At 34.2% G+C, this 140,902-nt stretch overlaps 1 protein-coding gene across 4 annotated transcripts; it reads left to right on the top strand.

Annotated features, from left to right (window-relative positions):
* The first annotated feature begins 43,994 nt into the window (after positions 1–43,994).
* On the top strand, positions 43,995–113,832 carry SSX2IP (SSX family member 2 interacting protein). 4 transcript variants are annotated; one of them, XM_031969402.1, is made up of 15 exons: positions 43,995–44,099; positions 66,925–66,981; positions 75,548–75,671; positions 77,353–77,522; positions 77,726–77,938; positions 80,662–80,772; positions 82,340–82,475; positions 89,011–89,086; positions 89,189–89,366; positions 106,190–106,340; positions 107,739–107,875; positions 108,083–108,253; positions 109,622–109,721; positions 110,675–110,837; positions 113,554–113,832. In XM_031969402.1, the coding sequence occupies exons 3-15, from the start codon at positions 75,629–75,631 to the stop codon at positions 113,726–113,728; spliced, it is 1,824 nt and encodes a 607-aa protein (XP_031825262.1). In that variant the 5' UTR covers positions 43,995–44,099; positions 66,925–66,981; positions 75,548–75,628; the 3' UTR covers positions 113,729–113,832. The 4 variants fall into 4 exon arrangements, with proteins under 4 accessions (XP_031825262.1, XP_031825259.1, XP_031825261.1 ...); XM_031969399.1 differs by having other exon boundaries at positions 43,997–44,099; positions 108,080–108,253; XM_031969401.1 differs by having other exon boundaries at positions 43,998–44,099; positions 108,080–108,253; positions 113,557–113,832.
* The last annotated feature ends 27,070 nt before the right edge of the window (positions 113,833–140,902 follow it).

Genomic DNA, 140,902 nt, shown 5'->3' on the forward strand with positions numbered 1-140,902 from the left:
ATACAGAGGCTTGGAGTCAGGAAGACCTGAGTTCAAATGTGACCTCATTCACTTACTGGTTGTGTGGCTTTGAGCAAGTCACTCGACTGCTGGCTGCCTCTGTTTCCTCAACTGTAAAGTGGAAATAACTTATTATTTCCTTTCAGGTGTTATGAGGATGAAATGGGATAATTGTAATGCCCACACTACAATACCTGGCATATAATGGTACAATATGAATGTTAGCTACAACAATAACAACTTCTCTTCTTTTTCCTCCTCTTCTTTCTGCTCTTCCTCCTCCTCTTCTTCTTCTTGCTTTTCCTCCTCCTCTTCCTCCTTACCACTACCATTATTACTATTACCCACAATCACTGTGGCTATGTTACATAGGGTATGATCTCACGGGGAGATAGTGCCTCATTTGTTTCTTTCAGTCTTCTCATTTATGAAAGGCTGTGTGGCAGCCTGGCTCGAGTCTAGACTTGAAGTCTTGGAGTGATCAGTAAGGGAACTCTTTAACACATCTGCTAAGTTACGTATAGATTGTGATCTAGCTTCTTAGATGGAATTGAAGCCCAACTCAAAAACCATCTCCCCTCCATGAAGTTTTCCCTGCTTCTCCACGAGGTCATGTCTTTCTTCCCCTTCAAATCTCACATAAGACTCTATTGGTATTTCTCTTGTGCATTTCTTATGTATAATACTTAATTCTTTATATTTTCTACAACTGTAGAATGTTAGAACTGGAAGGAAACTTAAGGATCATGTAGTCTGCTTTTCATTTTAGAAATGAAAACAGGGACCTCAAGAGAAAATAGAATCTGGAAGAACTTTGAGGTCAGTTAATCCAACCCTCTCATTTTTACAGAGAGGGAAACTGAGATCCAGGGATTAAATTACTCATCTAAGGTCTCACAGCTAGTGAGGGCTATGTGTCAAAACTAGATATTCAGCTCTCAAATCCATCAGTCCTTTTAGTGCCTTCTTCCTGCCTGGAACCCTACTGTCATTTGTGTGGTTTGTTGAAAATTGATTAAGGATTTTCATTTATGTAACTGCTGTGTTAAGGGAACATTCATTTCTGTAGATTTTTATTTTTAGGGTTTGCATTTTTTATGAACATGAGCCAGCCCAGGAACCAAAAGAAATTAGACTGCTGGGAAGTAATTTAATAATTGTACCATTTGTATAGCACTTTAAAGTTTGCCAGTCACTTTGCATACTTCATCTCATTTGAGCTCCACAGCAACTCTTGGAGGTGCTGAAGGTGTTTATTAGCCCCATTTTACAAAAGAGGAAATAGAGGCTCAAAGAAAGAGGATTCTTGCTAATAAGCACCAGAGGTGGGATTCAAAGCCATGCTTTCCCCAGCTTCCAAACCAGAAGTTAAGACTTTTATTCATTCTTCTTTATCCTATAACATGCATGCATAGTCTAACTACTAATGTTGCCCATCATCAGAGGCACGTTCATATGTTTTGGGTAAATGAGGGAAGGGCTCATAGATTATATATGCACCTAGACCGGACTCAGGTGAAGCAACCATTTCAGCTCGTGACTGAGGATGTTTCAGGTAATGGTGAACATTAACCAATTACCCCTCTCAACACTCTCAGGAGGTAGGTAATGATTATGGCAATGCTTGGCTGGAGTAACTTAGAATGTCTTAATAATCACTTTTTACAGAAGCTCACCATGAGAACCAAATTACATTAAATGGGCAAACCAAGTCAACTGTGAGAATCAACCTTAGGAAATAAAATACTGTGGGGGTTTTATTCTGGAAAAATTCAATGAACAGTTTGCCTTAAAAAAGAAAAAAAGGGAGGGGGAGATTTGGTCAAAGGGCTTGGACACTCCAGAAGATGAATTGCATAAGATCAGATTTGCTTTAGAATTATTACATGAAGAGGCAGCATGGTATAGTAGATAAAGTGTTGGACTTGGAGTCATTTTGAACCTTAGTTTCCCCAACTATAGAATGGAAATCATGACAGCACCTGCCTGAAAGGGTGTTGTGAGAGTCACACAATGAAATGTCTGTAAAGTGTTCTGCAAACTTTCAAGTCTCTAATGTGAGCTGTTAGCAGTGCATTTTGTAAATGATGATCCAAGTTGTTTAGTTGTAAAGTGAAATAAACTCTATTTGTGGACAAAGAAGGGTGCCTGTGTGACTTGTCGATGAATGTAATGCTGTATTTTAGAATTCAGTAAAGAACAAATGTGTTCCCTGCTCCTGAGAAGCTTACAGACAATGGGGAAGTCTGAACTATTGAGGTAACCTCCTACTGGGTCTTCCTGTGCCAGTCTTTCCCCTTCTATTACACTATTTGCTAAATTAACTCTTATTATGTGCCTCCTCTGCTCAAAACCCTTCAGTGGTTCCCTAGTACCTGCTAAAGAAAACTCAGATTCCTTATTTTACCATCTGAGATGTTCACAGTCTAACTCTACCACTGCCTTCTCCCTTGCCCCAATGTGCTCTTTGTACTCAACCATAATGGATCGTAAATGATGCCCTGTACTCTCCAATGCCTGTGCCTCTGTATTTCCTATCTGTAGAAGGTCCTGTCTTCCACTTGCCATCTGTGCCTTTTGAAATCCTACCCATCCTTCATCAATAAGCTCATGGAACCATCACTGAAAACCTTCCCTGATTTCCCCATGTGACAGTAAGGTCTGGTTTTTGGAATGATTCATTGGCCATCACATAATGCTTTGGGCTTCTTGTATGAACTTATGTTCTATAATGCATTACCGTTAAATAAATGTTATAATCCCCTGTAGGTTACAAATGCACAAGGGCAAGAGTCATGTCATATGCATTAAGTTACAGTGTTCTGTACATTGCATTATAGATCTAAAACTTGAAATCTGAGAAGCCATCTAGTCCAATACCTTCATTTGACAGACGATAAAACTGAGGTTGAATATGAGTACAGATTCTCTGACCCAGAAGCCACTCCTCTTTTTTCTATACCATAAAATGTGGTTAAAATTTTTGAAATTGATAAGCTAATATATAGCTTATAAGCACAAATATAATGTATTTATTGGAAGGAATTGGTGGACTGAGGAATAGGTAAATCAACTAAATTAACCTTTAAAAGTAGCAGTTTGGGCTACAATCTAATGGAAAGGAGAGCTGTGGCAGTCCACATGGGAAGAGAACTGAGCTAATCCTAAAATGAATGTGTTGACCAGATATTGGAGAGTCTGGAATTATTGGAAATATTTCACTTTCTTTTCTACTTCCCGACACAAAACCTGTACCAGACATTCCAGTTCTGACTTACCAAAAAGGTCCCATCATGCCCTTTCCTATATCCAGTGTGTGATAAAGCTTTAACAAAGCTTGGCCACTTGACTTGACTTCTACATCTTTGTTCCTGTCATTTCTTATCAGCTATATTCTTTGTTAAAAGATTTTGTTAAAAAATATTGTTTTTTTCTTTTTCCTATCAATCCAAATTCTATACTTCTCCCAATATTTTTTTCTGTTGTTGTTCAGTCATATCTTATTCTTTGTGACCCTATCTGGAGTTTTCTTGGTAGAGATACTGGAGTAGTTTTGCCATTTCTTTGCCCAGTTCATTTTACAGATGAGGAAATGGAGGCAAACAGGATTAAGTGACTTGCCCAGAATCACACAGCTAGGAAGTATCTGAGGTCAAATTTGAATTCAGGTCCTTCTGTCTCAGGTCTGATACTCTATCCATTGCACTTCCTATCTGTCTTTAAATAACTCTAGTGGTTAGCAAGCTTTCTTATATAAAGCCAAACTTGTCCCTTTGCAAACTCTGCTGCAAGACAAGAATTACAAGGCAAGTTTTATCTGTTATTCCTTGACCTATTATACATCAAATGTGTGTGTATAATATGCACATATATTGGCATATACACACATGCATGTATTTATTCCTGTATATCTTCAATTTAATGAACATCTATTAGGTAACTTTTATCTGTCTGGGACACTGTGAGGTGCTATGAAAATATTTTTTAGTAGACCTTGGTGCAGTGATTTCCTTGATGCAGGGAGAAAACATCCTCTACTGACACTGTTAGTACCTATTAACAACTTGTCATCTTAGAGAGTTTTGTCTGGGTCACATAGTCAGAATATGTCTGTCAGAGATAGGGTTTGAACCTTGGTTTTTCTGGCTCCTCATTTTCAAGAAGTTTTATATTCTCTGTGTTTTGTCTTTCCAATGAGATTACAATCTCTTTGAAAGTGAGGACCATGTGTTTTGTTTATTTCTATCTGCTATAGTGCCCAAGGAGATGCCTTGAACATAGTAGATTGTTAAATAAATTTTGAATAAAAAGAATGTGAAAATGAAGAGCAAATGTATTTTAAAAAAACCTAGGTTCCACAAATATAAAAATTCCATTTTAAAAGAAATATACTTATTGAATAATAAAATATAGTAGTACAAACATTTTAGACATAAAATATTCCTTTTATTCTTTTTCCCCCTGAGGCAATTGGGATGTGTTAAATGTCTGAGACCACATTAAACTCAGGTTCTCCTGATTTCAGGGCTGGTGCTCTATCCACTGAGATACCTAACTGCCCCTTCCTTTATTCTTTAAAAAAAATTCCAGGCAAAATTTATAGTATCTCAAGATGGAGGAACAATGATTTCCAGTGTCTTCATCTATAAAATGAGGGTAGACTAGGGTGACTTCTAAACTATTTTTCAACTTTGAATTTATGATTTTTAAGGATACTGGACAGAGTGTTGGTCTTGGATTTGGAAATCTTGGGTTCAAACCTCTGGTTCTGTCACTACCTGTTTCACCTGTACTTCTCTGAGCCTGTATCCTTTTTCTCAGTAGACTGTAAGTTTCTGGAGGGCAAAGACTATTTTTATTTTTATCTTTGTACTCCTAATACTTAGCAAAATTCCTGAAAATAGACAATAAATGCTTGTTGAACTGAATTGTGAGAGGACCTGTTTTCCATATGCCAGAAAACTAAAAAGATTAGGTAAAAAGGGGTAGATCTATTGTGATAATGAGGACTGAAAGATGTCAAGTTCTGCTAGGGAAGATGGTTGGAAAGAAATGAAATTATAATAAGACTCTGAGAGTGGTTGAATGGAAGCTGTTATTTAAGGAATAAATATGGATCCATGGGTGTCTGTCACCAGGGGGAGAGAGAGCACCTTCTATGCCACTTCCATTAGATTTTCACCACCTTGGAGCTAAATGGAAAATTCCTCCTCATTTCAAGCTAGTTACTTCTCTGTGAATTGCAAAAAGGAAAACTACTTTTTAAAAGCAGGGATGATGAGAGGAGTGTGTGTGTGCGTGCGTGTGTGTGTGTGTGTGTGTGTGTGTGTAGACCAAATGGATACTTCTAGGGAAAATTAGGTTGCTATGAAAAAAAGAAAGGAGAAAGTAAAGATGGTTAAGGTATACTAATCAAACCTAGAGTTCTTTGAGTCTTTGAGCCCAGAGTATATTTGCAGGGCAAAAACCAAATAACATCCTAGAAATGGCAAGGGTCACAGGTAAAGTTGGTGAGGGAATCAGATATTAATTCAGGGAATTTAAACCAGAATTTAGACCTGATTCTAGAGGGAGCCCAAGTAGGAAATATTCCTATTCTTCCATATGCCAGAAAATAGGCTCAGGACAAGAAAATGAGGTGAAAATAGGGTGAATGAAGCTATGGAGGCTATAACTCCTCAGGGTCAGGAACTTGAAAAAAGGCCAGGAAACTAAGGGGAAGTAAGTGATGAGTCTCTGTACCTGGAAGGGATTGTTTGTTACTTTAAACTGTGCCCTCACCCTGTGGTCATCAGGGGATTCACTGCTTTAACTCTGAATCAAGCTAATTAAATAACATAAACTATGCTTATGAAGTGCCACAATTATATATGGTTTGTAGCCCAAAATTCCCTCCCGCTGGAGTCAAGTTTAATTGTGCACCTAAATCGTCATTGTATTCTGGACTGCAGTGGGCAAGGTGGTGAGTCATGCTAATGCCTCCAATTTGCACACTCTTTTAGCTTTTACAAAGTGCTGGCCCCACAACAACCCTGCTGAGTAAAAGAGCTACTGGTTGAAGGTTCCTGAGGGAATGGGGGCGAAATTGTTCCAAGGTAATTGGGCTTTGTTGGGGAAAATGCCCCCCTCCCCACTTCTTTTTATTTAACTCCTACATGGTTGAAGTATGAAAAAATCAAAACTGGTAGCATCAGGCAAAGTCAGATACATGATTGCCCTTGATGGCCACAATCGCTCTCTAAAGGAAAGATTGTTTATCCCCATTTTATGGATGAGGAAAACAAGACTTGTCCAGTATTATATATGTCTATTAAGTGTCTTAGAAGGGATATATATATATATATATGTATCTTTATATAGATAGATAGATGGATATATATGTATCTTTATATATATAGATAGATGGATATATATGTATCTTTATATATATATAGATAGATCTTTACATATTTTACATATATCCTTACATATATATTTATATATATTTTTTACAAATATCTTTATATATATTACAAACCTGAGTCTTCCTACTTCTGTTAGACCACATTACTGTTATGACCTGCTCTAACTAATCAAGTAATTCAATCAACAAGCATGCCTACTATGTGTCGACACTTGTGCAAAGAATAAACAGTCTCTATTCTCAAGTACTCTATTTTTGTACTCGCAAGGAATTCTAATGGGAGAGATGAAAAGTACATTTATAAGTGTTTATACAGGGGAAAAAACATAAAGGGAATATATGAATCAGAAAAGGTTTCATCTAAAAGAACACTCAGGTTCCACTTTTGCTTATGTTCTTAGGCTCACAGGTTTACTTAGATGGTTCCAGGATTACTGATTTGCCTAGTTAACCAGGTAGGAAGCATCAGTGAGGATGAGAGGATGGGGATTGAACCCAAATCCTCTGACTTGGAAGCCGCTGTTCTTTCTGTTGTGCTCTTCCTACTACAGCTTGCTAACTTGTCATCTGTGCATCGGGGGAAAAGTTTCTTGAATCCTGTCTAAGGCAGTTTGTTTATCTGGGGCTGAGATGGAGTTCCTTTCTGGCTGTCCAGCATCACAGCCGTGTCCAGTGGGTCTTTGGCAAGATGGCAGTTTGATCTGCTGCCTTGGTGATCTAATTCCAGGGATGCTCAAATTCAAAGGATCCATCGGGGGTAGACATGGAGGGCTGTGGGGAAGGGTAGGAGTTGTCCAATGGGAGCAAAACTTCTGTACTCTTTCAGCTCGCTCGATGTTCTCTGGGCTTTGGGGGGGGGGAGGGAGATCATGTGTGGAAGGGGCTTACAAGAAAGAACAAGCAGGGGGTGTCATTTTTCTCCGGCCGACGACCAGCAGCTGTCAGAGACCGGTCTCCTAATGAACACAGGGAGCTAAGTGAAATTGATCAGGCCAGTCCCACGTTGCCTAAAGACTGGAGTTGCTTAATGCAGCCTTCAGGCCTGGAGCGGATTATGCTCACAGCAGCTTAACAATTCTATCCAAATTGGTTTTCAAAAAGTTGTGCTTAGATGGGAATCACTGACACAAAATCTGAGGTACCTTTTCTTTTGGGAACAATCTTTCTCTCTTTCTCTCTCTCTCTCTCTCTCTCTCTCTCTCTCTCTCTCTCTCCAATCCCCCTCCTCCAGCCCCTATTATCTATCCCTTTCCCCAATCACTCCTACCCCAACAGATTTTCAAAACAAGGCATTTAGGAAAAAGAGGAATCAAATCACATTGGGTTCTTCCAACATTAAAAACACACTAAAGCAAAACAAAGCTTGAAAAACATCTGTAAAAACAGAGATGGGTATTTGGAGGGAAAAAAAGGCAAAAAGATGTGTAAATGTGAGTTTTTCGGAGTACTTAAAAGCAAAAGCAAAGTCACCATAGCAACTGCTAAATCCATTCCAGTCTAATGTTTGGGGGAAAGGAAGGGAAGGGAATGTGGCTACAAGAAATCAGTTTGTAGGATGCTTGTTATTGTTTTGTTTTGGAAGGGAAATGATCAGCAAAGTCACTAAACTGGGAAAGGATCAATCACTATTAAAAATCAGAAATCAGATATCATCCATGCAGAAAGTCCTGGAAAATTGAAGAAACAAAACAAAAAACTGCTTGGATTGAGATAAATGGCCGGTTGGTGGAGCTATTGTTTCATCGTGACTACATTGCCCCAGACACCAGGACTGGGAAAAACAAGTCCTGCATAGCAAAGGGTTTGAGGATGACTAGGCAGGAATGAAATTACTTTTTTTTCCTTCTTCTTTATAGGACTTTGGGGCTCATTTTCTAAGCCCCCTCCATTGTCGAGTTCTTTTTCAACTTTTAACTTTCAGATATATACTTTGTGTTCTGGTGGTTCAATTCGATTCAATAGAGTTCAATTCCTTTCAGGATGATATTGGGGAATGGGCACTGGACTGGACACCAGACATATATACAGGGTAACCTTGAACATATTCCTTCACCTGTGAAACCTCAGCATCCTTATACAGGAAATAAACAGGTTGGATCTGTTATGGTTGCTTCCAGCTGTCACATTCTATGATTATATAATTTTACTCTGACAGACACTTATCAAGCAGCTACTCACAGCCAAGCCCTTCTCTGGGAATAAATGGGAAGAAGTGAAGGGTTTGGAGGTAGATCCGAAAATTTGGATATGAGAAATTGCTTCCCTTGTAGAGCTTATAGCATAAATGATAAAGGCACCTGCAGCTGTGGAGCAGTCAAAAGGATGCTAGTTTTGGACTCAGAATATCTGGATTTGGGTATAGGCTCTACCACTTTCCAGCTGTGTACAACCTAGAGTAAGGAGCTTCCCCTTTCTGAACCTTTGTTTCTTAATCTGTAAAATGAGGGAACTGGATCACACCAGGGATTTTAAACCTGAAAGAGGGGTAGATTGGTCTGTGATCTTTAATATGAGTGTGTGTATGTGTAACTATATTTCAATATCATTGGTTTCCTTTGCAGTGCTTTACATTTTCTCTCTTGTCTTTAAAAACATGAATTTGAGAAGTGGTCCTAGGTTTCAAGAGATAGCTGCCCAAAGGATCCAGGACACACAAAAAAGATTAAGCTCTGCCAGACTAGATGATACTGAAGGTCCCTTCCAGGTCTAACATTCTATTATTGTGTGACACATATACAGATCAGTATAATAGAAAATAATAGAAGTGCACAAGAGAAGTGTAATGTGCTATCAGGGAGAAGGAAGGTCATTACATCCTGGTGAAAACAGGGAACTTTTCAAGGAGGAAACTGTAATTGAGTTGCACTATAAAAGTGGGTAGACCTTCAATCCACCATGAAGGAGTTATGGGGAGGGGAGAGGGCTTGGGGAGAAGCATATTTTAAGAGAGACAGTGGTAGGAACAAAGATGCAGAAATGTTAATCTGTGGGGAGAGCAGCATGAGATAAAGCCCATGAACCTTGCTGATGAGGGGCTATCTCTCTGGGTGCTCAGAGTTCACAGTGACACTGTGAATGTTTTATCTTTGAACACATTTTTTAAAAGGAGATGAGAGGGTGACTCTTTCAATCTTTCCTCCCATTTCAGTGTGCTCCAGGGGCTTCTATCTCTAGAAGAACACAAACGACAGCCTCAAGCTTTTTAAATTTAAGGTCTGTGGCCAGAAATGGACCTCAGAGACAAAAGCTATGGTACTGTAGCCAATATCTGGGCAATTCAGAAACCTCAAGAATTTAGGGGTAGACCTGGTCGTTATCCCCAAATTTTCCAAAGGGCTTTGGGGCTGCCTGTCAAAGACCTTGGTTTCTGGCCCCAGGTGTGTGACAGGCAGCTCTCCTGCAGGATCTGTGTCCAGTTAACCACAGGAGGACAGTTTTCTTCCCAGAAGTGAATACTCTCTCACAGAGTAGTCTGAGTGAAAAGAACATTCAACTGAGATTCAGTTTTGTGAGTTCTTTACCTGACTCTTACCCACTTGGGGAAGCCTAATCACCTTGCTCAACCTCAATTTCCTCATCTGTAAATTATAAGGTTGGATCAGATGACCAGATCCAGTCAGTTTAAAATTATTCAGAACAACATATGAGCTGTGTCAGTGAAGTAATGAAATCAGACGATTTTCCTTTGGGGCTTGTTAAATTAGTCTCATTGTTACATAGTCATAAGCCTTTCCTGATCCTTTTTAATACCAGTAGTGCCTTCCCTCTGTGATTCTTTCCAATATATCCTGCCTCTAGGATGTTGTGTATATGGCTGTATGTTTTCTTCCCCAGTTGTCTGTGATCTCCTGGAAAACAATGATTTTCCCCCCTTCTTTTCAACTTCTTTTTTTCAGCACTTAGCACAGTGCCTGGCACATAGTAGGCACTTAATAAATGCTCATTATCTTGACTTGACTTCCTATATATAAGATCCAAACCAGACTCCAGACTTAGTCAACACCAAGTATCCAAGTTTTAGTCACACAAAACAAACTGTCTGGATTTGGAATGCAGACAATCCAATTTTATATTAAAGCGAGTATGAGCAGACATTAATCAATCCCCCCTCCTTCTATCTGTGACTCACACATGGTCTCCTGGGAGAGAGCTTAGACACTGTGTGCGCAGACAGTGATCAATAAGGCAGAAAAGGTGGTCAACAGAAAAAAAAATCCTGCATAAGAATCCTAACTATAAACACCATGTTTTTTTCCTTAATCCAATCTGTATTAACTCCTAAGAACTGAAAGAGAACATAGAGACAGCTGTGGTAGAATGCAGAAAGAGCAGTAGATTTGGATTCAGACCTTTGGCTTTAAACCCTTACCTGCCCATTTTGTAGGTGTATAATCTTGGGGATATTATTTGACCTCTCAGTTTCCTTCTCTGTAAAAAAGAGAAGATCAGAAGAGATGATCTCTACTGTTCCTTTTAACTAAAAAACTCTATGTCTTACAGGGTTATTGTAAAGAAAGATCTTTGTAAATCACAAAGCTCTAAAGTAGAAATATGTTATTATTGCAGTGGACTCATCTGAGCAGCTTCTTCCCATCACAGACCTGCTTTACATATCTTTGTCTATCATTCTTTCCATCTTTGTTTTCTTTAGTATTGTTGCTGTTGTTTTTCCTACCTAATTGTAGCTTTTTTTGGAACTGTGGTTAGAGTTTGAATACTCAACTACCATTGACAGAGAAAAAAACTGGTGATGGAAATCTTTACTGACCTCCAGCCCATATCATATTCTAAGACAAAACAGCCATCTAAGAGACTGTGAAACTAGACCAGATGACTTCTAACTCTGCTACAGTAGCTCTTTTCTAACTTTACATTTCTGAATAATTGTCAAGAAGTGTCATATGTCAATCAGCAGAATTTTACCCCTCCTTGATATTAGGAATACCAAAGTTCAAATCTTGCCTTTTACAGTTGCTAACTGTAACCATAAAATAACTCTGCTTCTGAACCTGTTTAAAATGTAGCTAACTCCTGTATTCCCCATCTCACAAGGTTGTGTTATTGTCCAGGAGGAAAATAGAGAAATAGAGAATTAAAGAGGTAGTTTGCCTCATTTTCTGAGAAGAAGGGAGAGAAGAGATTAAGCAAGAAAGTTTCCAGATGTGAGAAGGAAAAAGAGGAAGCTCAGGGAAGATGGCCTCTTAAAGTAGGATGGTCTAGAGAAAAGGATTGGGATTGGATTGAGTGGTTTATGGAGAAAGAAGATGGTTCAAAATAGCTACTAAAAGGAGTGTGGTAAAGGTTAGTACAAAGGAGTAAAAGAATTCAGATTCATCTATAACCATCTTGCTGTGGGTAAGATAGCCTGAATTTGTAGTGGACTCAGGTTGAAATTTCATGATTTCCTCCATCTTTCTGCAGGTCATTAAATTCACCATCCAGTTTGGTCATTCTTTTGACACATAAGACTGGGGAAATACAGTAACATTTCTCTTCATTCTCCAAAACTAGAGGCTGATATTTAAGAGCATGATGATATAAATCTAGGAACTTATTCTTTTTTTTTAAATTGAAACTATTTATTTCAAAGCATTTTTATTTTCATTTGCATATTTTCAAATATGCAAAGATTTACCTGAAAAAAAAAATCACTCTCTGCCTCAGTTTCTCCATCTGCAAAATAGGAATAATAATAATAGCATCTGCCTTCCAGAGTTATCATGAGGATCAAATAAGAAAATATTTGTAAAAAACACTTAGCATATAGCCTGGCACATAGGAGGTTCTATATGATTGCTTATTTCCTTCACTTTTCTAGCATATGAAAGTAATCTGAAAAGAGTTGAACTGGATGGATCCTGAATTCTCTTCAAGCTCTAAATCTCTGCTGTTTTGATTCACAAAGATGTGTTTACATTGTCTGAAAAGGGGGAAAGACACGGTTCTTATTGTTTGGGACACCTTGATTAGAATGTGGACTAGGGTACTTACCATCATGTGAGAAATGTTGTGAAATTTGCAGAGATGGCAGTCAGTTCAGCACACAGAGAATTATTCCTCAAGGAGTTGGGAATGGAATAGCAGAGCAATAGAAGTATCTGTTAATGAAAAAAAAAAAAAGAGGTGAATTTGTATTAACCTCTGTGCAAAGTGGGTTTTCCAAATGAACCGATAGGATTATACTGACTACTCATCTTCATTCTGTACCAAGGAGTCCAGAATATCACATTATCAATAGTTAGTCAATCATAGGGTTTAGCCACAAAGAGAAGCAGTCTACCTCAGCGCAAAAGACTTAGCCCTGATGACTTCCCATGCTACTCATTAAATATGGAGTTTACAATTTCATTTCATCCAAATTGGGTTTTTTAAAAGCCTTTTTTTTCACATGCTTTTTTTTTTCAACAAATAGCAAACTCAAATAGGATGTTATCCAGTTCTTCAAGATACAATAAGGATGAGAAGCTTTTTTTTTTTTTTTTTAAGAGCATGAAGGGATAATTTTGTCTTTTAAAGTCAGAGGTCTAATAGCCAAAGAAGTGACTCAATATTATTTAATTTCACATCTGGGACTGAAAACTAGTACAAGAAATTAAAATCTCAAATATAAGCAGAAAATGAAGTGGATAAAGTGATGAATTTAAAGTCAAGAAGATGTTAGTTTGAATCTGGTCTCAAATACTTGGCCAAATAATGGCCAAGGCACTTAAACTCACTCAGTCTCAGCTTCCTAATTTGTAAAATAGGGATAATGGCAGCACTTAGCTGTAGTCTTGTTGTGAGGATAAAATGAGTTAATATTTTTGGAGTACTTTCCAAATCTTTTTTTTCTTTAAAAAATTTTTTGTTCAGTTTTATTTTATTTTTAATTCCAAATTCTTTCCCTCTCTCTTCTCCATCTACTGAGAAGGCAACCAAATCTATTACAAATATATATAATCATGCAAAACAAATTCCTAAATTAGCCATTAAAAAAAGCCCATCAGTTTTCTTTCTAGAGGTGAATAACATGTTTCATCATGAGTCCTTTGGAATTATGGTTGGTCATTGTATTGATCAGAGTTCCTGAGTATTTCAAAGTTGATGATCTTTACCATATTGTTGCTATTGTATTAATTGTTCTCCTGGTTTTGATCACTTCACTTTCTATCAGTTCATGCAGTTCTTAGGTTTCTCTGAAACTATCCCCTTCATCATGCTTTATATCATATCATAACTTGTTCAGCCATTCCCCATTTGATGAGCATCTCCTCATTTTCCAATTCAAAAGAGATGCTACAAATATTTTTATACAGATGTTTCCTTTTCTTCTTTCCTAAATCTCCTTGGGATGTAGACCTAGGAGCAGTATTCCTGTGTTAAAGAGCATACCTAGTTTTAGAGCTCTGGAGGGTATAGCTCCAAATTGCTTTCCAGAGTACCTGGACCGATTCACAGCCCCATCAAAAAACACTGTGTATACCTTAAAGTGCAGGCTATTTTAACTGTCATTTTCCTGTTTCTCAGCCCTGTGTGGCTCACTTGAAAAACAAAATAGAGCCCTTGATTTCTAAAGCTCAGTCTCTGAGGCACCCAATAATCTTTTTTGCATTTGATTATACCCTGGTTTTGGCCTAGTCCCTTTCAGTGACTGCTGGAGGCCCATTTAATTTTATAATTGATAATCTTAGTTACTGAACCTAGTTTTGCCTTCACGCATCCCTGCTGCTTGAACCTATTAACTCTGAAGCCCATATTGTTGGGCACTGACCTCTGACTGCTTATGCTGTGACTCACCTTCATTCCAAGGCCTGATCCTGGCTGAAACCTCATCCCTGCTCCTCCCTTGGTGGGCTAGCTTTCATCAGTAATCCCCCAACCCTGCAGCTGAGGCCCCTATCAGGCTCTGACCCTGGGGAGAGCAAAAAGATCCATTATGTGGTTGAAAGCATTAATTTTGGGAAGGATGGAAAAATGAGTACTGCCCCTTCATTTTTTGAGACAGAACACACAAATGTATCATTTGTGCTGAAGAAGAGGAGGCAGAAAAGGATAAATTCCTTGAGTTTCACATGATCCCCTCTTTGGACACTCTCATAACTAAGGCTCAATAGGGAAAAGATGGACTGGTTTTTAGTTGGACAATTTTTTGCCTTGGACCCTGACTTCTTCCTTTATTCCTTAAATCTTCCCATCATCTAACTGAGTAGGGATGCAGAAAAGCAGAAGCCAGCCAGCAGGAAGATGAAAGGAAAGGGGTCTGAACAACCTCAAGCCTGCCTGCCTCTCACACTCCACAGTGGATAGAGTGCCAGGACTAGACTCTGGAAGACTTGAATTCAAATTCAGCCTCAGACATTAGCTGGATGACCCTGAGCAAGTCCCTTAATTTCAGTTTCCTCAACTCTAAACTAAGGCTAATAACAAGGCTTACCTCCCAGAGTTGTTGTGAATCTCAAATGAGATAATAATTGTAATGCCTTTAGCCTGGGACACAGTAAGTGCTATATTAATGTTAGCTACCATTATCCTCATAATTATTATAGCTTTGTTTCAACATCACCAGCTGTAGTATTAGAACTGGAAGGAGTTTTAATCATAATCTAGTCAAATACTATTCCCTCCCCATCCCTATTGTAGGGATGAGAAAACAGGTTCAGAGAAAAACTTGTACAACATCACCCAACCAGGTGGAAGTAAAACCTGGTTAGAACCTGGATCACTACCTTAGAATTCCTTGCCTTTTCTGTTAGCTGCCTTCTGGACTGTGGAGGGGGTAGCAAGATTATTGATCCAGAGCCTTGATGTTTAGAGACAGAGGAGATCAGAATGGAAACAGTTCAATGACCATTAGATTTGGAATTTGTGACCTGGGCTAAATCCTACTTGTGCCACTGAATAACTGTGTGACTTTGGAAAAAGCACTGAACCTTTCCCAGTTTCAATGTTTTCATCTATAAAATGAGGTTGTTGGACTAGAGGATATCTAAGGATATCTAGAGGATACCCTTCCAGCTCCAAATTTATGATCCTAATAGTCTACACTCAAGTAGATAAATTTCTATTTTGTTGCTACATTTTGTTCAACCCCTCTACTAATGCCTGTGTGAATGGCAGCCTGATTTTCTCTTGGTTTTGCTTGAGACAGAAAACATTTATTGATATTAGGAATTCTCAGTGAGAAAGTCTCTTTTACCAATGAAGACTGGTCTTAAGGACTTACCTGGGATAGTGAGAGGCAAGTACCCAAGTTCCAAGATCAGCTTTCTACCTACCACACCACATGATTTAGTATTGCACAGAGTTGGAAGGGGCCATAGAAGTCAGCAGGGAATTTAGACTATATCTAAAGGTATCTCCTTCTGGCCTTATATCACCTTTGTCAGCACTAAAAGCTGTTACTTAAGCCTGAAATTATAGTGATTGAATATGCATACTCAACAGATTATGACTTTGTGCTATTTCTAGATAAGTCAAGACATTATTCTCTTGATGCTGTTGGTCTCTTCAACAACCATAAGACTTGGATCCTATAAGATGCTATTAGACAAGTGTAAATTTAGAGGGAAAGGAAGATACAAAGGAGAGAAGCGATCCTATTACTTTAAAATTTATGTTTCATTTATTTTTGAATTTATTTTTGATGTAATTACTACATGTGAACATGCTGTCTTTCCCAGTAGAATGTAAGCTCCTTGAGAGCAAGGGCTACTTTCATTAATTTTTGTGTATGTAGCCTGGCACATAAATAATAAACAGCATAATAAACATGTATCAATTGATTGATCAGTTGTTGTCCTCGGAACATCTCAAGTTAGTGCTTTAACCAGATCTTTGGGTCATTACTAGGTCCATAGCAGATAGACAATGGTTCAGGAAGAAGGAAGATTTCATTAATGTTACTTGAAAAAGAAACAACTCTAGTTCCTTTACTACTTTCCCTCTCCTCTATGACATTTCCACTTCGAGCACTGAACATTATATTGTACTGATGAAACACACATAGTCTTTTTCCATTAGCATGACAAATAGCTAGTATCATTTCAAAATTGATATTTTGGTTGTAAAGTAAAATTCTGAAGTGAGCAATATACTACTTCTGTGTTTTACAGGTAAAGAAAGTGAATCACAATAAGGTTAAATAACTTCAATTCGTTTATTCATTCAGTCATCCATCCATCAACAAATATTCGCTGAGATATGTACTGTGCTGGGAGTCATGAGGAAAATAAAAAAAAAAAATTAAGATTCACTCCTTGCATTCAAAAAGCTTTTAGTTATGTTTGGAAGGCAAGATAAACATATAACATGGTTAAATAACAAGGTAGGATAACCTATGGGGTAACTAGGTAACAAATAAGATAGCTTACTGGGCCTAACGTCAGGAAGACTTGATAGCCACATACATGATGAATAGAAGAACTTTTCTCTTTAACCAGGTCAGGTGGAATCTTTGAATAAGCCTTGAATCTTGTATGTTTCCCAACTAACTATAAAATACTACATATATTACATATATTCTCTACTAATAGAAATAACTGTTACGGCAGGGAAAACTTCCTTTTTTGTCTCACTGTGCCCAATGCCTGGCATGTAGTATATGCTTGATAAATGCCTATTAGATGATTTAATCAGTATCAATTGTGGAAGGGGAGAGTAGTGATCAATCTTAATCCACTAATTAGTCAACCAGCAGCATAGGTCATGTTGAGATTTGATCACAAATTTGTAGTAGAAAGGGCTGGTTCTTCCAATTCTCTACCTTGGATTCCATGCTGGAAGCCTCACTTATTATTGTATGTATAATAATTCTGATTATCATCTAGAAAAAAAAGGAAGTCATGTATTTTTATTTTGCTATTCAAAATAAACAGTTGATAGTGGGAGAAATTATTTTTCTTTTACCTTTCTACCAATACTAGAAGTCCTGAAAAGAATCTATGAGATTGGAGGAGATGGTCCTTCACAGAGACAATTGTTCTCTCTGTTGGATGCTAACCCTAGGAATGGCTCACTGGAAAGAGTTTGTTTATCTGGAGGCAAGAGCATCTATGAAGTGCAAAGTGGACAGCATTCCTAAAAGGGGCTGGCCTTTCCCAGGCTTCAGGAGTAGGCCAGGATTGAAGGCTGTGATATCAGTTTACCTCTGTTTTTTATTACCCCCATATTCATTTTAATAATACCTTAAAAATGATTGGGAGAAGGAAGAATATAAGGGACATTTAGCTTTACAATCAGAGGGGCCCCATACCCTTTTTACCACACAGTCCATCCTTTTGCGTGGTTTTGCTCAAATAAAATACTTTTAAATTATGTTGTTTTCCCCACTCTCCCCCTACACACTCCCACCCTAAGTTCAGCTGAAAACCATTTTCAATGTTTCGTTAGTCACACACGTTTCTAAGCTACAAATTCCTCAGCTTACAATAACTAATGGTTCTGGCCAGAACTGTGATTTAATGATTTTTTTCAAGTCAGCGCCCACAGACATATCAATTAGGATTAGTCACAAAGTAAGGTTTCTTTTGTGAAGCACTGTGGGAGTAAACTAACGATTCTGTTGGCATATTGGAAAAGAACACTGAATTTGAATTCAGGTAACCTCTGGCAAGTTTTTTAACTCCCAGTCTCACTGCCCCTCATCTGTACAAAGGGGGAGTAAGATTGGATGATTCCCACAATTCCTTCTAGGTGTAAGACCTATGGCCCTTTGACTTGGATGCAACACTGAGCACAGGCATTTAACAGCTCTGTGACCATGGGCAACACATCTATATTCCCCAGTGTCAGTTTCCTCACCTATGAAATGGGGAGAGCAAACCTTTCACTACTTAGCTTATAGAATCATTTTGAAGAAAGAGTTTTAGGGGGTTTAGATAGGAAAAAGATGGCACAGGAAAAAACAGCATAATTGTAGCCATCAATTTAGATACCATATTGCAGGAATTCTTAACTTGGAGCTTATGAACTTGTTTTTTAAAATATTTTGATAACTGTATTTTAATATGACATGATTCTGAGAAGGGACCCATAGGATTCACCATTGTGCCAAGAGATTCATGTCACATTGTGTGCACACATGAGAATATATGAGCACATACACACACACACACAGAGAAACAGAATGTTAATAACTTCTTTACTTGCCCCAAGGACATTTTATCTTTCAAAAAGTGTAGGGTTTTTATGGTAGAAGAACTGAAAAAGAAATTCTATTCTGAATATATCATTGACAGAGATAAACTAGTAAGTGGAATGGAAATTTTCGAAACCATGGAAGGAGTGACCACCTTCTCAGAGATTTTGACTGAGAAGAGCAAAGTCAGACAGAGTTCACATTACTCTTTCAATTCTGGAAGAGTAAATTTTAAAGAATTCAGAGGAAGGATGGTAATATATAATGGAGTAGAATTCTACAAGAGAAATAGTTCAGAGGATTGGGAAACTTTTAAAAATGAAATTCAGACAGAGAAGTAGTTCTAGTGTCTGAAAGTCAAGATGTGGATGCACAGTGAACTCATCACTCAATACAGATTTTAAGAAGATATGTGCATAAGATGGAAGTAACAACTAATGACAGAAGATGAATAAAAAGCATCATACTCTCCTTTAAATAGTGTTGGTCTTATTGAAACATAGTTAACTGAGAAAGTTGAGGAAATGACCAAAAATATGACTAAAAACACTGATTATTGGGAGGGGATATATTGGGGAAAGAGATGGTTCAAAGCAACATGAAGACTGATGCTTGCAGTGAATCAGCTGACAATAACTGATAACAAAGAGAAGACAGATTCTTATTTATTTCACTTTTCTCAGACAAGAATGACCTTTGAGATGGAAAGGGTAGAACAAAACCATTCAGTAAGAAATTGATCTTCACAATAAATAAGGTAATAATGGTGCCTCTAGCTACTTCTGATAAATTAAAGTCACCTGGCTCTATATTTGGGAGCCAAAAAAAAAAAAAAAAAAAAAGGTGGATGTGATTGCCGAATCACTATTGTGATAGGTGAAAAATCCTGGCAAATTGAAGGAATACCTTAATATTGGAGAAAGACAAACATGACAAAGATTTTTAGGAAAGAGAAGTGAATAGAGTCAAGAAACTGCAAACTGGGGAGCTTGGCTTTCATTATTGGCAAAATTCTAGAACATTATTTAAAGATGATTCAGGTGTCCATAAAGAAAAGGAAGTGGTTATTAACAAGAACCAACATGGTTTCACTGTTTCCTTTTTTGATCAAGAGAATGATGACCTAAATTTTAGCAAAACATTTGATAAAGTCTCATATGATATTCTCATAGAAAAGATGGAGAGATGTGACCTAGACAACAGTACAATGAGATGAACTTGGAATTAACCTGTTAGATGACTTGACTTGAGACAGCCACACTAAAGGGGAAAAAAGGCATTAATGGTTTGATGACACTTAGAATGTCTACAGTAGAGTGTCTAAGACTTGGTCTTGTGCCATTTAACACTGTTGCCAATGATTTGGATAAAGACAGTTGGCATGCTAACAAAATTTGCATATGACATAAATCTCTGGAGAAATAGCTAACATACTGGATGACATAGTCAGGATCCCCAAGGACATCAAGAGATTCGAGCACTGGGCTGAAAATAACAAGATGAAGCTTAATAGAAAACAACATAAAGGCAAATTCTTAGATTAAAAAAATTTGATTAAAATACAGAGATAGAGGAGACATGATTAGATAGTAGCATGACTGAAAAAGATCTGGGGGTTTCAGTGGCCTGCAAACTCAATATATAAATAATGTGGCATAAAAAAGTAAAAATAAAATTAAATAGCTAATGAAATATTGAGCTGCACTGAGAGGCATAGCTCCCAAGAATAAAAAGGTAATATCCTTACTCTACTCTACCTTGATCAGATCATGTCTGGAACACAGTGTTCAATTCTTCTCCATTTTAGGAATGATACTGATAAAATGGAAAGCATCCAAAAAAGGACAATCAGGAGGATGAAAAACTTTGAATCAATGCTATAAAATATTCAGTTGAAGGAACTGAGACTGTTTAACCTCAAGAAGAGTAGACTCATAGAGAAATATAATAGTTACCTTAAAGTATTTGAAAAGGGTTATATATGCAAGAGGGATTTAGACAAATTCTATTTGGCTTCAGAGAAGAATTAGAAGCACTAGTTGAAATTTCTAAAAAACCATTTAAATTGAGGCTTGATATAACTTTCAAACAATTAAATCTGTCCAAAAGTGGAATGAGCCTTTGGAAATCAGTGGTTGTCTCCCTCCCAATCTCTTATCCCTATTGGAATTTTTGAAGAGAATGCTTCAAGTTGGGATTCTTTCTTGTGTATGAGCTGGGAAAGATGCTTTCAAGGGTCCCTTCCATTTTTGAAATTTTATGAAAATATGGTACAGACCTTAAAGAGGTATAGAAATGTGAGCCATTAATTACTCATTCATCATTTCTAAATATATTTCAGAATGGACCACCAGAATCACAAAAGCCCCAATGGCATTATCACTATCATATTTTTGGTCCTTACAAGAGACTAACTAAATTTTATAAAATTTTCACCCCAGCAATGGATGGCATACATGTAAACCACAGTGGGAAAAGAATAGTCATTCAGGGTACCATCTGGTTACATCTTATTTCATCTTTGTTTGCCAACTTGTTCTTAATCCCCAAGAGATAATGTTTGCAGGCTTGATGGAGAATATGTAGTCCAAGTTGCCTTTTTCCACCTAACTCCTGACTAGATTGAACTGGGCTGCTCTTTCTTGAGCTCAGAGATTCCAACTCCTTAACAGATCAGTATTTCTCTGCTCTCAGGATAAAGTGTCTTATATCCTGAATGATCCTGCTTGTCTTTGAATTTCACATTAAGACTATTTAACCCAGTTTCCTCCTTGAATTTCTTCAGGAGTTTTTCTGTTTTTGAATTCTGTCACTTGGAAGTTTAAATTTTTTAAAGATAGTGCAGAGCATGGTACAGTGGGTAGAGAACCATTCCTGGAGACCTGAAACATGCTACTCTGTGGCCCTAGGCAAGTGACTTAACATCTCAATGCTAATTCTAAGACTATAAACTACTACAAAAAAAAAAAAAATACTATAAGCTACAGATGTATTGGCAATATGCGTTTTTTGAAGGTGGTCTCTACATTGGGAATTTCCACATTGAAGTAAATCATTAGCAAGGTTCCCCAACCTCTCCCCATATCCTCAGTTCTAAAGACATGATTTGGAAATGAATTTCTTTCCCAACTACATTCTGCCATTTGCTTTTTTTTCCCCTTTTACTCATCAGGTAGATGGGTAATGATTTTGTCTGTTTTCTTTGCCTCATTAGTTGCATACATATATCTGTGATTCAAAAGAGAAGGGAATAAAAACAATCTGTGGCTAATGAAGGATCAAAAGTGTTGTTTTTAGGCTGGTTGATCTTTTACTTTCTAATTCTTTCACCTTTAAAAGCTGAAATTCCTGCATTTAAAAAGTGAATGTTATCTCTGAGATGATAGCCAGACCTCCATCTCCCCTCCAATGCCTAAAACATGGCCCTGTGTTTATCGATGGCTCAATCCATAGCTCAAAGTCTTTATCTGGACAAAGACAAACATTAATAAATACTCACAAAACATAAATTTAGTATTGGTATTATAATGGTCTTATATATTTCCAATATTTTCCTTGTTTACCAGAAAATAATCAGTATTGAGGTCTCAGGGCTGCACTAATCTATTCTGGATTCACTGCTGGGATTGAGGTCATCCCTAAGGAAACTGGGTCCTTATTTGATTGGGCATGTTTAACAACAATCTCATTACAAAACTAGCTTAGCCTGAGAAGACTGACTCACAGACCTTCCCCTGGGGAGAAATGGGTTTTACTCTAGGTAGCAGCAGCTGAGAACACCAACAAAACAAGGGGGTCAGCTGCATTTTGCCTAGATAGCTACAGTTTAATTACCCTCTCTGTTATCAACAAAATAGCTTATTGTCATTCATGGGCATAGATACTGAGACAATAATGTGTCTATAATCCTTTCTTTTGAGCCAGGATTGTAAGGGTTCAGACAGACATTCCATATTAAAGCTGAGCTAAGGTTTTTAAAAGGCTATATTTGTGTTATGTGTTTTCCCACATATATATACGTATACAGTTTTTTTTTCTTTTAAGAGGAATACACACACACACATAGAGATAGAAATGTATTATTTGGCTGACTAGAAGGTTTTATATACATATACACACACTCACCAGTCCATTGTACATATAAACTAACTCTGCAGAAATAATTCTATTTGTTTTGCATGGTTTCAAATCTATTATTTTCTCTTCTGAGAAAGAAAAGGATTTGCAGGTTGGAATGTTTGATAGTTTTCACTGTAACTAAGCCATCATGTACCATTAATTAGAAAAAACAGTGAATTTTGGTGGCATTACAACTCTAGGTATTGTAAGGCTTGGAAGAATCCCGCACACAGTTAATTTTATAGAATATCTGTTGGGAAACTTGAGTTTATGTCCTTCTTTTATAGACCTTTCAATCAATCTCTCAACCTCTCAGTAACTTAAGCTATTCTCTAAGACTCTAGATTACAGATGAGATGATCTACATTTAGGAATTTACTAAATTTTGAGTTTTCTGAACTCATCAAATGACAGGGCCAGACCCCACTCCCCTTCTCCCCCCCCAAAAAAAATTTTTTTTTAAATATCAGAAAAGGGAGGCAGTATAAAATAGTAGATAAACTGCCACTTGGAGTCAAGAAGACCCAACTTCAAATTAGGTGATTCTTTTGCAAAGCACTTAAAGCAGTGCCTAGCACATAGTAGTTGCTTAATAAATGTTTATTCTCTTTTCCCTTCAAATCCTGGAAAGTCATTTAAACCTGCCTGAGGCTCTAACAGATCTTTGAAAGTATAAGATATAGATTGTTGTGGACTAGATGACTGGAAAAAGTTCCCATGTGAACAAAATCACAGGTCTTTGATATATTTATATGTCAGTAAAGCTCTTTGAAAGAAAAAAGTATGATTCATTTAAAAAAATGAGATGGTACTGATCAATCCCCTAGGTATCCTGTGATTCCTTCAATATTTTTAGGGATGGCTAATCTCATCGGTGTAGGTGTTCTTTCCACAATTGAAGTTCTCAAGTTTGAGAGTTACTGCTAAAAAGGTACAATTAGGTGATGAAAAGGATAGAGCTCTGGGCTTGGAGTCAAGAAGACCACAGTTCTAATATGACCTCATTTACTCACTGTATGGCCCTGGACAAGTCACTTAACCGTGTTTGCCTCAGTTTCCTCATCTGTAAAATGAGCTGGAGAAGGAAATGGCCAACCACTCCAGCATCTTTGCCAAGCAAATGGGGTCATGAAGAGCCAGACATGATTCAAATCAACAATAATGTGGCTAAAATGTTACCTGAATTCAATTCTGTTCAACACGCACTTATCAAGTAAATACTATTAGGTATATACTGTTAGGCAATGAAGATGCAAAAAATAAAAAACTTAGACTAAGAAGTCAAGAAAGCTGCCACTTATGAATGAATGAGTCTTTCATTGGAATAAGGCAGTTAGTTCCCCAACTCCTAATCCAAGTGTAGACCACTGTTGCACATGAGATTTAGATGTGTTCAACAGGGATGGTTCACTATGAATACCCTGAAATACTATCTAGGATTTGATATTACTTAAGGGTTGTGAATGAGCAGTATCCAAATGCTGGGCTGTGGGCCAGCTCTTCTCTGTGGCAAATATTTTAATGGTCTGCAAAACTTTTATCATCAAAGGTCTTTACTTCTTAAAACATAAATTACTGACTCTTGTCAGAGAAAGTGAATTACAACTTAACTCACTTTGATCAATGTGAATAGGCCTTCACTCCCAATTAATTTCTTGGATAGGAAATTACAATGAATGTATACCTAGATCGGAGGGGTCACTTATCATGTCTCTGCCATGTGTCAGTGCTCTGAAGTCTGTCTTGAGATAAGTACCCCAGCAGACAATGGGAGATGTTCATTTTTGAGATGTATCATTAAATTATTTAAATTATCTCATAAGAATGAAATTGATTCAATATTGTCTTCTGAAATAAGAAAATGCAATGATGATTTTTGATGAAAGGGAAAAATGCAAAAAAAATTGCTTAACTTTGGGTTAAAATATTAACATATAAGTAACATTGCTTAGTCTTGGCCACAAATATAACAGCAAATTAAATATTTCAGATTTGGCTAAGGCAAACAACAAAAAACAAATGCATCCATTTAATACAGTAAACATTTATTAAATACTCAATATGTATAAGGCATTGTGTTAGTCATTGTGTGTTCAAAAATGAAAAATGACATGTTCTCTTTCCCTAGAAAATTAAAGGAGGAAATAAACAGCTGGTGAAGATAATTGAAGATCCACTTATGAAGAGGATATCTTGGGGTGGGATTTGGATTTCTGGATTATGACTTAAAATATAGGAATGATAGGCACTTGGCCAGGGATGAAGCATAACTAATAAAGGATATTAAGAATATATTTGCTTGAACTTTTCACCTCTGACCAAAAAAACTTTAAATTGAAGAGAAAAAAAAAAAAAAAACAGCGAAAGAAAACTGCTTCCATTCAGAAACCAAGCTAGATACTGTAAAGAGAAATGCCTGGTAACAGGAGATAAACTTTAAAAAGGGAGCCAGTACTGAAATCCACAGTCCCAAATGTGTATATTCAAATGTACAAAGCATAGGTAACAAGATAGTTGAACTAAATATCCCAACCCAAAAGAGTATCAAAGTAGCATTGTTTATTAAATTTAAAATAATTACATGAGGAAATCTAGGAACTAAAGTCAGAGAATTGGAGAGCATTTTGGATGGAGATAAATAAAAATTTAAATAGAAATGATATTGTCATTTAAAAATAATACAGACTAATTCAGAAAATAGATTTTAAGTCTGACATGAAAACACTAGCATAGTAATGATGGGAAATTTCATTATCCAGACACTTGCTGAAGTTCTTTCAGACAAAAGTAAAGAAATTAATAATTTTTAGCTTGCTTTAATGATATCATTCTTTAAAAACTGGAAGAGGCAGCAAGAGAATATTGTATTTTGTACCTGATACTCTATCAAGAAATTCAAATATTCAATTCAATAGTTATACAATTCTCTTGCTGCACAAGAGAAATCAGATCAAAAAAAGAAAGTAAATGAGTAAGAAAACAAAATGCAAGAGAACAACAAAAAGAGTGAGAATGTTATGTTGTGATCCATATTCAGTTCCCACAATCCTCTCTCTCAGTATAGATGGCTTTCTTCATCACAAGATCATTGGAATTGGCATCAGTCGTCTCATTGTTGAAAGGGTCCCAGACTATTTTTAAAGGGTCAGTGGACATCTAGAAAAGGAAGCAATGACCACAAAGACCCATCATAACTTCATCAAAACTAAATCATGGTAGATTACCTTCATTTCCTTTTTTGACAGAATTTCTAAATGAGTCCATTTGGAAAATGTAATACCAAGCATTTTCCTACATTATAGTAATGCATTCTTATAGAAAAGGTGGAGAAATGTGAACTACATATTAAAATAGTTTGGTACCTTTACAATTTGGTCAGTGTCCCAAAGAATAATCTTTCATGATGCCATATTATCTTAATAGGAAGTTCTAAATAGAGAGTCCTAGAGATCAATGGGTGATCTTTTACTGTTTTTATTCCCCTATGCTGTTCTAATCAGGACATTACCCATTTCTCGGTCATGTTTTGGGCAAGAAGATAAATAGGGAGCATTCAGGGAAGGTTAGCCAGGGTGGTAAAGGGCCTTTAGATAATGTCACATAAGGAACTGGGGAAGTTTATCTTGAAGCAAGAAATGCATTATTTGAGACATAGCAATTCTTTTCAGGTATTTGAAGGGCTAGAAGATAGAAGGAGAATTACATTTACTCTGCTTGACTCTGATAGGTAGCAAGATGCAAAAGATGCAAGAGACAAAAGGAGAGTGACCCTAACTAAAACTTCCTAATAATTAGAGCTATTCAAAAGTGGAATGAGGGTAGCTAGGTGATACAGTGGATAGAACATCCAGCCTGGAGGGAGAAAGATTGAATTTAAATATGGACTCAGATACTTATCTGCTGTGTGACACTGGGCAAGTCACTTAACTCCCATTTACCTCAGTTCCTCCTCTGTAAAATGGGGACACTGGAGAAGGAAATGGCAAACCACTTCAGTATCTTTGCCAAAAAAGCCCCAGAACAAGCCTATGGGGTTGTGAACAAGTGAACACGACTGAAAGACTGAACAACAAAAGTGGAATAGGTTATTTTAGGAATTGGTGGCTTTTCCTTGCCTCAAGGACTTCAAGCACAGACTAGATAATCATTTATTAACTGACACCTATGTGAAGCAATGCCATAGTCTTGGACTTGGAATCAGAAACCTTATCTTCTCAGATTTAAGAGGAAGTGGTTGATATTCCTTTATAACTTGCCCCCCATCTCCACCTACCATAGGGGTACTGCCTTGTCCTTGAAACTCTGGAATTCTTTTTATTGTTTGGATAAAGAGAACTTGCTAAAAGCAGGGGGTGTCATTTGTGGAAATACTTTGTTGGAGGGGGGGGGGAACATCCCAAATAATAAAATGAAAAACAAAAACAAGAGGCCAGAAAAAGCTTTTTCAACATTTGAAGAGAAAACATTCAGAATTAGGGGAGGAGGAAATTAATCAATTTTTCAAATGAATGTGTCTTGAAATGAAATGCCAAAGAACTTTAAAAAAAAGATTTGTTAGTTGAAAAATCACTTGTGAAGGCTTTGTATTTAATTGCTTTTTGAATTGCTGTCAGCAAGAAACTATTTTGACAATATTAAAATCGAGGCAAAGAATTCATGTCACATCTCTAACTCCAAGGATAGAAAAATTAGTGAGTGAGAAAGAACAATTACAGTTTATCTTCAGCTTTGCAATCTTAAATTATTAGACATATTTTACATAGCCTTTATGAATCTATTTAAATATGATTTCTTAATGTGGATTTATTTTTAATGAAAGAAATAAATTGGAAACTATACTTTAAATTATTTTCCTTTTTATTGAAGCATTTAAAATATATGTATACAGAGATCACATGATCATTGAATTAGAGTTGGATTAGAGATTTCATAGATAATATAGTTCAGGATTTTTAATCTAAGGTTTGCAAACTTGCTAATATTTTTATCATTGTTTTTTCAATATAATTGGTTTCCTTTGTAATCCAATGTATTTTATTTTGTGCATTTAAAAACCGTACTCTTTACATTGTAGGGCTCTGCCTATATACTGTTATTTTCTTTAATGACAAGTTCATTAGTTTAAGTTCAATGTTTAGAATTTCATTTTGTTGCAGAGAATAAAAAGGACAGGAAAGAGGAATGTCAAGGTTTATTTAGTAACTGATAAGTATAGAAACAATCCATCTATAACTGTAAGTAGTACCAAGTTGCCTGAGATTCAGAGAGTTTGTAATTTACTCATAGTCATATATACTGCCAGAGAGGGCATTCAAACCCAGGTCTTCTGGACCTCGAATCCAGCCAGTATTTCTCCCACAGTAGGTGCTTTGGAAATGTTTGTTGAATTTTCTTGAATTATTGTAAATACAAAACAATTTTGATATACTAATTCTGAAAATGTGTCAGAATTTTAAATAAATTGTCATATCCCCAAATTAAAACCAGAAATGCTAGAAACTTCAGTCTTTTAGAATCTTCAGAAGTGGTGGGGTGGTGGGTATGGTTAAAGTTTCTCCCACTGGAGGCTGGATATGTTGACCCAAACACATATTCTAAGAAACTTTATCTTTAATAATGCAATTGTTTTCACACTCAGTAGATGATGCAGGAAAGCTTTCTTTATATATGGAAGCTACTACACAGACATATGGACACACACACATTTTGTAGTTTTAACAATAAATTATTTGGCATTTTTGAGATGTATTTTTTTTCTCCATGGATGTACTGCAGGATGACTAAAGTAAATTATACTTCATTAGAATGTGGGCAAGAAATCTCATTTGGATTGTTTATATTTCAGGTATATGTCATTGACTATTAAGATTTTGTGTTCCTAAAGTTAATGTACTTTCAGGCTCATTGCTCAATATTTCTCCTTGTGGAAAGCATGGGTTTATGAACTGAGTTGCTTAAAAACTTCAACATTAGGTTCAAAAAAACATAGACAACTTTGATGGATCTTTAATCTCATTGATGTGAGTAATCTGTCCCATTATGAAGATTGCAGTCTATCTGTATGTTCTCATCCAGTGGAACTTTTGTCCATGACTTCTTTGTGGCCTTCAATGGGGGATCCCCATTGTACTGGGAGCATCACCTTGAGTTGTCTTGAGCATGGATGACTGGCAAGGTCCTTTGGTTTGTTCTTGTTCTCACTACATGAAGAGTCAACTTCCTTTTCCTACTATATGTCTATCTTTTGGATGATATCTTTGATGTTATTCCTGAACAGTTTATCACTGGAAATGTGTTACCACCTATTTACAACCAGTAAATGCATCTCTCTATTGTCCTTGAACTGACCCACCATTTTGATTTTTGAATGACTGCAGTACTGGTTGGCTTGTGACCATATGGTGCCACTGGATGGATACCCATGTTAAAATGATAGGTTTTCATTACAGGCAGAAGCATGAGGAAATGTTGTCTACTGTGGTCAGGTAATCTACCTGCTGGTCTCCTATTCAGGTCTGATTCAATTCATTATTCAGCTGCAGCATCAATCTAAGACATATTTACTTATGAACCAGCCCTATAGGCTGTCCTTTCAAATGCATGTTATGATCGTGTAGATGAGAAATAGATAGCTGGTGTAGTGGATAGCATGACAATTTTAGAGTCAAGAAGGCTCTAGGCAAATCCTGCCTAAAACACTTACTACATGTGTAATCCTGGGCAAGCCACTTAAAAAAAACAAAACAACAAAACAAAAACAAACAAACAAACAAACAACCCAATCTTTCAGCTTGTTTCATTATCTGTAAAATGGGGATAATAATAGCAACTATCTCATATATTTGTTTTGAGGATCAAATAAATATTCATTCTTCAGCATTACTGACTTAAAAGAGAGTCTGTTGGCCATACTCAATGGCTTAAGTACCCTGCTTTACACACTAGCCTAGTTTCTTAAAAGTGTAAACAAATTTGAAGAAAGCTAATTCCTATTTTAGTACCTCAGGGACTTAACAACCCTCAGTCTGGCTATCTGGCTCTAGGCAAGTCATTTTATTTTTCAGTAGTCCCCAGATGCTTCACTAAGAAGTCCAGTGAACAATTAAAAAGAGAATGGGAGCACTTTGTTGAACTCTTTTCATTTCACTAATCATTGAAATTAGCATTTAAAAAAATAGTGATCCAAGTGTATCAAGGTCCTTCACCTCTAGGACCAATAAGATCAACTCATAATTTACAAACTTTAAAGAGTCACTTGAGATTTAGGGACTTTAAGAAATTTGCTTATGGCAACATAGCTAGTGTGGGAAGTAGAATTGTAACTCAGGTTTTCCTGACTTTAGGTCAAGCACTCTTTCTGAAGATAGCTGATGGTATAGTAGGTAGAACTTTGGGCTTGGTTGGAGTCAGAAAGACCGGAGTTCAAACACAGGCTCAGACACTTACTAGCTATGTGGCCCTGGGCAACTCAAGTTCTTGTCTTAATTTTCTCAACTGTAAAAAGCACCTCCTTGAAGGGCTCTTATAAGGATCAAATGAGAAAATATTTGTAAAAAAAAGTGCTTACTATGTATGGTGTCTGGCATGTAAGTACTAAATAAATTCACCTTCCTTCCCCTTTCCTTCCTTCTTTCCTTCTCCACACTCTACCAAGCTCTCTCTCTCAATGGACATGCAGAGATTAAAGCATTCTTAAAGGCATTGAATCTTGTGACTTAGAAATTCATCAATTTGGCAGAGGAATGGGAGAAAAAAACTTTCTAGGGAGCCAATGTACTTTGTTAGTAGCCAAAGCTAAACTGAGTTTGTAATTAATTATTATATTAAATGAAAAGCATAAATGAAATAGGCTTTAAATAGAAAATTTATGAGCTGTAAAATGGTATGTCCATTTTAAACATGAGAGTTGACATCTGTTGGGTAAATGTAAAATATGTTTATTTCTAGAAGGACAAATATTTGGGGCGTTCCACCCTTGGATAATATAACAACAGACATTTTCATTTGAGGCTCCTCTCCCTCCTTTCTCCCCAATCCCCAAATATATCAACTCAACTTTTGGTGCATCAAGTTAGGGAGACAGGGTAAGATTTTCCCTTTTCTGCTGTTTTCAGCCCTTCGGGTAGACTAAAATTATTTTGATCTTAAGAAAAGGGAAATGGCACCAATCATTGTGAATAACTATTTCCTCCACTCTCTGCCAACTGTCTCGCCCCCAAATGTGTGATTTCTATCTGACAATCCGTACTATAAGAAAACAAAAGCACAGCAGAGCCTAAAAGCACAACAAAGAGCTGGAGAAAATCTCTGAATAGCATCAGGTTGGGGAACAGCTGCTGAGATCAAATGGACCAAGAGAACCCAGACACAAGAAACAAAGACTCTCCTTTTTTTTTAAAGGGACAGCACAGGCTCCCATAAGACTCAAAAGAATCCAACCAACACTCTTCATAGGAGCAGTATTCCCAGAGTTGTCAGGTTTGTCCACATCCGAAATTGTGCGTGGGTGGCCATTCTTTATTGTTATACTCACAAGAAACTAGGCTTTGTTCTATGAATGGCTCTAGTCTTAAGTTCTAGAATTAATGGATTCAGATTTGATAAGGAACCAAGAAGCAGCAGGTTAAATGGAAAAACATCCTGAGACTGAAGAAGTTTCAAATCCTACTTCTGGAATTTATTTACCTGTGTGACCCCATTGGCTAAATCATTTATTCTTCTACAATGAGAAAGACACTTTGGTATATAGAGTGTATGGAGGGGAAAAGTGGGAGATAAGGGTAAGAGGAAAGAAGAGTAGCAATAGGGAGCCACTAGAAATTTCTTAGCTGAGAAATAAATCATTTGACTACAGAAGTACTTTATTTGGCAATGGAAAGCAGAATGGATAGAGAAAGAATAACTGGATCTGGGCTCCTGAAATATTCCTGATGAGTGATTAAAGGGCCTGATTTTAATGGAACTAGCAGAATGGAAAGAAAAGGATAGACATGAGACTAAAGGCAAGATGATTAGATGTAAGCGGTGAGGGAATGGTAAGAGTTAAAACTGACTTCAGAGTTTCAAACTTATGTGATGGATATGATTAACAGAGAAGTAAAGAGGAGGAGCTCATCTGAAAAGGAAAGATGATGAATTCATCTTTGAATACCTGGGGTGTACAGATGCTCTATGACATATAAGTGGAAATGTCCAGCAGGCAGTTAGCATGTAAGGAAGATTTAGGTTAGAGCTGATAAGTGAAGCCAAGAGATCAGAATTGATTGACAAGAGAAACATAGACAGAGTTGAGGAAATGGGCTTGTTTGGGAGTCTAGAATAAGGAGAGGAGTCTGCCATTGAAAGAAAAACAAAGAAATAGGAGAAAACCCAAAGGAAGAAAGTTTCAAGAAGAAAAGAGTTACCTACAGTAGAAAATGTCATAGAGATGTCCAGGATGATAAGAACTGAGTTGGTTCCTTAGATTCAGAATCTTAATGAGGAATTTTTGCATCTTGAAAAATAGGTCAAAAAATTCCCTCAGTAGGTGACATTTGAGATAGAGACTCTGGGAAAACCTATCTTATCATTTGGTAATTTCCAGTTTAATACAGCCCAATACAGCATAAGCACCTACTTTGAGCTACAGTACTTACACTGTGTTACAGTAAATGCTGGGCAATATAATGGTACTTGCTTTCAAACAGCTTACATTCTACTGTTATGTAAGAAATGTATATAGATATGCAAATACACAGTAACTTAAATAATTACAGCATTAAAAACTAGAAGAATTAGAACAAGCTTTGTTTCCTGAAGTACTGAGCACTAAAGGAAAATTGGGATGTAAAATAGAAATAATATGGAAACTGGAATAGTTGGAAGACCTAGTTCGGTGAACAGGAACTAAGCAAGTTTTGGGGGAAAAGTGAATAAGGTAAGTAATGTAAAATATATCTGGAAAGGGAGGCTGGATTTACACTGAGAAAGTCTTTGAATGCTAAATGGAAGAATTTGTCCTAGAGCTGTCATAGAAGCAATAAGGACCCACTGAAAGTTGTAGAACAGGGAATGACATAGTTAGACTTGTATTTTAGGAAATGATTTTGGTAGCATAGATTGTAGGCTGGAAAGACTAGAAGTTGGAAGTTGACTTAAGTTGCCATTGCAAGAGCTTGGGGAAAAGGGAATGAAAACTTGAGTTACTTCTGTGGGGTGGTAGCTGAGGGAAGAACAAGAAGGGGATAGAATCAAGAAATATTGTAGAAATTAAGTCTCTAAGACTTGGTCACTAATTAGTTAAAGGAGAGTAGGGTTAAAGTAGAGAGAAGAGTAAAAAATAATGCTACTATGTAAACCAAAGTGACTGAAAGGATATTAGCTTTTAATGGGAAAGTTTGGATGATGAGTGAATTTGGGAGTAAATAATGAGAAAGGGAGCATAAGATGGAGAATAGAGATGGTTATCTAGATCTAAGAGACATCTACATAGAGATAATTGAATCTATAGGAACTGATGAAATTACTAAGAAGGAAAATATAGAGAAAGAAAATAATCCTAAACAAACAAAGAAAACAAACTAATCCATAGTTAGGTATTTGGTATATATATATACAGCAACAAAAAGACTGAGATGAAGGAGTCAGAAAGAAAAAACAAAACAGAATGATGTCATGAAAATTGAGTGAGAAGAGTATCCAGGAAGGGAGAATGATCAATAGTGTGAAATGTCAAGAAGGATGAGGGCTGAGAAATGTCTACAGGATTAAGCAATTAAGAGAATTTTACTGAGTGGTAAGGTTAGAAATCAGATTGCAAGAGGTTAAGGGGGAAGTAAGAGGAGGCGAGGGAGAATGGATACCTTTCTCTAGGCATTTTGCTGGAAAAAGGAATGTGAGAGAATGATTGATTCCAATTTAAACTATTTTTACTAACTAGGAGCTAGTTCAGCAGGGCCAGGATGGCAGCTTATGAGGTTTGGGAGAGGTACAATACTTTATACACTCATCTTTGGCTCCCCCCCAAGTCCTATATGCAATTCTGATCAGGATCTCATCTTTCCTCTCTCCCTATGATGGTGGGTGAGGTACAGTAAAAGGAAGGGGATGGCAAAGGGTCATAATCATCTACTGAAGATCAAGGGTAGTGAGAATGGGGATGTGTATTCCACCCTGGGCAAGCAGAAGCATTCTCCAGTAGTATTCCTCCTCTCACCCTCTGGGGAGTCAGTCAGTGGCAGAAGGGACTCATTGAGATTGCTCTACTGAACCCACCAAATATGGGTAGTCAACTCCATTTCCTCCATGCCTCGAAGTTTGAAGATCAGGAAACAGAACATCACAATCTTTTTGTTGTTCTCTAAATCTCAGTTTGGGTGGGAGGCATGTAGAATGTTGAAAGAACAGTTCGGAAGGGAGAATGAGAGAGAAGAAAGAGAAATCAGTTGGATTTGATTTTTCCAGACCCTGGTGCAGGGGTAATGGTGGGCTGAACTGAGTTTACTGGAAGACCACTGGATGTTGAAATGTTTTTTTCCTCCCCTTTATCCTTCAGCGTGTGATCCATATACCAGGATACCAATTTAAGAGTTTCTCAATTCAGTTCATTTGGGGTAAATTTCCATTGTCCTCATTCTGATTATAGCACTGATTAGATTTGGCTATTAGAATGTCATTGGTAATGTTGAAGAGAGCAATTCTGGTAGATAGGAAAATTTCTAATGGTTAAGGAGTAAGTGGGTGAGGGAGTATATAGAGAGAAGTTTAATGGTAAAAGAAAGGAGAAAAATAAGATGACAATTTGAAAGAGCAGAGAATTTCTAGACTGAGAATCAGAAGAGATTTCCAAACCTATATAGTCCAGTCGAGAAATCTATCAACTGAGGAGGTTAAATTATCATCCTAAAACACACAGGGAGTATTCTTCAAGGTTGAGATTTGAACCCGGATTCTATAAGCTGTAGAAAAGAGGTTCTTAATCATTTTTGTTTGTAATCTTGTTTTGTTCATGGACTACATTAGCAGTCTAGAGAAGTCTATAAACCCAGTCTTAGAATGTTTTAAATGCATTAAATAAACCACATTACAAAGGAAAAATGTATTAAAACAATTTTTAGAAAATTCGAGTATTTCAGGTTAAATATTTCTGATGTTGTTAAAAAGGAAGGAATAAGCAAAGGAAAAAAAGATTAAGATCCAAGAAAGAAGGAGATAATTGATGGAACAAGATCCTAAGAGATAGATAGGATAGGGTCAATAGCATAGATAAAAGTAGTGTACTAGAAAGCAGAAGGAATACACGCAGAGTTAATCTGTGCCAAAATGTGTCATAATGGCCTTGACATTTACCAGCCTCCATAGGTAACTTTGATGAAACAATCAGATGGCATATGACTAAAGAAGACTGGCATCATGTCCTTTCCAGCATGTCAGTCAGCAACATTATCTAAAAAAATACATGCTTTCTTAGGTGTGTGCCTCAAGAATGCATACAGAAGTATACAACTATTTCTCAATTTCTGTTCTCTCTTTCAAGATGCTTCTGAATTGTATCACTGAAAAGTTTTCCCAGATATCTGCAAATGCATTTTGTATTCTCAGTTATTTGTGGCTTCTATATGCTTTGTTAAATCCACAAGAATGTTGCATAAAAGAGACTGAATAATACTGGGCCTATTACAAAAGAATGAGTCACTCTACTCTTCAGGAGGTATGGGGCAGTTAGAGCCTTTCCTTGACTTGATTGGCCATTGCATCATTGTGGAGACTAGAATGTCAAGGTACTTCTATACACACCCACACTGAATTAGGATCTGACAGAATCGAAGTGTATTGATGGTGGCAAATATTTCTCTGAGATTTGTGAATATAACAGAGCTATAAAAGAAACGAAACAATCTCAAGAAGAGAGCATGGCTTAGCCATAAAAGACCTCTCTTATTGTATTGCCTACCTTCCTTTGTCATTTCTTAGAAGTATTCAAAAATGAAAAGTATAAATTTTAGTGTGTAGGGAGATTAATGTAGTCAACTTTTTTCCACCAATAGTATTTTATTTTTTCAATATATACAAAGATAAGTTTTCAACTTAAAAAAAAAAAACTATTGATGAAATTTTTTAGATTATAACATGTACAAGTTCCCATCTGACTCTTTATTAGAATCCAAACTTTTTGAAAGCAAAGGCTGTTCATAGCTTTATTTGAGTCCAAAGCACTTAGCAAAGTAATTTGAATTTGGGTTAGGGGCTGGGTAGAAGGAGGTCTTGATCCAGATCAGTGATTTCACTTACAGAATTTGGAATCTCAAAACCTGAGTTTGAATCTTGGCTCTTCCACTTACTTGCTAGTTGTATAACCTTGGACAAGCCACAAAATCTTTTCTATGAAATAAAGGGCTGGACTAGATGACTTCTATTATCTTCTAGATACTAGGATGTATCATCCTGTTATACTGGTGTGGAAAGAATTTCTGCCAACCTTTCTATAATGGGCTTTCTTAGAAAGTTGCTGGTAGTGTTGAGTTATATGCAGTTAGTACTTATACCAAGTAGGGCTTGAATCCTGTCAGACATAGGACAAGTCTTTGAGAAAAAAAATGGCATTCAACATGACCCATTTCTGTTGACTTCTAACGCAGGGGATAGGATAAACATAATTATTGGCTGCTTGATAAAGAATTACAATGAAATCAGAAAAAGTATTTTTAAATAAATAACTGAAGGATACAAATGCTTACAATTAAAAAGAAGATAAATAGGTTCTCAGTAACTTTTAAGAATGTGAAAAGATCACCAAAAAGATAACAAATTTGAGAACAGCTCTTCTAGCTAATCTTTATAAACCTTTCTGAATCTGGCCCATCTAATCTGTTATCTCTACTTCCAAGTTATTCTATGTCTTTATCCAGGTCATCAATAAAGGATGTTAAACTGTACAGAGCTAAGAATGAGTCCCCTAGGATACATGACTTAGGTAATGTTTCTCCAATCTGACAATATTAAATCAATAAGTATTAATTAAGCACAACTATGTGCTGGACATTCTTATAGGCAGTGGGGATAAAAATAGGAAATAGTTCTTGCTTTCAAGGAACTACCAATCTACTGGGGATTTTTATATACATATGTATATATAGACACATACACATACAAAATAGCTATAAAATAAAGGTTTTCAGGGGCAGATAGGATAGAACATATTGGAGGATATCTTCCTAAATTCAAATCTGACTTAAAATCATTAGTTGTGTTATTCTGGGCAAGTCACTTCTTCACCCTGTTTACCTCATCTGTAAAATGGGCTAGAGAAGGAAATGGCAAACCACACTAATATCTTTGCCAAGAAAACCCCAGATGGGGCCATGAAGAGCTGGATACACCAGAAATGGAACAACTACCACCATCACCATCACCTTTTTTTTTTCCCTGAGGACAGGAGAGTGAACAACAAACAATACACTTTTTTTTTTTGGTGGGGGAAGAATAAAAAAACATTAGCAAATAGAGAAAATTAGAGATTTCTTGTAGAAACTGGTAAAAAAAAACTGAGTTGTGAAGGAAACTAGGGATTCTAAGAAGCAGAAATAAGGAAGAAGCAAAATACAAGCATAGGAAACAGCCTTTTCAAAGGCATAAAAATGGAAGATGAAAAGTCATTGGGGAGGAAGCACAGGATGGCATGGTTGGACTATAAGGAGAGTAATGTATAACAAGGCTATAAAGATAAAACCAGGTCATGAAAGATTTTAAATGCCAAATATGAGTTTATATTTAATCCTAAAAACAGTTGGAAGCCACTGGACTTTATTGAGTAGAAGAGTGAAATGATCAGACCTACACTTGAGGAAAATGACTTTTTGGCAGCTCTGTGGAGGATGGATTGGAGTGGGAAAAGAATTGAGGCAGGCGGTCCAATTAGACAAGTTTTATTAACTTCTCTTTGGATCCATTAACCAGTTCTAAATCCACCTAATTGTACTCTCATGTAGTGCACAAACACTCCATTTTATTGGCAAGCATAGTAAGAAAGGTGTCGTCAAGTGTTTTTCTCAAATCTAAATATATGTCTACAACAAGCTTCTGATATACCAATCTAGTTACTCTGTTAGAAAATATGAAATTAATCTGTTAATGTGTTTTTTAAAATTTATTTTTCTTCACTGGGAAATGCATATGGACCATAACATAACATCTCCACTCTATTACTGTTTGCTTGCATTTTTTTTTCCTTAGGTTATTTTTACCTTCTTTATAAATCTGATCTTTCCTGTATAACAAGATAACTGTATAAATATGTATACATATATTGTATTTAACATATATTTTAACTTATTTAACATGGGACTATTTGCCATCTAGGGGTGGGGGTGGGGGAAAGGAGGGGAAAAGTTGGAACAGAAGTTTTTGCAAGGGTCAGTGTTGAAAAATTACCCATGCATGTGTTTTGTATATAAAAAGCTATATTAAAAATTTTTTTTTAAATTTCTTTTTAGTATTCACTGCTAAATTTCCACAAATCATCTCTTTAAAAATGTGTTCTAGAATTTTACCTGGGATAAAAGTTAGGGTTGTTTGTGTATAGTTTTCAGACTCCAATCTCATTTATATTCAGTACATTTGCCTTTTTTCCCAGTCCTAACTATCTCTCACAGGTGACAGACAATAGTTTAACCAGTTCTTTAGGATATAGGTTCTCTGGATCTGGTTACAAATTCATTAAGAACATATAAATGCTTTCTGACCATATCATTATCTTGTTTTCTATTTCATGTGAAGCATTTTGGGCTCTTTCCCAGGAAGATGATACTATCTCTTCTTTGGGCCTTTCCTTGCTTCCAACATAGCTAAAAAAAAAAAAAAAACCTAAACCCAAAACAAAATTTAATAACCCTTTTTTTCTGACTTTAGCATTCACTGCCAATCTGAGTTCTTACTGGACATTAATGCAGATCAACACTATTCTTCTGTATTCATTTTCAAGTAACTCAAGTAATTTATTTCATCATCCTTGAATAACTCCCCTTTTGTCTAGTTTTTGGAATAATGTTTTTTGCCTTCAGGATTTGATATGATTTGATTTATAAAAATCCAATACACTTTTTAAAAGCTATGTTTCTGTTACATAAAATACTTTTGTATGAAGCAGTAAAACACAGAAAAAGGTTTGAAATTTTCTCAGACCACTATTACTCCCTGAAAACCCCAGTCTATTAGTGTATGTGTGTATGTCTAAAGTCTATCATAAATGAGAAAAGAAAAATGTAATTGAAATAAGCATTAAGATATGACCTCCTATATAATTCAAATTATATTTGGACAGTTCAAGTTGTTTCCTGCTTCATATTTCATCACTTTGCTTATTCACACTATCATTTTGGCTTAAAACTTATATTTCAATTTTCTTCTTTTACTGGTTCACAGTTTCCACTGAAGATGCTGTATGTGTTTAAACAGATAAATGCAATAGCCCACATTCAGTTCAGTTTTCTTTATGACTGTCTGCCAAATTGTCTTTCTTGCAGAGGTAGCCCAACCCTGAAGGCAGAATGACAAAGGCAAATATTCTTAAATGGCAATGACTCAGTCCAGATCCCCAGTCTATTCTAGCATAAGATTATATATCAGAAGGTTGTTTGGTTAGTACTAAATCAGAGCAAAAAAGTTGGATGTTTGGAAAGAAATAGCTCTCCTCCATTTACCTGCTCCTCACACTGTATCCTAGAATAGTTCTTAATGAAGGAATCATTAGAAGGCATAATTTATAGTAGAACACAATTATAGTATATTCATTATTATATATTTGTATATGCTCAGTAGCAGAACCTGTAGCAGCTCAAATAATTGTTGGGGAGTCCTAAGTAATTGATAACATTTTCTTTCATTGATTCATGTATTTACTCAATAAAAATTTACTGAGGAGATACTGGGTGCAAATTACTGTGAAGAATACATACTGAATAAGACATGGGTAGACCTATATACTTTGTTTATGATTTAGTAAGAGTAATAAGATGTTGACATTGGAATCAGAAGGGAGAGAGAAAGCAGATCAGCTCTGTAACTGTTCAGGATAGCTTCTACGTCAGTATTTTGATGACATTATCTTCCTCTACACCATGGCTATTTCTGAATATATAACTGGTATGAGTCATTAAATTGAGAGTACCCAGTTATTTGTGAGCTGATTCTGCCCAATAAAGAGCAGTTGGCTACCAAAACTGAAATGTTGGGAACATTGGAAAGAAGTGATGACTCATATTTTAGAATTTGTAATAAAGGGAAGGAATGCATTGCAAAACCCTAAACTTGGAAAGAAGAGATTTCATAGAGTTCAGAAAAAGAATAGGTAGGATCCCATTCTTTAAAAGTCTACAGAGAAAGTTGAATCAAAAGTGATGGGATGCTCTTAGGAAAAAAAATCTGATGACACAAACACTAGTGATTCTGATGGAGAATAAAAGGGAGTATAATAATAAAAAGACTTAAAAAAACTGATGTGGATGCTCAGGAAATTTCTGGACCATCTTGGAACTCTAAGAAAGGGATGCAAAGAAGATGAAAGCAAGGGAAGTTTACTGAGAATGAATACAAAACAATGGCGTGGTCCTACAAGAATAATGCTAGGCGTACTAAAGCTCAGAATAAGCTAAAATTTTCAATGTATACTAAGGGAAATAAAAAATATTTTTATTGCTATATTGGGAGTAAGACTAAGACGAAAGAATTGATAGGATCATGGCTCATAATAGAGGGAAAATAACAGATGATGGAGCACTACTCAATATGTTTTTTTGTTTTTTTACTAGGAAAAACAATCTTCAGTCTGATATGAACAGAACAAAAATGATTAACAAGGAGTTGAAACCCAAGATAATTAAAATGGTAAGAAAATGCCCTGAATAAGTTCTAATCATTAAATGTAGATAAAATATATTTCGGAATACCAAGAGAACTAGCAGGCATCACTGACCATTGAACTGTAATCACTCACCAATCTTCTGAAAATTATGAAAAATGAGGGAAGTACTTGTAGATGGATTAACATTCCAGTTTTCCAAAAAAGAAGTGATCAGGTGATAGATTGGTGAGTTTTACTTTTATTTCTGGAAAATTCTAGAATATATTAATAAAGGGATAATTTATAAGCAAGTAGAAAGGGAAATCACGTCCCTTAAGAGTAGACACAGATTCATCAAGATTAACTTAATCTAGACTAAATTCAGTTTCTTTTTGTGATTGATTTAGTGGGTAAGGGAAATGCTATAAATACATCGTACTTAAGTTTTAGCAGATAGTTGATAAAATATATCATGATATCTTTATGGATAATATGAAGAAATGTAAATGACATACTGTAATCTGGTGGAATAAGCAATAGAGTTTCCCAAAACCACTAAGTATTGACAGCAGGCATAAAACTGGAACAATCAGCCAGATCAAATAAAACAAAATTGAGTAAGTAAACTATAGAAGAGTAAAATGAATTTAAAAAATACATTTGACAAGTTTAAACAGACAAATTGCAGAAATATCACATTTCTTGAACCACTATTACAAAGAAAGGATAAATTGTCAACATGTGTGATTATGTGTGAAATCGTCAAGATGTGTGAAAAAAATCTGAGGGTTTTATTTAGTCTACAACCTCAAAATGAGTCAACAAACTGTAGAATATGGAGGCTAAAAAAAGGTAGACTTTAGAGAAGCAAAATGTAAAGAACATTAAAGAAATGTCAAGTTAATGATTGTGTTACCCTTTATTCTGATCAGCTGAAATATTTCAACAAGGTCTTGTGAGATATTGACAATTGCCTGATGGAGAATGTTTATTATGCTAAGACTAGAAACTCTGCCATGGAGAGGATCAGTTGAAAGAACTAAGTATACTTAGTTTGGAGCAAAGAATTTGGAGGGACAAGAAATCTGTCTTCAAGAATTTGAAAGGTGGCCATGTGCAAGAAGGATTAGAATTGTTTTTGGTCCTCAAAGGAGTAACAGGCCAACTGCCGAAACAGATTTTGTCTCAAAATAAGTAAAACTTTGTAATACATTTGTCCGATGGTAAAGGCTGCCTCTCCATCATTTAATAGGCACAGAGCTTAGACTTGTGATTTCAAATTGGCTTAAGAATTGTCAGAAGAGGAAGCACGGAAAAGGTATTTTTTTTGACAATTTAGGTCGTTAAGAGTTACTTAAAATGTGGAGAGATTAAATGACTTGCCCAGAGTCAAACAAAATGGGCCAGTATGGATCAAAAATTTGAACTTAAAACGTCTTTTCTTTTTTTGAGCTCACTATCTAATATGTGGCCTAGAAGAATCACTTTAAAGCAATCAAAATAGTTATCATAAAAACTTTGTGTCCTGAAGTGAATCCCCCAGATATGTTGACCATAGCTTCTTTAGATCTCTTTCTCCTTCCCTTCATTATAAATTATTAGGGAAACTATAGGTAAACTCATGTTTTAAACTTTTTATCCTTGCAGATGTTTGGGTAAAATAATACCTAATGTGTTACTATTTAAGAAAAATGGCCAAAAGAAAGTACTAAGTGTATTTAAAGTTATTTAAAAACGAGAGCAGGTGATAATCTTCTCTTTCTTTGCATTTTAAGTCTCAGTACAGTGCCTGGCACATAGTAGGTGCTTATTGCCTTGTGACTTTTGAAGACCAAGAGAGATGAGGCTAATCGAGATCTTGATCTGTGATGAGTATTTCGGTCGCTCTTTCTAGAATTTTCATTTCGGCATCATTCTTCTGAGTAAACCGACCGACTTTTCTTTTTTCCCTTTCTTTCTGTATTCGCTCATGCCAAATCTGTAGTATTGGTCGGAAGGTACGAGAATCACTCCATTTTCCTTTCGGAGTCCCACTTCCATTAGCCCTTTACTTAGCGACTGGTTTGATGCAGTAACGGGACCATTATTTTGTCCATTTTCGACACCGTCCCTTCACAAAAATTTCACCCCATGCAAATCGGAAAGTCTTTTTGGTATTAAACTTCTACTTTTCACACCTACATTTTCTTCGCACTCTCTTCTGCCTTTGTGGAAAGTCTTGGACTTGAAAAAGACAACTCCAACACAGTTCTCGAGAGTGGCCAACTTTTGTTTTTGTCTCGATTTATTATTTTACTCGGAGCAAACTGCCAAGAATCATATTAAAACGTTAATCTTGCATTGTAATGCCTCCTTTTCTAAGTCTCTTAGTTTCGATGACATTCATCATTTTACAAGGCGTCTTGGTTTTGTTTTTGCTTGCCACGCGTGTTCTTCTATCCTCTCCTTTTGCAAATCCTTTCTCTTGCTTCTTTTACCTTCCAGGGCATCCACGGGGGCACAGATAAGAAAAACGAAGAGAGGACTAGTTTCTTCGTCTCTGCTCTTAATATTTCTGGCACGCCAAGCCACGCACATGGGTCGATCTCCACATTTTTTACTGTGCGGGTAGAGTTTTGACATCCCTGTTGTTTATAGGACTCAGAGGCGCACATCAAAACTTGACCAATTTTCCTTCCATGCACAAGTTGCTCTTATTTTCTTTCTCTATACTTTCTGGTCTATTTTAGGCGTGCCAACTTCTTCTTTTTGGACCGTTGTCCGTACCCACGCATCTCTTGAGCCTGACCCAATTCTGGAAGTCAATTATTGTGGTTCCGTCGGTCTCCTTTTGCCAAAACTCATGGTTGGGCTCCAGGAGGAGGAAAAAACCTTCTCGCCTAGAGTTGTTGGCGCGTGTTCACTCAGACTCTCCTTTAGAAAACGTAGCCCAGAGATGCCCTCTCATCCGCATCCCGAGCAAGGACTGAAGTGCGAGTGGAGCAGGGAGTGGGAGAACCAGGACAGCCCTCGCCTGGTGATTCACAGGATCTAACAGGTGCGTAGCTGCAGCTGCGCTCCCATCCTAAGCCTAGAGTGTGGGGAAGAAGACTTTTCAGGGGGAAGGGGGTGGAGCGAATAGGGAGGCCCAATCAGGTCAATGTAGGCCGCCGTTATTCATCTCCTAGCAACTAAGGGATCCAATGGGAAGGGGACTTAGGTGGAGGGAAGCGCGGGGGAGGGGTGGGAACAGTTCAAACCTGCGGCCCTAGGGAGGGGAGGCAGTGCAGAAGGGGGCGGAGCCTAAACTGGGGAGACAGTCGAGGAGGCGGGGCCTAGGGAAGGGAGGCTCAGCCTGAGGCGCCTCATTCTTGGGCCTGGCAGTTGGGGCTTGTAGCTGCTGAGGCGAGTCTGGTGGTCTTAAGCGAGGAGCCCCTCACCCCCCCCCCCCGCCCGTGGGGGGGGCCATGACTGGTGAGTGCCCCCCCTCAGGGTGGGGTCACTGTGACGTGTCCAGCAAAGACCTAGGAGCGTAGGTGGAGGGGGCGCCATTGATTGGGGGGGAGGGGGTTAGGGTTGGAGGTGGGGGCTGGGGTGGGGGTGGGGGGGTGGGAAGAAGCGTCTTCTCTGCGGCTGGGAATGCAGCGAGGCGGGGGCAGGACGGGGAGGTGAGTGGTCGCCGCCCTTGCACCTGGATCTGCGCCCCTCCCCCTCCTCTGGGAGGCGCCGTTGCAGCAGTTGGCCCCAGGGAGAGGCCGAGGCCCGGATTAGCTGCTGCTCCCCTCCCCCTCCGTCTGCTCCACGAGCTGGGTCCTGGGCGTTGGGGGGGAGGGGCTGGGCTTCAGGTGGGGGACCCGTTGGGGGGGAGGGGAGCGCGGGGCCTGGACCCCCTGCAGAGGGAACAGGTGCCAGCCAGAAGGCATCGACGTGGGGGCGGCGGCCTCCCGGGTGAAGGTGAAATGAGGCAGGCGGGGCGCGCTGCTCGGCGCAGACCCCGGTGGGCGGGGACGGTGGGTTCTGGGGAGGACCCTCGGCCGCGCCAGGGCTGCTGTCGGAGCTCCGGAGCTCGAGGCGGGCGGCTCCACGCTTTCCCCGCGGCCTGTTCGAGGCGCCGTGGGGCCGAGGCGCATGGGCACGCGCGGTGCCCGGGGGGCGCCGGCCCTTCCCCGGCGCTCCCCCGAGGCCTGCGGAGGGTGGGGACGACACCACGCTGCCGCGGCTCGGCGCGGGAGTGGCGAGATTGGATAGTGGACTGCCGGGAGTCGTCTTGAGCTGCCTGAGCTGCGGGTGCTGCGAGCCTTGGCAGCAGAGCTGTGCCAGGCTCGGGGGTAGGGCGCACAGCGCGGCGCGGGGCTGGGCCCGGGGGGGGCCGCCCGGGAGGGGGCTCCCCGGAGCAAGGTGGAGACTCGGGGTCACGCCTCGGAGCTGCGTTCCCGCGTGGTGGGGCGCGGTGGTGGACTGCCTGGAGTACCGTGAGCTGGGGGTACTGCGGGGACGAGGCTCTCGGGAGAGAGGGAGCGGGGCGGCGGGGCGCCCCGAGACCTGTGGACTGCCTGGAGTGTACTGCAGCGTGCAGCAGGATGCGACGAGGCGCGGTGCAGCGCTGGGATGCTGTGTGAGGAGGCGCGGTCCGGGGGCTGCGGTGCTGGGGAGGGGGCTGCCGCCGGATCCCGCCGTTCGGGGGAGAAGAGGGGGTGCACGAGAAGGGGCTCCCGAGCGGTGCCTCCGCGGCGTGGGGCGGCGGGGCGCTGACACCTGTGGACTGCCTGGAGTACCGTAGTGTGGGGAGGCAGGCGGGTGCTCGGCGAGCTGCCGTGTGGTGCTGTGCTCGGGGGAGAGCGGATGGCGGGCCGGCGTCCCCGAGCCGCGCTGCGCCTCGCTCTGCCCGCCGGCGCGGCGGGGAGCCGTGTAGTGCGGGGTGGGGGAGCCCAAATCAGCCGGCGCAGCACCGCTCGCTCGGGATCGGGCTCAACGAAGCTGGGCTGCTGTGGAGTGCGAGAGTGGTGGTGCGGCGCTTGGGGTACCGTGCTGTCACCTACAGTGCCGCCGCACCCTGCTCGGAGCGGCTCTGCGAGGGCACTCGGTGCGCTGTAGGCTACCTGGGGCAGGGTTCCAGTGCTTGTGCTTGACTATACAGTGGTGTGTGGGGTAGCAGCGACTCCTTGGGATTGTGTGCCGCGCTCAAAGCCTCGCAACGGCAATGCTACACCACTGAAGAGTGTTGGGTCCTCCTGTCACAGTATTTGGGGTGCTGCTGTGTCAGAGAACGTGATATAGTCAGACCACACCAATATCATGTCGTCTACAAAAGCAAGGAGATAGTATTATGTAGTCTTACACGGTAGGGTTACATAACCCCACCTCATTGTGCTCCTCAAAGCACTTGTAATGGTCTTATTTAACATGGTGCCTGGAGCCGGGTAATGTTACATCTTCTACTCAGAGACAGTTATATTCAGATCTAGAATGATATTATAATATGCTGCCTAATAATACAGGAATGGTGTTCTACTTGACTCTGGTAGCTGAGACAGACTACCAATAAACATGGCGTGCTTATAGCACTGTAGTGACCTAATAATATGATTCAAATCCTGTAATGTGTAATGCAGGATTGGGTTCTTATGAGTTTTGTGATAAATTTATGATATATTTTCAGTGCTATATGATATTACATACCAAGTATACTGTAAAATGTATCAGATTTAGAGTGCTGTGAAGCAGTATATAACATCGTGTTCCTTTGCATCGGACTTTTCATGGCTGCATTTTGTTGTTTCTTGGCAAGGATATTAAAGAGATTTGCCATTTCTCTGTCACCAGTTCATTTTAGAGGAAAATGAGATAAACGAGTTATTGACTTGAAAGGGTAGGGAAGAGGAGGGTGTCACGTAGCTACTATCTGAGCCTGGATTTGAACTCAGGAAGATGTCTTCCAGACTCCAGGCCCAGGACTGCATCTCCTATGCTCCCTAGCTTCCCCAATAACATGATATACTACTTAGAGTCCTTTAATATATAATATAGGGTACTATGATAATGTATTATCCTACTTAAATGTTGTATAATGTAACATCCTATAATAATTTGTGGTACAGGGCACTATAAAGTATATTTTAACGTTATACTCAGTAGTATAATAATGATATGCTAGACTACTATAACACAATATACTGTGAAAGCATTATATGATATATTGATGTCATACAGTATAACAATATATGAAAAGGACTCTTGTATATCATGATCCTATTATATATTACATAGAGTAGGATAATAGGACAAAATACTAAAGTACTATATTATTATAGAGTGATATATAACACTGCATAGAGTATGTTTATAGTACTGTAGTAGTATAATATATTAAAGTGCTGTAATTTATAACATTACTGTTAACATATGTACAACTTAAAATGCTGTTATATGTCTAGAGTACTATAATCATAATATATAGCAATATAATTATGTAATAACACATAATAATCACTAGCTAGCATTCATGTAAGGCAAGGTTTGCCAAATTCTTTACCTACATAATCTGATTTGATCATATTAGCTACTGCAATAAATCCTTCCACTCACTTATCCCTATTTGTGGAGGAAAATAATTGTGATTATTTTGATATGTGACCCTTCCCTCCTTCCCCCTCCCCAACATTTATAGATTTAAAGATGTCAAATGCTTATATACATTTATTTTTATATCCTAGTGCCTGACATATTCCAATTGCTTGTTAGTTGACTGTTGAGATTTCTCTATCAACAGACCCCATGTGAATTATTAAAGTTAGGGAGGAACCAGTAAGCCATGGGGATTTCTTTAGACTTTAGTAATCCATGGAATTTAATTCTTATCAATTTCTAATCTGGAGGGAAATATTTTGCGATTGGATCTACATTTTTGATGCAGAAGAAAGGTGCTCACACATCATTTTGGGTGTGGTATGGTACAGCCCTGGGATTGAGAATATAGGAAGTCTTAGATTTGCAAATCACTGCTAAGGAATGACTCTGTGGCCTTGAGTAAATTATTCCCAGCTTCAGGGTCTAGCTCTTTTCCTTGTTAAGATTAAGTAAAATTATATAAAAGTAATTTGAATATTATTTAAACATCTGCCAGCTTTAAATTTGATTTTGAAATAGAGTGGATCCAACCAACATTTGTAAAGAGATGACTGGTTAATAATATTTTTTAAAATTTACAACTTGAACAAGAAAAAAATGGCTTAAAAGACTTAGGTATGGGAATTAAAAATTATTTGAAAGAAACAAGAAAGTAGATATGTGGATTTAAATGTATTAGGGAAAGCTTAATAGAAGTGGAGATAGCAAGACATAACTAGCAAGTTTAGACTTTTCATTCTAACTAAACCAACAACAAATGAATAATCATTAAATAATTTCACATGTCATGTTATTAGCACATGTGAAATGTCATTAGGAAGCTGAGAATTAAAAATTTTTGAATGTTAAGATGGTTTAATCAAGTCATTTAAAACTCTTTTCCATATGGACAGTGAGATCATACAAGCTAAAGCTTAGATTCAATAACCTTATACAGCAGGTGGAAAAGAACTCTGCATAGGCCTAGTTATTTACTTTACTTGGATGATTTCAATGTGCTGAAGTGCTCATCATAAACGTATTAGCCCCTTCAAAGCACCTAATGTTCTAAACATTCCAGTGAAGCAGATCACAAAGATTGAAGCATTAACAGTTTTAAATTACCTGTTCAAGCTTGGCATAAAACCAAGATTATGTTTTCCAGACACATTTATATAATTAGGCCCTAAGGACTTTTCAGAATGTTGATTTAAATGGCTTTTCACTTTCCCCAAATTTGATCAATTTGTGTTTCTTTGACAATTAAAAATCTTTTAAAAACTATTTCAGCATCATCTTTCAATGCTTGGTTATTTGAATGTGTGATTGAAGCCATTTGGTTTATAAACAACCAAAAACTTGTGTTTTTTCTAATTCCAGCTAGTAATTTTGTAATTGTTTTTGCTTGAGGGATCAGAGAGTAATGAACATTGGAGAAAACTTGGATATCATCTTGCCATATAGATAAGGATAAAGATAGAGAGCTTTCTTTCAAGCTCTGGTGCTTTAGATTGCAAATCCTGTTGCTACTGTTTTGTAATTAAAATGTATATGAATGAATCTATACATCCTTTTGATGGTCATTTTCACCTAAAAATAGCATTATTATCCCAAGTATTTTTATGTATGCATTGTTATCCTGACTAATTTTTATGGATGTTTATGTAGCTTTAGAAGTAACTCATTCACAAGAATCTTGACTTGTTTGTGAAACTTTGTCTAACTCTATAAAACTCATACAAATATTTGAAGAAAACCTACACACCCAACATTTAAGATCCTGAAGAGAGAAACATACCCAAAATCACGAGGGGTTTGTTTAAAAAGGGAGAATCAATCTTTTGATCTTCTAAATAATGAACACTTAAAATAGTTTTGTTTTGTTGTTAAACATCACAAACCATAATCAAATGCTGCTATCAACTCTTGATTTTTCAGTAGTAATTTTCTGTTACGTGCCTAGTGGCTGCCTACTTACATGCTCAGTTCCAGATTCCTGAAAGTAAAAATCAGTAGGGAAATCAAGAGTCAGTACAGATAGGATTGGGTGTCAGAAGTTCAATTAGAAGGGAGTTACAACATGGAAGAGATGGGTGGCAGAGTTATTTTAAATGATCTTTTTGGATCTCTTTGTCCGTGTGGATAATTGAGTTGACCCATTGTCAAGTAAGAGATATGGCAAATATACATGTAATTATAACATGTGATAAAGGTATGGAGTACTCTGAGAAGGGTAGTCCATTCATTACTGACTGGAGGTGGGCGGGGAAGACTTGGAAGAGATGGCATTTGAGTTGAACTTCAAAGATTGAGTAGGAATTGATTTGTAAAGCTTAGTTTATAGAAATCTCTTGAAGAATGCTTTTCTTATCTAGAAGAAAGAAGACATTCCAGGCATGGAGAACAGCATAAATAGAGGCATGGAGGCTTGAAAATGCAGGATACTTAAGTTCCCTTTGGCTGGAACATTGAATATACAGATGAGAGTACTATGAGATCGTCTGGAAAACTATCCAGAAGTAGAATGGATTGCTTTGGGAAGTAGTGGGGTTTTGTTCGGGGGAACTTCATGAGATACTGTAGACAGAACTGCTAGTTGAATAGTTGGATGTGAGAGGAAAGAGAAATAAAGGATATGCTGAAGTTTTGAGTGTGCCCTACATTCCATCTCTAGCTCTCACCATCAGAAGGCACTCTAATTTATAATCATTTCTTAACATTTATGAAAGAATCTCAATGCTGGGTACAAAATGTAGGGCACTCTATGAATAGTGCTGCCCCAAATAGAAGATGTCAGGAGTCTGAAGGGGAGAGGGAGCCCAACCAAGCTTAGTTTTGGGCTGCTCTTTCATTTGAAGTATTAAGGGGCTAGATAAAGATGACTGACTTTTGTTTCATTAGAGATGTGGCTTTTGTAGTGTAAAAGAGATGGCAAAACTAGAGACTACAAAGTTGATTCATCTGAGGAAGGAGATAGATGGTATTTGGAATTAATACTATTAGAGTGTAGAGTAAGGAGAGAAGACAACTGAAAAGGGTGCCTGTTGGAACGTTCTCATTAAAGAGTTGGGAAAATGATGTGGGGCCTATGCAGAAAAAATAAGATGGGGAAGTAGAAAAATCAGGCGAGAGTTATGAAGTCAAGATATGAGAGTGATCTGCGTTGGTGTTCAGTGTGAAATATTTTTTAGAGGCCAAGGAGAATAAGGATTGGAAAAAAAGGGATTAGATTTATTAATTAGAAAGTCAATGAAATTATCAGAAAGGCAGTTTCTATAGAGTGGCAAGAAAATCAGATTGCAAAAGGTTGAGTCAGGAAAATCTGGATAATAGGACAGGAGTCTGTGGAAACTAGTTTCATGGACAGATAAAACTGAGTCACTCAGCTGCAGCACTTAACTGACTTTGGACAAGTCATTTAACATTTTTACATTTCAATTTCCTTATCTGTGAAAATGAGGGGTTGGTCTAGGTTACCTTTCATTCAGCTTGAAAATTTTATGATGTGCATCTTTGGACAAATCATTTTATTTTATTGAATACCACTTTCCTTTTATCTAAAGTAGAGAATTCTTAGCTTCCTCAAAGAGTAGTTGTACATAAGTAAAATGTTTTATAAATTCTGGGTAAATTTTTAGTGGCTAGTGGAAGGCTGCTTTAGGAATGACAGGAACTGGTTATATTTATGATATAAGAGCTAACATTTATTTATATAGTGCTCTTAAGGTTTACAAAAGGACTTTTACTCATATAATCTCATTATTTAAATTTTACAAATGAAGAAATTGAGACTGGAAGTTAGAGACTTGCCCAGAATCACACAAATAGTAATTGTTAGGTAAATTCATTATTTTATGTGGTTGTGTGTTTGATACAGGATTTGAACTCAAGTCTCTCTGACTTAAAATTAGAAACTCTTATTACTCACTACAAATAGGCCAATGGAGAGCACTTAAAGGAGAAAAAAGGAATAAATTTGATGAAGGTAGAAGAAAATAGAATTTGTTGGAATAAGGATGATTTTCCCCCTGAAACAGACTTTTAACTGAATTTGCTCTACAGAGTATGTTACAGTGAAATTCCCATGTATTTTGTTATTCTAATAATTAGAGCAGGTCAGAGCCTAATGAATTTATTTATGATTTACATTCTTTGGGGCTGTGCAGGCTCATTCTGCTTACTTTACTACCTTAGTAAATGTAGTCCTTAGTTAAAATATGATAGAGTTGTTTTCCCAAGCGTGAGATTGAAAACTTAAAAATTATTTGCAGAGTACTATAATTGAGCCAGAAAATAAACTCCAGTACCTTTCAGAATGGAACTTGTATTTAATTGCTTTATGAGGCTTAAAAACTTGATGTTTGGGGGAGATTAAGATTTATTGCTAATCCCTCCTTTTATAATGTAAGATTTTTTTTTAGAAGTTTAGAGATTATTTTTACAATATATAAAATGCTATACTTTTGCTATATCTACAAAATTAGCTCATATATTAGCTGGCTTTTAAATAAAACTAACCTACATTGAATTAAGAAAAAAATCTCTTATAGGTACTATGGTTAAATGACAGACTTGTCACTTACCTTGCAGATCAAACTTGGGAAGGACCTGGCTTTTCCAGGAAAAAAAAATTCCCTGCAGATCAGAAGTCAAGGGGGTCTGACAATTTCAGGACAGTGCTCTTTGTTAGGCAGCTTTTCCTTATGTCCCCCTGAAATTTTCCTCCCTGCAGCTTTCCCGAATAGCTCCTGGGGCCAAGCAGAATACACATGCTCCTCTTTTTGACAGTATCATTCATATATTACAAAACTGAGTTATTGGTTTCTGATGTTTCTGTATCCATATTGTAAATTCCGAAGGGCTGATTCTCAATAGTTGTAGTTGCTAAAAAGATGTTATAGTCATCATATAGTGTTTTCCTATTGAAATAGAGAATGAGTTTCTATAGAAGTTTGGTCCCAAGTAATCTATATGTTCAGTACCATATGAGGAAAAAAAATAAAGATAAAAACAGTAATTTGCCCATAGGGGAGGAAGTGTATAGCAAGGGAACAAAACATTTAAAAATGAACAGGAAGAAACGATACCTTCAGATGCAGATGATTCTTATATAATCCACAGATTACTTAGGAGTTCATGGAAAGGAGATAAGAAAAACACAGAATCATAAAAATTAAATTAATTTAGAAATTCAATTTTCCTAGAAACAGCATTGAATATCCACACCAGTATTTTATGAGAAAAAGTGATTGAGAATCGATATTTATAGAATGCTGAGGGGTTTGCTTCTCCACACTTGTAGTTATTGCTAAAAAGATAATTATAAAAGCTTTATAGTTTCCTATTGAATATTATTATAAAAATAGAAAATGAATTTCTGTAGAAGTTTGGTCCCAGGTAATCTATACATCCAGTACCATATGAGGAAAAAAAAAAATAAGGGAGATAAAATCAGTAATTTGCCCACAGGGGGTGAGTATGTATGTAGCTAGCAAGGGAACAAAAACTAACATTAAAAAATGAGCAGGAAGAAACAATATGTTCAGGTGCTGATGATTCTTATATAATCCACAGATTACTTAGAAGTTCATAGAAAAGGAGATAAGAAAAGCACAGAATCTTAAAAATTAGATTTAGAAATTCAGTTTTTCCTTAGAAACAACATAGAATACCAACACCAGTATTCTCTAAGGAAAAGTGGTTGAGGATGGATATTTAAGAATGCTGAGGGGGGAAGGGGCTTGCTTCTTAGTGTTTTGTAGTAATTGCTAAAAAGATGACTGTAAAAGCTGTATATTTTCCTATTGAATACTTGTATGAAAATAGAGAATGTGTTTCTGTAGAAGTGTGGTCCCAGATAATCTGTATGTCCAGTACCATGTAAGGGGAAAAATATATATATAGAATCAGTAATTTACCCCAGAGGAGTATGTATATGGCAAGGGAACAAAAATTAACATTAAAAAATGAGTAGGAAGAAACAATATATTCAGGTGCTGATGATTCTTATATAATCCATAGATTGCTTAGGAGTTCATAGAAAGGAGATAAGAAAAGCACAGATTCTTAAAAATTAGATTAATTTAGAAATTCAATTTTTCCTTAGAAATAGCATTGAATATCTACACCAGTATTTTATGAGGAAAAGTGATTTGAGAATGGGTATTTATAGAATGCTAAGAGGGTTTGGTAAGCACCAGTAAGTTATAATTTATTCAACAATAGTAATTTTAATATAAATAAGTTTAAATATAAAATTCATTATTTTAAGAAGCATCATTTGCACAGAAGTCTCACTGTTTCCAGAGCTACTGTACTCTGGGCCATTTCCTATAAACTGATTTGTCAGCTTAAATGAATTCAACATCTTCCCTTTTTCCCCTAAATAGTATTTAAGCATAGCAAAGAACAAAGGTGAGATAGCATGGCATAGGAGAAAGAAAAGGAACAAACTTGGATTTAACCCCTGTGTCTGAGAACCTGAATAAGCTACTTAAATCTTTTGATGCTTCCTTAGCAATCCTGAGATCATAGAAAAGAGGAAACTGGAGAGGGTGGTCGTGGTTGTAGTCCTAGTCCCTAGTCCTAACACTGAAAGAGTTAAGAGATTCAGCCTGACCATTGTAGTCTAGCAAGGATGATCGTTCCTTACAGGTCATCTAGTCTCCTTGGCCCCATGTTGCAGATGAGAAAGGTCAGATTTGTGCAAAGTCCAAGTGAAATTGAGAGTTTCTAGTCCCTGCATAGATTTGGGGTGTCTGAACTTGAATAGGAAAAAACCCTTTATTTTGATATAATTAATTTTCTTTTTAATCCTATCATTTAAAAACATGCTGGAAAGAAGTTCATAGGCTTCTTCACACTTCAGAGGAGTCTCATGGCACACACAAAATAAAGACTCCCCTATCTTAAGTGAATGTTTTACTTGTGCATCCTCATTTGGTTGTTCCAATAACCTTGTGGAGAATATACAACTGGTATTACTATATATCCTCTTTCCATAGATAAGAAAACAGGTTCAGAGAAGTTTTGAACCCAGGTTTCTCCTGATTTAGAGCCCCTACTATCCCCATCCTTGTTTAATCCTTGAAATTCCAATATTATCTTTAATTCCATTCGCAGTATTTCTTAAAACACAAACCAAAACAAAAAAGTACATCAGTTTTTGTTTTTGTTTTTTTCCTATTGATATCTTAATCACTTAATCATCAATCTGTTACCAGTTTATTACAAAACCTGATTCTATGTGCTTTCCTGCATAATTTGTATTGTAAAAATTTTCTATCGGGATCTTCAGTATTAAAATCTACTCCCTAAGTTTTTCCTTTTTACATTTTGATTTTTGCATAGTGGGATTCTTTGAATGTGGGGTGCATAATTTAATTTAGAAAAATGATTATATTGCCGGTAGTTTTTCTCTTCAGTCATTACATAAAACAATTCCTTCCCCATGAATCCTGCTACAGGGTTGCTGCTTTCTTTGAAAATAGTTCTCCCTCTCCTCAAAATATATTTTGATTTAAAATATTTGAGGTTTTGGTATATTATTTTAGAATTAGTTGTGATAATATAGAAGTAATTCACCCTTAACCTTGGAAATTAAAATGTTTACTGATACTTTGGGGTTAGGGGCACTATTTTTTATTTGTATTAAATTTGAAGATGAATATTCTAAACTCAGAATTAATAATTTGATTGTATGCATTGATACTCTTTTAAGAAGCTAAAAACTAGAAATGTAGTGCTTCCTATGTTTTAGTTTTTACCCTGATAGCTAAAATTTATTTTGGTTTAAATTTTGTTGGAGAAGCAGATTCATTAAGTGAATTGCTTAAAACCATATTATTTGATAAGCATCTAGACCAGAGTCTAAATGTTAAACTCCTTCTCAAAGTATTTATTTTCACTATTAGTTATTTATATAAATGGATGATTATTCCTAGCAATTTTAAAATCCCTGATTAGTTTTTTTCCAGCAGCTAACCTGTGAGTTTTCAGGCATACATACACACACACACAATACATATATACACACATAAACACTTTAAAAATTTGTTACTAGCACAGTATTCAGAGAAGCAAATCTAAAAATTTTATAGATATGTTTATATTAATATAGTCAAGTGTAGTGTGTGTGTGTGTGTGTGTGTGTGTAAAATTTCCCCCATCACAGAATAATTGACTTTGGATTTTTTTTCGGGGTAATTGTACTATTATACATTGTTCATTAGATAACTGACAGCTATACTCTTTGCTTATGTTTTTCACTATTGGAATCATCTTGTTATTCAAGAAAATTCGAGGCATTTGTTAAACTGGACAGAATTCTTAGAAGTTGACTTTTTCTTTCTTTTTTTTTTTATGCACAGGGCACCTATAAAATAGTTATAATTTCTAGGAGAAGGATACTTAGTTTTATAAGAATGTAGTTTTTAATCAGTGAATGTTGTAAAAAATACCACTTACCTTTACCCCAAGGGAAGATTAAAATTATTTTACCAATATTTAAATCTTTTTAGTTTATTTCTTTCTCATTTAGATTCTAAATATAAAATGTGCTGTCTGGAAAGATAGGCATTTATATACCTTCTTAACTTTTGACTAAGGAAAAAACAAATAAAAAATTTAAAATGTGGTCACTTAGACTTTTTTAACCATCCTAAACTTTAATACAACTTGATAGAAATTTTATTTGTTTTTAACAATTTTTAGATAAAATTTCCTATGCCTGAAAGGAAGAAAAATGAATTTTCTTGGATTTGGATAGTACTTCTGTGCTGTTTTTTGAATAGATGATTTTTATTTTGTTTAATACACTTACCCGGGTGTTTTTTAATTTGAGAGGATACTAATATTCTAGTTGCTAGTTGGAATAATGTTCTGTTAACATGCATATTTTAATGCAGTATGGTTACAATTCACAATTGAATTTAATTTTGTATATTGTAAGCCAATGCATTCTTTGGAATTTAGTGTTTGTAGTTTAAGGGCTTTTCTCTTTTCTTTCAGATATTTTAACACTTTGGTAAGTAATTTTGTTTAAATATTTGAGCAAAGATTAATATTTTGCTGTTAGTGAAATTGCCTATGAAGTGTTTGGAGGACCAGATAATGTAACTGCAATTGCAGTATTGTGAAATGTTTATCATATGTTTGATTTTTGAAGTCCATTTTAGAATTAGTTACTCCTATTCATGTCCAAATTTATTTATTCACAACAATGTGAATGTGAAATAAACTCTTTAAAACACTGTATTTATTGATCTTTTAATTGTTAGAGATGGGGAAAGTTTGGGCATGAAAAGTTTAAGAAAATTGCATAGTATAAGGACTGATGCTAGTTTCCCAAGAAAGATTTAACCCAGAAGTTATTTCTTTTTATTGTGCTATTTGGTGAAGTCAGTTTTGCTTATTGGAATATACAACAAATCAGTCAACATATATATGTTGTACACAGTGTGCCCATATGTTAAATTGTTTTGGGGGATACAGAAAATGTAGAAAGGAAGGAGGGGGGGGTTATCCATACTTAAAGGAGAATGTAGAAAACATTCACTATTGGGCTTGAATACCTTGAAAAGTTTGTGAAGAAGGTTATAAGTATGGTTAGGTAGGACTGGGTAGTGTTGAAACTATCAAAAACCTTGAGGCTGACTGGAATATATAGATATATGGCATGTATGGACTTAGTGAGGAGAGGGGACTGTATTGGGGTTTTGGTTGTGTGGGGTGAACTTTTTAAAGACGACCTTGAAGTCGTCTTCAAGTAGAAGTCAAGTAGAAGAAAATAGGGCAGGTTGGGAAGAGTGCAGTATAAATTGAGGGAATTTTATCAGTGACAGAAATATGATATGGCCTGTAAAGCAGAACCCTTTGGTGTTCTCTAGGTTTGAAGGGTAGTGGTAGTTGAAAGGAAATAGAATTTCGGAAATGATTGGTTTGGAGAGAAGGGATATCAATTAGGGATATTTTTTGGGTATTAGAAATTAGGTTAGAAGAGTGCAAATGAAAGCATAAAGAGTTGGGAAGTCATGGAGAATATATAGCTAGACCAAAGACTAATTTGGAAGAGGGTGCCTTTGAGACAGGAAGGGAAGCAGCCCAACAGCCAAGCCTTATGTAAACTTGTGTTAAAAACTTGTTATGGTAGTGCAGGAATCTTTTTTTTTTTTTTTTTAAATTAAAACTTTAATGACCAAAACTCTTTATTTTTCTCTCCTTTCCACTCCTAGTCCTCTTAGCTAAAAAAAAGAAAAACAAAACACTTGGGACAAATATGTATAGTCAAGCAAAACAGATAATCTGGAGTGGTCAGCTTCGAAGATTATTCTCTTTTTTAGTATAGCAGTAATTAGCTTGAATTCCATAGCAGAAGTGTTTTTTTTTTGCTAGTCAGGTTATAAACATTTTATCTTCAGTTGTGACTATATCCGTGCTTGCTCTTAGATAGACAAAAAGTAAAGCCAGTTTCCTTAATCCAACCTCTTTTAAATTTTTATGAAATGGACTTCTGTTTTTTAATAATGCATTTTAAACAAAGTGCTTTGGGAAATGAGTAGCATTATAGTAATATTGTGAAGATTCTTGTTTGTGGTGGAGCACAGAAAAATTTTTTGCTTTATGCAGTGAGTGGCTCTGGCTAAAATAACTCAAATGTTTTCTATGTTAAATTTTAAATATGTAAATTCACATTTTTCTCATAACATTTCAAACTATTTTTTACTCTAAATCATTTCAAGCATTAAATTCTTAGGATTTTTTACTAGAAATTATCAAAACTGAAACAGTCCCTACCCTCAAGGAACATACATTCTGAGTAGGGAGTTAGGAAATTTTGATCACAAAAGTAGATAAAAAAGTAATTGGGAGAGGGGGGCAGAAAGCAGAGCATTAATAATTGGGAAGATCTAGAAAGGCCCCTTTTGAAGGTTGTGAGATTTGAACCTTTCTAGGGAGCTGGGAAAGAATATTCGAGGTTTGTGAGGAGATGAAGGAAGTGAAGGGAGATCACTGAGACATGGAATGTTTTGTTTATTTTCTTTCAACAAATATTTTCTGAGTCTCAGTAACCCCTTATGGTGCACTATATTCTTTTGGAGAAACTGAGATAAGATCTCTCCGCCTTAGGGGTGGGGGGGTCTCAGTCCAAGAGGAAGGTGCCAGAGTAATTTTTATTCATGTGTTTATTTGTACTCACATAGCATGTTGACTTATGTCTTATGTATTAATTAAAATTCATTTTTTAAGCACTTACTATATTTCAAGTCCTGGATATACAAATTAAAAAGCAAGACAGTCCCTATCTTGAGAGTTCTCATTTTAAAAGGAAGGTGGAAAGGGATGTGTGTGTGTGTCTCATAATCCTGAGGAATCGTATCTTCTGTATAGAAGATCTGACTTAATCATTAACCTTTACCTGTCATTCTTCCCATTCTTGCTAAAATTCATGTATTTAGTGCCAACAAATCTTGGGATTTTTGGGGATATATCCCCTTGGGTAATTTCAAAAACAAATACTTTTCCAGTTTATTTTGCCCACTATCTTAACTTTTGGAAGTTACTTGTAAATTTTTTTTACCCAAAATTGGTGCTAATTTTTTTTTTTTTAATCCAGTATTTTTTGAGAAGAGGTGGCCCAAATATCCACAACTTTTGTAACCATTGTTCATTTCATGTGTCTTTTACTCTGAAATAAATGTTAAAGGAATTTTATAAAGGGGAGTGAATAGTATACTCTGAAAAACCCTACAAAGATGGACTTAAAGTAATCAGTAAGGTATTTCTGGTCTATATCAGTGATTTGAAGCTGTGTGGAAAAGTGCTTTGGAGCTTAAAAGGTTATGAGAACGCTGTGCTGTGAGGCTGTCTGCACAAAACCTTTCCTTTGCCGTTGGGACTACAAGAGAAAAAGGATACCTGTTTATTTCATAATTTTTTTGGGGGGGGGGGTAGGTGGGTTTTCCTTCCTTTATTGACATTTTAAGCATAAGAAAAAAGTTAGCTTGGTCTTCCCACCTGTGTGTGAGTCAGATAAAAGAAGTGATTTATTTTTTATAAAGGAGAATTTTGGATTGTTAAAGATTTTTTTCATTTTTGTTTTGTCATTTTCAAATTTACCTTTAAAAAAAAAAAAAGATAATCACCTTAATCTTGACCAGATGCCTATTAGTCTTACAGTATTTCTAATGAAGCTTTTAGGACAAAATGAATTTGTGGCAGTGTTAAAACTTTTTTTAAAGCAGAGAATTTTTTTGTTGTTAAATTGTTTGAAAAATATCTTAAGATTGTAAGGAGAATATGATATTAGAGCTCCATTATAACAAACGATTACTTAAGTAGTATATGCCATGCCCTTGCAAATAATATACACACATATACAGATATATGATGAATTCATGATATGATGTGATTAATTTTACAATATTTCTTCTTTAAAATATTTTTTAAAGTAGACGATGTCTTCTTTTTTGTTTGAATCATTTTATAATAGTGAATCTTCAATACCTAAGGAGAATATATTAGAACTGTGTAATATTTGTTATTTAATTAATGTATGTATGTGTGTATGTACACACACACATATATATACACCACTATAGCTTTGCAAATAAAATTACATATATCATGCTTAAAATTACATATATCATGCTTGATATAATGTGATTAGTTTTACAGTATTTTTTTTTCTGAAGTTTTTAGGGCAAAATGATGTAGCTCTGGTAAATTTTTTAAAGGAGAGATTTTTGCTTATATTGTAATGGATCTTGAACTTGTAAGTAGAATACAATAATAGAACTTGTAGCAAGATTTGTTATTACACAAATTGGTATGTATGTGTAAATTTAATGTATGTTGTTTATATATATATCAATCACATAGCATCATGTTTTTGCAAATAAAATTTTATATAAGAAATGCCTAATATAATGTGACTAGTCCTTTTTACATCATTCCTTTTGGAACAGATTCTTTTTTCTACTTGGGCTTTTAAAAAGAATATAATAAAACTTGACAAGATTTTTTATTAACCTGAATTGTGAATATATATTTATTTATAAATACAAACACTAATCATGTCTGAAAATAAAATTACATAATAAAAAAGACTAATTGTTTAGGGTTTTTTTTTTTAAGATTCTGAAGCTTTTAGGACAAAATTTTTTTGCAGTATATTTTTTAAAGTAGATTTTTGTTTAAATTATTTTATAAAATAATGAATTTTGAGTTCCTAAGGCAAATATAATGAAACTCTTATAATAATATTTTTTATAACATGAATATGTTTATAATACATTTATGTATGCACTTATATACAGCATCATGTCCCTTAAATAAAATTATACATAACAAAAGCTTAATATGATAGTTTTTGCAGTATTTCTTCTGAAGCTTTTAGGGCAAAATGATTTTTTGGCTCTGGTCACTTTAAAGGAGACTTTTTTGGTTTGTTTGAATTATGTTATAATGAATCTTGAGTTCTAAGTAGACTTTAACAATAAAAACCCTATTGTAACAAGATTTATTTTTGCAATAATTAGTATATATTTACACATTTATGTAAATGTGTGTATGTATAAACACTGCATCATGCTCTTGCAAATAAGATTTTATATAATAGTTGCTTAATATAATGTAATATAATAGCTTTTTTATTTCTTCTGGAACAGATTTTTTTATAATTGTTTTAATGAAGCTTGAGCTTTTAAGGTAGAATATAATTAGACTATTGTGATATGATTTGTTATTAGCATCATAAATATATTATGTGTGTATATATTTACATACAGAAATACCATCATGCCTTTGCAAATAAAATTTTATATATAACAAATACCTAATATAATGTAACTAGTTTTTTTTTAAAAACCTTTATTTCTCTGAAGTTTTTAGGGCAAAATGATTTTTGGCAGTATTAAGTTTTTAAAGCACTTGATTTTTTGTTTGTTTGAATTATTTTATAATATAATGAATCTTGATCTTTTTAGTAGAATACAGTAGAACTTATAATGAAATTCATTAACTTGAATTAGTATATGAATATATGTGTATAAATACACACGCACACACACACACATATACCATCTTGCCTTTGCAAATACAGGTATGTATAACAAATGTCTAGTGTAGTATGATTAGGGTTTTTTGTTTGTTTGTTTGTTTTGATATTCTGAAGCTTTTAGGACAAAATGATTTTGTGGCAGTATTAACCTTGTAAAGCACTGATATTTTTGTTTTTGTTTAAATTATTTCATAATATGAATCTTTTCAGTAGAATACAGTATTATTATAATGAGATTTATTAACTTGAATTAGGATATACATATGTGTATACATACCACCTTTTCTTTGAAAATAAAATCATGTATAAGAAATGTCTAATGTGATTAGGTTGTTGTTTTTTTTTTTATATATACATTATATTGAAGCTTTTTGGACAAAATAATTTTGTGGCAACATTAAGTTTTAAAAGTTTTTTTGGTTTGAAATGTTTTAATAAATATTGAGCTTTTAACAGATTTAGTAAAAACTATTGTAACATGATTTATTAATTTGAATTAGAATATAAATTTTATATACACCATCATGCTTTTTGCAAATAAAATGATATATAACCAATGCCTAATAAAATGAGACTTCTCTTTTTAAAAAAATATTATTTCTTTGGAAGCTTTTTTAGGACAAAAAGATTTTGTGTCAGTGTTAACTTTTTAAAGCAGAATTTTTTTTGGTTCAAAGTATGTAATAATTATAGTTGCCTTTTAAAATTTAATATAATAGTACTCTAACAAGATTTGTTATTAAAATGAATTAATATATATGTGTGTGCATGCAAACATGATTATACATAAACACATACCATCATTCCTTTGCAAGTATATAAAACAAATGCATATTACAATGTATGATTAGCTTTGAAGTTTTTCTTGTAGTTTTTGACAATATATTTGTCAATGGGAGCTTTTTAAAACATTTTGTCTTTTGTTTAAATTTGTTATAATGAATCTTGAGCTTCAAGATTTATTGTTAGATGAATTAGAATGTGTTTATGTATATTATACATAATTCTTTTGTAAAGAAAAATACTCAAATTAACAATGAGTTTAATAGATTTTCTTAAGCTTTTTGGATAAAATGATTTTGTAGCACAGTGAATTTATAAAAACATTTTTGTTTGAATTATGTTGTGATAATGAATTATGAGCTTTTAAGTAGAATGTAATAGAACCCTATTATAACAAGATTTATTATTGACATGAATTAGTATGCATATGTATGGATTTATATATCATACCATCATGTTCCTCACAAATAAAATTACATAAGGTAAACTCCTAATATATAATGTCAATTATATTGTGATTAGTTTTGCAGTTTTCTGAAGCTTAAAGAATGTTTTAGTGTCAGTGTGAATTTTTTAAAGAAGATATTTTTTCTTTTAAAAACATTTTTGTTTGAATTATGTTATGATAATGAATTTTGAGCTTTTAAGTAGAATGTAATAGAACCCTATTATAACAAGATTTATTATTGACATGAATTAGTATGCATATGTATGGATTTATATATCATACCATCATGTTCCTCACAAATAAAATTACATAAGGTAAACTCCTAATATAATGTCAATTATATTGTGATTAGTTTTGCAGTTTTCTGAAGCTTAAAGAATGATTTAGTGTCAGTGTGAATTTTTTAAAGAAGATATTTTTTCTTTTAAAAACATTTTTGTTTGAATTATGTGGTGAAAATGAATTTTGAGCTTTTAATTAGAATTGTAATAGAACCCTATTATAACAAGATTTATTATTAACATGAATTAGTATGCATATGTATGGATTTATATATCATACCATCATGTTCCTCACAAATAAATTATATAAGGTAAACTCCTAATATAATGTCAATTATATTGTAATTAGTTTTGCAGTTTTCTGAAGCTTAAAGAATGATTTAGTGTCAGTGTGAATTTTTTAAAGAAGATATTTTTTCTTTTAAAAACATTTTTGTTTGAATTATGTGGTGAAAATGAATTTTGAGCTTTTAATTAGAATTGTAACAGAACCCTATTATAACAAGATTTATTATTAACATGAATTAGTATGCATATGTATGGATTTATATATCATACCATCATGTTCCTCACAAATAAAATTATATAAGATAAACTCCTACTATAATGTCAGTTATATTGTGATTAGTTTTGCAGTTTTCTGAAGCTTAAAAAGAATGATTTATTGTCAGTGCGAATTTTTTAAAGAAGATATTTTTTCTTTTAAAAACATTTTTGTTTGAATTATGTTGTGATAATGAATTTTGAGCTTTTAAGTAGAATTGTAATAGAACCCTATTATAACAAGATTTATTATTAACATGAATTAGTATGTATATGTATGGATTTATATATCATACCATCATGTTCCTCACAAATAAAATTAAATAAGGTAAATTCCTACTATAATGGAATTATATTGTGATTAGTTTTGCAGTATTCTGAAGCTTAAAGAATGATTTAGTGTTAATGTGAATTTTTTAAAGATATTTTTTCTTTTGTTTGAATTATGCTGTAGTGAATCTTGAACTTCTAAGAATAATAGGATCTTATTAAAAAGATTTGTTTTTACATGAATTAGTTTATACATGTGTATGTATGTATTCCCACAGAGAGAGAGACTGTATATAGGTAACATGTCATTTACTTTCTTTCAAATGAACTTAAAACAAATATCTAATATTAATGTAACTAGTTTATTTCTTCTGAAGCTTTTGAGACAAAATTATTTTGTAGCATTTGATCTTTTTAAAGCAAAAAAAAATGTATTGTATCATAATGAATCTTGAACTAAGGAGAATATAATTGTAGAACCCTTATTATAATATGATTTTGTTATAAATTAGCATGTATGTATATATAAATTTATACATGTGTTTATTAAATTGTTTTGCAAATAATATATATTCCAATATAATAGGATTCATTTTACAATATTTCTTCTGAAGCTTTTTGTGGCAAGTATGAACTTTTTAAAGGAAAGGGTTTTTTTTTTTTAAATTTTGAATTATGTTGTATAATATAATGAACCTTGCATTTCTAAAGACAATATAATAGAATCTTATCTCAAGATTTGTTAACTTGAATTTGTGTATGTAGATATATTTATTTACACACACCATTATTCTCTTGCAAAATAAATCTATATAACATTTCTAGTATAATGTGATTAATTTCACAGCATCTCTTCTGAAGCTTTTAGGACAATGATTTTGTGGCAGTGTGAACTTGTAAAAACATTTTTTGTTTGAGTTAAATTATAATGGATGTTGAGTAAAGAAGAATATAATAATAGAATTTTTTATAACAAAAATTGTGGTTTCGTGAATTAGTATATCTCTTTATATAAACATTGTGCCCTTGTAATTAAAATTATATAAAACAAATGTCTAATATAATGTGATTAGTTTTCTGGTATTTCTTCTGAAGAATAAAATTTTGTGGCAGTGTTAATTTTTTAAAGAAGTCTTTCAGGTTTGAATTCTCTTTTAATATAGTAAATTTTGAGTATTGGAGATAGGAAAATATCAAATTTAGTATAACAAAATTTGTTATACAAATTGCATATGAGTGTATTTGTGTATATATATATATATACACATACATATATATATATCTATGCAATCATGCTTTTAAAAATGAAATTATGTATAACAGTTATCTAAATATTTTTCCCTGAAGTTTTTAGTATAAAATGGTTTTGTGGCATTATGGACATTTTAAAGGAGTTTTTTTTTTAGTAGTTTTGTTTTTGGTTTGAATTATGAAATAGTAAATTTTCTCTTTTATATCAAGATTTCTTTTTGCATTAGTTATGTATGTATATATATATATATATATATATATATATGATTGTGTATGTATATATACACATATACATGTTTATAACCAATCATGTACCAGCAGATAAAATCACATATAACATGTCGCATGTGAAGAATTTTACAATTTCTTTTGAAGCTTATAGGGTAAAATGATTTTGTGGTAGTGTGAACTTTTAAAAGTGGAGAATTTTCTTTCTTTCTTTTTCTTTTTCTTTTTTTTGGAATTTGAGCTAAGGACAATATAATAGAAGCCTATTATTGGGAGATATGTTATTGGATGCATTTTATATATATATATGTTTAAATATGTGCATGTGTGTATATACACCCATATCCTGCCTTTGCAAATAAAATTACATATAATAATTGTCTAATGTAATATCATTAGTTTTACAGTATTCTGAAACTTTTAGGATAAAGTGATTTTGTGGTAATAGAAACTTTTAAAGGAGATATTTTATTTGTTTTGAGTTATGTTCTAATGGAATATAATAATTAGTATAATATTTGTTACTACATGAATTAGCATATATATGTAATTATATAGCTATATATCATGTCCTTGCAAATAAAATGATAAAAAAACAAATGTCTAATATAATGTAATTAGTTTTAAAGTATTTCTTTTGAAGCTTTTAGGATAAAATGATTTTGTAGCAGTGTGAACTTTATTCTTGTACAATTAAATGGATTTTCAGCTTCTAAGGAGAAAAAAATAATAGAAATCTATGACAAGATTTGTTATTTCATGGATTTGGCATATATATGTGTGTGTATTTGAATGTGTATAAAGCTATCATGTCTTTGGGGAAAAAAATGTCTAATGCCACTTGTAATTACTTTTTACAGTATTCTGAAGCTTCGAGGATAAAATGAACTTTTGTTCATTTTGTGAAAGTGAACTTTTAAAGGACTTTTTTTTATGTATGTGAAGTGTTGTAATATGTATCTTGGGCTTCTAAGATTCTTCTGTTATAACAAGAATTTTGTTTTATATGTATTCATAAAACCATCATTCCCATACAAATTAAATTATATGTAAAGATGTATATTATAATATGATTAATTTTCCTGAAGCTATAACTTTTAGGATAAAATGATTTTGTATCAATATGAACTTTTTAAAGGAGAGGTTTTTTTTTTTTAAGTTTGAATTCTGTTGTAATGAATCTTGAGATAAAGAGCTTTATAAAAATCTGATAAAATTTATTATATATATATAAATAAGCATATGTAATTATTACAGAAACATACATATCTCCATCACCTTCTTGAAAAGAAAACCCTATCTAACAAATGCCTAATACAATGTGATTCTTTTTATATAGAAACTTTTAGGGCAACATGATTATGGCAATGTGAACTTTTTAAAGCTGAGATTTTTTTGTTCTTTTTGAATTAAGTTTCAGTAAAAAGAATTTTGAGCTTCTAAGGAGAATATAATAGTGAAATATTATAACATAATTTGTCATTACACGAATTAATATGGATAACATCCATCATTACTTAAAAAGAAAATTATAGATGACAAATACTTAATATAATGTACTTAGTTTTACAATTTTTTCTTAAGTTTTTAGGACAGAATGAATTTGTAGCAGTGTGAACTTTTTAAAGCATTATTTTCTTTTGTTCAGAGTTTATTGAAGTTGGCTAAAGATTAATTCAAAATGACTAGCTTTGGAAGTTAGATTTTGCCTTTTTGAATGAAATATTAGCTGAATTAACAAATTAGCACATCATTTTGCTTCCTTGATTTCTAATCCCCTTTTAGGAAGGACTCAGTTATAAATTTTCTTTTAATAGAAACCTTAATACAATAGAGTTGCACCTTTTAACAACAGATATTTTTTTTTTAATACTGTTAGTATGTGAAACATTTGAGAAGCCAAAATAGATTTTTGGCTTTCAAAGGGCAATTTGTACAAGAATATAGTATAAAAAAGCATTTCAAATAGTAGTGCTCGGAATGTTCTGCAATTTGATTCCCCCCCCCCCCCCCTCTTTTAACAGAACTACTGTGGAGACATCATTTCTGAATTTATAGATATAAGAAAAAACCAAGTTCAGGTAAGTTTAAAAGACAAGGAATTTTATGAATATTTTATTCATTTTAAATATATGATAAACTAAATGTATTGGCTTGCTCTTTCTAGACATGGAAAATGTCTAGTTTTCCTCATTTTATAGAAGTGGTCTTTTATTTTCTTATTGTGCCACTACCCCTGTCAAAAATTTTTTGAGCACACATCCCCAATATATATGTTGGTTTTTGTCTGTCTGTCTGTCTCTCTCTCTCTCTCTCTCTCTGTCTCTCTCTCTCTCACACACACACAAATATACACTCACACTTTTATTTTCAAAAATGCATTATCAATAATTTTTGGTGGGTTTTGTTAATGTGGTTGAATGTGCCTAATACAGTTTTGAAAATCTTGGTTTAACATTTTAAATTAGATTTGATACTTAGTTGTGGTTCTAGCTGAAAAAATGTAGTACATCATTGACTTCATTTATTAATTTGTGATGCCCTTTCACTAACTATAGTTGTTGAAATTTGACTAATAAATTTCCATTTTTCCTAGTGTCAATCACTTATACTTGGAAACTAATTGCAAGATAATGCATTTAGCCTCATTTAAAAAATTACATTAGATAATTCTTTTTTCCCCTGTTTAATAGTATTTTAATTTTTTCCAATTACATGCAAAAATAGTTTTCAACATAATTTTTATAAGATTTTGAGTTCCAAATTTTTCTCCCTTCTTTCTCTTTTCCCTCCCCAAGACAATCAAGCAGCCTTACTTAGGTTATATATATATTGTCATGTTAACCATATTTCCACATTATAATCATGTTGTGAAAGAAGAATCAGAACAAAATGGAAAGACCACAGGAAAGGAAAAAATCCCCAAAAGTGAGATGGTATTCTTTGACCTATGTTCAGAACTCCATACTTCTTTCTCTGGATGTGAATAGTATTTTCCATCATAAGTCTTTTGAAATTGTCTTAGATCATTGGAAAGAGCTAAGTCTATCATAGTTGATTATCACATAAAATTACTTTTACTGTATACAATGTTCTTTTGATTCTAATGTTCATTTTACTTGGCATCAGTTCATGTAAGTTCTTCCATGTTTTTCTGAAATCCTTTTGCTCATCATTTCTTATAGCACAATAGTATTCAATTACATTTATGTACCACAACTTGTTCAGCCATTCCCCAATTGATAGGCATCTCTTCAATTTCCAATTTCCAAAGCTGCTATAAATATTTTTTGTGGATCTTTTCCCCCTTTTAATGATCTCTTTGGGATGCAGATCCTAGAGGAGGTATTTCTGGATTAAAAGGTATGCAAAAGTTTTATAAACTCTTTATAAACAAAGGGTATGAAAAGAACTTTATAGCTCTATGTGTGCATAGTTCAAATTGCTTTCCAGGATGATTGGACTAGTTCACAACTCCAGCAATGCATTAAGGTTCTAATTTTCCCACATTTTCTCCAACATTATCATTTTTCTCTTCTGTCACATTAGTCAGTCTTGTAGATGTGAGATACTACCTCAGAGTTATTTTAATTGGCATTTCTCTAATCAATAGTAATTTAGAGCATTCTTTTCATTGACTATAGTTAGTTAGCTTTAATTTCTTCATCTGAAAACTGCCTGTTCATATTCTTTGACCATTAATCAATTGGCAAATGACTTGTATTTTTTATAAATTTGACTGAATACTCTATTTTAGAAATGAGACCTTTATTAGAAACACTGGCTATAAAAGTTTTATCCCAGTTTTCTGCTTTCTTCTTCTTGGTTGTATGGGTTTTGTTTGTGCAAAAAACTTTTAATTTAATGTCATCAAATTAGCCATTTTGCATTTCATCATGTTCTCTATTTCTTGTTTGATTATAAATTCTTCTCTTTTTTGTAGATCTGACAGTTTACCTGTTCCTCCTCATTTGATTAAATTGTCATCCTATATCTAAATTGTGCACCAATTTTGCCTTCATCTTGGTGTATAGAGTGTGAGATGTTGATCTGTGCTTAGTTTCCGACATACTATTTTCCAGGTTTCCTAACACTTTTTGTCAGTTGATGAATTCTTATCCTAAAAGCTGGAATCTTTGGATTTATGAAACAGTGGAATACTATTTCTTAGATAGTACTAAACAGTTTTGATGACTGTTACTTTATAATGCAGTTTTAGATCTGGTATGACTAGACCATGTTCTTTTCATTTTTTTCTCCATTGATTCCCTTGATATTCTTGACCTTTTTGTTCTTTCAGATGAATTTTATATTTTTTCTCTTTAAAAATATTTTTGGTAGTTTAATTGGTATGGCACTGAATAAGTGAATTTACTTTAGTTATAATTGTCATTGGTTCTGCTCTCCATTTTTTTAGTTGTTTAGATCTGACTGTTTATATGAATAAAGTATTTTATAATTGTGTCCATATAGTTCCTGTTTGTCTTATCAAGTAGACTTCTAAATATTTTATATAACTTAATTATTTTTTATTGTTGTTGGTAATATACAGAGATGTTAATTTTTTTTGTTTTTTTTTTTTTTTAATAATCCTGCAGCTTTGCTAAATAAAGTTAATTATTTCAAGTAAATTTTTAATTTATTCTTCTAGGATTCTCTGAGCAGTCATATCATATTCAAAGAGGGATAAGTTTTATTTTTTCCTTGCTTATTCTAATTTCTTCAATTCCTTTTTCTTCTTACTGCTAAAGCTGCTAAAGCCAACGTTTCTTATAGTAATGAATAATAGTGGTGATAATGGGTATCCTTGTTTAATCCCTGATTTTATTGAGAAGGCTTTTACGTAGAATGCTTGCTGATGGTTTTAGATAGATAGTTGCTTAGCATTTTAAGAAAAATTTCTTTTATTCCCGTACTCTCTGTAGTGTTTTCAATAGTAACAGGCGCTGTATTTTGTCAAAAGCTTTTTCTACCTCAATTGAGTTAAATCATATAATATGTGTAAGTTTTTTTTCCCTTTGATAGAGGATCTATTGTGCTGTTAGTTTTCCTGATACTGAACCTCCCTGCATTCCTGGTATAAACCCCACCTAATGATAGTGTTGTCCTTGGAATCAATTGCTTTCATCTCTTTTCTAATATTTAATTTTTTTCATATTCATTAGGGAAATTGGTCTGTAATTTTCTTTCTCTGGGTTTTTCCTTGTTTAGGTATCACTATATTATTAGTGACATAAAGGGAATTTGGTAGGTTTTCTTCAGTTATATATCGTATTGGAATGAATTGCTCTTTAAAGATTTGGGTAGAATTCATTTGTTAAAAAATTTTTTTAAGGGAGTTCATTGATGGCTTGCTTGTGCAATTTCTTTTTCTAAAATGGGGTTGTTTTTTATTCTATCTGAGCAATTTATATTTTTTAAATGTTTGTTTCATTTAGATTGTCAGATTTATTGGCATACAGTTTGGCAAAACAGCTCCTTTATTATTGCTTTAATTTACTCTTCATTGGTGGTGAATTAGCCTTTTTCATTTTTGATACTGGTAATTTTAAGACCAAAAATTACCAAAGGTTTATTTTATTTATTGTGTTTCTCATAAGTTCTTAGTTTTATTTCAGTAACTTTCTTTCAATTTTATTAATCTCTCCTTTGATTTTTCAGAATTTCTAATTTGATATATAATTGGGGATTTTAAAATTTATTCTTCTAGCTTTTTTAGTTACATGTCCAATTCATTGGATCTCTTCTTTCTCTATTTTATTCCTGTAAGTGATATAAAATTTCCCCTAAGAATTGTTTTAGCTGCATCCCAAAAATTTTGGTATTTATTTTATGGTTGTTTTTCTCTTGTGAATAGTTATTGATCATTTCTATGATTTGTGGTTTTACCCACTCATTCTTTAGTATAAGATTATAGTTTCCACTTAATATTTAGTTTTATCTTTCCTTGATCATTTCCTTTTCTTTCCTGCTGAGTGTGTACATTAATTATTCCAGGTTTAAGCAATGTTCACTTCCACCCTTTCCTTTATTACATGTAATTTTTATTTTACCCTGATCTGAAAAGGATGCCTCTAATATTTCTGCTTTTCTTCATTTGATTGTGAGATTTTTTTATGCCCTCATACATGGTCACTTTTTGTGCAAGTACCTTGTACCACTGAGAAAAAGTATATTTCTTTATATCCCCATTCAGTTTTCTCTAGAGATCTATCTATCATCTTAATTTTTCTAAAAATTCTCTTTACCTCCTTACCTTCCTCCTTGTATGTTTTGTAGTTACATTCATCTAGTTATGAGAGGGGAATGTTGAGTTCCCCTACTATAGTATGGTTTTGTTTTCTATTTCCTTCTGTAACTTAACTTCTCTAAGAATTTGGATACTATACCATATAGCATCCCTGGTGCATATATGTTGACATTACTTCATTATCTATGGTACCCTTTAAGCAAGATGTAGTAGTTTCATTCCTTATCCCTTTTAATCAGATCTATTTTTGCTTTAGCTTTGTCTCAAGATTGCTACCCCTGCTTTTTTTTTTTTTTTTTAATTTAGCTGGAACATAATATATTATGTTGTACCTTTAGTCTTTATATATTTTACCTGCTTCAAATGTATTTCTTTTCATCTACTCTGCTGTATGCTTCCATTTTATGGGAGAGTTCACATTCATTGTTATTACTATTTCTCTCCATCCAATTCTTCCTCCCCCATTTATGGTTAATTTTCTCTATCCTTTCAGCCTGCCCTTCCTGGCTAGTGTTTTGCCTCTGAATATTCTCTCAATTTGCCTTCTCTCCCATCAGCCCCTCCCCCTTTCCTTTTCTTTGCTGTTTCCCCTCCTCTATAGGATAAGATAAATTTCTATACCAAATTGAGTAATGTTATTCCAGATTTAAACTATCCTCACTTCCTCTCTTTTTTTCCCCCTTTACTGTGATAGGTCTTTTTTGGTTCCTTTATGTGATTTAATTTACCCTATTCTATCTCCCACACTTTTCTCCCAGTAAAATCCTTTTTTCACCTTAATTTTTAAAAAAAATATCACCCGCAATCCTCTCAATACTCCTCCTAACTGCCCTAATAAAGATATTGCTTTCAAAGTTTACAAGTATCATCTTCCTGTTTAGGGATGTAAACAGGTTAGTATTCTTGAATAACATGTTTTTTTTCTTATATGCCATCTTGTACTTCTCTTGAGTCTTGTATTTGAAGATCAGATTTTCTGTTCAGTTCTGTTCTTCTCATCAGAAAAGTTTGAGAGTTTCTTACTTCGTTGAAAATGCATCTTTTCCCCTGAAATATTACTCAATTTGCTGGGTAGTTGATTCTTGTGGTCCAGATTCCTTTACCTTCCAGAATATGATATTCCAAGTCTTCCAGTCCTTTAACGCAGATGCTAAGTCCTGTGTCATCCTGGCTGTGAGCTCCTTGATATGTGAATTGTTTATTTTTGTTTGTTGGCAATGTGTTTGTTCCTTGACCAGATAGTTCTGGGATTCCTCTTTTGAGAAGTGAACAGTGATTCTTTCAGCAACTATTTTACCACTCTGTTCTGGGATATTAGGACAATTTTCCTTGATAGTTTCTTGAAAGATGCTGTCTTGGCTATTTTTTTTTTTTTTTTTTTTGATCATGGCTTTTAGGTAGTTTAGCAATTCTTAAATTATCTCTACTGGATTATTCTGCAAGTTGTTTTTCCAATGGTTGTTTTTTTTTTTCAAAACATTTCCAAAATGTTTTACATTTTTCTTTTGGTTTATTATTATTATTATTTATTTGATTTCTTTATGCCTCATAAAGTCATTAGCTTTCACTTGCACAATTCTAATTTTTAAATAATTATTTTCTTTAATTAGCTTTGTGCCTTCTTTTCTATTTGGTCGACTCTACTTTTAAAGGAATGGTTTCCAGTAGTGGATAATTTTTTTCCCCATTTGGCCAATTCTAATTTTTTAAATGTTTTCTTCAGTCAGTTTTCTTCTTTTTTCAAGCTGTTGATTGTTTTTTCATAATTATCTTGCATAACTTTTCATTCATTTCCCCAATTTTTCTTCTTTTATTTGATTTTCAAAATACTTTTTGAATTTTTAGTCTTCAGACCCAATTTGTATTCCCCTTTAAGACTGTAGGCATTTTGAAATTATTGTCCTATTCCGAGTTAGTGTTTTGGACTTCTTTATTACCATAGCAGTTTTCTTGTGGTCATATGGAAGTTTTAGTAGTTTCTTTCTGATTCCCTATAGAGTATCTCATTCTTTGGGGTGTATGTGTAATACAACCTTGGAGAACATTGGGATGGAGGTTGTTGTAAATTGTTGTAAAGAGTGTGATCAAGGACTTGAGGATATCAGCATACATTTTTTTTTCCCATCTCATGTCACATTATGTCCTTGAAGATTAAGAATAATATATTGACCTTTTGGTACGTTATTCATCCTTATCTTGAACGTTGTCTTTTGAATCCCTGTTCTGTTGTCCTTGGGAGCCATGGGCAAAAAATTATTATACAACTTACACCTAATGTCTAGACTCCAACTTTTATTCTGTGGAGTAGTCCCTGCTCTTCTAATTTGGCTCCCAAAATAGGAAGTTCTTTATAGTCCCTGGTATTGTCAGAAAAATTGATATGTATCATATTGTGTGGGATAAAAGATTAGTGTCAGATTTGGATGTCAAGTTCTTGAAATAGTGTAATGGGACTCGAGTCCAAACTAAACTCTAGTACTCTTGGTGAAGCCATTTCACATAATAACCTTTGTGTAAGATGAAAACTCACCAAAATGTACTGTTATTTGACACTATAGATGTTTTCTTTATTTCTTTAAGATACTCTATCAAATAAATTTTAAGTTAGAGCTAGGGAAATAGTATTGAATTTTTTACTCTTCAGAATTATTAGTTTCCCTTGCCATGAAAGGTATTATGAGGTAAAATGGTAAAGGAGTTCTCATTTTAATTTAAAATTTTGCTTACGGGGGAAAGAGAAGCACAACTATCTTGATGTGGTATTTGCATAGTGAATACTGTGTTTTCCTTTTTCTTAAATTCAAATAAAGCAGGCTAAATGTCTCTCCCATTTGCCTAAAACAATATCTAAGACAGGTAATAAAAATGATGAAGATGGATAGCAGTAGCAGAGGGGTGATTCAGCTTGGATATAGGGATAATTTGAAACCTTTCAGGAATAGGAATAAAAATGAAAACATTTCTGTTTTTAATGGGCTACTTTTATTGGAAAAAATCTTTTTTTTATCTTTACCTGTCATTTTTCCAAAAAGTTATGTGCAGAAAATGGGGGGGGAGAGGGGGGAGGGAGGAGAAACAGAAACAAATTGCCTTCCTCTTCCTAGATTTTCATGGCGCTTTTTGGACACCATTCCAAGTGGAACTTCTATGCATTGAGTGACTTACCCTTTATTGATTCACCCCATGTTCTTTTGTTATGTATGGAAATGTGGGTCTTTTCTTAAAAATTATATATCTGCTATAATGTCATCCTAATTAAAAAATTAAAATTTTTTATAGTTACATTTTATACATTCAAGTAACATTTTGATGTTATGGAATTTTGTTTACACTGTTTTAAAGAATACTTTTTTAATGGATGCTAATATGTCTACACACATCCTTATTACAAGTTAGGATCATCATTTACTTCACTGTTTTTTAGTATTATTGTTAATAAAATCATGGTTTAAATACTTGGAAAATATGAAATAATATAGCAAAGAAATTTTTTTCTTGTTGTTTTTATTTAGCATGCAGCATTAAAAAACCAACATTTCAAATACTGTGGGTTCCTAACTCAGCTGTTGTTACAGAACAAAGAATGGACTTCATTTGTCCATAGATCAGACTTTCTAGTCATTGTTCTTCTAAACAGTGGTGGACAGAAGTTTGAATATAAAAAGAAATAAATATAAAGTAAAATTCTGTTACAGAGTACCTTCCTATACCATAGAAGTTCTATACCATAGAAGTTCATTCTTTAGGCTTCATCATAAGCCTTCATAGTATATGCATTTAGTATAATGAATGAATGAATGTAGACATTTGAAAACATGTTAAGTGCCATGCACTGTAATATGAAAAACCTATAATGCCTTTGGAGGGAGAAAATAGCGTACTTATTATGTGCTATGGACTGTTCTAAGTAATTTTTAATAATAGTAATGATAACCATAGTTAATATTTACATAGCTTACTATGCACCAGGCATTGTGCTAAGAGTTTTATTATCTCAACTTCATCTTCACAATAACACTAGAAGTTAGGAGTTATTATCCGTATTTTACTGATGAGGAAATTGAAGTAGATGGTGATTAAGTGAGTTGCCCAGGGTGATGCAATCTAGTAAGTGGTCAAGGCCTAATTAGAACTCAAGTCTCTGTGACAACAGGCTCATTTATCTATCTGCCCTATCACTTAGTTGTGCCTCTTGTCTTGAGGTAGTAACCTTACTATATTTGGATTCTGCAGTATATATTGTTTTATATCTGTTTTTCTGATAAATATTTGATATTTCCTTTTTTCAATTTTTTTTTTGAGACTTAGTTTAGTCATATAATTAGGCATTGGATTTTCATACATCTACATCTTATAGATGTATTATTGTTGTTGAAACAAAATCTTTCTGTTTTTAGATGATGCCTACATAGAAGCAGTTGGACTGAATGCATTATTGCTGAGCCAGTCACTCAGGTATCCTAACTGATTTGGTTGCTATGGGAGATTGGAAAACTATTACAGTGCCAATTCCATCATCAGGTAATTATAGTTTATTTAAAAAGTATAGTATCTTGAATGAGCTTTAATTTTTACTTAGGTTAAGTAATTTGTTGAAAACATGACTACAGAAATACCTTCCCAAGAGGTGAATATGACACGTTTTTGGACATTCCCAGTGTTGTAATCTACTTTGCATATTTGTTATGGGTTTTTTGTTTGTTTGTTTTGTAATTCACTGCAGGACTGGGAGGAGAAGGGAAGGAAAAATATTTGTTAAATCTATAATAAAATCTATAATAAAGTGACATTTACAAAATCATGTTACACACAATTTCAACTTGGCCCTCATTGCATGAAGGCATTCTTTTTTGTTCTTTCCTAGTTGATTGCCTAGCATATTCCCTCCAGAAACCATTCTAGAGATTCTCTTCTATCTCTAAGCCCCTTGTACTCATCTCTCCCTTCTTTTCCTACCTCTTAGCTGAGGAATGTTACCTTTTACTGAGATATACTTGAAGCCATTTAATATTGGCATCTTTTCCTATTTTCTTCATCTCAAAACTTTTTGACCTCATTTTCTGCCTCCTTAACTCATTCTTGGACAAAGAGGTGGTCCTTTTCCTTGCCAAGGCCAAAATCTCTACACATAGACTTGATTATGAGCTTCTGGAGGTCAAGAACTACTCTGCCTTTCTTTGCATCCTGACACTTAACATTGTGTGTGGCACTTAGTACTCACTTAATGATTACTGACTGCTTCTGGAGCTCTAATTTCACTGAGGTTAGTACTTCCTCTTACCTGCTTGCCTATCTTGTATAGTTCTTATCCCTCATTTCCTGTAAATCTTTCTCAAGCAGTAAGCAATCTGCCATGTCCGTGAGACTTTGTTCTAGATCTTTTAACATTGCCAAGTTACTGAGGTATCACATGAACTGTCAGTTTTTCTCACCATGTGATCAATCTTTTTTTTTTTTTTGTCTTAATCCTACTTTATAGTAGTTGATATTCATATATCTTAAATTCCATATAAGTTTACATACATATACAAACAAGCGTGTGTGCATGTTATGAATGCTCTCTTCATTTTACAAATGGGGAAGTTGATACTTAAAAGGTGAAGTGACTTGATGCTGGTCACAATATATGTAATAGGTGGGGGCTTCTAGCAAATTAACAGTTCCTTGAACACAGTCTGTTGCTTGCAGTGCTCTGTTCCATCACTACTGCCTCTTTAATTTTCACAGCTTTCTTTAAGGCTCAGCTCAAACCCTACCTTTTATTGGTTTTGCTCAGTCCCCCTTGGTGTGTGCTACCTTGAACCCTTGATGTTACCTTCCATCTACATATTTATTTATTAGATTATGAGCACCTTGACTAGGGACTTTCACATTGTAACTGCTTAATAAATGTGTGTTGGCTCTCTGACAATTTTTATAAATTATGTGTGGTATAGGTTGAATAGATTTTTGTTATTCATTACGTCTATATTAAAGTTTTACATGCTAATTTAATGGTGGTTGGGATAGGAGAAAAAATGATTTAAAAACTATTATATACATTGACCCTGACCCTTCATGGAAATGAATATAATGGTATTTTTTTTTAATTAAAAATCCTTATAATTTGACAATACTCTTAAAATCCACATAACTTTAGAGTACCTTTTTTTGGTGAATATTCTAAATAATTTATATTAAGTATTTTTTTCTTGACTTCCAGAAAGCAAAAATATTTCTCAGTTTACCTCAGAAACCAATATGTCTCCTTCAAGTTTATACTCACAGCAAGTTCTGTGTCCTTCACTACCTTTGGCAAAGAGTGTGCACAGTTTTTTCAGGGCTTTCTGCACAGAAGAGAATGTTGACCAGAGTATATCCTATCTTGACCAGGTAATTTAAAAAATAAAATATGGGCAGAAATCAGTTTAGTCAACCAAAGAGTCTTAATAGCTCTGAGAGAAAACTTTATATAGTAAGGACAAGTATATTATGTTATTCAAATATTTTGGGCATAATTTTGAAAGTCATTATCTACCTCTTTAAGTTTGTTCAACAAATGCTTTTAGAAAAAAAAAATATTTTTCTCCTACCAGGAGCTGACTACTTTAGGTTTTCCTTCATTATGTGAAGAGTCCAAAGGTAAAGAGGTTAAAAGAGACTTAAATATAGTTGCAGTTTTAAATTGTATCCATGAACTACTTGTACTTCATCGAAAGAACCTCCTAGCTCAGGAAAATGTGGAAACACAGAATTTGAAACTGGGAAGTGATATGGACCATCTGCAGAACTGCTATTCCAAGCTGAAGGTAGAAATTATATTCAATTTGCATTTGAATTATGTTATGTAAATTAATGCTAGACATTTTCATTATTTTATTTGCCAAACATGTTAAATAAACTTTAGTGATAATTATCTTACTATTGTTGTTTGTGTGTTAATGCAAGTACTTAATGCAAGAAGGCATTAATTTCTACATCTTAATATTTATAATGAAGATGTTTACTTTATGAACTGTTTTTGTGGCCATCTGGATATAGCAGATACAGTTAAGGAATAATAATGATGAAATTTATGATTTTAAAGAACTTGTTTCCTAACAAAGAAGATGACACTAATAAACAGTCCTATTAAGAAACTAGTGCTCAAACCTGAGACCAATATTTTTATTTAAAGGAAGCTCGTACCAAAGGACCCAATACTCAATATAATAGTGGGCCAGGAGTTAAGCAATCATAGATGATGAGCTGTTCCTTGCTGAAGCCTCCTGGGCTTTCAGATGAGAAGATTATGGCAATGTGTGACAAAATACCATTACTTTGTTTATTTAACAGAAGAATTTTTTCCCCCTGGTGATTGATCTGCTACATCACATTAGCAATTTTAAAAAGATTGCTAGTCAGTCTATTAAGAAAAAAAGATTTTCTGAATTAACTTGTAAAATGGATATCATATATTTTCTTTAGTTTATTATGTATATTATATAAATAAGAATCACAGTATTCTGAATCTTTCTTAATATAGTCAAATCATCTTCCTTATTTAAAAAGATCCCTGATTATCCATCTCTTTTTCTTTGCTTCTCTCTCTGTCTCTTGTGTCTCTCTGTCTCTCTTTCCTTCCTTCCTCATTATGCATCTTCTCAGATTTTTCCCTGCTTCTCTTGAACAGAACAAAAAATTGTTTTATTTTATGTTTTTATAGTACTTTATTTTTCCAAATACAGTAACGATTGTTTTCAGCATTCATTTTTGTAAAACTTTTTCTTAATTTTTCTCTCTTCCTCTAGACAGCAATTTGATATAAGTTAAATATGTGTAATCCTTTTAAACATATTTCTGTGTTTGTCATATTATGCAATTAAAAATCAGACCAAAAGGGGAAAAAAGCATGAAAGAAAGAAAAAAAGCAAAAAGGTGAAAATATGCTTTGATTCCACATTCAGTATCCAGAGTTCTTTCTCTTGATGGGATTGGCATTTTCCATTCCAAATCTATTGGAATTGCCTTGAATCACTGCATTGTTGAGAAAAGAACCAAGTCACAGTTGAGCATCATATAATAATCTTGTTGCTGCACACAGTGTTTTCCTGGTTCTGTTCACTTCATACAACATCAGTTCATGTAGATCTTTCCAGGCAAAAATTAACTTTTAAAATATTCTTTGGTAGGAAAATGATATATTATAGGTGTTGGGATGGGGGCTGGTCTGTTTTGACTTTTTTGATTCTTTTTGGAATTTTAGAGTTGATTCTTGCTTAACTCCTAACAATTGCTGCCTTGCTCTGTCTGCCTTTGTAGCCAAATATTGGGGAATAGTATCAGTTGCTTTTTAAAAAACTCATTTTCTCTTGAGCTCAAATGATTCACAGTAACAGGTTTTTTTTTTTTTTTTTTTTTGCTGTTTGTTTTAAGAATGTTTCCTTTTTTTTAATAAAACATCCTGGACACCAGTTGAGATTAGCTCAATGTGTAAATCTCATTGGACTGAAAAATTAATAGTTTGGAAAGTTCCACAGAACTTTGGTCAATACTCTGGTATAGCACACTCTATTCCCTACAGGACTTCCTGGGATAACTGGTATAGGCTTTCTAAAAAGTCCATTCAAGGTCTGGGTGGGTTCTGTGGGTAGAGGATCCATGAAAGTTAAATTATGAGAGTTTCTTCACTGTGCTAAAATTTTATTCGGAAAATCTGAGAACTAAAAGATGGATCCCTGAATTCTCTTCCTTTTCCATTTTCCAGAATTGGATTGAGACATTAATTGCTGTGAATTAGAATACTAATCTGCTTTCCTCAGTAGTTTGGACCTAACATAAAGGGGAAACAGTGGGCTAATGGTTATTTCTCTACAGGTTTGGAAAAACAGGAGCATTTCAAAGAGTATATATAAGATGTGACTATAAATCCACAAACATCAACATTTATGCACCCCAGGGCATGTTGTTTCTTTCAGAGGCAGGCATTTTGGGCTGCTCTCTTGTGTTCTAATCATGCTGTTTAGAACGTTTTTAATTCTTTGGGAAATTAACTTTAGAGTTTAATAAGCCCTGTAATAAAATCAGTTAAGTTACTTTGTAGTTACACCTAATTTTGATTCAAAAACATGTTATCAACTATCTTCATCAAATTTGACTCAACTTAATTTCACCTATCTCCAAAACCAAACTGAATCAGAAAGAGTAATGAGTTGACTCTTCTGAGTATGTTCAAAAGATTCTGAAGTAGTCTTTGAAGTCTATTTCTGAAGCTGCACCAACATTTTGAATAATGGTAGCATTGGGTCACCTTCAGATGTGCTTAATTTGCAAGAAATGACATTCCTTTGGTTGTATAAATTTTGCTGTTGCCACTTGGTTGTCTTCCTCATTTTATTAGCCAGTCTTCATTGAAAGAAAAACATCTTGTGTGAAAATAGACATCTTTTAGATGCCAAGAATTTTAATGTATCTATAACTTATTTAGACTCCTAAGAGTACTAGGTTTGAATTCAATGTGAGTTTTACTTAAGGCTGAATATGGATGTTTTAGGAACAACTAGAAACATCTAGGAGGGAAATGATTGGGCTTCAGGAGAGAGACAGACAGCTACAAGGCAAGAACAGAAACTTGCACCAGTTGCTTAAAAATGAGAAGGATGAGGTGAGTCCTAGTCCTAGTCATTTTTTCCCCCTGCGTAATAAAAGTTATAGAGATTTTGTTTCTATTCTTTCTTTAAAGTAGGAAAGAGCCAAATCTTGTCCTATATTGTCGTGTGGTGTGTCATGTTTCAGTTTAAAGGTTCAACTTCAGATTTAATGTCTTTTCTGCTTTTTTTGTCAGTTAATTAACTTCCCCTCTCCTGGCTAACTGCTCTTCTGACTTGCTTTCACTTTTTAAAGTTGACCCTTTTAATGTCCACCATATGTTTCCAACTCCTGCTCCACCCTCCTTTTCACCTAATGATACCCTCAACATTGCCACACATATTAGTGGGGGTGGGATGGGGAGTTAGTACAAAAAATATTGTATCTCAAATATCATTTTTGTCACCAGGCAATGATATCTTATTTTTAGTTTTGTGTTTAGTCCTGCTGAGTTGAAACTTAAGTTTGTAGATTCGGTTTTTGGAGTTCAGACTTTTTTTTTATTGATGTGTAAGAAAGCTGTTGTCTCAATTGCCCTGCTATATAATCCTTGATATGGGATAATTCAAAATCCAGAATACCCTGTTTACTTTCAATAATAGTATAAAATGTATTAAGTATATTTAATTGCTAGTTTGAGATAGTTGGTTTAAAAATTTTTTTTTAGAAATGATTTTACCTCAGCAGATCTATATCTACCAAATTTGGTGGCAACTAACTAAAAATCCTGTAGTACTTTGAATTAGACAATTTTGTATAGAATTCAGAGCAGCATTTTGGCTGGAGGATAGTAGAACCCAAATTATCTCATTTTGAAAGTGATTATATATAGATTATCATCTCGTCATGGGAGTCCTCCTCTTTGACATACAAACACTAATATTGAATAAGAATTCCTATATATAGTCATTGGACTTATGTTAATAGTTAATGGATTGTGCATTAGAATTGAGGGGCAAGGTACTTTTATATGTTTGGGATGGAGGAGATTATTGTAGAGCTTAGAAGTATTTTATTCTGAGTTGACAATTATTAAAACAATCTAGCATTTTTCAGAATTAGTGAATAAATTAATAAACCTTAAGGATTTGTGATTCATTCAATTGGTTTATATATAGAGATTCTATTTCCTCCACAATTTAAGTGGTTTAATTGATTTAGTCAAAAAACCTCATCACTTACTGATTGGCCCAACATGAGAGCTGATGAGCTTTTTGAACTTAACTAGGCTGTTCCTTGGACAACAATTTTTGCCCCTTTGTTTGAAGCCTTCATCATATGAAGCACCTCTGAGATTCAAGCAATTGCCCTGTGCCATAATAAAGCAGTATTTCAGTTGCTAGAAGAAAATAAGGCTTTGTACTAGTATGATGTTTTGCAGAAATAAGATTGATTTTTTTTTAATTCTTAAGATTTGACCTTTTTACAGTTAATATAGACAGGTGAGATGAATGTGATCTAGTCCTCATCCACAATACCCAAGGAAGAAAAGCTTTTTACTTAGTCACTTTTGGAATTATTAATACAAATGCATAAATTGTTTAAAGGAATACCTATTTAAAAGCAAACACCTTTTTTTTAAGGTACAAAAATTACAGAATATCATTGCAAGTCGGGCAACTCAGTATAATCATGATATGAAGAGAAAAGAGCGTGAATATAACAAGCTAAAGGAACGTCTTCATCAACTTGTTATGAATAAAAAGGATAAAAAAACAGGTAAACATCTGACAAATAAAGTCTTAAAGAAGTTGTAATTATTGGGGGGATGTTTTGATTTAAAAAAAATCAACTATAAGGATTATATTAATTTGGAGTGTTATATTTTCATTCTTTGGTTTTAGGTAAAGAAAATCCATAAAGCAATAAAGTATTGCTTTGTGGAAAAGGAGAATTGCCTGCTTTGTCTGTAAGCAGCTAACAGTTTTTTTAATTTTCCTAACCTAATAGTTGTTTATTTTTCTAACATTGAAGAGGAGATATAGAAACATTAAGCCTTAAAACAGTCTGCTCTGAATTCATTTTGGTCAAAGAATATTGCAAAACTGACAAGGCAAGGAACAGTTATGACATGGTCTTCAGAATTAAAATAGAGTGATTATACAATAAAAAAGCATGCATTATTTTTAGTGTTAATTCTATAAACATTTAAGTGCTTGCTGTGTGTGCCTTTCATTGGGATAGGTACTGAGGGAAATAGATAAGTAAAATGTTTGTTGTTTGTCTCAAGAATCTCTCAAGGTTCTTATACTTTAATAGAGGGGAAAATATAATTTAAATGGCTTTTTATAAAAAGATTATTAAGTCCTTTGAAATTAGATCACTTTTAACTTTGAGGAACCTAGTAAAGAAATCAAATCCTAGAGTTTTGTCTTAAAGTATTGTCTGAACTGTACCTCTGGCTTTTTTTTTTTTTTTTCTTTTTCTCTTTCTTTTTAAATCGGTTAAGAAAGATTTTAAAAGCTTTAGTGTCAGGCAATTAGCAACCTTTATAATATATATTTTTTCAGTTAGTAAACATTTATTTTCACTTTCTCCATCTTTATGCCTGCATTCCAGTTACAATAACAAAAAGAAAAAGAAAAGAAACAATGATACTATGCCTAATCAGGCTAAACAGATTTCTTATGGGCCATGTTCAGAAATGCATGACTCCTTCACCTAGTCATGTGATTCATCTGCAGCCATCTGATATTGTGGTTCTTTTATTGCATATAGATAAGACTTACTAAATTCTTTGAATGTTGTTTTTTTAAATGTTGTTGTCATTGTATAAATTGTTAACTTGCTGTTGCTTGCATCACTATGTATCAGCTTACATAAATCTTTCCAGTTTAGTTTGAAACTGCCCATTTTTCATCAGTTCTTATGACATAATAATAAAAATAATATATTCATAAATCATAATGTTTAGCTGTTCCCCAATAGATGGACACTTCCTTTAGTTTTCAGTTTTTTGCCACTACAAAAAGAGATTTCTAGAAGTGTGTATAAATAATATATGACTATCTCTTTAGGGTATATGTCTAGTTGTGGTATGTCTGAATCAAACTATGTACAGTTTAATAATTTTAATATAACTTTGCTTTTGAGGCCACTTTTTATGTATTTTAAGTCATATCTCCATTTACAATTTATCTTCATCTCTATATGAGATGGCATCTTTCACATTCCTTTCAAGGATTTTTAGCATTTATTACCAAATGGTGATTTTTGAGGGTTATTGAATACTATATGCTCCTGTGTTTATTTACTCTTGTATGTGTTAAAACTAATCTATTTCATATATCGACTGCTCCCATTTTTAAACTTTTAGTTGTTTTTAATGGTTATAGCTTTATAGTATTTATAATGGAGATCTAGTACTGGTGAGCCTTGTTCCCATTTTTTCCTTAATTTTTCTTGATATTCTTAATAGTTTCGCTGTTAGTTATTTTTCTTAGTTCTATAAAATAATCCTGTGGTAGTTTGATTGTTTTGGCACAGAATAAGTCAATTAGCTTAAGCAGTATTGTCATTTTTATTATATTAGCTTATCCTACCCTTGAACAAGTAATATTTCTCCAATTACTTAGAACTATCCTAATTTCTGTATTCTGTAGTATGTTTTTTTTCTTTAGTAATATACTAATTTTTTATTTATTTGATTTATATATGCATTTGTTTATATTCCACAACTTTTGCTTTTAACTTTGTGGATTGTTTCCTGTAACTTTGAATGTATTGTTTCATTTGATTTTTAAATGACTCTATGATTCCTGGATAAGTTATATGACCTGCAAAAAGCTAGGGTACTTCTTCTTTGCTATGTTCTATTCTCTTAATTTCTTTTTTCTCATTTTATCTCTATTCTAGCAATGTTTTAAGCAATAGTCACAAACAATAATCACAATAATAAACATTCTTGCTTTCCTCTTGATCTAATTGGAAAGCCTTCCAACTTTTCTCTTTTACACTTAATGCTTATTCTTGGTTTAAATAAATACTACTATTCTATATTAAGGAAAGCTTATTTCTAACTTAAAATTTTTTTTTTATAGGAATGAATTGGATTTTGTTAAAACTCTTTTTATCATCTCTTGAGATAACACTTTGTTATTGATGTGGTTTCTTATGTTTGTGTTTTTTTTCCCATTGAGTCAACAATTTCACATGCTTGGTATAAATACAAATTTGAATACTATGTGGTAGTCTGTTTACTAATATTTTATATTAAAATTCTGGCATCAGTGTTCATTAAACATTGTTTTGTAGTTTTGTTATTCTGCTTTATCTTTTCTTTTATGTATAAAGACCACTATTTAGATCTCTTTCCTCTAATTTTGCAAACAGTTTATGTAATATTGGAATGAATTGTTCACTGAATGTTTGATAGAATTTATTTATAAATCCATCTAGTCTGGAAGCTTTTATCTTTGGAAATTCATTTGTTACTTTTAATTTCTTTTTCTGATAATGAGTTTTAAGTAATCTTATTTTATTTTGTTAATATAACATATTTTTGTAAATATTTATTAATTTATTTTAAGTTAAAAGTTTTGTAGGTATGTTCTTTGACAGTATAAGTTCTGATAATATTTTACTTAAGTTGTCATAAATTTTTTGTTTCTTTTAAAAAATGCAACTTTTTAATCAACTATCAGTTTCTTTTGTAATCAGCTTTAAGCTTAAATTTTTCAATTTTTTTTTTCATATCGCTTCTTTGATTTTCAGAAATTAATTATTTTTGAGGGATTTTTTTATATCTTGCTCTTTAATTCTTCTAGCTGCATGTCCAATTAATTATTTTTTCTCCCTTTTGTTGATGAAAGTATTTTAGAGATATATTTTCCTATAAGAATTACTTTAGCTGCATTCTAAACATTGGTATGTTGTCTTATTACATTTTATTTAAAAATTTCCATATCTGTAATTTGTTTTTTTTTCCACACCAGGTTTTTTTTTTTCTTTTCTTTTAGTATTATTTGGTATACAATTAATTTTGGATTTTTTTCATCATAAGATTTTTATTGCATTGTGATCCATAAATGATGGGCTCAGTATTTCAACTTTTTTGCATTTGGGTGAGGTATTTTTTATGCTTCACTATATATGTCTAGTTTTTGTAAAGTACTATATATATATATATATATATGGCTGAGAAACCTATAAAATCTTTCTGTTCTTATTCAATAATCGTCAGAGATCTAAAATTTCTAGTTTTTCTGTTTTACTAGATTGTCTAGAACAGGGGTCGTCAAACTATGGCCCACGGGCCAGATGCTGCAGCTAGGGATGATTATCTCCCTCACCCAGGGCTATGAAGTTTCTTTATTTTAAAGGCCCACAAAACAAAGTTTTTGTTTTTACTATAGTCCGGCCCTCCAACAGTCTGAGGGACAATGTACTTGGCCCCCTTTGAGAAGCCCTCTAGATGTAAAGAAGTCCATTTGAGGGCCCACTACTATTATAGGTGTTTTTTTTTTTTTTTTTTTTTTTTTTTTTTTACAATCTCTGGTTCCTCTTGTAATTAAATTAGCTTTTCCCTTAAGTTTTTAGATACTATGTTATTGGGGAGGCGGGGTGGATGTATGTATGTATATCTGTGTATAGACACATGTTGCATCGTTTTTTTGGTGCCTGTAAAACTAATGTATTTTCCTTGCTTGTCTCCCCTTCATATTTCTTGCTTACAATAGCCTTATCTGAGACCATGTTTGCTACCCCTTTTTTGAGTTCAACTGAAGCATAAAATATTCCTCATTTTAACTCTTACGTGAGTCTTTTACAATGTTGTTTTTAAGTGATTTATTAGTTGGTATTATCATGAAGCTTTTATATTATTTCAGATAACTAAAGCAGATTAAAAGGTAGCAATTGAAAAGTTCCCTATCTCAGTCCTCTCTCAGAAATACCATAAGTTTGCTAAATTGACAAGAAAGGGTAGAGATTGAGATAAACATCCAAATCTACTTTTCATTTATTTCAGCAGGCATGGTTTTTGGAGATTGGTGATAGTGTTTTGCTCACTTTTGATGGTAATACCATCTGGGAAAACTTTTATCTAATGTAGCTAAGATAGAACATTTTGATAGAAGATTATTAGGAAGATTTAAGGTTGATTGATTGCCTACTTTTAAAATGATCTATAAACTAGTAAAATCAAGTACAATTCAATTTATTAAATGACAACATATATGCACAGTACTGTGGTAAATGCTGTGGTTATAAAAACAACATCAGTGGCAATTAAAAATGAAATCCTTAAAATTCTGTTACTAGCATAGCAGTTTTGATGTTTTTCCTAATAATTTTTCAGGTCTATTTTTTAAGTGACATACTAAAAACTTGGGTTCTCCTTGGGCAAGAAGAGTTTAAATTTGGGGGGAATCAAGTTATTTAGGGGCAAGATACTTTAAGGAATTTAAGGGATTATTTTGCAAAGTGTCTTTTATTAGGTCTTTTTCTTTGCTTCCTAAATAGTTTGAGCTCTGTTTTAGAAACATTTTATTAGTAACATGATCATCTTTATCAAGAAAACTGAAAACTAAGTATAATTTTCACTTATAATTCTAAATTTCAATTATACAAAGTACCTAAAAATGTGTGTTTGGGAGAGAGGGGAAATAAAAGGAACTAGAAAAAAAAACAAAAAAACCTGAAATACTTTAAATGTCTTTATACTGAGGGATCCTAAAATGTTTATTAACAATCTTAATAATATCAGTATAATTATTTAATATTAATACTCTTTAATACTAGATTTAGATTGTCTTTGGGAAATTGTGTTCTTTAATGATCCAAAACTTCTCCTGGAAGCAAGATTTTCCTGGAAGCAAGATTTTTTTTTTTTTTTTTTTTTTTTTTTTTTTGGACACCAATATTAATCTGTTCTGGTGAGGTTTTATGATTGTGAGTCAAGGATACCACATTTTCTGAAAAATTAAAACTTAAAACACCCAGAGGATAATGGGGGGGGGGGGGGAAGGTGTTGCATAATATTTGTGTGAATAGGCTAATGCTTATTACCAACCAAGAATTATCCAGGAAATAGGGCAAAAAGCATACTTCCTGATTGATGTACAGCTGGAAGAGAGTAGGGGGCAACTTATACAGCAAGAACTAGAGATAAGTGATGGCTAGCTTTATATTTTCAAGAGCTGAAGTAGATGTAGAAGAAAACTTCCTAGTGAGTTTAATGAATCTCACATTTTCCCCTCCCATCATATGCAGTGGGACATGGACAAAGAGACTCAAGGATTAAAGAGTTCAGATTCATTGTAATTTGCATTATTGAAAGGAAATCACTACATTGACAAGGTCACTGGCCTTAGCATTTATACTACCTAGAATAGGAGGATAAAGTAAATTAATTTATGTAAAATATTTTATAACGTAAGGTTTTAAAATGGTAAAGTATCTTTTTTTTCCCCTCAAACTTTATAGATTTTGACTTAAACAATTTTTTTTTTGTTCTGGATTTCCTTGATAGTCTGGTAAAAACCAGAAACCCCTTTAAAGAATAATGTTTGTAAGTGAACAAAGGAAATCAGTTATATTGAAATACATTCATCAAATAGATATTTTTTTAAAAGTTCATAGATCTCAGTTTAATTATTCCTGATATAATCCCCCTTTTACATGTTAGCTATTCAGATGCTTGAAGTTAGCTGTCATATCCTTCTGTCAGTCTTTATTTCTACACCATCATACTTGGTCCTCCAAGCAAGATTCATCATGTAGGCATAATCTTGAAGCTTTTTGCCATACTGATCTCTTTCTTCTGAAAGTTCCCTAGTTTATCTCTTCCTTCCTTAGAACAATATGCCCAGAACTAAGCAAGACACTGATGAATAAATAGAATTACCATTTTCCTAGTGGTGGGCATTATTATGCCTCAATGTAGCCTAAGATTATGTGGATTTTTTGGCTCCCATTTGGAATGAAGGATATTCAACACTTTCAACAGAAATTCATAAGCATACAAGTTTATAATAAAGCTCTTAAGCTTTATTTTACTTTTTATTGGACAATATTGCTTTACTTCAACCCCCACCCCTCAACTTTTCCATTTTCTTCCCTTAGTAGAAACATTGTAGGGGGAAAGAGGTTGGGCTGGCACATGAATTCATTCAGTGTTAAACCTGATAAAGACTCAGGTTGATCTATAATATAATCCTTTCTTCTTCTCTGCCATTATATGGCATAGATTTAGTTCTTAAAAACTTTGAAACCTATAACATGTTTTGTTTTGTTTTTTTCCCCTTATTGGTAGCTATGGATATTTTAAATTATGTAGGGAGAGCAGATGGAAAGAGAGGAGCCTGGAGAACTGGCAAAACTGAAGCTAGGTAATATTTACTTAAAATTTCCAAATTTGTGTATTTAAACTAAATTTCTTTTTTTATAATATTCTTAATTCTGACTGTACCCTTCTCTTCCAAATAATGAAGGAATGAAGATGAAATGTATAAAGTTCTGTTGAATGATTATGAACAACGCCAGAAACAAATTCTGTTGGAAAATGCTGAGCTCAAGAAAGTTCTTCAGCAAATGAAAAAGGAAATGATTTCTCTTCTGGCGCCACAAAAGCAAAAACCTAAAGAAAAGGCTGAAGATAGTCCCGGGGCTGTAAGTATCTTTAATTTTTCTTATGTCATACCAAGAATTATTTTACTAAGTTTCTGATACTACCCTCCTTCCTTTGCTGATTTCCTCCCCTTTTCCACAAAAAATGGATGAGAATGGATGAGCAATAGGAAAATTAGATGGAGTTTATTTGGAAAAGGGTATAATCAGCTCCACCCTGGGCATGTCTATATTATCATTAACAGCCTCCTAATTGGTCTTTTTTGCCTTCCCCCTTCATAACCCATTCTATAGACCTCTCACAGAAATCTAATCATGCGATTTGTCACCAGGTTTCAGTGGTTCTTATTGCTTGCAAGAATTATAGATTCTTTAATCTGATACTCGACTGTTACAGGTCTAAATCATTCATATATTTTCAGCCTTATTTCACACTTTCTGTATTGAAGATAAACTGGGGCTGCTTTCTCCATTTTACGCATTTGTGCACATTGCTTCCTGTTGTTAAAATGGATTTTTTCGTATATTTAATATGATTATACACATATAATCTGTCTATCAGATTGCTTGCCATCTTGGGAGGAGAGGGAAAGGGGGGGGGGGAATTTGGAACTCAAAATCTTACAAAAGAATGTTAAAAATTGTCTTTACATGTAATTGATAAAAAATAAAATACTATTAAGTGGGGAAGAAAATAAAATGGATTATTTCCACAATAGCCTCTTGAAATATATGTTTTTTTTAAATCAGGTGGTAAACTGGATAGAGCTCTGGGCCTGGATTTAGGAGTACACCCTGAATTCAAATCTAGCCTTAGATAATTACTTGTGAATTCTAGAAAAGTCACTTAATCTCTATTTACTTTAGTTTCCTCAATTACAAAATTGGGATAATAGTACCTATTTCCCTTGGTTGTTAATGAAGATCAAATGAGATCATATTATTTATCACTGTGCGTGGTACAAAGTAGGTGTTTAATAAATGCTTATTTCCCTGCTTGCCTGCTATCTCTTCAGTCTCTTCCATGAAAGGTTTGTGTTTATTTTTTTCCTCTACTCCATCTACAGATAATCCTCATTCTCATTTCTGTATTTGATAAATTAAAAACCCTTAATCCCATTCTAGCCTATATCCTATTTTTTAAAAATTTATCTTTATTAAATGTATTAGTTCCCAGAGGAGAGTGGGGACTATTGCCTCTATTCTCAGTGACTCACACAGCTCTATGTAATAGGTCATGGGAAAAAATACCTTTTTTAATCAGCAAGCATTATTAAATTTTCTGTTTGCCAGGACCTCTGCTAGGCATGGGGGATATAAAGACAAAAAGTTAAAACAGTCTTTTCTCTCTAGGAGCTTAGATTGTGAGAGATACCATGAATGTATATAAATCTTAAGGAATATATATTGAATACATTGAAAATAAATGCAAAGTCATTGGGAAAGGTACAAGGGGGTGATTGTAGAGCTGCATTCTTGATATTTAAGGAGTTTATAAGGTAGAGGTGAGAGTACATTCTAGGCAAGTGGGATAGTTAGGGCAAAAACCCAGAGGGCAGTGGATGGAGGGTCATTTATGTGCAATCAAGAGGAGGTCAGTACGTGGAAAGCTAAGTTGGAAAGGTAGAAAGGGACCAGTTTTGTGAAGAGATGAAGATGTCAAAGAGGAAATAGATATAGGATCACCAGAGTTTGCTGAAGCTGGGAGGAAGCAAGATGTGTGACTTGATCAGGAGCCTTAAGGAGAATGACTGTGGCAGCTGTATATAGAGGGTAAATTGGAATAGGGAGAGGCTTCAAGTAAGGAGACAAAATAGTTATATTTATAATATTCCAGATTAGAGGTGATGATGGCCCAATAAATGAGTGGAGAAAAGGGGACATATTTGAGTGATACTGTGTAGGAAGAAATCATATTTGGCAAATGGAGGGTGAAAAACAGTGAGAAATTTTGACCCAAATTAATGAACTTGGATGACTGGAAAATTGATAAATGCTCCAGGGAAGATTGACAGATGCTCTTGAACAGACATGTTGAGGTTGATGTAACTATAGGGCATCCAGTTCAAAATGTCCACTGGGACAATTGTTAATTCAGGGATTAGAGTTTCACAGAGATTAGGTCTGGGTATAGACTTGGGGCTCCTCTTTATAGAGAATAATTGATTCTATGGGAGCTGATGAGATCATCAGATGAAAAAGCAAGACCCCCACCTCTGAGGGAGTGTTAAGAATTGTAGAGTGAAATAAAGAAGCAAGGCATTTAGTTTGAGTGAACTTGGAAGAGAAATGTATTTGATAAAGATTTTTAAACAACATGGAGCTTTTTGATTGTTATTTTAATCTATTCAGTGATTTTTGTTTGAAGGTTTGCCACATGCAGAGACGTGTTATGTACATGATAATACTGGTAACATTTTTCATCCAAAAATCTCAATTTTTTTAACTGTTTCTTTAAAAAAAAATTTGGAGCGCACTTTATACTTGTCTAAGCATTTTTATAGATACACAGTCTCATTTTGGTTTGATTGCAGTCTTGTGGGATAGGTACTGCTTGATTTTAGCAGTATCCAGAGGTACTAACCCAGCTAGTGATAGAACTAACACTAAAAATTACTGTTTTTATTTGACAACTAATTCAATGTTCTCTCCATGAAATAATTTTGCGTTAGTAGCATATGATCTTTTCCCATTAAAGATTATTCTTCATTTAAAAGAATAAACATTAGAAACCTAATGTTGCACATTAATACAACCAAGTTTGTTTAAATACTTTGTTCAGCTTAATTGCAGGGATTCTTGTAAGCACTGACTTCTTTGATACAAATGAAAAATAAAAAGGCTTTTAGAAAGCAGTTTAGTTCTTTTGCTTATAATACTGGTTATGTTTCCTTAACTGCTACCATTCCCACTGCAACTCTTCCTTATTTAAGCAAAGCTAAATGACATAGTAATGGATTCTAACAGTAGACATATACATAGTTATCCCTGTGTTGTATCCCACCCTCTCCCAAGAAGAGAAAGAAATTATTTAATTCCATTAAGAGAATAACAGACCTAGAGCTGGAAAGGAGTTATTGAGTTTGACTCTTTGATTTTACACATGAGGAAGCTGCAAGTCAGAGGAGTTAAATGACTTGCTCATAATAGTATATGCAGTAAGGGCCTGGGGGAGGTTAAGGTTCTACTACCCTCAAGTTCTGTGATTGCTCTCTTCTCCATTTAACAACTCCATATAGCTTCCTTTTTCATCGACATAGATGGGATCTGTTCCTTGAATTGTGGAGCACTTATTTTGTTTTCAGATTTTGCTGTCAAGATAAATCCTGTTATTAACAAGGAACTTTCTCTCTGCCTCTGTCCCCCTTTTCTTTTCTTTCATCTTGGGGGGGAGGAATAAACTTAGCCACTAGAATTTCTGGGTTAAAAGGTTTCAACAGATAAGTGACTAAGACAATTTCATAGGGTTTTCTAGAATTGTTGGACTAATATAGATCTTCCAGAAGAATATTGTTGATGTTTTTTTCTTCTCAGAGCTGTTTTACATTGATTCTTTTCATTTTTATTATCTTTGCCAGTTTATTTGGTGTGTGATAAAATCTGCAAGTTCTTTAAATTGGCATTTCTTTTACTAGTAAGAAGGAGAAAACTTAGGCTTATTGACCATTTGCATACTTAACACTTTGCTGTTTGTCTTAGATATTAAATGAAAGGTGTTTTTTTTTTTTTTTTTTTTTTTTTTTTTTTCTTAACATTCACTTGTTTCTCTTATGCATTGAATGAGTCTTTCAATGTCACCAAAATTGTTTTTCTTTTGTAAATCTCTATATCTTTTTTGGTTACAAATTTACCTACATTTTGTAGACACTCCATTCTGTTTTCTTCTGATTTTTAAAAATGTTGTCTTCCTATCTGTACAAGGAATTTTGGATCTTCCTATATGTACATGGAATAAAATGTTAGTCAATTCAAATTTCTGACAAGTTTCCATCCAATTTAGTTTCCTAATAGTCTAGGTTGAGGAGGGAATCTTTTCCCTTCTTTAGTTGGTGTTTCTTAGGTTATGTTAATTTATTTCTGTGAGTTAACTTTACAATTTGCTCTACTGTTTGTTTATATTTTGTAATTAGTATCAGTTCTGAGTAGTCTTATTTAAATTAAAAAAAAATTTTTTTGGGGGGGGTATTACATGTACATTTATTTTTCTTTTAGACACATTTCCTGATGAGTTATATTGGGGGAGAAAAATCAGAACAAAGGAACAAACCACGAGAGGAAAAAAAAAAGAGAAAAGAAAAAAAGTCATGTACCCATTTTGGCCTTAATTTTTATATGGGGGTGTGAGATAGAGGTCTATGCCGAGTTTCTGACATATTGTTTTTGAGTTTTCCCAGCAATTTTTGTTAATGAGTGAGTTCTTATTCCAGAAGCTGGAATTTGAAGATTTATCAAATGATAGATTTCTATAGACCTTGGTTATTGTATCATGGGTTTCAAATCTATTCCACTGATCTACCACTCTTATTTCTTAGCCGGTACCAAATGGTTTTGATTATTGCTGCTTTATAATATACTTTTAAGTTTGGTACTGCTATGCTACCATCCTTTGTGGTTTTGTTTTTTTTTTTCCATTAATTCCCTTGATATTTTTGATCTTTTGTTCTCCCAGATGAATTCTGTTATTTCTAGTTCTATAAAATAATATCTTGGTAGTTTGCTTAGTAAGGCACTGAACAGGTAGACCAATTTAGGCAGAATTGTCATGTTTATTATATTAGCTTGGCCCAGTCATGAATGATTGATATTTTTCTAATTGTTTAGATCTGACTGTATTTGTGTGAGAAGTTTTGTAATTGTGTTCATATAATTCTTGGGTTTGTCTTGACAGATAGACCTTCAAGTATTTTATTTTGCCCACAGTAATTTTAAATGAATTTCTCTTTATATCTCTTGCTGATGGGCTTTGTCAGTAATATATAGAAATGCTGATTATTTTTGTGGGTTTATTTTATATTCTGCAACTTTGCTAAAGCTGTGAATTGATTCCAGAAGGTTTTTGGATGATTTTCTAGGGATTCTCTATGTATATTATCTGCAAAGAGTGATAGTTTTATTTTCTCATTGCCTATTCTAATTTAATTTTTTTCTTTTCTTAGTGCTAAAGCCAACATTTCTAGTAAATGTTGAATAATAGTGTTATCAGGCATCCTTGTTTCACAACCCTGACCTTATTGGGAATGCATCTAGTTTCTCTCTATTACAAATAATAATGCTTGCTGAAGGTTTTAGACAGATACTACTTATTATTTTAAGGAAAGCTCCCTTTATTCCTATGTTCTGTAGTATTTTTAATCGGAATGGGTGTTGTATTTTGTCAAAAGCTTTTTCTGCATCTTTTGAGATTATCATATGATTTCTGTTGATTTTGTTATTGATATGGCCAATTATGGTAATAGTTTTCCTGCTATTTAACCAGTCCTGCATTCCTGGTATAAATCCTACTTGGTCATAGTATATTATCTTGCTGATAAATTGCTGTAATTTCTTTGCTAATATTTTATTTAAAAGTTTTGCATCACTCAGAGTTGTTTTCATTTGCATTTCTCTAATTAATAGTGATTTAGAGCATTTTTCCTATGACTGTATGTGTCTTTAATTTCATAGTCTGAAAATTGTTTATTGAGGGATAACTTGTATTCTTTATAAATGTTGCACAGTTCTTTATATATTTTTAAAAAGATTCCTTTATCAGAAACACTGGCTGTAAAAAATTTTCTTCCTTGCTTTGTGCTTCCCTTATCTTGTGTTCATTTTATTTGTTTGTAAAACCTTTTTATTTTAATATAATCAACACTGTCCATTTTGCATTTCATACATAATGTTCTCTAATTCTTCTTTGACCATAAGTTCCTCAGGTAAAATATTCCTTGCTTTCCTAATTTGCTGATGGTATTGCCCTTCCTGCCCAAATCATGTACCTATTTTGACCTTATTTTGGTATGGAGTGTGAGATGTATTCCATGCCAAGTCCTTGACATATTATTTTCCAGTTTCTCCAAGCAATTTTTGTGAAATAGTGAATTTTAGCTGGAGTTTTGGGGTTTATCAAATAGTAGATTACCATAGTTATTCATTATTATGTCACGTGAATCTAACCTTTTCCACTGATGTTATTTCCACTCTTATTTCTTAGCCAGTACCATATGTTTTTGATGACTGCTGCTTTATAATAGAGTTTTAGGTTTCAAACTGCTACGCTACCATTCTTAGTATTTTTTTTTTTTTTTTTATTAATTCCCCTGATAGTCTTGACCTTTTGTTTCTTCCAAATGACTTTAACTTTTTTTTTTCTAGCTCCATAAAATAATTTTTTGGCAGTTTAATATATAGTATTGAACAAGTGGATCAATTTAGGCAGAATTGACATTTTTATTATATTATTAGCTCAGCCTAACCATGCATGAGCAATTGATATTTTCCCAATTGTTTAAATCTGACTTTTAGTTCCTGGCTTTGTCTTGGCAGGTAGACATCCAAATATTTTATTTTGTCTACAATTATTTTTAGTGGAATTTCTCATCTCTTGTTGCTGGTCTTTGTCAGTAATAGATAGAAATGTTGATGATTTGTGTGGGTTTATTTTAATATTCTGCAACTTTGCTAAAGTTGTTAATTTTTTTTTTACTGCAAAAGCCTATAAATTTCTATTACAGTATTGAATAAGAGTGGTGAAAATGGGCATCCTTGTTTCATTCCTGATCTTTTTGGAAATTGAATGTTACTTCTTCATAATAACCCCTGACACCTCCTGCTTTTTGTTGATAGTTACCCTTAAGATACAAGATTTTTTTTTCAAATGAATTTTGTTACTTTATTTCTATATAGCAGTCTCCCTTGGCAGGTTTATAAAACACTGAATCTCTAAATTAATTTAGGTAACAAAATAATTTTTGATTATACTGGCATGATTTTATCACACACAAATGACTTCAATTATTTTTGTGTTTCCAAAAAGTCCTCTTTGTATTTATGTTAAATTCCTGAATATGTGTGTTTTTAGATAGCTGTTAATCACATGTGTATATGTATTTACACAGCTGTTAATCATTTCTGTTTTTCTATTGTTCTGTTAAGGTCTCCTCATCCTTTTCATTTAGATTTTGTCTTATTTCCCCCTTTCTTTAAGAACATTTGAAGATGCCTCTTCCTTCCCTCTCTCAAGTCCTTACTGATATTACTCTTGCTGTACTCACTCCAGAGTTAACATTTCTGAATTCATCATTTTGAATGGAATTTCTGTCACTTTCTTCTGATTTTTGTTAATTCTGTATGGAAATAGTGATGATTTTTATTTGATTTTATATCCTCTTTTACTGAAAATTTTGTCTCAATTTTTTGTCTCTTGAGAGATTAAATAAGTTTCTCTGGAAGTGAGCTTTCTTATCTGCAATTAGAGATAATTTTTCTCTCTTCTTGACTGATAATAAATATGCATGTATATATATATATTTTAATTGACTGTTATTTATAAATATGTATCTATTATATATATGTATATATATATTTCTTTATTAAGAAGAAACTTTCCAAGGTTATATGCTTGTTAGTTTTTTTTAAAGCAATATAAATGAATGCTGTATGTTTTATTTGATTGTTTATCCCAATTTTTGAACCATTCTTAGTATCTCTAATATAAATACAACTTAGACTTAATAACATTTTTTACTGAATAGTTTTTTTTTTTTTAATATATTTTGTAGTGGCAGCTTTGCTAAGGTTTTATTTCACATTATTTGTGATAATGTCCTAGTGAAATTGATCTATGGTTCTCTTTTCTCTTTCATCATTTCCTTATTTGGATAGCAGAATTTAAAGAGCTTAGGTAGAGTGCCATGCTTTCTAATTATTGAGAATAGTTTTGTAACAAGTATTTATTGCTTTTAGTTTTAGTACATTTTATAAAATTTATTTGTAAATTTGTCCGTACAAGGGATTTTTCTCCTAGGTAGTTCATTTACTCTTTCTACAATTGGGATGTCTTTGTTAATTTGGTTATTTTATATTTTTGTAAAAAGACAAACAGGTAATCTAATCCCTTTTAAATTTTAATTTTTTTCTGGCCTGAAATACAGTATAGTAATTTCTTCACAATTTTTTTATAATTACATTTTGCAGTTCATTGTGAAATTTACCTTATTCTTGTGATTTGATTTCCCTCAGCTATTTATTAAACTTTTCAAAAAACAGTTAAGGTTAAGGTTTTGTGTGCAATTCTATATAACCCTTTTTGTTTTCAATTTAATCTGTTATCTGATTTTGACAGTTTGGTTTGTGCTTAAAAGCTTTGTTAATTCTGGTTTTTATTATTTATGATAATATGGCATTATGTATAAAATATTACATATATCATAATTGTACAAAATATATTCATATTCTTACTTATATGTAATAAATCATGTAATTATATGACACAATATAAACATTTACCTATATATTACACATTATACATATTGAATATTCTGTGCATATTAAATATTTTATTACATATTTATTATTTAAACTATATGCTTTGTTTTCTGTTTTATTGTGCTTTCAAAAATAATGTTGTATATGAGAACTCTTTTAATATCTACATTCCCAAACTTTAGCATATAGTCTTTACAAAATTATTAATCACTTCTGTGATTAGTTTTTTGACTGAAGGATGTCATCATTCTTTTAATATTAGATTTGTATCTTTTTTTTTTTTTTTTTTTTTTTTTTTTTGCTTCCCTTTTCTTAACATTCTTCTTATCCTACTGCCCTTACATTTTTTCTTTCCTTTTTAGTCAAGTCACCAGAAACATGTCTCCAACTTCCTTTTATCATTTATCTTCATATCCCCTCTGGAATCTGCCCTCTGAATACGAATACCTCTTTTCCTACTCTTAAACCTCCCCCCCAAGAGAAAAAAAAATTTTAGGAGGTGACATGTTACATAGTCTCTGAATTGTTTATTCATTTCTTTCTTAATTTTCTCCCCCTCAGATCAGTGAGACATCTTTGTCCCTTGATAAATTTCTATTCTCTGTGCTCCTTGATCAGTATAAACAAAAATTTTCTTTCTAAACAGTAATCTATTATGACTCTAGAAGCACAAGAAAATTGATTTCCTTTAGACTAATCTTAATAATTTTATTTATTTACATTTTTGTATTTCTCCAATTTAAATTATTTGCACATCAAAAAACCCTGTTCATATTTTGGAATCTTTTCAAGGAATTTTAATATCTTGTTAAAATCATTACTGTTTTTTTCAATGAATATATTATAAATTTAGCTTTGTAGGATATGTTATTCTTAAGTACATCCTGTTTCCCTTTACTTTTTAAAATGTTTCTCTAGCTTCTTAATTTTGTTTTAGAAAAAGACTAGCCCTCAGCTACTCATAATACTTTCTTTGAGAGCATAAGTACTTTTGATTAACTGTTTATAATATTTGTAGTTTTGAAGGGTGAAATTCTACAGTTAAACCAATGCATTCCTTTGGTGATTAAAGCTAAGGATTTCTTTCATTCATTGTCCTATGGAGTCTTTCAACTTTATTATAGTGTTCAGACTTTTTACTGCATGTTTTTCTAGCAGTGTTTTGATCCTCAGATTTATCTCTATTCTGTTCTCCATGTCAATTATTTTGTCATATATAGGACTCGGGAATTCTGACTGCTTCCTCTTCTTGCCCTTGGAGCTCTCCGTCCTCTACCTCAACATTTTTTTTTTTTCTTTTTTGGCCAGTTTTTTCCTTTAGATCAGTATTTTAAGTTATTCATCTGCTATTATCCTTTTTGAGAACCTTATGTATTTGGAAAGCATCCACCACATATTTAAAAATTGTCTTACCTTGCCAGGTTATTGAAAGCTCTTTTCAACATTAATTTTAGTCCTATGTTCTTTTACTCTTGCTTTCTGCTTTAATTTTTCTAATTCCTTTTATTTTATTTATTTTTTTTGGTATCACTAGTGGTTGCTTCATTATTCCTAGGGGACCCTGCCAAATGTTGTCATCTTGGTTTATTTTTCTTTGTGAATTTTCAGTACATTTTCCTTTAAATACTATTTCTTAGTTGTCTTGTGACTTGGTCTACCTACTGATTTCTTTTTCTTTGTCTTTTGTTGCAATTTTTTTTTCCTGAAAACTTTGATTTTTCTCCACACTTTACCTAGCCATCTTTCTCTCTGCTGCCTTCTATATCTATATATTTGATGGATTTTCTGTTAGCCTCCTTTCCTGAACTTTTTGTGCTCCAGATGCTTGAATTAGGAATGAAGGTAAAATACATTTAATTACATTCTGGATGGAAATTACAAGTTAGATGTGTACTTCAGTTGATAGGCAGGGGGAGGGAATGATGGTTAGAAATTATCTACCCTAGCCATTGATGTTGTGGTCTACCCTTGAGGAGCCAGGTGTGAGTAGAATCAAGAATTTTTAACTCATCTCTCTCTTTGTTCTTATTTCAGGCCAGGGGGGGGGGGGGGGTTAATTGTAGTTAGTGTTTCTTGTCATTTTCTTGCTTCGAGTTTAAAAATGTCTGATAAATAATTTATTATTATTATTTTTTTACTAAGCATATTTATATTGCCAGTACAATTTAAAATATCTTTAGATGACGTCTACTTTAGAGGTAAGAAAATGGTTCATAAGAGCCTGGAATTTTAGAGATAAAGGATACTTATAGAGATTGTATTTTTAGCTCCTTTGTATTACAGATGAAGAAAGTGAGAGCATAATTGAGTAAGCAAAATTGAGTAAGGGACATGCCTAAGGTGTAAGGTTAAGTAAGGGATGTGCCATGCCTATAGTATAACAGCCAATTTATAGCTTAGCTGTGACTCAAACTCAAGTCTTCTGATACCAGGGTTCAAATTCTGAAGCTGTTATTTTATCTAAGGGACCATGTACTAGACATTTCTGAGTTCCAGGCAACTTCCCAAAGCTGGGATCTAGGGGCTTTCAGAGGAGGGAGTTCTTGACATTCATGCATAAGATTAAATGAGGTAATATTTTTGTTTCCAAATAATGTGGCTGCAGCTGTATCTGAACCAGAGGACAAATACTGTGACTTAATTTTCAGTAAAGTATATTCAAAAATGCTAGCTTTACTACTATTTCTCCATAGGTCTTGTTCTTTTTTATTTTTTCTTTTTAAAAAATATTTCTTTATCTAAAACTAAATACAAAATAAGAAAAACCCAAAGTAGAAAATGAAAGGAAAGGAAAATAAAAAACAAAGTCATGTGCCCCAATAGAACATCAGAGAGGATTTCAAAATATGTAATAATAAATTTGCATTTCAAGAAAACATAGATGATAATAGAAGATTCATGACTGTCAATCTTTTCTTTGCTTCCTTGTAGGTTATTCTTTTTTCTCTGCTGTGCACTTGTTAGTTACTTTATCCTTTTTTCCTTTTTCATCATCCCCATCTCCCCAAGCAGGCTAAAATTAAGCATAGAGATATATGTGTACACACACATATATACATATACATTTTTATATATGGAGGCATGCATCTAAACATTAGTATGGTTGACATTTAATGTAGATTTCTCTTTTAATTGAATCTTCAAGTTTGAATTTGTCTGAGATCAATGACTAGCCAACTTTTTTTTCTTAATAAATTCTACTTTTCTTAATAAATTCTATCTTTGTTATAGTGTTTGTGTATATCTCTTCTTTTTTATCCCTGCTAACTCTTCTGCTTTAATTCTGTTCCTTAACTTGCCTTGCTTTTACTTAACCTCCCCACCAAGGTGTCTCCCTTATCTTCCCTTCCCCACCTTTTCCCTTCCCCATTAATCTACACACCTTGTTCCCACTTCATAAATCTATATACCTTTCTATACTTTACCTTATCCTGTTCCTTCCCACTTTTTTTCTTTATAGGTTTTGAAGGGTGCTATACATTCTTTTCTCTCTCTTTCTCTCCCTCCTTATCTTCCTCTCTCCCTTACTCCCTCTCTATTTGCCTCTCTTCTTCCCTTTCTATTTTGTTTCCTGGTATATATTTTCCAAACTACCAGCCCTCCTCTACTCTCTAATGCCCTCTGTGTCAGTTCTCCTTCTGTACTTCATTCTTAGAGCATATTTACTATTTTTCCCTTTTCTTGGATAGTTTTGATTTTTATATTCAGATCCTGCTCAACTCTGCCCCAATCTTTCTTATTGAATTACCCAGTTATTGATGCTAATCTTTAACATATGGTTTACATTTCCATGTAAAAAACATAAATAATTTATTCTTATTAAGTAACTTGAAATTAATTTTTGATATTAGCTCTTATATGTTAAATTTTCTATTGAGTTCAGATTTGGTTGAGACAGTCCTGAAAATCTGCAAGTTTGCTGAATGTTCATTTTCCCCCTCATTCAATATTATGGTTAATTTTGCTGGATATGATATTTTTGGCTGAAGGCATTCTTTTAATTGTTGATATTATTCCAGAAGCTGCATTCTTTTATTGTAGCTGTTGATAAATCCTATGCAATTCTAATTATTGATCTAGCAAAAACTTCTTGGAAGATTTTTTTTTCTTTGATCAGAAGTTTAAAAATTTAGCAATAATCCCTATATGTTTTATTTGTAGGATCGTCTTGAGGTGGTGATAAATGAGTTTTTTCCCTCCATTTCTACTTCTCCCTCATGTTCTATCATTCCAGGACAATTTTCTTTGATTATATCTTATATTAGTGTGTCAAGTTTCCTTTTTTAATTACAGCTTTCCAATAGTTCAATTATTCTTGTTTTCTCTTCTCCAGATCTATTGTTTTCCCTATATTTCACATTTTCTTCTATTTTTTCATTCTTTATATTCTGTTTTATTATTTCTTGGTCTCTTCTAGCTTCACTCACTTTGCCTTGCCCAATTTTAATTTGCAAAGAATTATTTTCTTTTAAGATTCTACATCTCCTAGTTGATTAACATTTTTACCCCCATTATCATCTTATTTTCCTTGGATGGTTTTGTTTTGTTTTGTTTTGTTTATTTAAGTTCTTTTCTGTCCAGGAAACCATTTAATGTTAGTCTTTGGAGTAGAAAAGGCTTTTTTTTTGTTGTTGTTGTTGTTGTTGTTGTTGTTGTACTGCACTGTCTTCCTCTGAAGATGAACCCTGGTCTTTCCTGTTCCCATAGTAACTTTCTATGTTTGAGTTCTTATTTTCCTGCTCATTTTTAAAAAATGAGAATTATTAGTGTAAGCATCTCTAATTCTGGAGTGGGGGGATGATGGTTCTGGCTTCCCTTTAGCTCTCCTCTCTGGCCTGAAATCCCAGACCAAAAGCTCCCCCCTTCTGGGAGTGCCTGTAGCCAGTGACTCTCTGTCCCTGCATTCCCTGGTCCCCTTTCTGCACAACTGGGTCTGGCGTTTGGAATCCTCAGTGTTCAGACTCCTGACTTACCCACGTGTCCCAGAGTTGAAAGTTCGTGTGGTTTAGCTTAGAGCACCTCCAGAGCCAGCTAGTCCCAGGTCTCCTGGCTGGCTTTTTCTCTGGTGCTAGCCTGGAGGTGTTTATACTTCCCACCAAGTTCTTTGGTCCTACGGTCTTTTTTCGGGTTGTCCCAATGGGACCCCTGTTCAGCCCCAAATCTTATTTTTCACTGGTCTTATTTGTTGTTCATCCTGTAGCACAATTTTGTTTTCTTTGTGGGGGAAATCTGGAGAACTTGAAATTTTCTGACCTAATTGGCCATCATCACAGAATCCTTCCCATAAATACTGTTCTTCATATTTGCAGAATCTAAACTCTTTGTCTATTTTGATTGATCCTTACTTTGCTTCTCAATATCGGCTTAAGGGGTTGCAGTGTCCTGAATCTCCTAGGTTTTATTCTTTAGAAGCCAATACACCAATGTAGATCACTCTCCAGGATCTTTTCTGGGACTTCTACTGACTTTTCAAAATGTAGTTACTGTTTTGATTCTAATCTCTTTCCAAATAGGTTTACATATCTGATTAAATTGAGCCATACATATTTTCATTTTTCTTTTGATATTTGGTTTTTTACTTTTATAAAGTATGCATATATATATTTATTTATATATATATGTATATAAGTATATTATAAGTATATTTGGAGATTGTATTTTGTTGCTTTCTAGACTTCGGTTCTCAAGCAAGTAGTAGTTTGATGAACACCCATGACCTATATTATTAGCAAAGTCTCCTCAAAATATTTTCCATTTGTGTGACTGGCAATGTTGCCAACATCTCTCTTTAGATAGGTCCAGGAGATCTTAGGCCAGGGTGATTTCTTTGTTGATAATAGGGCAAATTAGCTACAGATCATCAATTAGCAAGTGGCAGTGGCATACTTTATATTTTGTGGGGTCTAAGTATTTAACTTTGGAGAAGCCGTAATACGTAAGTTTCCTGGGTCGAACTTTTTTTTTCTGTCGTCTGTTCTTTCTTGAAATCTGGCCTAAAGCTTTTGTATTATATCCTTTCAAACATGTATAAGTATTATTTCTAATTGCATGATGGATAATTGCATAAGGCTTTTTCCCTCAATTTCTATGCATGACTGAGTAATCTGTAGAAAATGTGGTTGGAAACCAGTGATTTATTTCAATGCAGCAAAAGAGTAGTTGTTGTGTTTGAGGCACTGTGCTAGGTAGGTCCTAAAGAGATTTAGACACGAACAAAACATTCTCTTTGTGTTTAGACCATGGCTAGTCAATTTGTTATTGAGATGTGGAATATGGTAAATCTCAAAGAAAAACATGTTCTCATTTTAAATTTTTCTAGGGAGAACTTTGAGGTTCTCTGGCTTTAAAAAGTAGCATGATATGTATAGTACAGTGTAGTATGGATGAAATTTTTAGTCCTTAATTTTAACTATGATGGGTAAACAGAGGGGGTGAGTACAAAATCCTTTAAACATGATAAATGAAATTTTAATATAACAAAACAAATTTGATGCCTTTCTGCAAAATGCAAATTGATTTTGCATCTTAATTTTTAGGAGGACAAAATTAAGTTCCTGGTTGATCACTTAAATTTTGTATTCCCATTTATTTCAGTAGGTATTATGTACATAATTTGGGTTTTGATGTATTTTTGAGCTACTTAGACTTGTTTATCTTGTCTTTGATTCAATACTATTAGCATTAGCATTGCAATGAATCTTATTAAATATAATTTGCTGTGTTGGCTGAAGAATTCCCAAAGAAATAATATATCTCTGGTTATAAAGTGGAAGTCAGTTGGAAAGTAGGGCTAATGTATATATTTTGCTTTATAAATGGTTTCCTGAATTTTTTTTCCCCTCCCATTGTTAAGGAAAACTATATTTGGATAGTGGTTTGATTAAATCTGATATTTACCAGAGGAATAAAAGAAACATCAAAGAATTCGTTATTCATCCTTTCTTTGATGTGAAAGTATATGTTGTATGTAGAACTTTAGATTTAGAAGGATTCTTATAAAAATTTGGTCATTTTGTGCAAAAGGGAGCTGGATCTGAGAGAAAAGAAGTGCTTTGCCTCCTGCTTGTTATCTAACAGCAAATGTCATTCGATTAGTCTCAGGATCTCCTGCTCCCCCCCATCACTGCAGAGTGAGATACCTTCAGATCTTGAAATGTTGTTGTCTTTGGATTTGACTGAGATTCTTCCTTAGGAGATGACTCCACCTATTAACGCAGGTCATCATCTTCAACTTGAAGTTTGAGAGCTTCAGGAACTCTGCTAAAATCTGTTAAGTATTGTTAAAAGATCCCTTGAACTTGTCTTTTTGAGTTGCCATATATTCCGGAGACACTGAAGTCCAGAGCATGCGGGAAGCCCTGTACCCCCTCTAGCTGACATAATTTGTTGTTTATATACCAAACTAAACCCCTTGTGTGTCCTTGGGAATTAACAGGTGCCAGTTACCCTGTGCTGGGCTAAGAATCTGTGTAGCTGGAATCCTGTATTTGAGCAGACCATCTATCTTCATAGTCTAGCAATTTCCAAGGGGGAAAAAAGGGAACTTTTACCATCATCTGGCTTATCCACTTGGAGAGGGGTTTTGTCCTTTGCCCACCTGTACTGCACTTTTCCTTCTTCCCTGATAACTTCTTTAGGGTAGAGACTTTTTGTATCTCCTTCTTCCTTTGCCCTTTGTCTTGCTGTTAAAAAAAAAAAAAAAAAAAAAAAAAGTGAATATTTTGTATGGATTGTGAATTCCTTGGGCTCCGTGTGCATGTTCATTTCTCTTGTAATAAGCCTCGTTTTCACCGAAGTTTAATGATGTTGTGATTGCTTGTTGACAAGTTAATAGGACTTGTTAACCACATTGGCCTGAGACCAGAGCTGCCTGTCTTTTCACTTTCACTAAGCTATCCTGTTTCTCACCTTAGAACACAGGTTCTACAGATTCAACCTTCTGCCCCTACTCAGGTCTTGAATGACTCTCCATTTTACCTTATATTGATCCTTAGACAATCATCAGTCCCTGGGATCTCTTAGGATCATAGACTTTGGCTTAGAGAAGGGATCTTTGTGGTCTTTCCAGTTGTTAGAGGAGTTCCTATTCCTCCAGCAGAGCAGGATCACCTTCACATTATATTATGATGAGGTATTAAAATATAAGGTAAGGTCATCAGGAGAGGACTTTTGACTTTGTGACAGAAGAAGTTTTATGTACAGAAAATATACTTTGAAATTCATAAATTGTTTTTAATGATTAACAGGAGAAAATTAGTCATGAAAGCTCATGTAAAGATGATAGAGAAAAACTGATGTTTCATCATTCTGAATTAGTAACAATGAATGCTGATGTATTCTGAGTTTTTCTCCTGTATTTTCTATTTGTCTACTTCTATAATTCTACCATTTATGTGTAGGTCCAGTCAGATGTTGAAGAAGATACTTCAGAACTAAGTAAAGAAAATATGTGGGAACTCTCCTGTGAAACTGTAAGAGAGCAGCTTACTAATAGCATTAGAAAACAGTGGAGAATTCTGAAAAGTCATGTGGAAAAACTTGATAACCAAGGTGATTGTGACTTTTGTACACTTTTAGCAAAATTGTGACACCAAATATGATTACAAAGAAATGTTCAAATTAACGTTAGTAAATCTTGCCAGAACCATCTTTGAATGCATTTATTTATTACAAAGGTATATGATAACATGTTCATATATAATTTCTAATCCTTGTTGAATAGATATCTAGAGTACTAGTTACAGGATCACATGTATATGTCCTGGAACAACTTAAAGCACTTTACTTAGAAATACAAAATTGTATCTTCTTTTAGGCATTTTATTAAGAGTTGTTTTGCCTGGAGAAACTTAACTTTGCATGCACAATAAGTCTTTGAGAAAAAAGCACATTTGGGTGCCTGCAGTATAATGTACTCTAACAGTGAGAGTGAATAAGGTCATTTTGTTTTATTCTAAACATTTTAAAATCAAGTACTACTTATAATGCAATATAAATTCACATAGTCTTTCCACGTTTCCTTATTCCATAGTAGACATTTCTTAATGTAGATTTCTAGAATATATTCTTTAGTATTTTGTATGTTTAACTTTGAACAGAAATCACATAATTTTGGTTATTAATAAATTTGTTATTGGGCAAACCTATTTATTTGAAGGAGTTATTGTCCTACAGAAAAAAGTCATCATAAATTGCCCAGCTATAAACTCGGTGCTGACAAATGTCTTCAGCAGGAAAGAATGACTAGTAAAATAATGTTTATACTTCTGTTCCCAAAACTAAGTGTTTAAATATATTACTTTGATTTCAGCCATTATCAGCAATAAATAAACTGTGCTTAGATTTTACAAGTAGGCTTAAAGTTTGTAAATCTTGCATTTAATGCCAACAGACAAGGCTCAGATAACATTTTCATGTGCTGAAGCCTTTAATAAAGGAATGAGTCCCAAGTTAAATAATTTGCTTTGAAATAGAAGTGGCAGCAAAACATAATTCATGAGTTTTATTGCATAATCTTGCTGTAATATCCACAGCAGTGGAGATTATCTTTTTTTAGCCAAGAGAAGTGCTTGGATAAAGTTAATATTAAAGTCATTATGGTGCATATGCAATTTGTTGAAAACTTTAATAAGCAGGAGAAATTAGATAATTTCTAACATAGTAAGTAAGGTACATGCTTAGCTATACATGCAGTGGAAGCCACTTGTTTTTTTTTTTTTTTTTTTTATGTCTACGATATTGAACGCATTTGATCTTGAAATTTAAGTTTATGGTGAAATTTGACATTTAGAACAAAGATCTCTTCTTTTAGAAACGGTTGAAATTTTAAAGATTTCATGAAAATCTTGAGTGATAAGAATCCTAAAATGCTTACTGTTTTAACATATGCAAGGGAACTTTAGGTATGCTTGCAGATTTTTATATCATTGTTAAATGTTTTTGAATCAGTGTCAAAGGTACACTTAGGAGGCTTTAAGGATGAAGAAGTTATCTCAAGACAGGATCATGAACAAGAAACTGAAAAATTGGAGTTGGAAATTCAACAGTGCAAGGAAATGATCCAGACTCAACAACAACTTTTACAGGTAGATATCAGTTACCTAGTTAACTGTTGTGCCCTACAATCCCTGAAGATGGTGTTCTTTTCTTTTCAGAGTATTTAAAACATTGAATTTCTTGCGTTAGTTACCCTTTTCCAATTTTTTTTGTATGGAGAGTTTACTACAAGAACCTCGACCTATAAGGTGATCCACCTTAAAAACTGAAACAGGTTTTGTTTTAATTTGTAGCAGCAATTCACCACTGCATGTGATGATGATACCTCCTCATTATTACAAGACTGTTATTTATTGGAAGAAAAAGAACGTCTCGAAGAAGAATGGGCCTTATTTAAAGAACAAAAAAAGAACTTTGAGAAAGAAAGACGGAGTTTTACAGAAGCTGCTATCCGTCTAGGACTAGAGGTATTTTAAATGACTGGATTTCTAGCAAGTTCCAACCTAATACAGATTCAAAGCTGGAATGGTCATATTTGAAAGAATCAACAGTAGAACATTTAATATGATTATTAATTAGTGTGTTTTAAAAAATATATAAGCAAAATAAATTTTTTTTCTTTTTTCACCTAGTTTGAATCAAACAGATGGTCTGGGCTCAAACTCTTAGAAACAAATGAGAGAATATTCCTAGATTAACATGGATTTTTGTTTTTATTGTTGAATTCATTTGCATTGAATCTTTGGAAAACTTCTCTTCAAACTTTCTTTTAGACCAAGTTCTATTAAAGCCAGACTTAGATGTACAGTGACACTCAGGGACCTTATCTAAATAACCTCTGTGAGGTTTTTTAAGTGTACATCAAAAGAGTGTTTCTGCAACTCACTCCTATCTATTTAGAAGCTACTTGTAAACACTTCTTTTAACCTTGTTCTTTATAGCTGGAATGGAAATTTGCCAGTTTTTAATTATCCCTGTATTTTTAATGATCTTAAAGAGACAATTTAATACTTAGTATTGCTTATAATGCTTTACATTTATATTAATTTTAGCCTTCGTTTAAAAAAATTTTGAGTTTCAGATTCTCTCCCCCATCCATTGAGAGTACCCATTATACATATGAAGTCTTAGAAAACATTTCCATATTTGCCATGTCAAATCCCTCCCTCCAAAAAAAGGGGGAAAAAAAAGAAAAAAATATGTGTTTGTTTGCTCTCTGAATTCATAAGTTCTCTCTTTGGAGGCATAGAGCATTTTTCATCATGGAGTTACTTTGCATCATTGTGTTGATCAGAAGAATCATGTGTTACATTTAAAAAAGGATTTCTCCTTATATTGTTGCTTGATCCTCCGAATATCCTGTGAAGGAGGAAGAGCATATGTGGAAACTAAATTTGATCTTAGTATGATTGTGACAAACAAGATCATATAGTAAGTGATTGAAGACTCAAATCTTTGAACTCTTACTTTGAATTAGTCTTAATATTTTCTCAATACAAGATACTTCCTCCTTCTGATTAACTGACAAATCTGAAGAAATATAGCCTATATCAGTGTACTCTGATATCACTTAAAACTTAGATTCTTAACATTTTATATTATTTACAAGTTGTATACTACTCTGCTTTGATTTGTAAACTGCTTTAATTCAGAGGCCACTTGTATTTGAATATATTAGACAAAAAGTTTGTAGCTCTTGTAAATGAACTAATAAATTTTTTAGCTTTCTAGGAAACTAACTTTAGATAATATCAAGAGCGATCCAGGAAATAAAATCATGACAAAGGCATTTATTTCATTTTTTTTGCGTGGTTGTGTCTATTATTTCTTCATAGAGAAAGGCCTTTGAAGAAGACCGAGCTGGTTGGCTAAAGCAGCAGTTTTTAAACATGACTTCTTTTGACAACAAGAATTCAGAAAGTGCCTTCTCAGGAAGTAAGTAGTTTACACATGAAGAAAAACAAACAAACCTGAGGATATTTCATTTGGAAACATGTTTGTTAATGCAAACAGTTACAATGCAGACATTATTTCTGTTTTTCAAAATCAGTTTGGATTTACATGTTTCTTATCACACTGAACATGAGTGCATCAGTTAATGATAACCGAACATTTCAAAGCCTTCAAGTTAGTTGTAGTACAAAAATATTCTGAAAAATCCTTCCATTGAGGTCCTATGATGTCTCATTTTGATACGAAAGTAAGCAAGATTTAGGGGGCCCTGATTAGTGGAGCATGAGAATATGGCAAAGCCTTCTCAGCTTATAGTTGCAGCTCTCCAGGTATGATGACTATTGTCTGAACCCCAGCTTGGCTGAATCCAGAAAGCCTTATTGAGAAGATGGCGGTATCAGATGAGGAGTCTTTCCTAGGGGCTTTTTACTAAATTCCAGATGGGGTTGGCTTAGTGTCAATGGGAAGGAGTATCTACTCAGACAAAATTATAGATTTTTTTTTTAAATAAATCCACAATAGCTTATTTTGACTTTTGGCAAGTTCTGTGATTTTATCAGTTCAGGGAACAACTCCCTACGTGGATGTTCCCTTCATCATCATAGTTCACTATGATCTATAGAGTAAATGAATTTAGGTTAAAATTAACTGAATTACTGAAAGGTTAGGTAATTGGCTTTGCCAGAGTCAAACAGCCAAGTGTGTATCAGTGGAATTATTTTAACCCAAGAGTTCCCCAGTCCTAAGCCCTTCTCAGATTTCTATTTTAATACACAGAAGAGCATTCCGAGGGAAGTTGGAATCCTAGAACCAGAAGTATATTCAAAAACTCACCTCCTTGGTCTTAGGTCTACTAGACCATTTCACATATTTAGTGTCTCTGTAGTTGAGAATCTCTGAAGAAACAAACATTTTTTACTCTTTTTCTTTTTCAGGTTCTGATCAGGACAATCTAACACTATACTCCAAGCCTGGACAAAAATTTTATTCTGTGTCTAGCGAGTCTTCTTTATGCACATCTAAACTCACTAAATCTCTGCCTGTTTCCCCTTCTACTTCAGAGCTTTTCCAGACAATTCACCATTTATCAACAAATAGGTATTATTCTATAGATGACCTTATTCTTATATACTTTCTGAAAAGTGTTAGACACTTACATTGCTGAAACAAAAACTGCCTTATCAAATGCTTTTGTCCATTGAAAAATTTTCCCTTGTACACAGAAAATAATTTAGTACCAAATGAAAACAATACATATAGATGTTGTTATAATGTTCAGTTACTTAAATATTTTAAAAATACAATGGTTTAGAATGAATGAGAGGAATTATTTAGCTTTTTAAAAAGTACTTCAAATACCAAATCAATTCCTGATAATTAGAAGCTTGTTTAGAGGGAAATGCTGTATGTCTATTTTAAAAATTACTCTAAATGTACCCTTTTGATCTTTTTAATCGGAAAACAAGGAACTTAAATCTCTCTACTAAATTTTGAATAATAGTGTAGAGTCGTAATTTATTGATGTTTTAGATTTCTTCATCCTTTCCTCCTTGTCTAAACCTTAAGGTACCTGTAAGGTTATCCATTCCATTTTCTCTTCTTTGGATTTGCATACTATACTTTGGGTTGTACTTTTCCCAGATGAACTGTTAAGAAAATGCCTGGAAAAGGAAAGAATGAGCAAAGCAGATGGGAAAGTATGGAGTTATAGTAGAAATAAGTGCTGGTAGAAATAGGGTCCTTGTTGACAGTTAGGGGGGAGCTCATCAGTATCTCCTGAATTCCAGAAAGAATTGAGTCTAGTATAAAAGCATCCATGAGCTGGCTCTGAGGAGCATTTGGGTTCAAGGTAATGAGGAAGCTGAGAAGAGAAGGGAGAGCTTTGAGCAATGGAAAGGCTGGGAAAGCATCCTTTTCCCACTAAGTTATGGATTGGTTGGCTTTGTTTAAAAGAAAAAAATGCCAACATGGGGATGAAATAGTCCTCGGTATTTAATTTGTAGATGATTTTAAAAGAAGGATGAGACTTTAAAGGGACCTTAAGAGTATAGTTACAAAAAAAATTATCAAAGAAAAACATGCTTGTTAGAATCATTGAAAAACACATTAGCAAAAACATGAGGTCTTTAGTTAGTCATTCAACATAATTGATACAGATAATTTAAGGAAGACAGGTCTTAGCATGTTTAACAGTTTTTTTTAAATGTTTGTTTGATCTTAATTAATTCAAAGACAAGATTTTAAAATAAGTGAAAATGTAGCACTGTCAGTCAAAATAAAAATACAATGAGCGCAGAGAATATAAGGATTTTCTTTTGAAAATCAAAAATTTACGGGCAGCTAGGTAGTGCAGTAGATACAGCACCAGTCCTGAAGTCAGGAAGACCTGAATTCAAATTTGACTTCCTGGCTGTGTGATCCTGTGCAAGTCACTTAACCCAAAATTGCCTCAGCAAAAAAAAAAAAAAAGAGAGAGAGAGAGAGAGAAAATCAAAAATTTAAATATTACAACATCAAAATAATGTGGTTGAATTAATCTTTCGAAAGTTATCTTTGAGATTTATTAGTAATGTAAGTTTATATCACATAAAAATGGGTAACAACATAAAACTCTTCTTCTATTCTGAAGGCCAATATAATGAAAACATTTAAAGTAGATGTGATTACCTTATTTCATACTTCAAGGCCTTTGAAATTGGAACAAAACCATAAAAAGTGATTTTAGAAAAAGATTTTCAAAAATATATTAAAAAAAAAACAGAACTGCACTATGACTTAATATAACTTCACTATCAGGTAGAATTCACTAAGAAGTATCTTAAATCCTTTGGTATGAGGCATTCCATTATTAAATGACTTAAAAAATCCTTAGGGTAATTTAATTTATTATGTATCTTCATGGTATATAATTCAAGGACAATATCTCAAGAAGGTCCAGTTGTATATTTATTATGATATTGGCAGATTAAGAAGTTCTAGTAATTAATAGAGATGCCCTCTTCTCCCTTTTTCAATTGAAGTTTTCATTATACAAGATAATTTTTATTTGAAGCCTTTTCACAATTTCTTTGAAGAGTATATAGTAGAATATTGAATATTGAATAGGTAGAGAAACCTTAGGAATAGTAGCTTACATGCCTCACTTTTACTATGATAATGTTGAGTGCTGAAGAAGACCCTATTGGTAGGAGAGCCAGGATTTGAACCCACCTTTAATAGTTCCAAATTCAGTGTTCTTTTTCCACATCATGTGCAGATAGTGTATAGAAAACCAAAATTAAGTCTTTAAGAGAAATGTTCTAAACTATTGTAGATAATTTTATAATTTTTTTGAAGAGTATTGTAGGAAGTTTAGTTGATAGAGCAGATTTAAACATGACTTCAGTACCTTTAGTTTAAATTTTTTTTTCATTTATTTCTGAGTGATGTGGATATCACTTTAAATGAACACATTTTAGACTATATTATTGAAATTTTGCTAAGCACTTTAAATGTGTGGGGAAGCCATGCAAATAATAATGGAACTGGTGGTAGACTACACCCTAATATTTATGAAGAGCCCTACTCTGCAGATGAACAGCTTACTCCCAGAATTAACTGGGATTTATTGTGTTCTTTTTTTCTGGGGGCCAAGAAATCAAGGAGTATAAGGAGTATTCAAATATTGCAATGAAATTATTTGAAGTACTTCTTCCTCTGCTTCTCCAATTAACCTATACTTTTGAAACTGAGATAATGGGGAATTTTTAAAACATCTTAGAAATGAGGTACAAATATAAATATAGTAATACTAACTTTCCCCCCCTCCCTCAAGCAGGGTACTGAATGTAACCACAGAAGACACTAAACCAAATCAGGTTGGAAGGGAATGTACGACTCAGAGATGGAGCATGGCATCAAGATCGGACTCACAGGAAGGAGGCTGCTCTGGTTCACGCTCTTTGGCTTGTACAGATTCATCCATAGAACACAGAGATGGCTTACCATAGGCATATCGAGTGGAATGTGCTTGGTTAAGTTAATGTGTTCCTAAATTCTCTTGTCTAAGATGCAAAGTGGGATAAACTTGATCATATTTAATGGTTTTAAGAAAGGTTGTCTTGAGTTTTGTTCTGAATTCCCTTATACTCTATTCCCCAAAGAACTGAAATGTTATCTGCTGAAAAAGATAAAAAAAGCTTTGGATTTTTAGTAACAGAAATTTCTGGTTCTGTGAATAAAGGAATGTAGACACATTTCAGATGGAAATCGAAGCACTAGAAAGGAGCATTTCCTTTTATTGATATAAAAAGTAGCACTTTTAGGAAACCAATTATTGTAAATGTTTAACTTTGTCTACAGTATAACTGGCATTGGAAGTTTTGCCTTTACTTGAATGTAAAATGTAGATTTTTAACAAAGCAAGCTCTATATTTATTACGTCTTGTGTGATTTGAAATTGCCTCTTTCATATGTTTTAAATTGAGATTTATGTATGTTTTGTATATAGTTATACATGATTATGTTAAGATGCTTTAAAATTTAATAATTTCATGCATCCATAATCATAGTATTTTACATACCAATTTAAATCTTTTTTAGTAATATTCTGTTTACAGATGTATTAGGGTTATTGCCATATTACATTAAAGGACTGGACTTTTTAAATATATCTGGGGAATAAATGTGAAAAAACTATTCTTATGAAACTGAGTTTTAACAGTGTTTATTGCTGATTAATGTGGAAATTATTGGGTTTTAAACCATGGACCAGTTGTTTGAGAGGACAATTTTTATATATACACATATAATATATATCACTTGGGGGAATGGAATCAGAAATGCCTTTAAAATCACTTCAGAATATTTTTAAGGGTTTTAGAATATTGATGATGATGATGATATCGACTTCACAGCAGCAATTATCTACCATTAGCAAAAGCACCTGTTTCATCTGCAGATGTTAAGTGGCCATGCAACCTTTAGGGTTGACCACTGAAACATTTTAGTGTGCTTTTATGTGACAGCATTGTGTTAAAGTTCCTTGTTGTGCAATCTAGTTCCTAACACACAAGCACAATGAGTATAACATGCTGTTTGATTTCAAAAAGGAAGGAGTAAAATCTGAGGAGGGAGGAAAAGAAGTGTCCATGTTCTTCCCCATACGAACTGTCCTTTTTGCCATCAAGTACTATACTGTAAGTATAGAGAACCAGTATATGTGCTCAGGGACTACATATCAGAGTGAGCTATTATTTAGCATTGTTTTGGGGCAGTCACACATACATACACACACACCTATGCATGTGTGTGTGTGCAAAACTATGTCACTCCTTCACAAGCTTCAATGAATCGTCCCTATTCTCTGAAGGATAAAATAAAAATTGTGGCATTTAGAGCCCTTCATGACTTGACCCCAATAAGTTTTATAGCCTTTTTTCACATTGCTCATAACACATTTATTCAGTGGTCCAAAATGGTCTCTGGTCTTTCCCAAGTCTACCAGGTTTTTGTTGCCCTCTGGGAATCCTTAGCCCTCTTCAGGTTTTACAGGTGCCACCTTCTACACAATCTGAGGGAAAAACAAAGAAATCAAAGAGAGGATTAATTTAAGTGTTTAGAGCTCTATTGGTTTCTTCTGAGTTCTAGGGAACTCATAAAAATACCCACTGCTGCTGGGTGCTACCAGCTATAGCTGTAAATTTGACTCATAAAAGTAGCTAAAGAAGCCTTGGGGTCTATGGTTTTAAAAGATAAGACCCCTTCATGCAGGGCAAAGTCTAATCAAAGGGAGAGCAGCCAAAGGCAGCAGACAACAGCCTCGAGGAGACCTCAGTAAATAACAGTGGCCCAGAGAGCCATGAGGTAACATAACATAACCCAAATTTTCAGCATTCCACCCCCTGAAATTGTCTGTTGACAGCATTGACGTTGGTCAGTATATCCGGCTTCACATCCTTTGCCTCTAATGTTAGTTTCTTGTGTAACTTTGTCTAATTATCTTTTTCTGGACCTCAGTTTTCTTACCTGTAAATGAAGGAGCTGGACTAAATGGCCCCTGAGGTCCCTAGACGTCTTATAATCTATGAGGACTCATATCCCTCTATTTGAAAGCTTGATGTCACATTAGACTCTACCTCTACCCTAACATCTTGTTATTTGGTAAATTGATGAAGTTTTAAAGCTTCTCTACTACTGCAGCTTTTCTCCCTACTGTTAACATGAAACATTTTGATCATACTCCTCTAATCCATACTCATATCCTTAGTGACAGATGCTTGAAGGGCCTACCAAGCCAAGTGCCTAAGTGCCTTTTTCTTTGAGATGCTAACTGCATAGTGACCATTAGTGTTTAGATAAATGTTTCATAAAAGACGTGAAAAAATACAAATCACAAGGCTGAGACAGACCCAAAGGAAAGCAATTAGCTTATTGGGAAGAGTATCCAGATCAATCAACAACCAACCAAAGAATTGAACAGTTAAATTTTATGTTCGCTGTTTCATATGTAAACGTTTATATAAAACTGAGTTGAACAATTTTTGTTTAAAAATAATTATTTTAATATTTACATGGCCGTTTACTGATGAGCTAAAGCTCTTGATTTACAAAACAAAAGCAATTCATAACCAGTGAAACTGATATGCTGTCCAAAGGAGCAATTGTTCTTCATTTTCCCCTAGTTCCAGACTTTCCCCAACTCCATAAACACCCTTCACCAATACCATTCTTTGTTCTCATTTTGTCAACATGTCTGTGTTTAAAAAAGATATTTTGACTAGGGTCATAGTGACCAGAAATACTTTCTGTTGTGTTCAAAGGTTCATCAGCCTTTTGTAAGTTACAACATAAAAGATCAATATTAAAGTGATGGAGAAATGAAATTTAAAAAAAATTCTCCTGAATTTAGAAGAAAATTATAAATGCTTTCAAGTCAGTTAAGATTTTCCAGTCGTTTCTCCCCCCCCCCCTCCAGTTTTCTTAAAGGAAATAAACACAATCTGATATAGTTAATGGGCATTCAAACTGAGTTTTTGTGAAATGTCAAGATCCTTTTATATCTTATCAGAATATTCCAATACAGCAAGCTAAGCAGTTTTTATAATAATAAGAAGTGAAGGTAATACCTCGAGGGGAAAGTATGGAATTGGTCTCTTCTCCAAAACAGAGTCATATCCTGGAATTTGCCCTCAGCCATATCCCCCTCATTGAGATCCTCTTTTACATTTGGTGTCGGCTTTCTAGAGCTTTCTAGAATTTCTGCTTCCAAATGGAAGGAATTGTAATGTTCAGCTCTATATGTCTAATCATGATAAGTACAGCAAAGTGCTCAAACATTCATTAAGCATTTGTGTGCAAGACAATAATTGGCTCACAAAAATGACAGCTCTCAGGGCACTTCCATTCTACCAGAACTGCAACATGTGTATCAGTATAATTCCAGCTAAAATATGACCTGGGCAAAGGAAGGACAGACAAAGTGGTACAGGAAAGTTTGAGGAGGGTGTTCTCAGGGAGAGTTTAATATAAAAATCTATGTGTGAGTCGAGTCTTGGAGCAAATAATGGCCTTTATCCTAATTAGTGGAGCTAGTGTGCTCTGCCCAAAGGAGCAGTTTGTTCTCTCTGTCGTTCCCTCGTCAGCCAGCCTCTTCCCTGCCCCTGATGCCAATACCATTCTTTAGGGGAGGGCCACAAGACCTTAGGAGATGGAGTCTCACGTCGGGGAGAGCAAGGACAGCTTGGACGCGAGAATGTGGAACAGAGGGTGACAACTAATCAAGAAAGATCGGTCTCAGTCGTGTTGTGCAAGACTCCCCAAGCAAACCCTACAAAGCTTTATTTTTATTATATTTATTATTTATTGTTATGGCTTTATTTTTATCATAAAAGCAATAAGGAATCACTGGAGTTGATTGAATTAGGGCGGTGACAGTCAAACCTGCATTTAGAGAAAGATCACTTTGACAGTTGTATAAAGGATAAATCAGAGTGGGAAGAAGCAAGACCAGGAGACCAATTTCTGGGGGAAAAGAATATGACTACTATATTTTCTGCAACAGGAAAAGAGAGTGTGAGGTGGTAGGGGAACAGTTGTTTGAGCATTGATATATGTATTGATACATGTTACTCCTGACTTGGAAGTCGGGAGTAAAACTGAAGCTGTAAACTTGAATGCCTGGAAAGTTGGTGTGAGGTTGGGAAGAGGAGTGAATTGGTGGGGAGCGGAGGGGTGCTGAAGGGATATCTGTGCATATATGGTTAGAAGTCCAGTGCACAGTTGGCTCAAGTTCAGGAGAAAATTTCCCCAAAAAAGACTGGAGCTGAATGTCTAGATTGGAGATGTGATTAAATGTTAACTCCTTGAGAGTAGGGATTGAGTCATTTTGTCTTGGCGTTCCTAGTACAATGGCTGCTTAAGATTAGGTGATTAAAAATCTTTATTGACACAGAACAATCGAATTTTGTTGAATTATAAAGAATAACCTTGATCCCAAAGAGATGAGAAGACATCTTCCCTTGAGTCTTTGTAGAGATAGGGAGTCCCTAGGAGGGGGGAATATGTGGAACAGTGTATATGACATAGTTTCTGCAATGTGTTGATCTGTTTTACTGATTTTTTTCTTCTTGAAAATTCTTTGTTTTAAAAGATTGCTCTTTGAAAATCTAGATGATATAAAAACTCGAGAGCAATCTATTTTTTGAGAAAATGCTTGTTGATCTGCATAAAAAATATTTAAATCATTAAATATTAAATCATGGAAACTGATGAGGTTACCAAATAAATGAGACAGTCCAGAACCTTGGAATCTATCCACATTTGAAGTGAATGGTAAGACTGGCAAGTCAGCAAAACAGAAAAGTAGGAGAACTGGGAGAAAATAGTGTCATAAATACATAGAAAAGAGAATAAGAGGAAAGGTTGGTCCTCATCAAATATAGAGGTAAAGAAGGATGAGAAGATGGATTGTAAGTTAATAAATTTTTGGTAACTGGAGAGAGTATAATGGGAAAGGAAGCCAGATTTGTAGAGTTGAGAAGTGAGTTGAGAGGAGTGGAAATAGAAACAATGAGTGACGGATGTTTGAGTTGGCTGAGGCAAAAAAGCTCTAGAAGTTGAAGGGATTTTAGGATCTGATCTAGTGAGGATTTTTTTTAAAGATGAGTAACTCTTGGGCATTTTTATAGGCAACAGGATAGCAACTAGAAGACAGGAAGAGTTGAAGGACTGAAATGGCAATCAACTGGAAAAAGAAGGGATGGAATTAAGAACATACATAGAAAGGTTGGTCTAGGCAAGGAGAGAAGGTCTGCCTCCACTAATGGGAAGAAGGGCAGAGGAGAGACGTTTGCAGAGAGAGGTGGAGAGAGACTTGATTTGGGAGGAGCAAAAAGATTCCCTTGCAGTGAGATGGATCCAGAGAGTGTCAGGTGGTATAAATGTATCATGTCACCCAGTCACATCAGTTGGATGATGCAGCTTTTTTTCCTAACACGTGAGTAGGGGTGCAGGAAGTATATAAGTCATCCATAGTTAGAATTAACAAGGCTTGAGTAAGGATATGACAAAGATTCAAAGTATTCCAGAATAGAAGGGTGTGAAAAAGGATTTCATGTATCAGGGAGGATGAGGCCTGAGAAAAAGACTTGGATTTAGAAAGCATGAATTTTATTGTTGGCCTTGGAGAGAAAAGTTCAGGTGACCTGGGGAGTCAGAAGCCAAATTATAAGGAAGGAAAAGGTAGTGACAGCAGTTAGTATAGCGTTATCTTTATAGAAAACACATTTTTAGAAAATACTGTCTTTTCAATTCAATAAACATTTTAAGTGCCTACTGTATAATCACTATGCTAAGTGATATAAATAATAAACATTAAGCACTTCTGTGTTAGCTATTATGCTAAGCACTGGGGATACAAAAAGAGTCAAAAGGCAGTCTTGCCTAATAGAGACAACATGTAAAATACATAAATATATATATATATATATACACACACACACATAAACACATGTACAAGAAGGCAAAGCTAGGAAATAACAGAGGGAAGACATTGGAATTCAGAGGGATTGGAGAAAATTTGGAAAGTGAGATATTATTTGGGATGGTAAGGAAGCCAAGGAGACCAGTAGTTGGAATAGAGAGGCAGGAGATATGGGGGATAGCCAGAAAAAAAAATGCCTAAAACCAAAAATGGAGTATCTTCGTTGTAGAATAGCTAGAAAATCACTGTCAGTGGATGGAAAAGTGTGTGTTCGGAAGTAAGGTGTAAAATGAATGAAGAGAGAGGTAGGAAGGGGCTGGGTCACAGGGCTTTAAATACCAAACAGAGCATTTTGAATTTGGTCCTAGAGGCATTAGGAAGCTACTGGAGTTTATTGAGTAGGGAAGTAATATCAGACGTATACCTTAGGAAAATCATTTTGATGGCTGAATGGAGGAGGGCTTAGAGCAAAGGGATGCCTGAAAGCAGGCTTTGGAATAGTCAGGTGCAGCAATGAAGCGCCCACACAATGGCAGTGTCAAAGGAGAGGAGAGAGCTTATTAACTAGGAATGTTGCAAGGGTGGAATCGATAGGCCCTGGAAGCAGATTGGCTGTGGAGGGTGAGAGATAGCAGAGTCCAAGGCTGTGAGCATGAGGCATTGGGGAAATGGTGGTAGTATTGCCTTCTACAGCAAAGGGGGAAGATGGGAGGAGGATTTGGGAAAAAAGACAATTTCAGTTTTGGAAATACTGAATTTAAGATAATCCACTACAAATCCAGTTTGAGATGTCTGAAAGGCAAGTGAAGGTACAAGATTGAAGATCAGCAGAGTTTGTGGCAGTTTAGCATAGAGATGACAATTAAATCCATGGAATAAGATAAGATCACCCAGTCAAGTATAGAGAGAAAAGAACAACAGATCAATGAAATGTCAATCAATGGATGGACAACCTAGATTCAGAAACCATGAAACTCATGGACTTAGGGTATGATAAAGTGGAAAACATGAATTACCTGGAGAAAAACTTACTATTTGATAGATTCTGGAAAATCTGGAAAGCAGCCTGGCAGAAATTAAGCTTAAACCACTGTCCACGACACACTGAAAATCCATACATGACTTTAATAATGAAGATTATATATGATAGCATAAAATATTAGAAGAGAAACGGAGCAGGTCCCTTTTATAGCTACAAGTAATATATTCTTAACCAAACAAGATGGGAGCAACTACAAAAGGGAAAATAAACAACACTGATTACTTGAAACTAAAAAGCCAAAATAATAATAATAATAATGAATCTAGGAAGAGAAGGGAAGAAGTCATATGGGGAAAAATAATTTTTGTATTGAATTTCTCTGATAAGGATTTCCAAGCTATATAAGCAATAAAAAGTATTGTGTTTTTACATACTACACACACATTCATATGTAACTAAGTCATTCCCCAAAATACAAATGGCCAAAAGAATAAGCAGTTCTCAAAAGAATTATAAACTATTCACAATCACATAAAAATGCCCTAAATCACTAATAAAAGAAATTCGGATCAAAACAACCCTGAGGTTTTACCCCCCACCCTACAAATTGGCAAAAATGACAATAGTGTTGGAAGAGTTGGAAGAAGTTAGGTATACTAATATGTTATTGGTGGAACTATGAAATGCTACATTTTGAATCACGTGAATAAAGTGATTAAAATGTCCATACCTTTTTTATTATTTTGGGGGAAGATGAGCCATTCAATGTTTAGAGACTTGTCCAGAATCACACAGCTAGCATGTGTGAAATGTCAGATTGTTGTACCATCTAGTTGTCTCTTGTCCACACCCTTTAAACCAGACATTCTATTACTAGACTTAAATCCAAGGAAGCCATCAGTAAGAACAAAGTCACCACACTTTTAAAAGTATTTTATTTTTCCAATACATGGAAAGAGAGTTTTCGACATTCACTTTGTGTAAAACTTTGTGTTCTAAAATTTTCTCCCTTAAGGGAAAACTCAAAAAGGTTTGCTACAATAGCTTCTGCTTTGTCTCCTCTTACTCTATTCTTAATCCCTTGCTTTTAGACTTTAGCCCTTTTCATTCTATCTAAACTGTTTTCTGCAATGTTACTAATGATCTCTTAGTTATCAAGTCCAGTGGACTTCTCTCAAGCCTCATTCTGCTTGGCTTTTCTTTAAATCCTTGACACTGTTGACTTCTCTGTCAATCTGATATAGGTTAAATGTGTGCATTCCTTTTAAACGTACATATTTGTCATGTTGTACAAAAAAAATCAATCTAAAAGGGGGAGAAAACACGAGAAAGAAAAATGACAAAAAGATGAAAGTATTGATTCACATCCAGGTTCCATAATTTTCTCTCTGGATGTAGCAACACTTTTTGTGATAACTAATAATTGAAAGAAAAATAGATTGCCATCAGTTTTTGAGGGATGACTAAACAAATTGTGGTACATAATACAATAGAATACACTTCTGTAAGAAATGATGTGTGTGATGAATACGAAGAAGAATGGGAAGATCTTGGTGAACAGATGCAGAGTGAAGCAAGCAGAACCAAGAAAATATGATCACTACAATGTAAATAGAAGAACAAAACTAAATGTATCAAATTATAAAGCTCAATGAGACTCAAAGTAACCCACTCTTTGGTAAAGGTGGGGAGGTCTATAGGTGTTATATATTGCACATATTTTCAGAATTTTTCTTTGGCTGAGGAAATTGGGGTTAAATGACTTGCCCAGGGTCACACAGCAAGGATGTGTTAAATGTCTGAGACCAGATTTGAACTTGGGTCCTCCTGACTTCAGGGATGGTGCTCTATCCATTGTGCTTCCTAGCTGCCCCAAGTATTTTTGATTGTATTGATCAGTTAAGGTTTTTTTTTCCTTGCTAAAAAGCAAACAACTCTGTCCCCCATCATGCCTTATACCTATGGGGAAGGATATATGAAGTGAAAAACAGAAACATACATATTTTTATAATAAAATCAAGTTTTTAATAAAGAGGGTCCAGGACAAAACCATGAAACACACAGTTAGAGGACATAATCTGTAAGAAAAAACAGAAAAGAGACAGAGACATCAACAAGGTTGAACATGCACAGAAGAGCAGAATGAGGCTTGAGAAAACCTCGCTGGACTTGACAACTAAGAGAGCTTTAGTAACTTTGGAGAAAGCAGTTTAGGTAGGAACGATCTGAAGTCCAATAGGCAAGGAATTAAGAACGGAGCAAGAGGAGACAGAGTGGAGGCTGGTGTAGAAGATCTTGGGGAGAAGTTTAGCCCCACAGACAGAAGAATTACACAATGATAATTAGCAGGGAGGGAAGAAGGACCAAGTGAAGATTTCATCAGGATAGGGGAGAAATGGGCATGTGTGTGGGCAGTAAGAAATGAGTTGCAGAAAGGGAGAAATTGAAAATAAATGAATGGAATGACGGGACCATCTGTTGGAAAAGACAGGATAGAATAGGATCATTTCAACAAGAGGCTAAAGGCTACATATGAGATGGAGTGAAGGAGAGAATGGCAGAGGAGATGAAGAGGAGAAAAGGGGGACCTCAGTGAACAGCCTCAATTTTTTCTTTAAAATAGGAGGCAAGGTTTTCAGTTGAGAGGGTGATGGGAGAAGGAACCATGGGATGTTTGAGCAAGAATTAAAAGGTTTGGAAGAATCGCTGTGGAATGTGGGATATTGAAGGAGGTGAACGGTTTTGTAACATTTGTAGTGGACTCAATAGTGTGATTTTTTTTTTTTTTTTTTTTGCACTTTTGTTCAACAGCATGTGGTGAATAATGGGAATAACCAAGGCTAAGGCCTAACTGGGTAAAATTAGTGATAGCATAGAAAGGCTAAGGATTTAGGAGAGAAGGATTTAGAGGGTTAAGTTGGATCACCAAGGAGTCAAGATGGAGAGAAGAGAGAGTGGTGGGGAAGATAGCTAAGGACAGAATTGAGGGGCCAAGAGATTGAAGATCAATGTTTACTGATTTACCTTAGTGTGAGAGCAGGAATTGGGGACCCAGCTATCAAACTCATTGAGGAAGAAATATTAGAGAATCCCTACCCTTAGGATGTTTACAATTTAATGGGGGAAGACAACATAGCAAAAGAAAGCTGAAGGAGTTTCCCAGTGTTCTATGGAATTAAAAACCAAGTAAAGCTGCTGATGAAAAATGGAGAATTACCTGGAAAGTTCAGATTCAGAAAGACAGAAAGGGTTAGGGAAGAATTTAGTACTCCATCCTCTAGCCCTCCTATCAGAAGGAAGAGGCCACTGAGGAAAGTGAAAAAAGGGTTATGTATCAAAAATTGAGTCAGTCAGCATGGAAATGAGATTTCAGGTGATCTGTTTATCGTTGGCAAAGCTTCATGTTCTGTAGAATCTTAATTTCACAGCTTTCCTCTCATATTGTTAATTCATTACAAACATAATTTCTTAACATGACTTTTTAAAAATAAAATTACTTAATCCTCAATATCTAGTAAGACTTCATACTTTATAATATAAATTTCCTACTCTAAGATCTGGAATGGTAACCCCTAGCTGTTAAAGAGAATTAACTTTTTAAATTTAGTTCTCCTTGTTCCACAGACTCATGGTGAGAATAAGAACACTGCAGCATGAACAGGGTATTAAGAAGGAAATTCAGTGGAAAAGATATCAGCCTCGAGATTCATGACTGGAAGAAAAGATATGTTGGTGATGGAAGAAGAGTTGAGGGATAACTAATAGCTTACATATTCTATATCTATGCCATGTTGAGAGAACTCTAGGACTATTTGGGTGGATCCCTCTTATTAAGTTTTAGGGAGGAAATGGATGAATATCAGACTCTTGGGCATGGATGATTATAGCTTGTATGTTTAGAGAGAATATCTGTTATTTGACTTTCTCAGTAAAGGTATAGCTCAACCTTACAACAGTGAACTGGATACAATTGTGTTGTTTAATGGATATTTGTCTTTTTTTTTTCTCTAGTACCTAATATTTGCCTAGACATAGCAAATCCTTAAGAAATGCTTGTTGATTGATCTTTAAAGTTCAGGTATCTCCAGTACTGAAGGTAATGGAAGACATGTGATTAATGCAGTTAGTAATTTGCCTGTAGCTTAGGAGCCCACCCCTGGAAGATTGCATGCAGTTTAGAGAGGTGATATCCATACTTAGAAGAGAGGAAAATTTCCAGATTTCTGTGGCCAATCAGGACACCGTCCACCCTGCCCACCCTAGATGACAGAGGTAACATAAATAAGTAAAATACACAGATAATGCAAAGTTTTATTTTTGCCACCAAGTCTTTTTTACTGAAGAAAATTGGCCAAATTGGTATGCTTGAGTTTCATTTCATTTTATTTCTTCTAAAAACCTTAAGAGAGTGTGCTAATGAGCAGTTTAACAGCCTCTCAAACACTGGAAATTCACCCAGTGTCCCCAAGGGATAGTCTAATCCTATCCAACAAATGTAATTGAAACATATTTCTGGGTTTTATGCTCCTTAAAGGAGAGTTAAAGGACAGATGGAAACATTTAAAAAAACAAACTATTCTTGCCAATGAGTTTCAGCTTCTGTCCTGGTTCTAAGAGAAATGAGATCTGTTCTGAAAGATATCATAGAATTTTAATAAAATTTGAAAATGCAGTTCGAAGTACTACCGTTTTTGTTATGCAATATTATTATTAGATATGTCATCTCTGTAATGTGAAGGGTTGGTGGAAATTCAGTGAGGATAGCAGAGGAAATATGAGCAGAACATGGAACTCCAAGTCAGAAGGTTTAGTTTTGAATTCTAAATTCTGATATCTTGGACAAATGTAACTGAGCAAGTTATTTCATCTCTAGGGCTGAGTTTCCTCACTTGGGTGAGGGAGATAATAATTATCCATTTTACAGGTTGTTTGTGAGAGCCAAATGAGAAAATAGATGATCTTTTAAGTTATTGTCTATGTAATTATATGTAAACATACATATACATGAACATACATAAGCATATGTAAAGGTTGAGTAATCAAAAGTCCTTAATTCTGTTGGTGATTTCAGAGGATGTCTACCCAAACCATGTAAAGACTCCCCCATCCCATGGGCTAATGAAAAAGATTTGTTCCCATGGCCATGAAGATGGCTAAAGCAGATTCTATGGAAAATGAGAAATTTGTCCGATAAGGAAGACGCCAAGGTCATCCACTGCATCTCAAGCCGTCCCCAGTTGTCTTGAGTTTTGTCTTGCCATTGGACTTTGACAGATCTGGAAGAGAGAGTGAGGTTGGTGAATTTGTGCTACTCACTAAAATCCAATTTATGCAAGAAACAAGATGTCATGATATCATTGATTTTTTTTTCAAAAACAAAGGACAAATAAGGACATATGTATACAAATGTGAGTTGTTATCACTAACTTTATGGGGCCAGATTAAGATTTAATCTTAACATTTCAGCTGTTGGAATCTATTTCCCTCTAAGCAACACTCAAAATGCAGTTGTAAGCATGGTGTTAGTATCACTTAAAAGATTCTAGGCTTTGCCTTGGAGATCTTGAGCTTAGATTCTTTATATATCTACATCTATCTATTTATATTTATATATATCTATAGAGATCTATGTACATATATCTAGATCTATATAGATATATAGATATGATTTTATTTTTTCCAAATACATATAAAGATAGTTTTCAACATTCATTTTTATAAGAATATTGATTTATAAATTTTATTTTCCTTCTCACCCTTTCTATTCCCCTCCCCAAGACAGCAAACAATCTGATAATAGATTATATATGTATGTCATTTAAAATATTCCCATATTAGTCATATTATGAAAGAAAAATCAGGACTAAAGGTTAAAAACATAAAAAAAAATGAAAATAGTATATGCTTTGATCCATATTCAGTACCCATAGTTCTTTCTCTGGATGTGGATGGCATTTTCCATCACAAGGAACTGTCTTGGATCACTATTGCTGAAAAGAGCTAGATCTATCGTAGTGGATCATCACACAATGTTGCTGTTGCTGGGTAGAGTATTGTGGTTCTGCTCACTTCACTCAGCATCAATTCAAGTAATTCTTTCTAGGTTTTTCTGATATCAGACTGCTTATCATTTCTATAAAAAATAATATTCTATCACATTCGTAGACCATAACTTATTCAGCCATTCTCCAACTGATGGGCATCCATTCAACTTCTAGTTTCCTGCCACTATAAAAAGGGCTGCCACAAACATTTTTGCACATATGAGTATTTTCCCCTTTTTATGATTTCTTTGGGACACAGACCCAGTAGAGACACTGCTGGATCAAAGTATGTACAGTTTGAGAGCCCTTTGGGCATAGTCTCAAATTGGAGAATTGGGATTCTTTTATAGACAGATTATGCCACAGATAGGATTGGGGAAGGGAACACTCTTTAAAAAATTACATTCTTCCAAGGAAGTAAGTTTTTTATTGGCTTAGAGGTATTTCCTACTATTTAGTGGTGTGCTTAGCACAGTGGCTGGTACATGCTAGACACGACTTCATTTAGTCATTTTTGTGTATGTGGTTCAGGCTTACAGGGTGTAGATAATGTAAGACTAATAGAAAGGAAATGCTTTGATGCAAAGGACTGTTTAATTTGTGACTTTTTCCCCCACTGCTTGACACAGTGTGTGGAACACATCAGTAGGTACTTAAACATCTGTACAGTTGAATCTGTTGAATTCTGCTGTTATCAACCTGATTCAGGTCCTGTTTCCATACTAAAGAAAATTTTATTTGGGTTTGATAATGCAAGCCTGTAATTCCTTCTCTTTGGGAAACTGGTATATTATTTGACTTTAGGAGTACAGGGCTCCAGTAGGGCTAAAGCTGATCCGTACTAAACCCACCCTAAACCCAGGAAAAGAAAGGGGGACAGTATAAGGGGAAATCCACCTGGTTAGAAAATTCCTGGCAGAAATTCCTGAGTTAAACAGTGGTGAATTCAGGCTGTGAGGGGTCTCTGAATTTCCAGTATAGACAAGATAAGGAAATTCAATCTTCAAAAACAGACAGAAGCGGCTCAGTGGATAGAGCCTTGGCCCTGGAATCAGGAGGACCTTAGTTCAAATAGGCCTCAGACACTTACTAGCTGTGTGACTCTAGGCAAGTCACTCAACTTTGCTTACCTCAGTTTCCTCATTTGTAAAATGAGCTGGGTAAGGAAATGGTAAACCACTCCAGTATCTTTACTAAGAAAACCCTAAATGAGGTTATAAAGAGTTGAATGCTGCTAATCAATTGAACAACAAAAATTAAAAAGGCAGAAAGGTAATAAAATAACTAAACAAACAAAACCTTATAGAGAAATGTCAGCTTTTGCATATAGTAGTTTGTTTAGCAGCTTGTTTTTGTTTAGTTTTTTTTTCCAATGATGAATATATTAAATCCACGTTTGGCATTTAAGTCTGCTAGATGGAGAATAATTTTGTCTTCTTTGGGACTGAACATGAAATAGCATTAATGATTTTGGATGTGTCCAGAATCATCTGCCTAACTTTAATTAGCCTGGTTAAATCTGTTCGAGTGGTTGGTGTCATGTCACTGAAAGCTCCTCATTATGAACTTGAAGCAATAAGAATAATTACAAAAAATGATACCAAATCTGCCTCTCTAACCTGTTCCTTGAAGTTTTAATCTGAATCTCCTTGAAAGTTTAAACTTTCCTGATCTTTAGATGAGTGCATTGCTCAGATAAATATCTTCCAAACTTCAGCAAAAAACCTGCAATCTGATTTCCCTTCTACTCCCATGGGTGCTTTAAAGCACCTTCCTGAGCAGTCCAGAAAGTTTCTTAGTCTATATTCTTAGCTGATCTTCATAAACTTGGGAAATATTTATGCAGTGCATAGCACACAGTAGGTGCTTAATAAATACTTGTTGATTTGACTTGAGTTGCTAGCTTTAACTAAACATATTTTTCCCCTAAATAAAGTATAATCCAGAATTGAATAGAGAATCCAGGGAGGAGGCCAAAAGATTATTTTTCCTCAAAAGGAAGGTGAAAAATTTGAAACACAAGGTTTTGTAAGAGTGAATGCTGAAAACTATCTTTGCATGTATTTTGAAAATAAAAATCTATAATTAAAAAAAAAATTCCCTTCTCCCTGATCTGACCTCTATCCCTCCTTTCTCTACACTATGGCCCTTTTTGGAACTGGTAGAGAATATGATTCCGTTGAATTGGAATGGATCCTACTTGTCTCACGGTATAAGAATCCCTGTTTGAGACATCCTTGACAGAAAGTCACTCAGCCATTCCCTGAACATTTCCACTGGTGGAAAGCTCATTATTTTGTGAAACAGCCCATTCCAGCTGGTAATTGTTAGAAAGTTCTTCCTACTGTTGAGCCAAATTGATCTCCTTGCATCTTCTACCCATCAGTCCTACAGAAATATGGCTACTTAAAAAACAACTGGGAGATTTAGCACAGGGAGCCAGCCGCAAGAGTGACAAGAAACAGAAAAGCTTCGTTTGATGGGGAATGAGGAGGCAGGAGAGGAGGGAACTTCATTTGATCCTAGTACTATCTTATGAGGGTAAATGTTATCAATGTCCCCATTTTATAGATAAGGGAACAAGTTCATGGGAAAAAAAATGACTTCTTCAGAGACATAATCAGTAAGCATTTAAGGGAGGGTCAATATGACATAAACAGTCAGAAAACCTATTATCTTCCTGGGGTACGTATTGGGGAGCTTCCTGGGATTTGTCAAACCTGATAACACTTAGCCATTACTGGTGATTCTTATGAAAAAATTTGGTACTTCCAGAAAGAACGAAGCTGGAGATAAAGTCCTAGCAAAAATAGTCAAAGACTCAGTGGTATAGATGAGCTTTCATTTCTACAGATCAAAGGAAGGGGAAGACAGATGTAAGCAGTCAAAGACTGATTAAGAAGATCATAATGTCTGAAAATAGAATTTGGGTTCTAATATCAAGATTTACGATGTAAAAATGATGAGATATTGGATTAGAGATGGAGCTCATCTATTAAAAATGATTAAAAATAAAAAGGATATATATATATATAAGTGTATAGAATATAAAAGGATATATAAAATATAAAGATATATAATATATAAATATAAATAAGGATTATTAAAAATATTAAAAGGAAATGTGGATTAAAAGGGGGTAGTGTTAAAAAAAAAAAGAAAATAAATGGGGGCACATAAACCTGCTCACACATGTCTACTATGACATCACAGGTAATAAAAGATGTGACACAGGGGAAAATATGAAGATACCCACTAATTCATAAAAGACAATATTCAAAGGACAGAAATTATACCCATGCCCTTAAATGTTTGAATACACATGTACAAATTACGAGAAATTAACTAGGAAAATTAGATATCCTAATTCAAGTACCTCCTAAGTACCAGTGGAATGTGACTCATGTCTTGAATATGGGTATAGAAGGGTATAACATTAAGAAAAAATGATGGACAATATTGGAAATTTATGATCCCAGGGGTAAGATGGGATTCAATGAGAGAAGCAATATTGAAGTGGGTGAGAGAGTTTAGAAGGTAGGGTAAATGACCATGGGAAATATTGTTTCATATGTATTTTTTTTTAAGAGAGAACTGATTTTTGAAGGAGAAATGATTGAAATCTTAATGGAAAATCAACATTTTACATTAGATTGCATTCAATCCAATGGCATCATAAAGAGCCTATTACATACAAGTCACTATGTTAGACTCTAGACTTAGACAAAAATAGCAGTATCATGATAATTTCTACCTGGACATTGTCAAAATTTTCATTTTTATTCCACAGTTAATCTCCATAGATCACTAATTTAGCCCAGTCCTCCATAGTGAATAGAGGAACATTTCTGTTGTTGATAAAACATATGCTAGGCCATAACCTTCCAATCTGTTCTTATAGAACCTTCTCCCTTCTCTCTCCCCTTTTAAAAAAGTTTTCAATATTTTAGATTTTGGCAAATGAAAAAAACCTAATATTGGACATAATATAGCAGCTTTATTTTTATTTTCCCTGTCAGGTAACACAACGTTCTTGAGGAAATATTTATTCTTTAGGATTATTTTGTTAAATCATAAACATAACTCCATCCTAACTTTATAATACACTTTTTTATTTGTAAAGAAAATGTTATGTTTGGTTACATCATAACCTTGGCTGATAGTTTTTTTCCAAACTTGAAGAAAATTCTTTTTACAAGAATTTTAAAATTCTTTTAAAGCCTTTTTAAAAACCTTTTAAAAACATGGAAGATAGTTTTTTAAAAAATTCTTTTAGAAGATGGATTATTTTCCAATTTACATGTCAGATGCACGTTGATTTCTGTGTGGTTACTTTGTAGGCTCCAGGCTCTATTTGTCACATAATAACAGCTGTAAGAACTTCTGATAATAAAGTTGATTCTATAAATTTTTAAAAAAACCATCAGAAAAAGAATTGTATAAATATGTTTACACATATTGGATTTAACATATATATAGCATGTATTGGATTGCTTGCCATCTAGAGGAGGGAGTGGATGGAAGGAGGGGATAATATGAAACAAGGCTATGTAAGGGTCAATGTTGAAAAATTATCTGTGCATATATTTTGAAAATAAAAAAAAGCTTTAAGAATAAAAAAACAGTTATTTTCAGACTATTCAACAGAAATTTCTTTTTGAGAGCATCTCATCTTTTGGAATGACTTTTCTTGGATAATTTTAGGCCATGGCATCCCACTTACCTTTTTTCCTAGACCATTTAAAATCCATCATATGAACATTTAGAGTACAAATCAGCATATGTCCGGCTTTCGCCTCTTAATAATTTAATTAAGGTTTCCAACATGAGCATCCCACTTGAACTCTACCTTTTCCTTTACATCCCTTGAAATCTTCATAAGCAGTAAGTGCCATTGGAAGCAAGAGGATCCCACTGGAGTTTCTGAAGCAGAAAAATGACACGGGCAGACCTGTGTTTTAAGTATACAAATTTGGCAAGCTGTGTTACAGATAGACTGGAGATGGCAAAGGCTAGAGGCATTAAATGCAAATTCGTCATCCTGCATTTAGCATCATTCTATTACATTCGTGAACTTATTATATAGAATTTCTCCTTTAATAATTTAATAATAAGTCCACCATCTTCCATTTTTCACTGCCTATAATATACTCTTTCTTTATCTCTGCTTCTTTAATTCTCTAGGTTATGTGAAGGCTCAATTCATCTTTCATCCCCTGCAGAAGATCTTTACCGATACCTCAATTGTTACTGCTCCCTTTGATGTGAAATTACCTTGAATTTGCTTTTCTGGGTGAATGTTAATCCCCCCCCCCCAACTAAGTTCTAAGTATTTTCAATGTTAAATTAAATAGTAGGAATAGGCCTCAATATTATTTTCAAATGATGATAAATTTTGATATACTTAGTTCTTCTCAGCAATACAGTGATCAAAGACATTTCCAAAAGATTCATGATGGAAAAGGCTGTCCCACATCCAAAAAATAGAATATGGAGTCTGAATGCACACACTGAAGCATACTAATTTCACTTTTTTTCTTTCTCATTGTTTTCCCCTTTTGTCCTAATTCTTCTTTCACCACATGATTAATGTGGAAATACATTTAATATGATTATACATTTATAATCTATATCAGATTGCTTGCCATCTTGGAGAAGGGTTTGAAGAGGGAGAAAAAATAATTTGCAACTCAAAATCTTATGAAAGTGAATGTCAGAAACTATCTTTACATGGGATTGGAAAAAAATAAAATACTGTTAAGTGAAGAAAATTAAAAATGAAGCAAAACAATCTGCAAACAAGAGATATGAAGTATATCATTTTTTATAAAGAACAACTCTTTCATTCTTTACAATCTATCCTCCATGGCAGTGATGAACACTTCTGGCAAAAACAATGCATCCCTACCTAATGTTTTTGTAAGTTCTACCACTTAACACACTGCCTGACATATAGTGGGTTCTTAGATTCATAGGATTCTAGATTTAGAATTGGAAGGGATTTAGAGGTCAGCAAGCCTAATTTCCTCATTTTACCCATGAGAAAACTGAGGTTCAATGTGTTAAAGTAACTTGTCCAGGGTTACAGAGCTAGTGAGTATCTGACACTGTCACTATCTGACAGATAGTGAGCATCATTTAATATGACATTAAATGTTCATATAATGACAGACACCCATTGAATGGTGACTATTCAAACTCAGATCTTTCGAATACCAAGTTGCACAGTCAATCCACCATGTCAGCTAGCTGCCTCAATAAATCCTTGATTGCGTGATTGATTCCTTCTTGACATCAATAATCAGAGGGTAATTGAATAGAGCTGTCTCTGTGATTGCATTTATCAAGGAGTCCTGTATGATCTTAACTAATACTTGAGAGAGTCTTTGACAAAGCACAGCCTTTAAGAGTGTATTTGCTCAAAAGCTTTTTGCCTCCAATCAATAAACAGAGAGGAATCTTGCATTCTCTGCACTTTCCAGTCAATTGTGTGACAAAATCAAAATGTCACTTATAGAACCTCTCCTCCATTTCCAAATACATGCCTTCTGTATTTCTTTGTTAAAGGTATGGATAATTCTCATCAAAATTTTGACGAAAATGCGAAAATAAGCATTTGGTCTGGTAGTTATGATTGACTCTTTTGAGTATTAATACTGGAGAAAACTTTCAAGAATTCTTTTGAAATTTTGTTTTCCTGAGATATATATTTTTTAAAGTCCACAAAGTTTTCAAAAATGTCCCACATTTGGTCGATGTTGCTCAGTGTGTATCTGGTCTGGCTTATTGACTCTTCCCAACTTTGTATGCTTAAGGGTGATTTCCACTTCATTTTATATTCCATTCATTCACCTAGACATAACATCTAAAACTTAAAAAACACATTTTAATAAATTTTTCCTTGTCAGATAATCACTTTCTTAAACAAAAGACATAAAAAGACAAAAATATTTTTTAAAATATTATTTTTAGAATAATAACTTATAAACTAACTGTCATTTTAAAAATTAAAGATAGGACTTAAAATAAAAATTGAGGATTTAGGGTCCATATTTCACTGGTACTGATCATCAGAATATATTTTTAAGTGATGTTTGCAATTTTAAAATTTTTTTATTAGTTCTTAAGTGTTAGGAAGGTGTTCTATACCTTGAGACTAAATTTGCTATTCTACAACTTCTTATTTTAAACTTTGCATGAAACTGAGCAAATTTAACCCCTTGTCTACAGGATGGTCTTTCAAGAACTTCAAGACAATATAAGGTCCCCTCTGAGTCTTTCTTTCTCTAGAGCTAAATGCCACAAAGTCCTTTAAGTGATCCTTAAATGGCATGGACTTGAGACCTTTCACCATTTTGGTTGTTCTCATTTGGAAACTTCTCAAATGATTAATATCCTTCCTAAAAATATGAAATATAACATAATCTTTCAAATGTGGTACAGAGACAGCCTTATTTCCAACCCTCTCTTTTTCCCTCTTCTCTTCATCATCTTTCTCCTCATCCCTTTCTCATCTATTTTGATAGAGTTTAAACAGAAATAACTATGGGGCAGTCACTATCCTGCCATTATTCTTTTATGTTAATGGATTGTCGAACAGATAGATAAAATAACTATTTCATAGTTAATAAAAGTATTAGAAAGTAAGTACTTCCTGCATAGGCTCACTGAAAGTATCTGGTACCATTCTATTAGTAGACAGATCATCAGGGATGAGATGTCCTACATGATTGTCATGTCTTCTGCTGGCTTTATCTTTTGTAAGCTTTTCCTTCCATGTTGGATGGAAATTATGATTATTTGGCATAGGAACAGATATTAAAATGTTTTCTTAAGTTTTTATGGATCAGTGCTACATACAGATCATTGTGGCCTCCAATAATCTGGGATGAGCAGCTAAATAGTGTCATACTGCATAAAGCACCAGGATTGGAGTCAGAAAGACCAGACTTCAAATCTGGTCTCAGATATTTACTAGCTATGAAATCCTGGACAAATCACCTAAACTTGTTTTCCCAGTTTCCTCATTTGTACAATGAGCCAGAGAAGGAAATAGAAAATCACTTCAGGATCTGGGGCAAGAAAACCCCAGATGGGGTCATGAAGAGGAAGTCATGAGAGAAACAACTGAACAACAACAAGAACAATCTGTGGTAATGGTCCAGTTCCAGTACTGTTTATTGATTGATTATCTAGGGTATTCTGAAGTCTGTATCTGTAGCATGGAGATTTGTCATCTGTAATAAAATATAGTGAACTTGGGAGGTCCTCAGTAGGTGCTAAGTTTTTATAGCTTGCAATGATATTGTTATATTCCCTTGATTGATTGATATATTGATTGATTATCTGAGATATTCTGGTCTGTATCTGTAGCATGGAGATTTGTCATCCGTAATAAAATATAGTGAACTTTGGAGGTCTTCAGTAGGTGCTAAGTTTTTAGAGCTTACAATGACATATTATAAAATTTGTTATATTCCCTTGATTGATTGATATATTGATTGATTATCTGAGATATTCTGGTCTGTATCTGTAGCATGGAGATTTGTCATCTGTAATAAAATTTAGTGAACTTGAGAGGTCTTCAGTAGGGGCTAAGTTTTTAGAGCTTACAATGATATATGATAAAGTTTGCTAATTCCCTTGATTGATTGATAAATTGAATCGCTAATCACAGGCACCTGATGAATAACCATTCTGTAATTTCTGGTGGCATTGACCTGAAATGGAACTGTCATCATAGACCCCAGTGTTTCCACAAATATCCATGTGACAGCCATTTGTTTGATTATGCTGAATCAATATATTGTTGGCTATGGACATTCAGGTGTTGCCCAGGAAATACCTTTTGATTTAATCCTTGGACTTTAGTAATTTTGTAGGTTTTCATTTTTTTGTAGGTTTCATTAGGAAGTAAACCAGTTTTGGTTATATTTGACTAATCCAAAGTTGTGATGTTTGCCTTTTCCAAAAATTTTTCTGTAGATCTTTTATGTGTTTATCCCTTACTCTAAAACTCCATTAATCTTTATATCCCCTTCAGGGGAGGAAATATTAATCTTTTTATAGTTGTCTTAGGATGGTGGGCCCTACATTTCATTTATTTTGTTTTTGTTAGGATACTTTCCAAATTTATCTTGGCAATTTAAAGGTCCCAAAGTGTACATTAAGATTGGTGTTACTTTAATTTAGCTTTAATTTCAGTATGCTATTAAGTCTTTAACTTAAGCCTTCTTTGATAATTAACATTTTTATGTTTGATGTGTCTTTTTGAAGAAAAGCAAGGCATTTGTAAGAATCCCCTTCATCCATTGATTCCATGTGACCTTTAGATTAAAGCTGAAAGCCTTCATTTTGTTTCTTTCTTTGGTATGCATTAAGAATTGATTTACATTTATGAAGTCCAAATGACGTTTGATCCCACTGTAGAAAAATGACATTAGATGAAGTAGTTTATTTTTTTTTGTTTTTGAATGTGTTTTTGTTTAATTTAATGTATTTTTGTTTCTGCTTGAGGCAATCCACATATACCAAATGATTAATAAATTGTTTTTGTCACTCCCCTCTTTTATTTGGAAATGCATTTAATAATTCCAATAAAGAGAAAGTGATTTAAGGGCAGGAAAAACCTAAAGACAGTCAATCTCCCATCATCTTCCTGGATTCAGATATAACTTTAGACACTAGCTGTGTGACTCTAGGAAAATCACTTAACCCTGTTTGCTTCAGTTTCGCTCTCTGTAAAATGAACTGAGGAAGAAGCGGTACTCTACTCCATTATCTTTGCCAAGAACATTCCAAATAGGGTCAGAAAGAATTGAACACACCAAAAAATGACTGAACAACAACAACAAAGTGGCAATATGGCTTAAATTGTCCTACTGAAAAATGTCATATTTGATATTATTCTTGACCTTACTGTGTTGGTAGAATATTTAAAAAAGGGAATAGTTTTCCATATAGATATCAAATACTATACTGTTTTCATAACATATTTTTGGCGGTCATGAAAAAGCCATGAGTATACAACTGAGTCAAAGGCTTTGCAATAATTAATAAAGACAATATAAATGTTATAATGATTTGAGGCAGCATGTTCCATAATTAGAAAATTTATAAGAGGTTTATCTTTACCTTCTCTGGAATTTTTTGGTGCATTCCTTCTGCTTTTCAGTCAATATATGTTTTGATTACGATTATTGAACTATTTTTAGTGGTTCAAATACTTCAAATGAACTTAGTTCATTAGTTCAAATGTTTTTAGTTACTGCAAAAAAAATTGTAAATGTGATTGCTGAACCACTGTTACTTAGCTTTGAACAGTTGTGTGCAATGGGAGAGGAATCTTAAGACTGGAAAAGGACAAAAATCATTCTAATTTCAAAAAATGTTAAGAGAATGGAGTCTGAAAGCTAGATTCCAATGAGCTTGACTTAAATTCCTTGAATAATTCTAAACATAGTTATAGTTTTTTTTTTCTTTAAGTGATAGTGAATATCTAGAAAAGTAAGCAATGATTGAAAGAAGTCAACAAGGAAATATCAAGACCAGGACATACCAGACTAAACTTATTTTCTTTTTTGATTGGTTTGCTTGATGTGCCAGAGGACAGCAATGCTATAGGTACCTTTTACTTCATGTTTAATTAAGTTATTCTTTCTCCTCCTGTGAAAAAATTGGAGAGATATTGGCCAGGAGGTAGTATAGCTAAGTTGATTCAGAAATGATTGAATAGCCTGATCCAAGAGGTAATCATTAGTGGTTCCGTGTCAGCTTGGAAGACAAGTCTTCAGTCTAGTGTCTCAGGGAACTTGTGCTGCTTAAGCAAGGATTTGGTTTGGAAGAAGTCTTAGATAGCATATTGATCAGTTTTTTTAGATGATCCCTAACTAGGGAAGGATAGATTACATAAATGACAAAGTCAGAATCCCCCCAAATCTTGACCAGACCAGAATATTGAAACAAATCTAATAGTATAAAATTCCATAAGGATAAATTCAAACTCTTACACTGAAATTCAAAAAGTAAACTTTATAAATACCAGGAATATTTATCACTTATGATGAATTTTCTCAAATTATTTTTTTATATCTTGTATTCTCAGATAAAAATATAAGTAATGACAATATATTTTTTCTAAATAAGTTGCTCAACTCAAAGTATCTTAATTACTTGTATTATTTTCACATCATAAATCATGTGAATGTGACTTCTTTAAAAGAAGAGTTCATCTTAGTTTTCCATTTGTATTCCCAGTGCTTTGCACTTAATAGAAACTTAAAAGAATTTCTATTCATTCACAGAGTTGACTTGAGGATGTTGGATATGCTACTTGAACCTTGTGGCGTTTCCTTTTAAGTGTGGAAAATGTCAGCTTAGGCTTGACTTCTTCCAACTCAACTATTTTAATCTAAAAGAGGTTTCCTATTTAAAATTCTCAGGTTGTTAAACTAAGTTTCTCTATAACAATTTTACAAGAGAACTTATTTATTTTCTTTTTAGTGACTTAAAATTTTATTGATCTCTTTTAATATCTTTGCCAATTTCCCAGGAATGAGATGAAATCTCTGGCTCTTTTGATTTGTGTTTCTTTTTATTATTAATGAACTGGAGCAATCTTCATGTGATTTGTTAATAGTTTGCAAATCTTTTGAAAATTGCTCGAGTCCTTATCCATATTTAAAGATTTTAAATATTTATGTTTATATATGCATATACACACTTTAAAAATATTATGTTTATATACACGATAGCTTTTCGGTGATGTGCTGAAAACAGAAGAAATTTAACCAGCAAGATCTCACTCATTGAAATATTGAAAACCCAATAATCTAGGTGGTGAATAGCATATGTGATTTGGTAGGAAGGGGGGATGAAGACTAGATCAACAGAATTAGAATAGAAATATGACATTTGACAGCTGTTACAAAATTAGTATTCACCTACCTAACCTGCTTTGCTCTGAGAAAAAAGTTCTATTCACCCAAGGCTGACCTGTCAACAGAAATAGCCAGGTCACCGTGCTCTGCCCTTTTGCCCTGTTTACTGTGCTATGATGTGGAAAAATACTGGCCAGCTGGATTATCTGTGTTCATCAATACACAGTTCAAAAAATATTTTAAAAGAAAAATAGGTTATATTTCCCTTATGAAAGGGAGATCTGTGTTCATCAATGCACAATTCAAAAAGTATTTTAAAAGGAAAATAGGTTATATTTCCTTTATGAAAGGGAGCTTCCATTTCTGATAATTCTTAGAATTTTTAAAAAATAGATTTAGAACTGGAAGGGATCTTATGGGGACCATTTTATAAATGAGGAAACTGAGGTTCAAGCAGATTTTGATCAATTTTTAGATGACCCCTAACTAGGGAAAGATAGATTACATAAATGACAAAGTCAAGGTTTCCTCCAAATCTTGACCAAACCAGAATGTTGAAACAAATCTAATAAAATAAAATTCCATAAGGATAAATTCAAAATCTTACACTGAAATTCAAAAAATAAACTTTATAAATACCTGTCTCCTCAAGATTATATGCATAAGATGAAATTCAAATCCAGATCTTTCAGATTCCAAGTTCAGCACTCTAATCCTTACACAACATTACCCCAATGATCTAGCTAGAACATAATATCCTTTTCTTTGTCTGAAACACTCCAATAGCTTCTTTTACAAAGTCCCTTTGTAGAGTTCTTATTCCTCTTCTTCCACAGGAGTCTATACCAGCCTTTGGACACATATGGAGGGTGTACACCATCTTCCAGAGTTTGGGGTTATTCATCTTGAAAATGAGTAAGAAAGCATGTGAAATTTTGTTTTTTTCTTCCTTTTTGAGTTCCCAGGCTCATGGGTATAGTGATAAGGAATACAGTCTGGAGAAGTCAGAAGTGTCCATCCCATCCTACCCTCAGTGGAACTTCAGAATTTTCCCAATCTCCTGAACTGAATTAGATATTCTTTTTGTCAAAGAAATCCACTTCCATCAGAATACATCCTCATACAATATCGTTGTTGAGGTATATAATGATCTCCTGGTTCTGCTCATTTCACTCAGCATCAGTTCATGTAAGTCTCTTCAAGCCTCTCTGTATTTATCCTGCTGGTCATTTCTTACAGAAAAATAATATTCCATAATGTTCATATACCACAATTTATTCAGCCATTCTCCAACTGATGAGCATCCACTCAGTTTCCAGTTTCTGGCCACTACAAACAGGGCTGCCACAAACATTTTGACACATACAGGTCCCTTTCCCTTCTTTAGTATCTCTTTGGGGTATAAGCCCAGTAGAAACACTGCTGGATCAAAGGATATGCACAGTTTGATAACTTTTTGGGCAGATTGCTCTCCAGAATGGTTGGATTCGTTCACGACTCCACCAACAATGCATCAGTGTCCCAGTTTTCCCGCATCCCCTCCAACACTCATCATTATTTTTTCCTGTAGTGGTATCTCAGATTGTCTTAATTTGCATTTCTCTGATCAATAATGATTTGGAACACTTTCATATGAGTGGAAATAGTTTCAATTTCATCATCTGAAAGTTGTCTGAACTGAAATCTTTTGACTAACATCCTTCCCATTGTACCGTACTGTCTCAGTTTTTAATTAAGGCTTTTATAGACTCCTAGAAGAGTGATACTAGAAGGAACCTAATCCAACTCCCCTTCCATTTCTCAGATAAGAAAACAGAGGCCAGAGGAATGAATGACTTACCCAAATTCACACAATTGACGACCGAGGTGAGAGGAGAACAGGTCACTTCCCCTATCTCTCACCCCCATCCAACACATCGGTGGTTCAAGTTCTCCCTCCTGATATCTGTGTACTTGGGAAGATCACTTCATCTGCTTGAACCTCAGTTTCCTCATTTATAAAATGGGAAGATTGGACTTACTGGGTCTTCAGTGCCTGGGGATTAGTTTCTTCATTAGCAAAATGAGGGGGTGAGACTAGGTGATTTCTGAACTCACCTCGGGTTTAGGTCTAGGTGCAGTGGTTCTCAAAATCTGGTCCAGAGCAACCTGGGAGTCTCTGAAATCCTTTCAGAGTGTCTACAAATTCTTAATTAGTTTTTATTTTTAATGTGATCAATGTCTATAACTATAAACCACATAAACGAAAACTCTTTGGCCAGATCCTCAATCATTTTTAATAGGATAAAGATATCGAG

This window comes from Sarcophilus harrisii, chromosome 4, assembly GCF_902635505.1.
Source record: "Sarcophilus harrisii chromosome 4, mSarHar1.11, whole genome shotgun sequence".
Lineage (NCBI taxonomy): Eukaryota > Metazoa > Chordata > Mammalia > Dasyuromorphia > Dasyuridae > Sarcophilus > Sarcophilus harrisii.

Excerpts from the sequence above, each read along its gene's own strand:
- SSX2IP (XM_031969399.1), top strand. The coding sequence starts at position 75,629 with ATGGGAGATTGGAAAACTATTACAGTGCCAATTCCATCATCAG. Across the intron at positions 89,367-106,189 it reads CTGAAGATAGTCCCGGGGCT|GTCCAGTCAGATGTTGAAGA; the intron begins GTAAGTATCTTT and ends ATTTATGTGTAG. Across the intron at positions 107,876-108,079 it reads CTCAACAACAACTTTTACAG|CAGCAATTCACCACTGCATG; the intron begins GTAGATATCAGT and ends TTTAATTTGTAG.